Source organism: Nesoenas mayeri (genome assembly GCF_963082525.1).
Source record: "Nesoenas mayeri genome assembly, chromosome: 5".
Classification (NCBI taxonomy): domain Eukaryota; kingdom Metazoa; phylum Chordata; class Aves; order Columbiformes; family Columbidae; genus Nesoenas; species Nesoenas mayeri.
This window is the reverse complement of record NC_137548.1, coordinates 39,425,726-39,556,346: the sequence shown is the minus strand read 5'-3', so window position 1 is coordinate 39,556,346 and position 130,621 is coordinate 39,425,726. Positions and strand designations below refer to the sequence as shown.

The 130,621-nt window shown below is 42.6% G+C and overlaps 5 protein-coding genes and 1 long non-coding RNA gene across 6 annotated transcripts; 1 reads left to right on the top strand and 5 right to left on the bottom strand.

The window, feature by feature from the left end:
* Positions 1-13,323: 13,323 nt before the first annotated feature.
* MIDEAS (mitotic deacetylase associated SANT domain protein) lies at positions 13,324-35,566 on the top strand (the record flags this gene model as incomplete). Its single annotated transcript, XM_080345677.1, has 12 exons — positions 13,324-14,775; positions 20,690-21,007; positions 21,982-22,327; positions 22,805-22,871; positions 27,866-28,008; positions 28,842-28,945; positions 30,329-30,404; positions 31,546-31,634; positions 32,794-32,943; positions 33,150-33,329; positions 33,732-33,931; positions 35,356-35,566. 12 exons carry the CDS (start codon positions 13,324-13,326, stop codon positions 35,564-35,566), a joined length of 3,336 nt encoding a protein of 1,111 aa, XP_080201803.1.
* A 9,766-nt stretch (positions 35,567-45,332) lies between these two features.
* Positions 45,333-54,148, bottom strand: DNAL1 (dynein axonemal light chain 1). Its single transcript, XM_080345517.1, has 6 exons — positions 54,039-54,148; positions 53,189-53,244; positions 50,357-50,412; positions 49,431-49,557; positions 48,877-49,020; positions 45,333-46,406 (listed from the first exon to the last, which is right to left on the bottom strand). The coding sequence occupies exons 1-6, from the start codon at positions 54,071-54,073 to the stop codon at positions 46,360-46,362; spliced, it is 465 nt and encodes a 154-aa protein (XP_080201643.1). The 5' UTR covers positions 54,074-54,148; the 3' UTR covers positions 45,333-46,359.
* Positions 54,149-57,007: 2,859 nt separating this feature from the next.
* On the bottom strand, positions 57,008-59,927 carry LOC308041059. Its single transcript, XR_013922197.1, has 2 exons — positions 59,860-59,927; positions 57,008-57,047 (listed from the first exon to the last, which is right to left on the bottom strand). It is a non-coding gene; the product is annotated as an uncharacterized lncRNA (long non-coding RNA).
* A 2,889-nt stretch (positions 59,928-62,816) lies between these two features.
* LOC308041057 (acyl-coenzyme A thioesterase 1-like) lies at positions 62,817-68,134 on the bottom strand (the record flags this gene model as incomplete). The annotated part of the gene is made up of 3 exons (XM_080345516.1): positions 62,817-63,596; positions 64,438-64,640; positions 67,588-68,134. 3 exons carry the CDS (start codon positions 68,132-68,134, stop codon positions 63,021-63,023), a joined length of 1,326 nt encoding a protein of 441 aa, XP_080201642.1. The 3' UTR covers positions 62,817-63,020.
* Positions 68,135-71,094: 2,960 nt separating this feature from the next.
* Positions 71,095-75,943, bottom strand: LOC308040491 (acyl-coenzyme A thioesterase 1-like; the record flags this gene model as incomplete). The annotated part of the gene is made up of 3 exons (XM_080344532.1): positions 71,095-71,700; positions 73,465-73,667; positions 75,328-75,943. 3 exons carry the CDS (start codon positions 75,941-75,943, stop codon positions 71,095-71,097), a joined length of 1,425 nt encoding a protein of 474 aa, XP_080200658.1.
* An 8,368-nt stretch (positions 75,944-84,311) lies between these two features.
* Positions 84,312-86,250, bottom strand: RIOX1 (ribosomal oxygenase 1; the record flags this gene model as incomplete). Its single annotated transcript, XM_080346175.1, has 1 exon — positions 84,312-86,250. Exon 1 carries the CDS (start codon positions 86,229-86,231, stop codon positions 84,312-84,314), a length of 1,920 nt encoding a protein of 639 aa, XP_080202301.1. The 5' UTR covers positions 86,232-86,250.
* Between the last annotated feature and the right edge of the window lie 44,371 nt (positions 86,251-130,621).

Here is a 130,621-nt window from a genome sequence, read left to right as displayed (position 1 = left end):
GAAACCTTGCTTTTGTGAAGGAGTAAATTTAGAAATGGCTACAATAATACAAACTTAGCCTGCTACGTGCAGGAGCTATGTACATGTAGAAGCTGTTATTTTGTATGAACTTTTTTCCTGGATAGTCTTATGTGCAGATAGTGATGAGTGTGAATTTTCTTCTGCTTTTTGTTCAGTTTTGTGGCTCTAACAGTACTTTCATGACTGTGATTTGACAGATTTTGTCTGCAGGGAACCTTTTGTGCTGAGTTGTCAAGATTTTTAGTAAAGACAGGAGAGAACAAAGCCACAAATATAACTGGTGGGAGAGTCAGGAGCAGAATTGACTTAATCTGCTGTAATAGGTGAATTTCATCACAGTTATGTGCAAATTAGTACTTGTTCTTTCTAATATTGTGACTTAGCATTCTGTATGCATAACCCTCAAGGATTTTTTTTTGTAAGCAGCTGCTATAAATACATAGCTTTTTATGTGGAGACAAGAAACGAAGACGTGGAATTTCATCTCTAGTGTATGCATTTAAAAAACTCTTGCCTCTATTTTATTTTTTCTGTTACACTTTGATGCATTTCACAACCAGATGTCTGATGGTTCTGCTCATCCCTTGGTCTCCCTCCTCCCACCTCAAATGACAGAAGTCTGACTTTTGTGACTGCAGAGCAGAACGGGGACTGAGGACCGTGGTTGTCCCCCCTGCCTCTGGGGCCTCAGAAGGGCCCATGGTGGCAACAGCAAAGCCCATTCCGTGATCTGCTGAGAGAGTCCTTGTTCCTGCAGACCAACTGCTGTGATCTCTGCCGCGTTCCTGTGAAAAATCAGCATGAGTTTTGCTCTTAACTTGGCCATAGACAGGGTCAAAGAGAATATTCAGTTAGAGGGCTCAAGGGGCAGAAGCTTGTCCCTGCACGGGTGGGCTCTGAGCACGTGTGACTCCAACGCATCTGTTTCTTGTGGGCCTGAAAGCTGTTTCTTATTTGTGGCACCTCAGATGTTGCAGTTGTGGGAAAAGAACGAAAAGTCTTTTCCCTTGCAGTGGTTGTCAGGAAGGAGGTCGCAAAGTTGGGAGGAACATACATGTCACAGTAATTGCTAAAAGCGCTGTCTTGCAGGATTTAAGAGCCCCCTTTCCTTTTGTTATTCTCTGTTTCCAAAGTGTCATTTTATGGTTATAGTGGTCATAACTGATGTAAACAGATGCAAATCTGTATCAAAGCTAATCTACTTATAGCTATAAATTAGTATATTCATTTTTTCTTAATTTAAATTTGTAATTGCATGCAAGGAAGGAATTTGATGAGGCTATTGCATTGTTACCTAATCCCTAGACAAAATTAATAACAATGTCATGTTTGCACTTGAATAGTTCTGCCCAGTATTCCTGAATTGCTCTGTGTCCCCTGGACATCATTGCAGCCAAGGCTAGTGTATCGGTATGCATATATACCTTGTAAGTGACAACTCTAATCATTAAAGCTAGAAAAATGTTTTTAGATCCATGGTAAACCTGCACTGACTGCTGTATGCTTATCTTAAATTCACCATTATGCATCACACAGTGTCTCATGGGCCGGCTGAAATAGGAAGAAATACCTCAGAGAGGCTTCAATTGCACTTTAGCCATCCTTAGGGTGGGTTTTCAACCTGAGTAAGAGACTAAACGTGATTGAAAGGCTAGGGCACTAGCTTGACACTGAGTTGTGTTCCCTGCTCTGTCATAGACCTCTTAGGCAAGTCACTTTGTAGTCTCTCTCTCTGACTTAGTCCCCTTCAATAAAAAGGGAATAATAGTAGTTTCCTCCTTTAAAGAGGTGTTGCCAGAGTAAGTGCATTAAAGAGTATGTAGTGCTGTTATGAGGCCATGCAACTGTGTAAAGTAGCAATTGCTGTAATTCAGTTGCTGTACTACAGTGCAAGAAATGCAGCTATGGACAATAAAAGGAGTCATTTGCCATACAAAGTCATTGTAAAACACTAGGGAGTGTTGGTTAGAGATCTCTAGTATGAGACTGACATACTAATGTTAGAGCTCTTATACAGATATGGGTGGATAAACTTCTGTGTGCTTTAGAAGACATTGTGATTTTTATATCAAAATAGCCTTAACATTTACATCAGGGTGGGGGGAGTTCTATGGAGTATTTTAAGAAGTGGCTTTCTATACCAGTTTCTGAATTTCAGTGCATCCGTTCAAGTTGAAGATGCTTTACCTGACATCTTACAAATGCAGTCTGCATCTGCACAGTGTGAAGGAGTGAATAGTGGACAAAACTGAGACCAAGAAATTCCAGAAGAATAATATCTTCTTGGCTACCTTTTCACTCTTTAGTGCAAAACAGCCGGCTTTGTCTCTCTTTGTGTACCTGTTAAAAATACGGAATGTTGCACAGCACAGATGTTGTGAGGTGGGATGAATTGGTCTTAATATATTGCTTTGATTGTTGTGAAGTGTTACGTAAAAGTGAAGTATTCCAATAATGTCAAGTTTATTTGTGGGGAAGTTCCTCCAACTATTTTCCCCAGTCAAAATTTGTCTTCAATGTAGCAACTAGTGCAGTGTTTTTCTCTCTCAGTTGATTTTGTACGTCTTTCCCAAATGGAAATGAATGTCAGCCTGCTGATGGGAGACCGGACGTTCTTATTGTTTGGAGATTAGTTGAAAATAAAGTTATCAAAAGCTCTGGGACATGTTAAACTAGTAAACTATTTGAAATAAGAGAGTGCTATTATTAATATCTAGCTGTTGTGGAAAAGTAATTTAGAATCCACTGGATGCATTATGGATTGTAAAGGAGCATCAGTCTCAGAATTTAGTTTTCTTCAGTGTGAGAGGATCAGGTTAATGCAATTAATACACCTGAAGGGATGATTAGTTCATTAGCCTTTCATTCTGAGAGTGGAAACTGTATTATGTAAATGATTTTTTAAATTTTTTTTTTAATGTGTAGCAATTTCTTCTGGAGATGGTCAAATGTTTAGCACTGATCCTCTTACTGGCTCTTCTAATAAGTTCCTGTGTGACTTCCCAATTATTTATGGTCGTTTTTTTTCACAGTTGGGAAGGACTTTCTGTTCCTCTTAATAGCAATTACACAGTTTGTATATTTAGCAAATACAGCTATTCAAAGTGTAATGTGGGATTATTGACCCAAAATGTTATGTCTTCAATTAGAACGCATGTTACGCTTCCGTTCTGCATAACACTCACAAAATTCCATTGATCATTGCAACCTTAATTTTGTGTTTTATTAAGAACTGAGTATTTAGCTCAATTTAAAATAGCTTTGTTAGGGTTTTTAATAGAGAACATTTTTCCTTATGCTGCTATTGAATGACTTTGTTCCTTTCTAATTGTAACATGTAGGATGGATGGTTGTTTTGGTTTCAGGTAGGCTTGTTGAGCTGAATCTTTGGGAAGCTTCTGACTTTGCTCTGAGTAAGTATGAGGCTGGTGACAAGTATGGCCAGTTGTGAAAGTACTTCATAATGTTATTAAGGATACAAATAAGCCACTACGGAAATGGAAGAGGTTTGCTTTGGATTTGGTCAGGTATTGGTGCCAACCATCTGCTCTTTCTTTGTTTCTTTCTTTCTTTCCTCCACTGAAATCCCTGTGGTTACAATGAGGAGGAGGTTGGGCAGGTAACAGGCAGGGAGCTCTGAATCTGGGGGCCAGGAGAGTGCTCTGATTCATTAATTAACGATTAAGAAATTGGAGTGCTCTCTGGGCCCTTCAATTCTTTAAACCTTGCTGGTAATCCCCTGTGTGATGATTGTGCTTGCCCATGTCTTTCAGCGTTCTACTCCCAGTATTAACTAGTCTGCATTTGCTTACCTTTGTTGTTGTAATGCCCCAGTCATGGCCAAGAGCTTGCTGTACGGAACAGCACAGTAAAAAAACCCTTTTATATTCAATAGCGACCACAAAACTTCTCAAAATGCATGATTTTAGAAGTTTGAACTGAAGTCCTGTCAGTGCTGTTAAAGACTTGACTATTGGAGTAGTTTTATAACAGATTAGCTCAGTCAGTACTGGGATCTGTGTGGATGTGGGCAAACCAAGACCAGCACTGCTTCAGCTTATGTAACTGCTGAAAAACAAAAAGATATTTCTGGGTCGGGGGAGGCATATGACAAAAGAACAACTATGTTATTATTTGTGTGAACTTTTTCCTTCATTTTTTCGGCCCCATCCCTCTTTGGTTATCGCTACCCTGTTGCATCACGTCTCAAATTAGACTTTTAAGCTCTTTGTGGAAGAATCCCCGTCTAGCCTGTTAGTGGGTATTGTTAAAGATAATACAACTTTTGTGACCTCAATTCTTCATGAATATCAGTGTATTGAGTTTCAGGTATTATTCTAATTTTATGAACTGAAGTGGGTGGCTTAAGATCCGTGTCTGTGGCAAAGCTGGAATTTGATCCCAGATCCTCTGAGGTTCTGCCTTTCCTTTTAGTCCCAGCTGTTCTCTAGCCAGGCTTGGGTGAGTGATGATGTCTCCTTGCTGCCATCAGGAGTGTCTCTGCCAAGAGCTGCGAACTAGGTTTTGGGTTCATTAATCTCTCATGAAGAAACCTCTGGGAATGGAAAGTTTCATCATCTATATTGATTGAACTTTCCTCTTTCTCTTCCCTTATTTGTAGGCCGTTACCTCTTGTAAAGCCTTGAAGTAATCTCTGAAGCCCTAAAGCTGTGGTATTCCATACACTGGACACCTACGTATGTCTGGTTTTGTGGCGGAGTGCTGGAGCGGTCAGGATGGAGACAACTGGACCTGCAGCAATCTTTGCTGTTGCAGCCCAGTGCATTCAGATGGGTTTTCTTCTCAGGGCTAAAGTGCAGAGAGGTTGGGTCTGTCTCTGGGGTGTATCCTTGCAATTCTGCAGCTGGAATGTTTGTGGCAGGACGGGCATTGGGAGCGAAGGACATGTGGCTGTGTCAGCTGTGGGAACGCGAGGGCTGGGAGAAGCTGTCGGCTGCGCTTTGCCATTCTGACTGTGGAGCCTGCTGTGATTCCTGCGTGTTGGAGTATTCATCCCACTGTTGCTAGCAACTGCCTTCCCTGACAGCTCCAAACAAAAAAGCTTAATATAGCCATCTAAATGCTTACAATTAGAAGAGCTGTTAACCCATTTCCAGTGGGAAAGAATAGTATGTTCGTGTAACTTTATGAAGCCTGAAAGCAGCGTTTCATACTCCTTAATTGCTGTGCTCTTTCTGTGCTCTAAGGCCACCCAGACCTCTTCAGATCATGGCATTTATCATGATGACAGACTATAATAACTAATATTCCTAACTTCGGTACAGTTTATAAACATAAACTAATTTAAGAAATGTACCATATACCTATTTTGTTAAAGGGTAAGCCTGCACTGTGTTGCAAAACCATTTGTAAATGTGGGATTTTCTGCATATTTCTTTACAGAAGTCCAATTTATGTAGCTGTCTCTTGCTTATAACTCTCTCTAAGAACTTCATGTTGTTGCTGTGCAAGGCGATAGATGAGTCTGGTGAAAATCATGAATCTTGTTTTCATGAGATGAGATTTGTGCAAAATTTCAATTAGTGTGGAAATACCACTCAAAGTTTTGCTTGAGGATAAATCAAATTTAGGATCTGACTTTTTGCTGTAGTATCTTTTCAATAGCTGGTAGAAACAACATCGTCAGTTCCTTCAAAAATAAATCAGGGTGTTTTTTTTTTTTTCCTTTTGTTCTTTGTTTAATAATCGTCTAAGTTTTAAATTCTGGTCTGTCTCTTTAATAGTTTTTCTTCCTCACTCATGCTGATTTTGTTCTCTTGGAGCTGTTTGTATGAGCCAGGTGTTGTCTGACTTGCTTGTTGTAAGGACAAGAGTAATCAGCACTTAATTGGCATTTTCTGTGTAACAAATTTTGTGTCTTTCTCATGCCTTTAAAATAAAATTATGTGGAAAATCCCAGGTGTATTTTGAAAAGTGAACCTCTAGTACTCTCAAAGGACTGTTTTCTGAAAACTTCCTTTTGAGGTGCATCTGTGGTACTTCAGACCCCGTAATTTAAAAGCCAAAAATGCTTCTCTGTAATGTCCTGCGCACTATGATGCTTCTGTGTCGTTAGGTGGAATGTGGAAAATTGTGGTGATAGGGAATAAGTAAAACTACATATATGGATGTAAATAGTGGGTCAAACTATAAGCAGAATGCATGCTTAGGTGAATTTTAAGAAAATTAGAAAAGAAAGCTGCTTAGTCAAATAACATCTATGTGAACAAATTTTCACTGCTTCTGCTTTATGACATCCTTTACTGTAATAGACCAAAATATTTTACTTAAGTAGGATTTGTATTTCTCCTTGGTTTGATTAGCTCATGAGGTGTAGTTAATATTTTCTTCTTGCATATGTATATTTTTCCTAAATAGTATGGCAGTTCTACATTCTGTGTTCTTTTACTTGCTGTAGGTAATTAACCTATGATACTGAGTGTCAGGAGTGATCTAGATTGGAGCAGTAGTTTGTCCCATCTGGTGGTGCAATGGAAGCTACCAGATTGCACATAGTCCTTCAGCATGGCCATTGTCTCCCCTGCTTCACATCGCAGAGCTGATGGATGTCACTTTCGAATCTCTGGTTAGTAGGGTGGTTTCATACAGCTTTACTAATCCCAGCCGCTGAAAATGGGAAAGTGAAAATGGTAGCAAAGTAATTTGAACCATGCTGTCCTCAGGGCAGAGATGCCCTTCAAGTCAGTCATAGCTTTAGTGTTTCTCTGCGATAGAAATGGGCCAATCACCTGTAAATTTGGGTAGGCCATAAATGTCTTGGATGTGTGCTCCTTACTTAGGTATGCATTGGCCTGCTCCAGGCAGGCGCCTTCGGGCAGCAGGGCAAGTTGTCAGGCTGCCTGGGTGCCATGGTTTCCCTTCTGTTGTCTGCCTGTGCAGCAGTTTTCCTTTGATCTCTTTGCCCCTGTTATGGGCAGGCTGTAAAGAGTTCCTTCTTTGCTATGCAGTTACTCAAACAAGTAAGCCTTCCCCATTTTTTGATTCTAGGACTTTTATCTGGTACAGTTCTTGGAGGTGTTGTGGGGGGATGGTGGTTCGTTCTTTTGTAGTGGGGTTCTTTTAAACCGGAGGATGTTCAGGTGATTGGTTTTGCTTGTTCACTTTGGATTTCAGTTGCTGCCCTTCTGTGGTGCGAGGCTCCTGGAAAATTGCTGTAGAGAAAGGCTTTCTAGGTGTCCGTGGAAAATGCTTTCCCATTCAAGATAAGGTGACAGGGATATAAAGCCAGCATCCTCCATTTAAGTTTTTTGGCTTTCTCAGACAATGTTGTGCTTCTCAGTTGCTTTGAGCTTTCCCCTGCCTTTCTTCAGAAGAGAGATTGCTGTGCTTTGCTGTATAGAATTTGGAAATGTGGTCTGTTTTCTGTTTTTTCTTGTTCCATCCTGGGGCAATATGTAGGAAATCTGTGCTGTTATCCTTCCTGTTCAAGGTGTCTGAAGGTGGTGAGTGGGAGGTTGCAGATGATCTGCAGGAATTTTGCTGTAGCTAACTGTCTGGAAGAACATGTGGCAAAGTGAGTGTGTGGGAGGGGGAAAGATTGAAGCTGTTTTCATATACAGCAGAGTAAGCATAGGATATGGATAAGCTGTGCAATAAGCTTGGCAAATCTTCTGCCAAACACAAAAACTGTCTCCTGTTTTCATCGCTTTCTTGGTTCTTACTCAAGACTGTTGCAATAGGTGGTGTTGGTTTCATAGGCAGTGGTTTTCACTGGGGCAAACTTCTGTTAGCTGGAACAAGTTTCTTGTTTGTGATACCCTTTAAGTCTCCAGTCATTAAAAAAAACCCCACAAACAAACACGCAAAACAAAACACAAACAAAAAACAAACCCACAAACACTACCACCAAAACCAGAAACAGAACCCACTCTATTAAACTATCTCTGTCCTGCTATTGCACTGGGGGAATTAAGTTTTCTTTGCCCTTTCTGCACATATGTAAATGCAAACCTGACTTTTATCTTGTGCATGTAGATTTAAACCCATGTTTTCGTGCAGGATTGGAAAGGGAACTGGTAACTAGGATTCTATATTCTATTCTTGATTTTTTGACCTGGTTGGTTGTGTGATCTTAGAAGTGAGTTTGTTCCTCTGGTTTTGTTCCTCATTAGTAAAATGTGCGTCATGATTCTTCACCTGTTTCATAAATGTGGGATTTGACCATAATGATGAGCAAATTAAAGAAGGCTCAATTGCTTTGTCTCAGAAGAACACTGACTAGCTTGCTGCATTTGACTGAATTGTAAAAATTGTTGTTGGAATCTGTTCATCATAATTAAAAGTGATTAAGCTTCTTGCAGCAGTAATCAGTAATTTGAATTGGTGGCAGAAGGAGGATTTAGTGAGAAATTATTCTCTTCGCTCTTAATTTGACAGATCTCCTGTAGCAAACTGTGGCAGCGTTGTTGCAGTTAAGTTGGAGAATGTACATTAGCTAGAACCCAGAAACACACTTTATTTTTCACATTAAAAAAAAAACACTTGTTATTTTCTGCACCCTTAACTTTGCCAGGGTTTGAGGAGAGGTTGGAGTCTTTCCTGAGTCATTTCTGCAGCATTCTGTCAGAGACAATTATGTGCAAATGATCTCAAAGGAGATTAGGAATATGCAAAATTTAAACTTGCTTATCGTGCCAAATATAAGTGGTGTAGTAAGTGAACTAAGGAAAAGTACAGGACAGCACAGCCCTCAGCAGCTGAGCAAAGAGTGGAGTTTAAGGTTACTACAATGTGTAAGGTTGTGAACTTGATATATTAAATTATGCAAATATGTGCATATTTAGTGAAGAGAGTATTTAAAGAAATAGAATAGTGACGGGTGGTTACTAAATACACAGGCAAAAAGTTTTAGAGGGAGTTAAAGATATTTTATATTAAATGGTCGCTGTGGACTGTTTTAAATTTGTCCTCTAAATCAAATAACCTTTACACTTAATTAAAACCTTTTTAATGCTTTTTTTTTTTTTTTTTTCAGCAAACTCTCCAGGCTAATGATAAACTAGGACAAGATTGTTGCAATGGATAGGGGTGCCTAAATGGTTTTGTAGAACCTATTTTGGGTTGAGTAAAACCTGCTCAGGGCTGGTACCAGCCGAGTGAGTGCCTGTGCCCCACACTTCTCAGATATCTCTGCTTTGGGAGGACTTTATGAATTTGAGAACAGCAGCCTGGATACAGGCAGAGACTCCTCCTTAGTCCTGTTGTATACTTAAGGAAAGGCCTTCAGGAGACTTTGCTTAGATCTAGTCTACATGGTGTTTTATAGGTGTTTGTGATTTTCTTTAATGCTCTAGTGTAGATATGCTGGAGAAGTTTTAGCTTAAAATGCTGACCCTAACTTCTCTCAGTAAGGTGCCATATTTTACTTAATTTATGTTTTTTTAATTCCAGAAAATACTGAATAAGTGCCCATTGGGTATATGTGTATCTAATTTGACATTCTTTTTAGGTCTAGAAGAAAAAGCCTTGGAACATAAAAAATTCCTTAGCAATCTGAAAATATTTACTGTATTAAAGGCGGTGACATACAATTCATATTCATTTGAAGAAAGGCTGAGACTTGCCAGAAGTTCCTGGAAGTGAAAATAGCTGATTATGTTTCATGCCAAATCTTAAAGTTATTAAAACAAAATATACTGATGCTAGGTTCTGCTTTTTCTCTGTGCAGCATAAAAGCAATGCAAGGTGTCATAACACTTCAGTATATTTGGAAGCAAGACACAGTATCTTCTGGGAACTGCGGTATCAGAACTGGCCCTGTGCTTTGTTCAAAGGTAAGAAATGGTCAGGGGCAAAACGCACTTAAGCCTGGAAGTGTGTTACCATTTTACTGTGCTACTGCAGGCTGACTCTTATGCTGAAATTAAAGTAAAACAAACAAACAAACAAAAAAGTCTCCAAAGCTGGTAATTGGGTAGGGTGATGATAATGTGAGCTCATCCCTCCAGCTCAGGGAGGGAAGCCTGCTTAGTCAGAGCGCCAGCAGCGCGCAGCCAGTGAAGCTGCCAAGTGTGAGCCTTCCTGGAGCATAGTCATGCTGCAGCTTGAACGCCTGTCGCTCAGCTTAAGCTATGGATTATTATTTTATATATATATATTTTTTTTTTTTCCCCCCTGCTGTTTTCTATATAGAAATAAATTCTGAAAAGCTAATTTTGTGACATTTTCTATTACCGTCTAATACTGGATGCACCAAATGTGGTTTTTTCTCTTCTTTATGATCTCTTAGTTATGTTTTATTTATTTTTGGGTGCTGTTGGGAGAGCTGGGATGTTCAATAAGTGCGTTTTCTTCAAAGTACCTTAAATATCTTTCCTCCTCCATAATGTCATTTTCACTATGCTGGTTTTTTATGCTGCTGTAACTTCAGTTCTTCTTCAGTCACTGCAGTCTTCAAGATAACTTCCCTAAGAGGCATGTAATATTTTTTAGTACTCTCTTTATGGAACACACAAGTACATATTCCTTTCCCTCCATTATGTTATCTCTGAACTTACTGATTTTTTTTTTTTGTGAACTTTGCACCCTTATACTTCTGTTTCATCTCTTTCCTAGGCGCAGTTCTAAACTGGTCTGAGTTAGGCTTGGTAATGCTGGTGGCTTCTTATGTAGCAATGGAGAAAACAGAGCTGAAGTCCATACAACTGGAGGTTTTGAGAGCTGTGCTAATGCAATGCTTTCTCACCTACTAACCTGAGTCCTCTTTCTAAAGATCTTCTGGATACCTGTGTCTGTAGTACCTGCAAATCTCAGCCACCACTATTAAGAACAGCATCAGCTATTTGGTTGTGGGGGTTTTGGTTGTTGTTTTGGGGTTTTTTGGTTGTTGTTGGGGTAGGGGGGGATTGGTTGGTTGTTTGGGTATGTTTTTTTGTGTTTTTGTTGTTGTGTGTGTTTGTTTTTTTAAAGGGTTAAAACCAAGGACCCCTGAAGTTGTATGCCAGCATTTGGGCAGTTATATTCATATTCTTCCTCAAAGTGTAGAAAATCTATAGCAGAGCTTCTGAAAGTTGTCTGGCAAGTTTAAATTTGATGTAGTAGTAAAGTCTTCTGATATACAGAAAAACTTGGATTCTTTTTGTCAGAATTTTGTGACAGATCAATACAAAGCACGTAGAAGCATTGGTGGAAGGAAAACTGTTACAAGGTTGTCTAGTTTGGAGAGAAAAATAGCTTGTGATGATTTCAGAAAGTAAGATAGTGTCAGAAATCACTCTTAGTAGTATTACCCTCATGTATTGTGGTTTAGCTGTTAGCTCTGTTAGAATTTGTAGCAGTGGTGCAAAAAGCGAGGAGATAGTAACATTAATGCTCCTGAAAGACATTTAGCAACCTTTCCACCTCTATGCTTTGGCTACCAGGGATCCAGTTTCCTGCTGTAGGATGTTTTTTTCCTCTCCTAATGAAGTTTTGAAATAGGAAAAACTTACTTTATGAAATCCTCGTTTGTGTACTAGTTGCAGTTTAGAGAGAATTTTCCATCTCACGTGTCCATAATTTCTCCCGGAGTTATTTTTGTCCCGTTGAAAGAGGACTGGAAAACGAGCCGAGACGTTGTGCGTAGAGGAGAGAGGAACGCCCTGGCTCTGCGATACGGGGTGGCACAGGTCCACGGTTTGTAGCCAGGGCCAAGGGGAGGGAGCGTGGGGGGAACAGCGATGTAACAGCTCGAGGAAGTGAGTCACTTCGCTCTGAAACACTGGCCCATGGCTCCAGTAGCGCTGAAGCCAAGCTTGGCCTCCGAGGTGGAAGTTGCGTAAGTTTAAACTCTTTGTCTTTTCCTCCTCATCGTGTTCCCAACCCCACCCCAGTATTAAAATCTCCACCACAGCCATATCTGTCTAGAGCAAACTTCGGTTACAGGACTTCAGTGTGCTGCATGCTTTTGCTCCATTATTTTTCATTTTACAGAAGGAGATAAATGGATTGCAGGTTTCATTGGAGGAGATGTGTGTGTTAGTCTTGCCTTTTCCACTGAAGAGAAACTTGATTTTATAACAGGAGGGATGCAATAAGAATAGGCTTTTAAAATTTGGTAAAATCTTCCAGAGATATATTGGCAATGTGATTTGAAGTGCAACAGAGTAGATAGTGAAGAGATAGTAATAGACACTTGCACTTAATTACCTGAGTTTCAGAATTTAATAAAATTTAAAACTAAGACTTGTTAAAGGATTTTTAGGTGTCCTACTAGAAATACTGGTGTGTGTGTTAACACATTACATCTTAATCCTGCAAACCAGGCTTTTAAAGAGGAGGGTTGACCTGTCCTAGGCTGCATGTTCTGGAAGGGCTTTCTCCTCTTGTGTTTGTAGCTTTACCAGATATTTGCTGGTATCCAGGAGCAGCTGTAACAATCTGCCTGAACTCCTTTTCCATGAGTGTGACCTGAGCAGGAGCAGTCGCTTTCAGCTGCTAAAGAAAGTGTCCGAGAGGGCAACAGGTTGAGCAGACCCTGTCTTTGGTGGTTGGGTGCTCGGTGGGCAGTTTTTCATCAAAGGCAACTGTCATGACTGGGGAGGGAAGGTGGATGATGAGCTGAGCTGCAGCCGGGTCCTTTCCTTCAAAACACTGAATTGAGCATCTTGCTGTGTGTTTAGCTGCAGCCTTTGTGGACATGCGTGTGTTTTAAAAGTCTTGGGAAATGTGGCCTGACGTTATTTTTCTTTTGATGAGTCATGAGGGGTTTTTTGTGTTTTTGAGTTGAGATTAAAAACAGATTACTTTGGCTACAGGAAGACATAGAAGTAATTGGTGAAATGAGAGAGAGGAAGTTTAAGAGAAAGACTTTCAGGATAAGCTTGAGTGATTAGTCAGAAGTCTGTGTGCAATTGGGAGTTGCATCATGCAAATACAGTGTGCTATCTGTTGTGTAAAACTAAGTTGTTTTGGTTTACATTCTTCTAGTAGGTCAGATCTGTTATTTCCTACATGTATTATCCTGACCGTTGTTTCTGTGGGAAATGGGACAGACATACAGGTGGTTGCTTATCGTGTGAGACAGTTATGTCTGTTGATGATTCATTGCAATTGCTTCTCTGTTTCAGGACCTGTAACTGAGTGGACCCTACTGACCTCTGAACCACAAAGGATAAGAGTGAAAAGAAGTGGGAGAACCACACGAAGAAAAAGGAAGTGGATGCACTTTCATCTGGACTTCTTTCCTGCCCTTTATTACTAAAACTGAATGGAAAAGAGAGACTTCTGTGCCTTTCCTCCCCCAGCCTCAGGGATGGGTGGGTTGTAAATACGGTGTGTGCAGCTGGGGCAATAGACTGAACCATGAATCTTCAGGCTCAGCAAAAGTCTTCAAGCAAAAGGACTGGGAAACGGCTCGCCTATTTTAATGAGCAGGAAATCCCTGTGTCATCTAAAGAACCACAGCAGCAGCTTAAGGAAGGACAATACTATGGTCATGGAGCGACTGTACCGGTCTCCCAAACTGTGGAGATTTCTCACACAGGAGGACTGACAAGTGCCCCCAACAATGTTGCTTTGATGAATTCTGTTTACAGTCAAGATAGGGGAGAATCAATGATGATGCCCCAGACAGTAACAGCTGTCAAATGGCAGAATTCACTGATGGGAAACCGGTTGCCAGAGAGGGGTGACAGCCACTGGCAGTCTCCACCGTCGATGTGGAACCATGGTATGGTCTTTGGGGGCAACCCGAAAGGACCCCACTCCAATGCTGGTGGCCCAGGCTTCTATGGCCACCCAGAAGCCCTTAAGAGAAATCAAGAGAAAGGAGTATTCGTGTCACAGCTGGATTTGTATGGAGATGCTGTCCAGCAGATGATGTCCCAGAAGGCTCAGCTGGAACAGCAAGCCTTGGTGAGACAGCAAGCTCAAATGAATTCTTTTCATCAGATGCAGAAACAGCAGCAGCAGAATCAAAGTCTGCCGCTACAGCCTTTCCAACTTGCATTTGGTCACCAAGGCCAAAAGCAGGGTCTTCCTGAATTATTACACGTCTTTCAAGAAGCCCCAGCCTCTTCCAGTCCAGCATTTACTGCTCAACAGAAACAGCAAGCTCTTCCCCAGCTACAACTGTTTGAGAATTTCTACCCGCAGCAGCAGCAGCAGGCTGCCACACAAGCCTTCAGCCTGCAGCAAACGACTTCCATAGCACAGCCTCATGTGGCAGCTGCAGCACCTCAGCATCACATGATGGCACATCAGTTTCAGCAGCCAGAGAGGAACCAGGAACTATTCAAGGCTCTAACAGAGCAGAACCAACAGACTGTCCTACCTCAGACCCAGATTCCCTTTCCAAGGAGGTCACGGAGACTCTCCAAAGAAGGTGTCCTGCTGACATCTACAGGAGAAGTGGTGGCTTCCAAGCAGGCAGAAGAACAAGCCAGCAATTTATTTCTGCATCCCTGGCAAACACATCAGCAAGAGGTCCCATTACAGCAGCTGCCAGAATCGCTGGCCCACAGCAAAAGCAGCTTTTTGCACCCGAAGAGACTGGATATGGGGCAGAAGGATGTCCTGGTGAATAGTGAGCTGTGCCAGATGGAAACAGACAGACAACCCACAGCCCAGAATGGCAGAGAAGGGGAGAAACAGGTGGCAGCAGCTGAAGAAAATACTCAGAGCACTAATGATTTTCAGGGTGTCAGAGGTGGTGTAATCCAGAGTACACGACGGAGACGGCGTGTTTCTCAAGAAGCCAATTTGCTAACTTTGGCCCAAAAAGCTGTTGAGCTGGCTTCTCTTCAGAATGTAAAGGTAAGGTACACATCCTAACCGATATAGCATGTTTTAGACTACAAAATAGAGCTGAAGTGAAAGGAATTAATGTACATATGCAGGAAAACATGGTATCTTGATGCAGGAAGTGTTGTAGTACAGCAAGGGCAGCTCAGGAGTGGTGCCATGTAGGTTCAGTTACTGTAATTCATAGACGTAAGAGAGTAGAGATCCCCTAGTGCAGTAAAACCACATAAGGGCAGGTTTATTCCACTAATACTGAATGTGGTTTTATCCCAGGGCTTGAAAATATGGATGTTTTCAGCTTAGACCTCAAGCTGATCAGGAATTTGGAGAGACAAGTATAAACAGCTCATTTAGTGTCTTTTTACCGATTTCACATTCTCTTCCTTTTACATTAAAAGGCAGCTGCTTAACTGCCAGTTTTTCAGTTTTAGCAGTTGAAGTGTTTCTAAATTGTGCTTTCTAAAAATGACATAGTGCAATTTATATGTTTGATATTTCCCTAATATTGAAAGTCTAAGGAAGCCTCACTTATATTAGGAACTTAGAGCAGGCATAATGAAGGTCTGTCTGACGTGGTACCCCATTTCTGAGAATGGCCTGCAGGGGATGTTGGAGATTGGTAACCTGAGGACAAAGTCTACCTGTAGACCTTCTGTAGGTCTTGATGGGGAAGAAATTTAGTGTTGGCTGTTCTGGTAGTTTACTACTCTTACACTTTTGGTGTCCCATCAATCTAAACTCTACAGTATATATTCCATATGGCAAGGTGACAGGGTTCAAAATCAACTAGGCTAGGGAAGCTAAGTGGTGGAACTTGTGGAGTTCAGTGGGGGCTTTTTGAGGCCTCTTTTTGGAGGTTTTCTTCCAGTTTTGATTTGACTAATCTTGTATTGATTGCCTGTCATGAGAAGTAGAGGTACACTTTTCTTTGGAAACTTTGTTGCCAAAGGCAGTTGAAATATGGGTGTTAGACCATGAGCTACTTTTACCTGCGGTTTTGCCACTTGAGTTGCTGCCCAGTCAGACAACAAAGGGAAGCAAATTTTATTCCCTTTCTTGTTCTCCTCATAATTTTCTTCCTAGTCTGTCTGTGGCTATTTTTCCAATTTCTTCCTTAGATGGACGTGCTGTTGGTGTGAAAGAACTGAACTAATAAACAATGAGGCAAATATCCATAGCCTACTCCATCTCTTGCACTGAAGACAGCAGCCAGTGACTGTTGCTGCTCCCTTCAATCCTTTTTGCTCTGAGCAATCTTGAACAAGCAGATTTGATAGAAAACTATTAGTAGTTAGCAGCGTGAGCTATTTGCTCATAATCTCAGCCATTGTATGTTTATATTGCAGGAAGGCCTGCAATTCACATTGCAATCTGATCACCAACATAGTGGCAAGAAAAAACTAATAAAGCATCTAGGAATAGGCCCTGAGAGGCAAAGCCAGAAATTGACCATTTGAAGGCATGTCTACTTGCAGCTCAATTCATAATGTAATGACCAAACAGAGAAGTGTTTTGACAGATGCTCTTTTGTTCTTCGCAGTTGCACGAGCAGCTTATTTGTTTCCATGATGGCCCTAGCAGAACTCCTCTTTATGTTTAGATCTCTTCAGGCTTTCAGGATGAGGTTTTGAATAATGTTACAATTCTTACCTGAGTCTGATGGATTTTACATCTTTAAGGGGGTTGGATATCATGTTAGGGAGAAAAAGAAAACATGCTTGTTTATGGGAGGAGAGTAGTCTCCTCTTAACAGTGTCTTTCTGTTATAAATAACCTAGAAGCCTTCTCTAGCATAGGTTATGTGAAGAGAACGCATAAGAAGGCCATAAGATTAAATCATTGATGAAAGAGGATACACTCATCATTTGAACCAGTAGGTTCCAACGTAGGTGTGTATACCTTCTGCAAAAGTATTACTTTGGACAGCAGTATCATAACTGGGTTGGGTTGGAAGAGACCTTAAAGATCATCTGGTTCTAACTCCCCTGCCATGGGCAGGGACACCTTCCACTAGACCAGGTCACTCAAAGCTCCATCCAGCCTGGCCTTGGACACTGCCAGGGATGGGGCATCCACAGCTTCTCTGGGCAGCCTGTTCCAGTGCCTCACCACCCTCATGGTGAATAATTTCTTCCTTATATCTAATCTAAATCTGCCTTCTTTTAGTTTAAATCCATTACCCCTTGTCCTATCACTACATGCCCCTGTAAAAATCCCTCTCCAGCTGTCTTTTAGGCCCCATTTAGGTACTGGAAGGCTCCTGTAAGGTCTCTTTGGAGCCACCTCTTTTCCAGACTGAACAACCCCAACTCTCTCAGCCTGTCTCATAGGAGAGGGATCTGTCTACATGTAGTGTCACAACTGATGCTTTGTGCCAGAGCTGCCCATCGTGCTGTGCCTGCTTTTTTCAGGTGATGCAAATTTATTGCTGCTTACACGCTGCAGTAAATTTTCAACTTTTAGTTTTATGTTTTCATTTTGCATACAAATGTTATATGCAAAAAGGCAGTGTAATTAGTTTTCTTCAATAGTGCAAAAACCTTTTCTCAGATCTGAAATGGTCATCTTAAACGGTGTCTGGACTTAAGTGTTCCTTTATGGAAGGAAGACAGAGGTTTTAATTACCTGGCCTCTTTCCTGTGGCACAGGGCACCAGCTGCCACATACAAAAAGGAAAAAAAAGTACTTCTGGAATTGCAGTCCTGGACTCACCTCCTTCACGGGCAGACTTCAGTTTGACTGCTAAGAGAAGCTGCCATTACTGTTAGCAAGGTGATGAAGAATGATGGCAGAAAGTTCTGCGTGGACAGATGTTTGGAAAAGGCTGTTGTGGTTTCATGTTTGATCATAGAAGTGGCCTTGGAACAGTTCTTCTAGATACCGCAACTGGGTTTTGTCTGTGAACTCTAAATTTTTTAGAAAGCGCTTGAGGAATAGGATGAATGCCAAAATGGTTGGTAGGTTTCTGTGGGTGTCCTGGAGAACTCTAGATCACTGGTTCATCCCTCAATATTTATGCAAGAATCTAAATGGAAGTGCAACAAGTTGCGCTTGCTGGAGTTATCCAGCGGCTTTTCTGCCCCAAATTCTGCAACAGAGATGCTGAGCTAGCTGAAAATCCTGTAGTAGTTCTATAAATGAAGGTCCTGTCCCTTGTTCAGTGACTCCTTTCTGCTTGCCTCTGAGCATAATCAAATGGTTGAGAAACTATTTAGGGAGCTGAAACAAATGGCTTAATTCCAAAATCAGTCACGTCCCCTCTTTGTAAACCTTAGGTACGTGTGATCTTTCATGAGCAGAAAAGCTCTGATGTAGACCAGAGCATCTTTAAGGATGTCTTAACAACTTAGGTTAAGTTCCCAATGGTGCCTTCTCTCTATCTGTACTACTGTTCGGGTCTCCTTGTTCCTCTTTTCTCTCAAAGGGTCACCTCTCCTGTCATCAAGGAAGAGAGTCCTTTGCTGTTTACCTCCCTATCTTGAAAATAAAAGGAGCATAGTTAACTGATCATTCAGCCAAAGAAATGTGACATCTTTGTGTGACTAGCTGCAATAGCTCCTTGTAGTTAAGAAATTAGTTCCTGTCTCTTGACCTACAGTGACCTGTTTAGCACACAGGAAGTATCTGAGGTTTGTAGATTGGTCAAAATTGGCGCTTGTTCATATATTCATATTGCCATTACTTGTTTGATTGCTGCTGCTCTCTCAGGTACCCAGAAAGTATGCTAGAGTGCTTGCCTAGGAACAGCTACATCAGGACGAAAAAAAAGTAATCTGATTAAAACCAAGACTTTTCTTGGCAGGGGTCTAAAGAACGTGGTACGAATGCACCGCTCTAAACAATGGTGCAAAATGATTTACTGTGGACCTCACTGCCAGAAGCAGACCCCAGAGCTATCCCAGATGTTCAACTAGGCTTCTGTAATAAGGTGACAACAGCACAGATTTCCTTGATGAATGGAGGTGCACGTGTAGCAGTATGAAGCCATATCTGAGCTACTTCTTCAGATGTGGGCACAACTAGTGGAAGTAGGCATGTTTCCAGTGGATGACCTGTTCATATGTTTAAAAAGGCATCCTTGTTAGTCTCCCTTTCCTGAAGTAGTGGAGGGAGGCTACAAAAATTTACAAGTGTCCCTTGCTATCTATAGGTAGTGGTCCCTAGTGACATATCTGCCAGTGTGATAAATGCCCTCCAAATCCAAAGTTGGTAGTCTCGTGGGAAAGTGCAGGTGTATGTCACCACCATGGAGTCCAGGGAGGTCCTCAGAGCTCATTAGTTCCTCCTGCAGCACGATACGGGGCAGCTGATGCCAGTTGTGACTTTTCGGTTGTGTTTCATCATTGCATGGTGGGGGCAGATGTCTCCAGTCTCTGTGAAGAAGCAGTCAGACTTCTAAACTGCAGTGTCACTTATGGGCCAAAGCTTTTTGTGCATGATCAGCCTTACTCTAATAAAAGGTCTGGAAAGAGGCAGTCCTAAATCTTAGGCTTAGCGTTTCAGAGTGGACCTGTTTGCATTTAACAGCAACAAAAAATACCAGGACTCTCATTTGGATAGGGGCCAGAGCACTGAGTGCAGGCTCTGACTGATGCATCTTGTGACAATATGGTTGAACTTCCCTCAATATAAATATCGTATTAAAATGGGACTTCAGTCTAGTGTCCTCGCTATCACGATTGACTCTTCATGGGCCAGCTGGACTGTATTCTGTTGCTCATCAGTGAAACTGCCTTACTTGATCTGTGACCACAGGGAGATGACTGGGAGGTTGTCTGAATCCTTATGAGAGAACCTGCTTATGCTAGCTTTTTAATCAGGATTAGGTATTCTTAATGCCACACAACAGATTCTTTTTGAAGACTTAAGTAAATCTTTGCAAAATTTTGGAAGTTCAGGTTGGAGACCTCTTGTCATGCCTGAGAGATAATGTGCCTTGGTTTCCACCTACAAAACACAGCTGTTCAAGTAGATTCTCAGTAGATTGTGGCTGTGATGGAGGATGAGTTTGCATACCTAATCCTATGCAAAGGCTTTCCAAACAGAGCTCTGAGTGAGAAGTTCTGAAACAGCAAAAGGAGCATCTTCTACAGCTTCTAGATTGCACTTCATCAGAACTCGAGAAGACCTTTTACATCCCTGAAAAGAGGTGGAATGAACATGTGGATAGTCATTTGAAAGACTAGAAATCACTTATCTAACAGTACCTGGAGCCGTTTGGTGTTACAGTATCCATGTGTTTACTCAGTAACTCATCCTCTATTTTCATTTCCTTCGAGCTCAATTTTCTAGGGTTTCCATGAGTAAAAGAAAGCAGAGACGTGGAAGCTGTAATACCAATGCAAAAAGTACTGGCTTGCAGTTATGCAGTGTTGATTCTGCTGAGTAAAAGTCCTTCAGGCTCAAGCGGTTAGACAGCAAACCTCAAAGGCTCCAGTTATAATCAGGAAAGTTGCCTCTGTCATGTAAATCAGAAAAAAAATGCGGCAAAAAGCTTGCTCTGCTTTTTGTATGAGCGATTTAATTAAGGTTATTGTGGTTCAGTCTTTCCTGGAACAGAAGCCCAATATTTGAAGTTAATAACCTGCAGCTTATGATCATGATTAAAACTGGATAAACATTGTTGGAAGTTATGGCAGGGCACAAATTCATTTGGAGAATAATATGTCAAACCATAGGTAGTTACGTGATACTTAAGAATGATATATACAAATACTCTAGCAGTTGAGGCTTCAAGCAATCCTCAAGTAATGCTAAAAAATTGTGGTAATGCTTTTGTGAAGTATTCTTCTTCCTCCAGTAACACTTTTCCAAATCCACTTCAGTTTGCAAATTGCATTGAGAAACTTGATATGCACTGAAAGTGAGATACCTGTTTTATTATGCAAGTGCTACAGAACTTCTAAGGAATCGTTTTTGTTCTCAGGAACTGGATACTTCAGAAGAGAAGAGTGTGCTGATGGCTGCTCCAGGGCCTACAGCTGCAAAAAGTGTTGTGGAGTTTGCCAGTTCTTCACCAGCTCCGAAAAGAGCCCGGGAGGACAACAGCCTCGTGCCTCTTATCATTCCGGTGTCTGTGCCAGTGAGAAAAATTGACTTGCAGAGCCTTGGAAAGGAAAAGTCTGAGGATGGAAAGCTCCAGAGAGGCCAAACAAATGATCGAGCTTCTTGTGAACGCAAACCTTCTGTGATAGTCACTCGGAGGCGATCTAATCGTAGTACTAACATGGAAACCTCAAATCAGGTATGAATAACCTAAGAAAGCAAAGGTGAGCCAAATCTGGTAGATTTAATTATGTGGGTTTTTGTCCATAAGCTTTTCTATTAAAGTAGTTTGATCGCAAGGCTTAAACTTGGAATGGATGTATTCTGGGGACTGCGGATTTTTTTCATCATAATATTGCCATATATTTGGGAATCACTCGCTTTTTATGACTGGCTAATGCTAGCTAGTATGGCCAAGCAGTGCCCCAGTAGTGAACAGTGAATAAATCCAGATAGTCAATAACACTAGAATAAATAGTCTGTCTGAGTAAAGAGTGCTTTCTCCATACACACATACATAATAATAAATTGTGAGTAGTGCACATATCTTTGTATATGAATAAAATCCAGAATGAAGATTTATTCTCATGGAGTGGAAATCTCTTACTGAGGTCCTAAAGGTCAGTACTTTCATATTCCCCTTCAATCTGGTGCTGTTGAGTGGGTTTTTGGGTGGTTTTTTTTTTTGCCTCTTCTATTCTGAAGTACAATAGAATATTCAGATACCAGAAAAATTGCAGGGATCTAGGGAGGTTTTTCTGCATTTAAATGCTTGACCATCTCAGACAATATTGTTATGTTGTCTTCTGTTCTCACTATTTGGTGTCACTCTGTATCTGTACCAAGGTTCTGTTATACTCTTATGTCCTCTTTTGAAGCTACCATGAGGTCATTATCTTTCCAGCCAGAGGTTGGACCACACATGTGTAGATCTTGTAAAATATAAATTCATAAGCACTTGGAGCTTGTGTTGCTACCTAATAGTTCCTGTGTCTGTGCCATTCCCCATCTTCTTCCTTCCTCTTTCCCTTTGTGCTAATTGTTGAGACACCCTCCAACTGCCCTACCCAGATTCAGAGCTGCCATGAAAGAACGTTGTCATCTCCCTAAAGTTTTTCAAATGTCCTGAGGTTTTAAAATGAAATTAAGTATGTAATTTTTTTTTTCTAACAGCATGAAGATGCTGCTCCAAAGGATGAAGCAGAGGGCTTTGCCCGGAAACCAAAGCAGCGGCCAAGACCTGAGCCACTCTTCATACCACCAAAAGCTGGCACCTTTATTGCACCCCCTGTTTATTCTAACATTACTCCGTATCAGAGTCACTTACGGTCACCTGTCCGTCTGGCAGATCATCCTTCAGATAGGAACTTTGAGCTACCTCCTTACACTCCTCCACCAATTCTTAGTCCAGTGAGAGAAGGCTCTGGGCTATATTTTAATGCTATTCTCTCTTCAAGTGGTCTTTCAGTTCCACCTCCAATGACTCCCAAAAGTGCTCACAGAACTCTGCTTAGATCAAGTAAGTCCCACTTTAACCTTCCTTTCTTGGCTGATTTATGATTAGGAACTGTGGAGTAAGAGGAGGAAGATGGTGACTTGAGGAGGTGTGGTTATCTGGAACTTCTTAGTGGTGGCCCTTAGTGGTGGCCGGTGGATGTGGGATGAAGGAAATGCAATGTTGCTTCCATCTGGGCATGTGTTTAAGGTGCATTCACAAGTAATCTGCAACACCCCCTGCTGACGTTCTTGGGAATGGAAAAGTCAGTTCTTACTCCAGAATAAGCTTGTCATTATCTTGAGCTGAAGGGACAGTGAATAGTTATTACTGAGATGTAGATGGGGACCGGACGGTGAGTTATTGGTCATCTTAAACTCCTTTAGCATATGGGTAACTTTTCTGAGAGGTGGATAGCTCTGATAGATTTACAAGCTCTGTAAAGAATATATCTTGAATGTAAAGATATGTTATCTGAGCAGTTCTTTCTTTTCCTTGCAGATAGTTCAGAAGTCACCCCTCCTGTTCTTACGGTGGTGGGGGAAGCCACCCCAGTCAGTATTGAACCGTAAGTACCCAGTAGATTCTTAGCCTGGTAGTGAATGTGCTGCTTTTCTTCCTCCTAAACCTTCAAGCCGCTCCCTGTAGAGTTGATGTATCTCTTAGAAACATTGAAGCTATTCCTATTAGTGACTCAAAATGTAAATAGTCTTTATTAAAAATTAATCCATAAGATAAATAATGTTTGTTTGGAAAACACACCTGTGATCCTGGTGATGTGAACTGGTTTCTGTGACTGCTTTGTCTCTAGGCTGAAATCCTGTTGGTTAGCTGAAGGTGAATCTGTCCTGTTTGGTTGTATACAAACACTTATTTGTACACTCCATGTGTGGTTTAGAGTAGGGAAACAATGCTCCTTTAGGGGAAGGCCAAAATGTAGTATGGAAAAATGTAGTTAGCTCTCACATGGACTGGTCAGACACATGTTATCCATAGGGTGTGTCTTAGCGGCTGCACAGCTGTGACCCCGACTTTGCTCCCTCCTGGGCTTGCTCGGTCTGAAAGCGCTGTGGCCAGTTGCATGCACTGTGTGTGGCCTGAGCTAATAAACCTCATTAGTCCTTTTAGCTAGTGGTGTGTTGGCAAAGCTCAGATGTGTGTGGACCCAGCAGCACAAGAGAATACAGTTTGGAGATACTGAAGCTAGAGTTAGGAGCTTAGGCTTGGGGCCAGTCCTCCTAAACCTGAGTGGAGCAGCAAAAATGGCAAGAGTAGCGAATGTTTCTCACAGCCCTTGCAAACCCTCCGGGAGTGTTATCAGCTTGAGTTCAGTGCTGTAGAACTACAGCAAGATAGTTCAAATTCATTATTATCCCTAGGTTAATGAACTCTTACAAAATCTAAACACAGGGATGCATGGCATGGAAACAGCCCTGTGGCATAAAACCACCCACATGTCTCTGTGCAGTCAGGAATCTTTGCTCTAACTCTGCAGCACAGCCTGTAACATTTGAGATGTTTAACTCGAACTCTTCCCAAATAAATACCAGGCTGCTTTACTTTTTCTTCTAAAATGACTTATATTTTAAAAATTAGCTGGAGCATTTGCTGTCAGGTTTTTTTTTTTCTATTCTGCTTTCCTGTTTGAAGCTGAGTTTTCTGCACTTTTGCCAACAGGCTGTCTGAGCAAATGTTGCAATCGTGAATAAACCCAGGTTGTTCTTGTCATCTTTGCAAATCCCATGGAGGATGAGTCCATTAATGGAAATAATCACATTTGTTGTTTTTTAAACCTGTTTTGAAAATTACATAATTCATCTTTTTGTTGTTGGTTCGTTGCACACCAGTCCAGGGGAAGCTCTTCTTGAACAGATATTTTTTTTAATATCCCCTCAAGTCTTGATCTTTGACTTCTTTATGGTGCAATTGTCTTTGGGTCTTATGTCTGCAGTTTAAATTCCTGAAGTTAATGACGTAAAGTTTGCTGTAATTTTAGTTGTATGTGAGAATGTTCAATTTTTTTGCTGAAAATTTCAAACCATAATAACTTAGTAATGCAAGTGTATGTCCTGTTGCTAAAAAGGAATTATGTGCAAAGAGTTGTCTTGCTGTCATCTTAAGTCTACGCAGGTAGACAGGTTCAACTTTTAACCGAGATAAATTAACAAACCGGTATCATTTTGTGTTGTCAAAGTAATTAGTTTGCTGCTCTGGAGCTTGTTTGTGCAGCAGTGTTGTGGTCAGTTATGCAGATGTATCTTCTATAAAGGAAATACAGCAAGCAGTACTTTTTAAAGAAAAACTGTTTAATTTGATTTGTAGTTTTCACTCTGTGAGAAGTTGACTATAATTTGTGATTACCCAGTATTATGTTTTTAATTGCTTGTGCTTTTCCAGACCTCCTGCTAATGCTTCTCAAAAGGTCATTTCGTTGCAGAGATTTGAAATGGGAAATGTGATAATTAAGCTTAATTCTTCTGTTTGTGAAATACTACAATAGGCAGCTGGTGTCACAGATCTTTGTGTATTACCAGTTTTGCAGTTCAGTTGCTTCGAAGTCTTAAAGCCACCCTTCTGCTAGCTGGCATCAGCTGTGAATTGCCTTCTGGCTTCAGAGCCTCAATTCCCAGGAACACCATCAGGGCTTACATGCAAGTACTTCTGTACTGAAATCTCAGTTTCATCAGTGAAGGAATCGTGGAATAACATAGCTTGAATGGATGTCTGGAGGTGTCTGGTCTAAGCCCTTGCTAGGAGCACGTCAAATTAGATCAGATTACTCAGGTCAACTCTTACAATGGAAATCTGGTTTTATTTAGATATGGCAGGTGCAGGGTCTAACTCTTAGGCTTTTCTAGCCTAAGGATGCCATATCCAAAGTTCAGTTTCAAGATTAAAAGTTACTTCTGATAGCCCTTCAATCCCACATTCTTTCCCTCCAGCTTTTCCTATTTCACTTCTCCCTCTCCCAGGTGAGTTCAGAGGAGTCTGTGTCTTGGGACACAAAATCTCCCAAATGTTGCAGTGCAGTAACAGCCTATTTGCAGTAGACAGCAAAGTGTCAGTTTCTGTCAGTCATCCCTCCTAGGGTGGATGAGAATCCATTATTCTTTCCTCCACTGTGAAGCTGCATGTGGTGACAATAATCATGACTGATCACAGTGAGCAGAAGACTCCATATAAACATGGTTCTTCAGTCCATTGCAGTGTGCAAAAGGAGGACTTGCATGGTGTTTATTTTGCTTTGGTTTTTAGCAAGGTCTCCTCAATCTTGCATGAAATCTCTCTTTATTTTTGGTCTGGGTTGTGCTGTTTCTGTACAAGATTATAAAGACATGAAGGAAAAATGGAAAACCACATAGTGTTATAGCTGAAATAGCTTTTGTACCTGTAAAACACTCAAAACCAAACTTTGAGATTTTCTTGAGTTCTTCATTTTCCATGCAGGTCCTGCTTTTAGAATGGGTTTGAAAATTAATTTAGAGAAGCAGTTTTCAACTGCATTAGTTCTCCGCTGCCCACGGCCATCATGTGAGGTGTGTAATGTCCCTATCACTTTACCTTTGACAGGTATTGGAGGTAGTGTATGGTAGATAGTATATGACAGCCTGTCTAAAACTTTCCTGCCACATTTGTCATGCTGGATGTCATCCTGTTGTCACCTGCTGGAAGGAAGATAGCATCAGGCTGTGCATCTAGCAGATTCTGCTTGTCCAAGTAGGAATCCCACCCCATGAGTGTTGTGCTGCTGCTGAATGGGTGGATGAAGTCAAAACAAGCGTGTAGCGTAGTTATCTTCTGCATCTCTTCGTTTATACACAAGTGAATTGTAAACCATTCCTCTTGAGTGTAAGGAAGCAGACCTGGATCTGCTGTAGATGAAAAAGAAACAGTTTGTAAAATCTCTTTATGTATGCTTGAAGTCAGCCATTTGTTTTGAATGCAGGTTTTTCCAGCTCATGACGTCTCATGATGCAGATGCTTACTGGCAACAGCAAAGTGAAAAATGGAAATGAAGCAGAAAAGGGAATGAAGGTGTTTCCTCATTCTTTTTCCATAACAGAAAATGATACCCTCTTGCTTCCCTTTGTTACCACAGTGTCCTAGGACTTCAAAACATCCTATTGGAACATTTGCTAGCATCTCTCTGGGTTTTTGTCTGGGTTATATGTGCTGCTTCAAGGCATCCCTGTACCTTTTCCATACACTTGCTTTCCTAGTAGGCATGCGTGTGTCATTTCAAGATAGCAAAGGACCATAGAAGTCTGGAGGATGGCACTTCTCTGATGTTTTTGTTACCATTCCTTATTGTTCTTGATCATGCTTTTTACTCTGGCAATTGTCTTTCCGCTCATGCTGGAGGGGAACCAAGCCAAGACTTGAGAATCATAGCAAACCCTACCCTGGGCAGGGAGTTCTACCTTTTTTCTTATGAAGCAACTCCAGAGTTTAACCATCTTGTGGGCACTCACTGATGTACTCTCTCTCAAAAACAAAAAAGAGCTTATTTCTCCATCCTTTACTGTTTTAGGAGCTATTAGTATGGTGCAAGTTGAATGACATCTGAAAGAGGAACAGTTTTGCATTAAGCATAGCTGTCTTATCTCAGAATAGGAGATATTCGTTATACTGTAAGTGGTCTGAACAGCAGCCGTTCTCAAATATCTTGGTTTTATGAAGGGACTTTTTGCTCGCTTAGTTTGGACATTTCTTTTGGTCTCCGGACTTTTGGACTCTGGACATTTCTTTTGGACTCTGAATTGCATACATAGTTGCTGTCGTACTCAAGGTTGTTCGTGACTTACCCAATATATTTTACACTGACTTTGTGTAGTGACTGCTGTCTCTCTGCATATATTGCCACCAAGTAAGAGATGTAGAGCAATGACAAAGGACATCCAGACTTCACTGCTTACTGTGTTATTGGTGTAGAATGCAAAATCTGTAAGGTATGGAATTGTTGTTAAAACAATGGGATGGTACAGAATGAGCAATACAGCTTCTATAGGTTTATATTTTTTGTTTCAGTTGTTAGAAATAGTTTCTGGAAGATACTAGCTTGTGTCAAGATCATAAAATATCAAACTTTGAGACTGATCCTGCTTTGAATGGAGAGTTGGACCAGACAGGTTGAAAAGGATTTCTGGAGACTAAAAGATGCCATGATTCTGTAGTCATGGCTGGCAAAATGTTAATCCTAAAAAAACACCTGTTTTGTGTGAGAGGAGCAGGCTTGCCACAAGAGAAATCCATATGACAGTTTCCCAAGAAGTGATGACTGTTGAAAGCTAATAACAGTTCTTAAGCAGTTATTAGGAGATCCTAATTTAAATATAATTCCAATGACTGTTGATAAGACAATGGAAGCTGATAATGGACATAAAACCTCTGACCTTTTGAGTCATACTTGCCAACATCACCTACAACACCTGAAAGCTGTTCATGTTATATGTGAGAGTCTGCTGCATTTCAGTTTCTTCATAATTAGTGCTGCCAGCAGGGATGGAGACTTTCTGGGTATTGCAAATGGGGCCTGAGTGTTACTTGTTACCTTTTCTGCAGGCGAATAAATGTAGGAACTCGCTTTCAAGCAGAAATCCCATCACTCCAGGACAGATCTCTGGCAGCAGTTGATGAACATAAAGCAGAGCTGGTGTGGCAGCCATGGGATGACCTGGAAACCAACAAAGTCACCCAGGACAATGGTAAGACTGTGGAAGGCTGGTAAATGGGACTGAATTGTCACAGTTGTAGTGGAGGTAACAACATACCTACTGCAGGCATAATGTAAAATGTCTCAGAGCTGCCAATCAAGTGTTGTGTTTGAGTGGCCTTGAAAACAGCCTTAGAAGTAAAACTTGTTATTGGGTTGTATGTGGCGGGGGGGAGGTTGATAGGATTGGGTTTTTCCAATTGAGATAAAATGGGAGCAGGCAAAGAGCAGCCTTTTGCTCAGTGAAGCTGCCTTCTCTTTGCTAACACTTGAATGTCACATGTGCTCAAATTCTGTATTTCCAAGGGCTGTTCTAGACATAATAATGTCTTGGAAAAATCAGGTGGTAGGTGGAAGCAGGAGTTGTGGCAGCCAGTAACAGGCTTGGGGAGCCGTCTGCTGCTCGTGCACATGGGCTGAGACACATAGAAATCCTGACGGGAAGAGGAAGTGGGCAGCCCTGGAAGAAATCTTTCTGATGAAAGAGAAAAAAGGGATATTGTGAGATGGAAATTCACAATATAGTAAGGGGGGAAATTCAGGAAATCTCTGAGCTGAAGGGAGGTGGGAAGACAATGTAGGAGGGAGAAGAGGAGAAAAATAGTCCTGCAGGTAGACCAATGTTGTGTGACTTTGCAGTCTAATGAGTTCTTGAGTCCAAATTTGACCCAGATAAATTTGCAAGGACGTTCAGCTTCTCTGAGAGCTTTACTTTCTGTTATGTCGAGCTCTGCTTCAAAAGAGATAATTAATGATGTGAATTCTGTGGGGAAACTCCATTTTAATCATCTTATCTGAATTTGTTTGGTATCTCCGTGAAAATAGTGGAAAACCTGCTAGCTGCTGCCTGTTCAAGCATTTTTCCTGGGGGTGGAACCAACCAGGAGCTGGCGCTGCATTTCTTACACGAAGCCAAGGGAAGCATTCTGGTGAGTCTCTCCAGCTTTTCACCTTGATGTGGTCAAAGATGTTAATGAAGGCCAGGTAACTTGTCATTCCTGAGAGGAGAGCCTTGCAAACTCCTTCCCGTGCATCTGACTCCCACTGTTCAGTGTCCCTCGGAGATATTGCTGTCCCTGTAGTGGGCACTCCGTGACGTACAGTGCCATGTCCACATACTCTCTTGCATATTTACAACTTTGACAAGTTGCTTTTTAACAAACAAACTGACGGTCTACCAGGGTGAGTGAGCTGAGACTGCTAAATGAATCTTAAATGTTGTCTTGCTGGGAAGATAACCACATCGGAAGGAAAAATAAGGGGCTGGGGCTGAAGCTGAGACTTAAAAGTGCAGAGTCCTGCTCCTCTTGCTTTTGGCAGATCCATTTAACTTCTCTGCGCATGTCTACAGAACAGCTGTGCTGCTAGTTTTGTATCAGTGTTGTAAGGCGTGATAACACTTTCATAAATGCCATTTGATACCCCTGGCAGGTAATATCAAAAAGCAGAGTGTAGCATATGGGACAGGGTTATTGTCCTTTTATCGTTCTGTGATTGATTTAACCTGGAGTAAATCAGCCCTGTGGTCAGGAGTATCTGACACTTTTGCTTGGCTGCTTGTTCCCTTTTTCCCCTGTAGCGCGCCAGCACTGACACTTGTGAGACTGTATTGACCTGCACTGGAAAAGGAAATAAATCAGAAGTACATTTTTGTGTGTGTTAGGTTTCTGCTAGGTAGGTCCCCAGAACCCTGTGAATGCTGTTGCCGGCGCTGGGGAGGAGCAGGGCTGCCCCGGCAGCTGGAGTTTGCCATTCAGGTGCTTTAAACTGCTGATGGAAGCTTGACTCCTTCCTCTCCCGCCTGCTAACTTTGAAAGCACTTCCAGTTTATATGCAAAGTAAAAAGCTGCTTGAGAGGATTTGTTTTTTGTGTGCGGAATCTTTCAGTCACTGCTTTGTTTGATTTTGAAATATTGCTTAGTTAAGTGAGATGAGATCACAATGACTTGGATGTTTAAGACAGACATCATTTAGGGCGGCGTGTTTGGATGTGAGTGTGTAACTTAGGTCTTCAGTAAATGACTGAACTGCTGCGTGGTCTCTCTATGGGATTAACTGTCCCCCAGTACTGTGGTGGTTGCATTGGAAAGCGTAAATTTGCAGAGATGTGAAGAGATGCTGAGAACTTACCGCTTGCCTGTGGTACCCCAGATTCAGTGGATAAGCAAGAATGTGGTTTTGAAGTTGTCTCAAATGTTAAACTGTGCTATAGTATTCTCAGTTTTCCAGAAAAGAGAGAATTGACAGTTTCCTGATCTCTGTTTTAAATACCCCAAATATTAAATTAATTCTTTTATTTGCGTTTATTTTAGGGAGCTTTGACCCAACTGCTGTTGAAGAGGCCCGTACGATTGCCTACCCACCCTTTGGCAGATTATCACTACACAGGTTTGTTAGACCAAAATAACTCTGTGCTGCCTGTCTATCATAAAGGAATTCTTTTATCCTTCTCTGTTCTTTTGGGGAACTCCGTAACATTACAATAAGATTAAAAGACCACTCTTCTGTCTGGTAAATCAAGTGATGGCCTGCCAGGAATTTTGCCTGTGCAAATTATGGCACTTAGAAGAAACGCTGCATCTCATGGAACATGTGCATGTATTTGCACATGTGTATGTTCTGGTTTCTTTTATGGGAAAGGGGAATGCGATCCCTTACACTAAACACAGAGAATGCAGAAAGATAGCTGGTATGTGCAAGAAGGGCTGTGGTGACCTCAGAACCACAGCTTCTCTGGCATGAATTTCCAGGGTGGAGTTGAGAGGGGTTTATGGGAAGAGGCTTCAAGCTTGCTGAAGAAAGGTCAGCCAACTATTGATGGCTGTCAGTGTTTCTGCAAAATTTAAATGCTGTAATCTGCCTTTGTAGTCTTGTACCTAATTAGAAAATAGTCATCTATATGACACTAACCTCAGTGATCTAGAGTGACCGTAGCCACCTGATGTAATGTGGTAAAGAGACATCTAATAGCTGGAACCACAAAGCATTGAAATGATTCCTACTATAATGCTTGGGAAGTGTTACTTGGTTAATGTCTGTAAGGCAAGAGGAGATTCCAAAATGTGTGCTTTATTGGAGGCAAGGGTGCTAGGATGGCAGGAATATTTGAGATGTAATAAATCTTCAAGTACAGTGGATTGCTGCTGAAAGAGAAGATCCTGTTGTCCTGCCCCACCATTTCCCTTGTATAAAATCTAACGACTGGGCCACCACAGGTGTCTGTTCACCTTGCTGTTTTGTTGGCAAACATCTTTGTTCTTCTAATTGTCTGTATTTTGCAAGCCGAACTGAGTTAACCTGTGGTACTGTAACAGGTCTGACACAAAAGAAGTGATGGGAAGGGGCTGAAGTGGAGCAGTAGGGGAGGGTGTAGCAGCAGTCTGCAGTGATGCTGGATTTGGTGTGATGTGGGGCTGCATCCTGGCATGTGTGTATTGGTTGTATTTAAGGCTAACATGAAGAAAAAGTAGGTAGAAGAGTAAACATTTGAAATTGCAAAGACTTCAGTTACAACTTCTTTTATCTACAGGATCAGACAAGTGGAAAGTTGCTGAAAAAAAACTTTTCAACAAAGGCATTGCCATCTACAAGAAAGACTTTTTCTTGGTCCAAAAGCTTGTAAGTTACTTTTGTATATTTTTTTTTAATGACAGCAGTGATGCATTCTTACACGTTTGTTGAGCATTTAATACAGGGAGTTTAATCTTGACCTTTCTGAAACCTCAGTATTAAGCATTAAGTCCTGCACTGAAAAGATTTCAGAGGAATTTTATCATCCAGCACAGCATAAAATCTCACTATATAGCTAGAACAATAGTGTTTGTTTTGCTGTTGTTGTTCACTTAACTCTTGCACTGGTGCATTACTTCCATTAGCCCACACTGCAGATATCACTTCTGCAGGGCGTATTTATAGAGTGCTGGTAAAGTTCCAGTACGGCTTAAATGACTTGCTTATAAAACAAAATAGAAACGCATCCTTGCTACTGGTGTAAAGGACCAAAGAAGGATATGTGAATGATGCATCTTTTAGGATCTCTCTTTACAATTTTCTGTGACAATGGTAGTAAATATGATAATTTCCATCTATTTTCATGAGGTGTGATGCTTCAGTGGGGGGGAAATCACTGAAGGGGAGGGTGCAAACCCAGGAGCTGCATACACATTTTCTGAATAAATTCCCAAAAGGCATTTAAGTTGCAAAAGCCCAGAAGCTAAGAACACGTTCCAAAACTTCCAAAAAATCACCGATTGAGAATATGTAGATGGTCACGGGTCTGTACTGAAAATTGTCTGCCACCATATGAGTACGAAATATGTGTGGCCAAAATGGGAGAGGGCTGCAAACCTTCTTTTCCATTTTTGGATCGGTATTCTGGTCTGGTCTTCTCTGAAGTGCTGCTGGAAAATAAAGCTCCCCCATAAAACTGAAAGGCTGCTCTCAACTCTGACAGCTCAGTTGGAGTGTTCCAGAGGCTAAGAGGTGCATTAAGCTTACAAAGTGCCAGGTTCTGTCACCTTTACATTGACCAGCTTTTCTTTGGAAAGTTTTTCCTGTAGTTCTCCATGAATAACAGTGGCAATAGGGGACGGGCTGCGGGACAGGCCATACAGGCATATCTGACACAGAAGAGGTGGCTTTAACAGTAGTTGTGGTGGAATGGAGACTACTGGGGAAATAAAAGTATGACATGTATTTATTGCACCGTTGGTCATTATTTACAAGCCTTCGTAAAATCAGGTAATCCATTGGACTTTTATGTTTTTTTAAACACCAGATAAAAACCAAAACAGTGGCTCAATGTGTGGAATTCTACTACACATACAAGAAACAAGTGAAAATTGGTCGGAATGGGACCTTAATCTTTGGGGACATTGATGTTGCTAATGAGAAGTCTATGAAAGATGAAGCTGAAGTTGACATCAAGGTAACTTCCTAAATTTCTCTTACCCCTTTTGGGCTGTGGTGTGAAGTCTGATTTTTGTCTGTTGTCTCATTTGCTGGTAAAATCAAAAGTAGAAACAATCTGGTCAGTGTGGAAGAGTCCAGACTCACAAATTTGTGTCCTGTGTCACATAATGACAATTTACTTACAGACATCAAAATTAACAGTTCCTTTGTCTTCTGGTGAAGAGTTCCCATAGGTTTGCACGTGTTCTTCCTCCCAGAAGGGATATTTACAGTGAAGAACAGGGGCATGTGGAGGAGGAGGAGGAAGAGGAAGAAGAAGAGGAAGCAGAGGAAGGGTTGGATAACAGAAAGAAGAGCACAGTTCCTCTCAAAGATGAACAGACACTACAAGATGGTTTAATAGTAAGTGCTGCATTGCACATGTTGTGCTTTCTATGCTGCTTTCACTCTGCAACTAGTTTAGAAAATACCAGGTGGACAGTTCCAGACGTAAAGAGTTTCCACCTCTAACTTCTGCCAGAGCAAGAGACTGGGCTGAGGTAGCTTATAGTATTACTGGCAACCAGGCTGTGTGCTGTGGTGGGAGAACTGGGGTGAGCAAGGGGAATAAACCCCAGTATAACTCTTGGTGGTTGGTGTGCACATAGGACCATGATGAGAAACGTCCTAAAAATACCCTGAAGGCTTTCTCCTTAAATAAAACCCTGATCCAGAAGAAACGAAGCACAGGAGCTCAGCCATTGTTTTCCTTCTGGTGGTGGGTTCAGGTTTCAGTTTGCATTAACCACTCCCCTCTCTCCAAAGGCCCACGATGCCAACATGAGGAGTCAAGAGGCAACTGTCATGGGCAGAATTGGGAGGAAGCCAAGAGAGGCACCAGTGAAGCCTCGAAAGCCTGTTACTGCTCCGGTGCACAGGAGGAGGCGGAAACAGAAGATAAAATCAGATGCTACCAGTAAAACTCCGAACACAGAAAACACATTTCCATGTAAAAAATGTGGCAGGTAGGTAAGAGCAACTCTGCTGCCAGCAACAGTCAAAGAATTGCAGTGGAACATCTCCTGTGGAAGTGTTCTCCTCACATTCTCCAATGAGCTTTCTTCTGTCTATTTAGGCCAGAGAGACTGGCAATAATTTTAATGAATTATTACTCCACTGATATTTGCAGATTAAGGGTTTTTACATATATTGATATTAAGGTAGTGCTACTTGGATAATTACCTGCTGCTGTTTTTCCTCAAATGGAATGACACACCACCTGCATTGCAGCCGTGTGCAGTATTTCTTATGAAGCTGCACTTCCAAACAGCTGCTATATTGCCCATCTGCAATGTTTTTGTAACAAGTAATTTATATATATTTGCTAGATCACATATTAAGAAGATGGTACTTACGAACAGTGGTATAGAAGTGCAAGGCACTACCATTGTTATAGCAGCAGATATTAGGCCAGTGGGTACACAGTTTATCTGATTAAACTTGCACCCATCTTCTGTGTCTGTAAAATATATTTGTCTTTCCTCACATGGTTCTAGCAGTTTTTTGTTGCCAACAGATTGATAAATGTCAAGAAAATTCAGTTCCCTACATAAATTCCTTACTCTTAAACCAACACTCTCTTAATACCAGTGGTTATCCCTTTATTTTAAAAAGGCACCAAGCCCAGGGGGTGGCAAGAAAATGCAATCTCCAGCTAGTTACATCTCTGTGGTGTTGAGAGGTTCCTGCTGTGGCTGGGGCTCAGCTGGTCCTGCCAAGGTCCCCTGGCTCCGTGCCCTCGGGAGCACGTGGCGCTGGGAAGGGCAGTGCTGGGAGAAGTCGGGCTGGGATTTGTTCCTGGCCGCTGACAAAGGAGAAGCAGGCAAAGATTCTCAGTGGTGTCTAAACTTGCCTTGTGGCATCTGGTGCCAAACCCAGATAGCTAACGGCGAAAGCTGCAGGAATAGATCAGAGAAGCGCAAAGTTAGGAGGAAATAGCTCACGTGTTTCTGGCTGTGTGTACAGGGCTCAGGAGTGGCACTCGGCCATTGTTCACCTCCATCTTTATTGTATTTTTGCAGCATAGTGGGAATGCCTAAAAACCAGCGCCCTGTTGTGTTAAGCAGAAGCTGTGTATTTCAGATACCGGCGCTGCCCCTCAGAATTTAAAAGATTTAAGAGCTGAATGAGAGATTAGAGGAAAAGGCTGTATTAAGAAATAAAGCAAATGGTTTGAGGGTGCTTGGGATCTCCTGCTGGCACTTCACCTGGTGCTGGCAGGCGCCGAGTCAGAAGCGGTGTTTGCTATAGGCGCTCTCCTGCAATGCCAACGTGAGTTCCTATGCCAAAGCTCACATGCTTGAGGCTGGAGCAGCAGAAGCTCTTATGGAGAATTAATGAAGGAGGCTGTAGGAGACACCAATGCTAACACACACGTGTGCTTCCTCAGGGTGTTCTACAAGGTGAAGAGCCGCAGCGCTCACATGAAGAGCCACGCGGAGCAGGAAAAGAAGGCGGCCGCGCTGAAGCAGCAGGAGCGGGAGGCAGCAGAGGCAGCAGCAGCCGCGCAGAGCCGGGCCCAGCAGGACGAGAGCAGCGAGAGCGGGAGCAGCAGCAGCGGGAGCAGCAGCACGAGCTCAGATGAAGATGGAGAAATATAGCAGCAGACCAGAAGTGGAGGGAGTAGCAAGGCTGGACCCAACCTCCCTCTTGGTGGTCTCCGTTTTTTTGTTTGCACTTTTCTTACCTGAAGCATCAGGTCTCAGTTTCAGTGCTGCCGTTCCCTCACGCCACATGTTCCACTTCACCTTGCCAGTACTGACCAAGCCGGGGTGGTGGATGGAAAGATTTGTTTCAACTTGGATTTTATTTTTTAAACAAATAAGATTTCTATTCTATTTATAATTATACCTGAGGTACATGATAGAACAATGTCACCTGCAGTGGAAGTAAGTTCTCTTTCGGGTCAGTCAGACCTTTCTTTTTGTGCTTGTCAGGAATCGTAACAGGACTCTTGGATGTTAAGGTTTCCAGACTGGAGCAAAAAAATGATGCTCTGCTCCGAGCTAAGTGTATCCAGTTACTGTGACACTGGTGATTTCTAGATGTTTCCTTTCTCAGCAAGTTCTCTTTCCTGTTACACTTTCCTGGCTTTCTTTCTGAGCATTTTTTTCAGGCAGCCAACAAGTTTTGTGGAAAGATGGTGTTTGCCCTTTTGGCCTCTGCTTCACAAAATGAGAAGTGGGATGAGCAAGACACTCTCTTTTCCTTTTGAGAAGTTTTATTTTTCAAAAGGAAGCCTGAGGTGCTTTTTAAAGTCCATTAAGAATGCAGCAATGGATATGAAAATATCCTGTGGGATTAGAGTAGCCACAGGCCTTGCGGGTTGTCTCGTCTTGGAAAAAAAAATAGTTTGCCTTTGATTAACTTGATGGAAAGTAGTCTGGGCTTCACAAGTGCAATTTGAAATGAAAACTGCTGGTTTTGACTTTGCATAAAAGGGAGCAAGTTTGTTTAGTGAAAATGAACCAAGAGCTTCTCATGCACTGGACTGTGTGCACCTCCGAGATGGGAGGAACAGACTCTCATCTCCAGCGGCGATCCCTCTGTGAATAGCTTTTACCTCTTAACACAACCATTTCTGTCTTGTGACAGCCTTCATTTATTCCTCAAAATTGCCATTATCAGGAGCTTGTGTGGTGGGACCCCAGTTCACCAGATACTCCTGTCAGAATGCACGTGCAGGAGGAGCTTGTCATTTGCTTCCCCGCTGGTGGCTGGACAGCCCTGCCTGCTGGGTTGTCCTGCTGTGAGCCCTTTGCTGAAGGGCTGACTCTTACTTCACAACTGACACATGCTGATAGCCCAAAAACTCTGGTCGCCCAAAGCCTGCTGGTGAAAGAGAGTTAAGAAGTGGTCCAGCTGACGTAGATGTTAGATTTGCACAGGATTGTTCTATACGTCTTTATAGGCCACATTCATCATTATTTTGTAAAGACGTAAAGAATCGGGTCACTTCCATGTGCAGTCCCGGCCTCACGCCCCAGCTGCCCGGCTGCCCCCTCAGCCCATGCTGGTCCCGCAGTGTCCTGGGTGCTGGCACTGTGCGATGTGCTCTGGGTGACCCTGCCTCAGCAGACGGGTTGGACTAGATGATCTCCAGAGGTCCCTTCCAGCCCCAGCCATTCTGTGATCTATGAGTTGGCGTCTGCACTGCTGCAGTGACGCAGAACCGAAGGAGCTGATTGCTCCTGCATTCCCAAGCAGGGGTCCGGGGGGGCTGCTCTATGTGAACCGCACAGTGTTCCCAGTGTTCTGATTTTTTGATTTTTTTTTTAATTTATTTTTTTTTTAATCTTCACCCTTGAGGCTGCCAGATAAACACCAGTTTATCTATGGAGAGTGGCTCTAACTCCAGCGTGCCCTCTGGCAATCTTGTCCTGCCCCATGGTTTTAGGCAACCATGACCACTTCACTCTCCCAAGTCTGGGAGGCTGTGTATTGTACTGTGTTTGCTTTGACAAATATATCCTTTTTCTTAATAGTAGAAACAGTTGCTATTCTTACAAAATAAGTAGGACTATCATTAAGGGCTGCACTTTTCTCAGTGTTGACACTTCAGCCTTTAAGTGTTCAGTTTTCTGCCAAGGTTTTATTTTTCATTCCTAACAAAATTAGGTTTCCTTTCAGCATTTGGATGACTGTTTCATGTCCCTACATGCACGGGTCTTGTTGACTAACTAGGCCGTGGAAGCAGATGGCATGTCATAAACTGTTAAAATAATTCAAAAACTGCAAAGAACAAAAAGCTACTGAACTTTAAAAAGGAGTTTAAGCAAATCAGTCTTCCTATTAAGAGTTTCAGTGTTGATTATTTTTCCTTTTTTAAAATGGAGAAAATGCTTATCTACCATTAGCCCAGGGCCCTTAAAGAGAATAGGAGCTTTGTCATGATGTGCTGGGACAGACAGTAGGAGAAGCAACTGGACTGGGATTAATTCCAGTAAAAAGCAATGATGCAATTACAATTCTGAAGTGTGTTTCTGCGAAGTTGCCAATAGTTTCCAGATCTTGCGAACTGCAGGGCAACAGTTCAGGAACAAGCAGGGCTTGTGAGTATATCTAAAAAGGCTTTAAAGTAATGGAGATATAATTATACTGTTAGAATGAATGTATTTATCTGGAATACTAGTGTTGCAGCTGTAGAATGGTGTGCAGCTACCTAACAGAGACTGGGAACACCTAGAAACATGTAACAAAGAAATGGAGGTGGAATTGGAACTGGCACACATTGAGAAACACGGCAAAAATGAAGATTTTTTTTTAATATATATATAATTGGAGAGGAGGTCTGATTAAACTCAAACTAAAATAAGGTTAATCAATACTGTCTTAGGAAAATGCTTTCACTGTCCTTGCTAAAACAGTGCAAAATCAAGCAGTGTGTAATCCCTTAGGAAAAAACAGACTGTTCATACTGGGACAAACCAAAGGTCTGTTTGGCTCCAGGTCTTGTTTCTGACAGTGATCAGGAGCCGGCGCTCAGGAGAACGCAAGGGACAGTGTGGACTAGTGGATGTAGTTCCAGCTAGAAAATAGGATGCTACACTAGAAGAACTTGCATGTGTTCTCTGGCAAGGCCAATCTGCAGAGAGGTTTTTGCTGAAATGTACTGTTCTCCTTACAGGCAGAAAATCAGGACATTTCTCTGCCTCCTGCTATTCTGCTCTGTGTATCACCTGCATTTACTGTGTAGTATTTTTAGTGTCTGGAAGCAGGCCTGGGTGATAATGAGCAAACATTTAGTCTTGGCCCTCAGGAGTTGTCAAGCTTGAAGTAGCTTTAGGCACGGCATAGCTAATTATGGTGACAAACAACCGATCAGACTCAATAAAGTACAAAGATTGAGGGAACAAATGATGGGATTGTTTCAAGTACCAGTTTAATCTTCTTCTTTCAGATATGATGATGCTTGAATGTAAGCATTATTATAGTCTTCCAAAGACCAGATCTTTCTCTGATTCCCCCTATTTTAGGAAATTTATATGAGTAATTTTTCCTCTCATCAAGGATACGCCATAGAGGTGCTGATAAGAACAATTCAGAGGTTTTCTTTAATTGCACAAAAATGGTGTAAATATTACACACTGAATCCAGTACTGGCTGTTTGTCTCCCACCCTGCTGCAGTAGAAGAGAACAGGAAGATTTGATACAGGGAGGGCTGTTACTGGAAGAAAATCAGAAAAGGGCTTTTTCGAGGACACCCTCTAATAGCTGTGTGTTAGCAGAGCTGACCAAAATCAGGTCAATGTTCTATGTAAGTGGCATCAAATGGAAATGTTTCTGAGCTTGTTTACATATTGCTAGTAGCCACCAGAAGGCCTCATGGTAATAAGTAAAAATGTTCCTCTGAGTGTCTTGTTTAAAAACAAACAAGTAAAACCAAACCTGCTGCCCAGTTTCTTGTGGTAGGAGTTTGGAATTGATCCTACATCTGAATTAGATCCTGCCTGCTAGAAGAAGTTGGCAGAGATTTGACAAACCAACTCCCCAGTTGCTGTGGACAAAGCATTTGAACTGAATTTGTCTAATCTGGAATGAATTCTGTTACTCTTCATAGCAGGGAAAAAATAACTTGAGTGGCTCTTTACTGCAGCACAGTGTTAATTTAAGGCTGCGTTGTTCTAATCACAATTTTTAAAAATATATATTATTTTCTATGTTCTGTTGATTTGTCCATTTTAAACCCCTGTGCTCGTTATCTTCCATTGTTTAAAGGCATCCTTACTGATCCTTATTTAGTATAAGGGCTTGCTGTTAATTAAGAAAAAAGGCAGTATATGCCCGGTCACTAAATTGAGTTTGAACAAGGCATCTCTTGGCTTTAGCTGCCTTTTCTATGGGAACAAACACAAGATTTATAGACTCCAGTTCTGTGAATGTGATCTGCCTTCTACAGTGTGAGACCAGGCTTCAGGGGTCACGTACCCCAGAGCCAGGTGGCCGTAGTGCAACAGCTTTACCTGTTTGAGCGCTGATGCCAGCCCTGGGCCTTGTGGAGCTGCAGTGACCGGTCAGGTTTTGCCCTGGTCACGTACTTGTGCCCCTGTTGTCTGCCCTTTGCAGGGAGATTCAGTCTGTCAGGTTTGTGGTCTGCACGGGGTCGCACCTCTGTTTCCTAAGACTGTGTGTGTATGTAACAACTAGATACATGCATGCACTTACCTGATATAGCCGCAGGTGCTTTGCAGTCTCGCACAAGAGCAACAACTCTGCATTTTAATTTATTTGATGTTTTTTCCATTTACTGATAACAGGTAATGGTATCTGAGATAACTCAGTAAATGGAGGGGCTACAGAATTTCAGTTGGTTGTGCTGGACCTTGGCATTTGGCCAGGCCCAGGCGGGAATACAGGAGTTGGAAGGAGAGACATTCTAAAGCTTAAAGGTAACTCCTCTATTAATCCCAAACTGGAGATAAAACATGAAGTCCAAATTAGCTAAAAATACCCTCTGATTGATCAAACTGAGGCTTGGGGTCATTTTTTATCATTGCAACAAACTTAGATTAAAATCAGCATTCAAAAAAAAGTGTTTCCTAAACAACAAAGAGTGAACTTTCTCACTCTCGGCAACGGAACATTTTAATTCTCTTTCAGGCAGCAGACTAGAAAGTTCCTATATATATATATATATGTGTGTGTGTATCCTATTTTAAAGGAAATGGGAGCAGGGAGGCCTGTAGCCATAGGAGTCTTGTCTGCTGTCACACAGAGGCACTTTTAGCCCAGTGATTACCTCGGCCAGAAACCTTATTCTAAACTGCATTTTCCCACACAAACTTTCTCCCTGTTTTACCTTCTGATGTATGTCTGAAAGTTTATAAAGCTTTAAAGAGACAGAGAAGCAGTGTCTACAAATGGTGTTTGATTTTTTTTGTTTGTTTTTTGTGGGGGTGAGTTTCTATGTAAATTTGTCACTTGGGTTCAGCTGCTTTACTCACCCTCATTTTCTCCTGTGTCAAACCTTAGGAAGACACAAACTTTGACTCCCCAGCTGTCCAAGGATTTTTCTTTCCAAGACTAGGATTCCACTGACAGCTGAGCCTGAAAAAACTTTAACTTCTCCAGATTAGAAGACAACATATATTTTTATAGAAACGTAATTGTATATTTTAAAAACCAGTTTCCTGCAGCTTCTCCACATGTACCCTTGTAGTTCAGATTTGATATAAACTTTTTTGTGTTCATTCTTTTTATGTTCTGTTTTTAAATTTGTAGTCAAAGCTTTGTTGTACTGTACAGGAGCAGTCAGCCTTTGTAATTACTGTATAAATGCTTTATAATAAAGTATATTACTTTAACAAGTGAGCAGACACTTCCTTTTGTGTGTTTGCTGCCTAGGGCACCTTTTAAAAAAAGACTGTTACATGTTTAAAATGTACATATATAAATATATTTACCTGTTGCTGTACAGTTGTCATAGACTGGACTGAATTTATTTTTTGTGTGCTTTTTTTATAAAATATTAATACACTAAAGGAAATCTTGCTGATGTGATTGTAATGTACTATGTAACTTATTTACTTAATATCCTCTATATATCTAAAAAACCTTTTATTAAATGAGGTTTAAAAAATCGTTTCGTAGCTGAGTTTTTTGCTGGTATGTGGGAGTGTCTGGGAGGTTTGGGGTGGTAGTGACTGTGATGTATTTGTGCTGAAGGTTACGTGTCCCTTCAGCTACTCTGCTCTCATCATACCCACCTCTCTTTTTTCCATAGCAATCATGGAATTGTTTTGGTTGGAAAAGATCTTTAAGACCTTCAAGGCCAACCATTAACCCAGTGCTGTCAAGTCTACCTTTAAACCATGTCCATAAGCACCTCATCTACAGGTCTTTTAAACACCTCCAGGGATGGTGACTCTACCACTTCCCTGGGCAGCCTGTTCCAGTGCCTGACAACCCTTTCCATGAAGAAATTTTTCCTAATATCCAATCTAAACCTCCTCTGGCACAACTCGAGACCATTTCCCCTTGTCCTATCGCTTGCTACTTGGCAGAAGAGACCAACACCCTCCATGGTACAACCTCCTTTCAGGTAGTTGTAGACAGCAATCAGGTCTCCCCTCAGCCTCCTTTGCTCCAGGCCAAACAGCCCCGGTTCCCTCAGCTGTTCCTCATCAGACTTGTGCTCCAGGCCCCTCACCAGCTTTGTCACCCTCCTCTGTACTCTCTCCAGCACCTCAATGTCTGTCTTGTAGTGATGGGCCCAAAACTGTAGAAAGCTTGTTCTTTATATCCAAGTCTTGAAATTACATTTCAGTGACACTGTCTATTGAAAGCTAAAATTTCTATGACAGAAGTTTATCAATCACTTAACCTTCTTTTGTCCTGCTTTAACGGAACTGATAGTATATTGCTGTTAACAGAATTTAAATTCTAAGTGAATTAGTAATTTTGTACTGAAGAAAGGCTAGCCATTTACTTAACTTGTTTGGATTTTCCCCCATACAGCAGTAGATGACTTTTCTTTTAAGACATAAGAACAGTGTCTGACAACCAGTGTCTTAAAAGACTGAAAAATATTTATATGTCAGATGACAACAATCATAATTTCTATTCTAAAATACTGAGGCAATAAGGAACAGCATTTATATACTATAAATACATTGCTCCCTGAGCAGCTAGAAAAGTTTAATGAGAACAAAATTTAATTTCTGAACACTCTTCACAAACTGAACTATTTCATTACACAACAGCCAAAGATGTTTGTAAAAAATAATGTTATATTATTTTTAAACAAGTTTCACAGAATAACATTTACAAACATACGCCTAAATAATTTAAACACAGCAAATTTAACAGGTTGGTCATGCTACAAAATTACTGTATACAAAAGATAGTCAAAGGGGATGTTAAAAGTGCTCTCTTGCTTGAAGATTTTTCTAGATGCATCTACTTCTAGTGTAACCTGAGTCATCTGCTGGTTCTCAGGTCTCTTCTCACACTTTTCCAGCAGTTCTCAATATAATCACGGCATACATCAGCTCTTTGAAGAGGGGTCAATGTGCTAACAAGCAAGTACAAACCCTAGCTATTTCCTACCACTAATTTAATTTTAGAATATTTCTCTAAGTAATAAAGTGGATGCTAATCCTCCATAATTTCACTGGGAAAAGCAGAATTCCACATGGCTTGCAAGTTTTACATGGGCGCTCTTTTCATCCATGAATAATAATGTGCTTACTACTTTACTGGATGTGGTGTGATAGGGAAGAGCAAAGCGTAACACCGAAAGACGAGCGTTTTGACACTTTACTGAGCCGCTCCCTATGGGCGCCCAGGCCGAGCTTTGCTGTTAGCTTATACACCGCATGGTGTAGCACCAGCAATGTGCAAATTGGCTGCTTCAGTTCTACCACCTGTGTATGTCTTCCACCACATCCAGTGCAGAATTTTAAAGTGCAAATTTTAAGATTTAGGAAAACTTATTTGGAGGAGAAAAAGTTAAGGGGGGGTGTTGATTTGTTCTTGAGAGTAATAATGATTCATCAGGCAAAGCACCATTAAGCTGAACCTTCCACCCAGCTTTGAGCTGAAGCATCTCCTGACAAACGAGAGCCACAGTTTGTTCTTCTCTGACTGTGTTGTTTCATTGAGATACATAGTTTTATCAGAAGGGTTTTAAATTATATGCTAATTCATCACAGCATGAAGGGTGAAAGGCAAGGGAAGCCTTGTATTGCAAGTGTTCCTTACTGCTGTTATAATTGTGCTGAGTCCAGATGCTCCATTGCTTCAACAATGATTTTTTTTGGTGGCGATTATAATGCAGCCCCCCAAAAAAGCACAAGAGAATTTCTGCTGTTAAATCTGTGAGTGGTCCACACAATGCCCACAGCTCCAGCAACAACTGCAATAGCTCCTGGACTGCTCCCATAGAACAGCCTGCATTGGTCACTTACATGAGCCAGGAACTGCTCTTACCTCTCATGTCTTGGCAGAGGAGCTATGTTTTGTTCCAATCATCACCACACAGTGAGAACAGTGCTCTCAAAATGTCCCAAAATAGCCAAAGTGTATTTGCTGTATCTAACACAACCTTCAGAAATGTACGGACTTGGACCATATTTAGATATTAAAAATTCAACCAGCAGGATTACCTGGCACTGGACTGTGTGCTCATTGCTCACTCTCTCCTGTCATATTCCATTTGAGGAGCTAACACCGCTGTACATACCAGACTTGTAGACATTGTGCTAGGAGAGATGAGCTACAGCAGTTCAAACACTTTTCGTTGTGGCCAAGCACTAGGACAAGAGCACTGTATGGTCTGTTCTGAAAATGTCTCCAAACACATAGATCAATTTGGCATTTCCATTTGTTGGAAGTATTCAGGAGTCAAGTTTTGCTCTGCTCAAGCTGTGGCTCAAGGACACAAGTCAACCCTGTTGCCCCACCACAGCAGGTGGGGTCAGTAGAGGCTGAGTGTGTCACAGGCCACATACCACCAAATCACATCCCCTTTGCCAAAAGTGGTTGGTTGCAAGTGAACGGAATGGAAGTTTTAAAAGAAGCCAATATGAAATGGCTGTTGACTACGCACTCTCTCATCCTGCTTCTTGCCTTTACTAACGATAAAGCTTACATAATAATTCTAAAATAAATTACGTACAAATATAAAGTTGCCTGTGAGAAAACTGCTTTCTGGTCAAGAGAACAGCTGCCTGGAAATAGTTTGTGCTAGGTAAAGAACGTCCACAGTTTTTGCCATTGCTCTCTTGACCTTATTTTAAGCAACAGATCTAAATAAAACTCAAACTTTATCAGCAATTGCCAATTTAAGTTGGAATGCTTAAGAATTCCTCTAACAATCATAGAATAACTAGCAATATTTGAAACAAAACTGTGATTGTCTTGTAATCATCTTCTACTTCACACTGTTCACCTACAAATTAATTAGAGAGAGAACTCTCTTCTACTACAATTATACCTGGAGCTTGAGACCAATAACACTGTTTTGTGGGCCAATTGTACCTTTTAATCTCTGACCATGACTTCCAAGATTTCAACACCTTCACAAACAAAGTATTTAAGAGTGGTGTTCTGCCTCCAGCCTTTCTATGCCTGGTCTGGAACCCACAGCTACACTTGTCACCATTTTAATTTAAACAAAGATGGTACCGTGAATTAGAAGAAAAGCTTTTAAAAACCAAAAAACAATCTGCAGAAAAATCTACTCAGGTGACACCATCTGTTCTCGGAAGAGAAGAAAAAACCCCACACTATTGGCATCCAACAGTACAACCAGGTATGCCTTCATCATTGTTTAATGCATTTCACTAGAAATAGTTACCTGCCATATAATGGGGCTTTACTAAAACTGGTTACCCTGTAATGCAGCACATTTAGTACATCTTCAATACTTTTGTTTCCAATGCTCACTTTCCATCTCATCTCACCCTCCCCACTGACTACATGCACTTTCTCTCACTGCTCACACCTGTGCTTTCACAAAAAATTAATATCCCCAAAACCAACATTTTCTGTCCTCAAACCCAGGTCTTCTGTTCACTACTTGTTTCTGTATTAGTATCAGCCTACTTAGTTATAGGAAAATTCCAGAGTGGAGAAGGATTATGCCCACTGGTGACCCAAACAAAAACTAGGAACCAGCTGTCAGCTAACAGGCCACATATTCCAATATAAAATAATTTCTTAGTAAAAAACAACAACAAAAAAAGCTAGCAGATATTTTAGTCTCATTGAAACCATGCAAAGAATTCCCATTGCCTCTTCAAAATAAATAAATATATAAGTTATACATGGCCTTCTAAGCAATGCAGTTGAGTTCCAGTGTGGGAAGCCCAATTCAAAACTTAAGGCCAGTAACAAGCAATTATCAGACCAATAATTTTTTTGTGCGTTCACAACTACCGGGCTTGTTTGGCATAACAGTTAAGGGGATGAAAAGGCAAACTTACTTGCATATTTAAAATACTGATGGATTCCCATGACAAAATTAAACACAGCAAAGCCTGTAACATGTCTCTAAACCACAATAATGTTCTTTTGGCCTCAGTGTTTCCAATGATAATGTTGGTCAGCTGCACCTAACAAGCTAAAATGGTTCTATATAACCCAAGAGTGAATAACAAGCACCACTAATCAGGGATTAAAAATAGCTATGTATTAGTTTAGGTAAAGATCTCTTTCTAGCCGAAGAGCAGACAAACTCAGCTCCACTGGTCTCTATAGCAGGTGTCATAAGCTTGATAGAACTGGTGTGCCCAAATTTTGGTAACTCTTTGGGTGAGAGACTGTGGAGATAAGCTGGTCTTTTCAAAACTTCCCAAAAATTTTCTTCAAAACAAACATTTATATAAAAGTTCTATGTGCTGAGCTATCTGGAGTTACTTAAATAATTAAATACCCAACAAGACAGCGTCATCAGTTTGCTCCTTCTTCCTCTTCTTCTTCTTTAATAAGTAGGGTACCTAAGAGAAAAAAAAAAAAAAAAAAAAAGAGAGAGAAAAAATCTGCAAATATTTACGAATAGATTATGCAGAGAAAGAGATATTTAATCTGGACTGCTGGGAAGAGTCCGACTGGCAGAAAGAGGAAAGAGTTGTATTTTCTGCCACTGCTTCCAACTGACATGAACTTCTGCACACCTGAAGTGCTCTTAACTAAAGCCTTCAGCTGATGAGATATTCTGTTGGATGTTTTTCCAATGTTTCAGATAACATGGAATTAAAAAGGTACTAAAGCAGGACCTGCAAAGATCAGCCTAACTTGGTCACTGGGAGATGCACCATGTCAGTTCAACGGCTAACAACCAACTAGCACTTCTCTTGTTGGGCCCCTACTTTGTGCTGCTATTTCCATGACATACATTACCAAATAAAATGGGATACCTCCTCAAAGATACCTAACTAGGATATCCAGACTACAAAACACAATTATATTAACGTGGATCCAAGAAGCAATATGGTCACATCTCTTAGGGATAACTTGGATGTCGATAAAGCTGCACTGCACAGCAGCATCATAGCCTATACCCCTTGGGTACTTCTGAAAAAAAATAAATCACCTTTTAACTGCCATGTTGAGCTAGGGCACATCAGACTGTGGCAGCCTGCAGGGCTCACACCATTTCATAGTTATGGGCTCATGAATTTAAAATAAGTTGAAATGCTAATAGCCCCCCAAAAGATTTATCAAGTTATAAATTTTCCCCACAGTAGCAAACCCCAATGGTACAGGTAAGCTCACAGCACACTGAAACAACACAATCAAATGCATGCCTAAATAACTAGTACAAGGGGTGTGAAGGTTTATGTCCATTTACCTGTGCTGTCACCTGGGTAATGGGAACTGGGTCACACTGATGCTTTGCTCAGCTTGAGGCACAGAGTTGACCTAAGGTGAGGCTTTGTGGGGAGAGCCCTTTGCTTACTGTATGATTGGGGTGCTCTGTTTCTTTTTTCAGAGGTAGGAAACAGAAAATAAACCACCACAGCCTGGTTTCTGTTGCTTTTTAGGTACTTAACTGCTGAGCAGGGTTCCTGGCAGAGAAACTGACAGGAAGGAGATGCCCATGTGCTGACAGCGACCTTCAATCCTTTTTTTTTGTCCAGTACACCTTCAACCATTTCAATAATTTTGAGGCCCCCATATAAGTCATCTCACATACAGTACATAAGCATAACAGGATCCTGGGACAGTGTAGCAGGAAGAACCTTATGGCCAATTACAGTGTTTCTGACATCTTTTTGGTCAACATTCTAGTTTTTGTCGTTTCCACTCTTACATACCATCCTATCTTTCTACATTGCATAGGAAACATACCAGCCACATTCAGAGCTGCCCACTGCTCCAGGCTGTGGGAATGCTTAAGAAACTAAGGGTCTAACCTTATACTAACAAGCTCACTCCTTGCCCATACAGATATGTGCCCTATTCTATTTTTTGTTTCATTCTCACAACATTTTCTGCTACAACAGCAAAGGAACTACTGCAGGCCATCCTTCAAAGCAGTACACTTCTCTCAGCAAGCTTCCACTTCCCAGTAATTCTTAGTATTTCAGTTGATCTGACTTTGATTTCCCATCTCTTACTCCCTGAAATGCAGCTGTCCTCTTGTCACCATTCCCACACTTGTACCTTCCTTGCTGCTACTCTGGCTCTTTATTAGTGTTACCAGTCCTGCTCTCCTCTTCATTGCTTTAGTAAACAGCAGAGAACCGTGACCAGCTACCATCTCCATTAACAATGTTTAAAAAAATATTTTTAAATTATCTCACTTTTAGTCACTAATCAGGACATACATTAAAGTATTTTTTCATATCAGTGAAGAGGATAGCTCACAAATTGAGGGTCACTGCACAGAGGAGGATACTCAGGCATTTACGAAACTTGCATAAAGTTTTGAAAACTTTCCCTTACACCAGAAGCAAAACAGAACATATCTATCCTCATCCCCCCATGTCACCCTCTTGTAAATCAAATTTACTGGGAAAACAGTAATTCAACTTGGCAGATGAAAGCCTTGTTAGCTTATTTAATACTAAATACTTAAGGTTATAATAAGAGCAGTCAACACATGAACTCCACAAGGAGAACTTGAAACCAGTTTTAGATGTGTTTATATATATATATGTATGTATGTTTTAGTTCCCTATTAGTAATACATTAAAACTATTTGACTGGATAATTTCAAGAGTAAGGCCCAACTGTGGGTTGCATGATCACTTAGATTTAATGCTCAAAAATCCATCAAACATTCTCAGAATATCCTGCAGCCAGGATCTCAATAACTACTTCTGACTAACTCCAAAGAGAGGAGGGAAGAATATTAATTAGATGGGCACACAGATGAACATCTGAGGTTATGATTCATTTTCCTTTGGTTGTCTCCATATTAAGCTGTTAACTCACACCCGTTGCCTCGTGCCCCAAACTCACCATCCAGCTTTTTCAGCTTGGGTACCCGTTTGGCTGCTTCGTCAATCCAACTGTTCTGATCAGAGGCGTATTTCTCTTGTAGTGGATTGCCTACAAACACCAGATCCTCTAGTAATGGCAGCTCTGCCAGTCTCACAAACTCTGCTGCAACCACAAAGGTGAAAACACCACACAGATTGTGGAACACCGAAAGTACATATGCACCAAACCTTCCTTTCAAACTCAGTGGAAACATAAATAGCATGGGATACAGGAGGATAGGGATTGCTTGGGCTTGAACTGGTGTCAGGTTAAAGAATACGTATGCATTGTAAACTAAGTCTGAGAAAGATGATTCAAATAACAAAATCCACTGATCTTAGAAATTAAATTCAATATTCTAACTCTTTTTACTCTCATGCATGAGTAGATATTCAGGGATTCTGCACGTATCTGCAGGCTTATCAGTGAGATTTAAAACTCTGTAACATACCAAACTATTTTTTACTTGGTGACTTAACTCATGCATTCACGACACTACAGGGAAAGTTACAGAATAGAGAGGCGCGCCTTACCCCAGTCTTTCACCAAATTATTTGACATATAAAGAACCTTCAGCTTCTTCATAACACGGATACCCCTCAGTTTCTCAATGAAGTTGTATGAGATCCACAGCTCCTCTAAAGTTTCTCCAACTGCCTCCTAGAAAATGACAGGACTACTCAGGTAAGCAGAAGTGTATATTCCTTACTCCTCAGATTCTCTCTTCACTCCCTATAGGTCACCTCATGTGAGAAAACAGGAAGGTATATTGGTCCTCATTTCCTATTAAGCAAATCCCTAATTATGCACGATAAATACTTATGAGAATTAAGAACAAAGGATCTGAAATATATTTAGGAGGACAGAAATCTGATATTAGAATAAGACAAGGAATAGCTGGCTGGAGTAGTTGTTCTTAAGGCATAGGGGCAGAGGAGACAAATTTGGCTGCTTGTGCACTGCAAGTACACATTAAGTGAATGCAATTTAACAACTACTTTAGAGAGGGTTTTATAAAATTTGAGGAAATGACTCATTTCAGGTCCATATATGTTTGTACCTGTCAGCTGCTTTCATAATTCTCTCAAAAAAGAGGTGTTTTTAAAACAGCCATTAACACATCGACTCTACATTTCACACTTAAGAGATGTAGCATCTCTGAAGGTGGGAATAGCTTTGAAGAGAAACATTTTATGGGAGAAAAATACAGTATCTCTTGAGAAAGAAAATAATTTCTATATTCACTAAAAAAAGATTGAAAAAAGTTCTTCTGCTCAACAAACCAACCAAAACCCTAAAAATTGAGAAGCAATGTAAACAGATCATAGAGAAAAGAGAAAATAAATAGTTAGGCAATAACATAAATTCAGCAAAGACTTTTATGAACATAGGAAATTATCCTACATTCTAGACAGCACTCCATTTTATTAGTGAAGCATTGATACTAAGAACTGCATACCAATCCATTCAAGTTCTTTATGTTATTTCTTCCCAAGGACAGAATCCTCAAATTTTCTGTAACAGATAAAAGAAATTTTCTTGTTATTTTTTTTTTTAGCATAACAAGATGCTGTAAGTCAGGTAAAATGCCATCTTCTACTTACAAACAAACTGCACTTTGAACATGCTGTCTTAAGAAAGAAACAGAACCTCCTGACCTACACAGATCGTCAGGTATAGATGCAGTGAACAGCACAGAAATGCACCCATGACCATAAAGATGCTCATGTGTAGGTTACTTAATTAAAATCCAGTCCAGATAATGACTGAAAAAAAATGAGGATTTCACCTTGCACCTGTACTGTAACTGCTAACTTGCTTGTTTTGATCCTACATAGTTCATACCCCTTCTCCAGGCAAAAGTTATTGTGATCTTGTTTTAAGGCAGCAGATTTTATTTCTGTAATAGGGGCAACATATAAAGTTGCCTTACAGATATCTGATGACAGACATTTCAGTTTAGTCTAGCAGCCAATCAAAACTTCTTCCAAAGAGAGCTGTTCTTACTGGGGTTCAGCACAATACTAGTGTAACTCAAAGCTATCACAAAATAGCAAGTCTGCTTGCATAACTCATTTTCACTTTTCACACAAGCTTTCCTGCAGGTGTAAATAAGCAAACTGAGTTGCAGCATGTAGCTGAGTTAACTTTGAATCTGTACCTTTCATTAATGTTTTAACACTTGTTAACTGCATTAAGGACCAAATACTTAATGATCGTGTTTTGCTCTTGTATGCATAATGATTTGAAACACATGGTACAATAGTTAATGGAAAGACCAACGAAAGTTCCAGCCAAGTAGCAATAGATACTCCATAGACACCACATGTAGTGGCTAGAGACTGCTGAAGATGAAGGCTCAAGACTGCTCTAGAACAGACAGCTGTATGTTCTGTCTCAAGAAACGTACGGATGAAATCACACCTGATAAAACCACGCCTGGCAAATATTCTAAACCAAGATGATTCATTATCATTTAAAAGTTGAGGTACAATGATAATTTTTTTTTTCTTCTTAAGCACAAGTGCTTAATACACAATCATGCTCAAAAAATGAAGAATCATAATCAGTAAGTCTAAGCCTACTATACTTAATATTCTCCAGTATATCCCTAAGGATCCCCATCCACAGGGGAGAGCGCAGGCAGATGGCCTTTTGGTCTAGCTAGCTATTCACTCTGTAACTCACATTTATAAATTGTGAGTTTGCATCAGCATTTGAAATTTGGAAGAAATTAAAGGATACTTACAAATACAAAAATGACAGGTTGCTGAAAAAGTCATGCCTTCAAATTGTTTCTAACTCCTGTTAGTGTTTTTTATTACTCTTGTTCTGAGATATTCTATATTTTAAAAGAAGAAAGATCTCCCTTGTGGAACATTTACACTCTCTAAAACACAAAACTAACACTTGTTGCTGTTACCTAAAACGTCTTCCTCACAGGTACAGATACAGGGCTGTGATCCATTACACAGAATTATCTACTCGACATAACCGCAATATCAGGTATATACATTAATAGCAATCTTTTCCATCTGATAAGAATACAGATGCTTAAAAAGGTTTCTCAGCTTCCTCTCTGCAATAAGCAATAGCAAATACGGAATAATTAGCCTTGTTTCCATAGCTATAAGCACTGCTTTCTCTCTCTTCCACAGAAGCCAACAGAGACAGTGAGCTCCTCATATTCTATACCTTTAAGAGACAGACCATGTAGTTCTAGTTTGTCTGGCTTTAGGTTCAAATACTTGGTACAGACTGAGTGTTTTGGTTCTACATTTTATTAATACAAGTATTTAAGATACTTTAAATGCTTTTCATGTTTTATCCCACTAAAATATTTGGTCTGTTTCACTTTTATATATAACTGTCTAATTATTTTTGTTCATGATAGAGTTACTCAATTTGAAATATTACAGTACAGTTCTTTGGAAAGACTACTGCAATATTTTTCTCTGAATAATATTTGCAAATTGGGTGAATTCTGAGCATGTTATGAAAACAAGTAAGTTCATCAAGCTCCTTGACAACCCAATCAGTGTATAACTGGAGAGGATGGGATTCCAGGTTTCTTGTCTGTCCAGCTGGCAGTTTGATGGGGACAAAAAAGCATGGAAACTCCAGCCCAAAACTTGCAGCTCTTTGCCAGCCTCATGCCACAGAGTCAAAGTCTTGAGGACAGACCATTAAGGCTTCTGTCCCAAAGTCAGTAACCCAATGAGTTTCAAGGTTTCACGGACAGCTGCTCAAGAAATAAAAGTTCAGTTCCCCTTCTAAACAGATGGCACACCCCTTTCAAGTGTGAACAAAATCAAACCAAGTATATCCAGTCATCTGCAAAATGAAATAACATTTTTCCATCCACGTCTCCAACACTCCAGCGTCACTCCAACCAATACCGCAATTATGGAGTTGTTGAACTGCAGACTATCTCCATCGTGAGTGTGGAAACTGGTCATTAAATCACCCAATAACTTATTAGGTGTTGAATATCATAACTAGGCCCACTGGAGGTTACAAAAGTGCTTTCTGAATGGATTTTGTTGTTGTTAAACCTGCACAGTGAGACAACTGCCAAGGCTAGTCCAGGGCTATGTGCTCTAATACACCATTACTGCTACACATGCATTCTCCAGTAAGACTGATAATTGTAAAGGTCACCTCTAATTTTCTAAGAGGAAGGAATTAAAAAGGATAAGAAGAGGTATAAAGCTGGAAACATATAACAAATTATGGTATATGTCCTATTCAAGCAACTCAAAACCAAACGTAATTGACCACTGTCACTTACTCAGGTTGCTCAAGTTGGCGATTCTTTCAATGCAGTTTGTAGACAGCGATAGTTTCCTTTAAAAGCAAGAATAATCAATTCATAGTATACAAGGGATCACTATATCAGAAGAGTTTCATGTCCAAACACCACTGCATTAGAAATAACTGTCTATTTTTCTCTCAACAGGTAGTGAACTAACTGAATGTGTAAACAGACTTAGAATATCTTCAAACCATAAGACTTTTATAACTTTATTTAGCTTCTGGGAAAAATACCATGAGTTACTTACATGGCATATCAGATTACCTTTTTATGCCTTATCAAATGCATGTGCATTTACTTCTGAAATGGCTCTAATTTCTTTCTGAAAGTCCTGCATAGGTTTCCTTTTTTTGGCACAGATTTTGGAATGGGTCATGAATGTGCCAGCCAGCTGAAGGACTCCAAACATGGACCTGTAACTGTATACTGATAAACAGTATCTAATTTTTCTGGTTCCAAATAGCAATAAAGAATCTGTCCTAACATCATCTCAGTTAAGTGACAGAGATCTTTTAATTAAAAAGACAAACTGAGTGTGGAAAGAAAAGCTTAGCTGAGAATAAAGAAGAGAAAGGTGCTGCTTTGAAGGCCACACTTAGACATAGTAAATACATATTTGCACAGTGGAGAGCAGAAAAACGGAAAATTAATATAAATAGAAGAAGAGAAAGGAGGAGGAGAGAGAAGGAGAGAGAGAAGGAGAGAGAGAAGGAGAGAGAGAAGGAGAGAGAGAAGGAGAGAGAGAAGGAGAGAGAGAAGGAGAGAGAGAAGGAGAGAGAGAAGGAGAAGGAGATTTGGTTTCCAACTTGTTTTTAACTGAACTTACTCGCAGTTAACAAGAGTGGAGAGAGATTCATCCATCTTCTCTACAGGAGGAATCTGACCGTACAGTTTCACTTCCTTTGCCTCTGAAGCCTTCTGGCCATTTTTTTCTTCCTAAATAAAAGAGAAAGTGCAATTACTAAAAATTACTATACTAAAAAAATTACTATAAACATAATTACTATAGAAGTAATTCAAATATACTAGTAAAAGATATTACTGAAAAGAGAAAGCATTTTGAATACCACTTATCAAGATTCCTGCTGGCATAGCATAAAGAGGGGAAGGCTACCTTACTTGTACATTACATATGCTTTATTTAAAAAGTTGTATTACACTTGAGCAATTTAATTAAGGGGTCCTCTGCCATAAAGAAATGGAGAATAGACAGAAGTTTAAAATTCTGAATGACAGGACTTCTTACACTGACATACAGGAGCCACAACTACAGCAAATCTGTAGCAGAAGCAGATTCTTAAAAGCTCAGACAGAAAAATCTCCTTCCCACTTCACCCAGAAAACTCAGAACTCATGCCTAACTCACAACACAAACTGAACACAGGGGAGTACATTTTGGGGGAAAACTTCAACAGATTCACAGAATTAAGACTCTAAAGAAAAAAAAAAATCTAATTAGCCATTAAAAAAGAGTGTGGGAAGATTTCCCACTTCAGAGAACATAGAAAACAACAAATTTCTTATTTACAATGTAGGTAGGTAATTTTTTAGATTAAATACTTTTAAAAGTTCAGAGCTTTAGAAAAATGGCCACAACTTCAGCATTTGGGTTTATTTAAAAACATACTCTATCAAGCCTTTTAAAATTCTGAAGTAATGGTAATTATTGACTAAACACTTGGAACAAGTATCTATTTAGGTAGTACCACCAGTTTTGACAGCTGCCTCCCTGACAGCACAAAGGGAGCACTTTGTCAATTCACTCAGTGTTCAGAGGGAGGACTGGAGGTCCATTAACAAAGGAGAAATGTACTCTGCACTTTCAAAACAAGGACTCTTGTTTTCTCCCCCATTTTTACGCAGCTACTGAGAAATGAGATAGCTGAGGTCTGGCCTGGTTTATATGGCTACTTTGTAATGAAATGAATTGCATCCCAGAAGTCTTTAAGAATCCCACAGCACAAGATTAGGTTTTGATAATATTATTTTCTCTCCTATGTACCAAAATATTTCAGGCAACTTAATTCAATAAAAAACTAGCATGTTGTCTTGTGCATTTACTTATATTCCAGTTTTTGTCCAAATTCAGTGTGATAGTATTTTTACTCAGAATTAGCAATTTAGCAAATAAGCATGCCAGATGTTTTGCTAGAATATAGTGAATGTGTTCAAACTAAGTCACTATATAAATGTGAAACTTCCATTTTATTTTCTAAGAATAACACGGTATTTATTTGCATGTATACTCAGTTTATAATCTATCAGTTTATAACAACAAATAAGAATGCATTTTTTCTTAAAAACATGAAAGAGAGCAAGCTTCTACCACAGCCTGTGACCAGCAGTGAGCACTTGCAGGAAGCAGTGAGCACATCCTGATATTCTTTTAAGAACAGGTTAAGTGTTTGCTAAGCCAAAGTTACTTCAATTTAATTAATGTCACCCCGACTGTAGGATATAAGGAAACCCTTATGGCAAAGGGAAGAAAAATATCTGGATTGCAACAGAACACCAGATCCAATTTTACAAGTCACATGGACCCAAACTAGGAATTGTAACAGGAAGATTTAGAACCACCCCCAATAACATGGACAGAAAAGCGAATTCAGCACTTCATGCCTAACACTGATGGAAACTCACTGACACGGGTCTATTGTCCCCAAGAGACATGTGACAGAGGAGCAAATGGAAAATAAATCTTTAATAGGAAACATGGAGTTCAGGTTTTGGAGGGCAGATAGAGTAGGGGAGGAAAAGCAACATTTTTTAATACTTACTTCACACCTCTAATAATGTCGTTGTCTGCAATTTGCTGCATTCTAATTATTATTAGGAAAGCAGGAGTGAAGTTTGTGGAATATACCAACATAACTAAAAAAACCCATGAAATACTGAAGGTACTAAACAATTATAAAATTCAAAAAGGAAGTAGTCTTCAATTACAGACTTGTACCTTGAGCTGATACTACAGATCTTCTGGCTTTCAACTGTACCTGCCCACACTGCTCACATCCAGATCTTCTTGAGACCAAAACACTTCTAAGGTCTTGCTCTAGCAGCTGGCCAGATTTAGCAGGAGAGTACATGTCCACTGAACAGCACATCTGTGCCCTAATCTAAAATTCACTGAGACCAGGGAAAGATTCTCACTGATTTTACTGGACTGTGAACCTGACCCCAGAGTATCCTATATCATCATTTGAAATTACATCCGCATCCTCGCCAACAAACAGCTTTCCGGAAGGCTCCAAGGCCAGGTCAGTTACTGTCCCAAATGACTGCCTGTATTGGCATAGTACGTCAAGAAGAAAAACAAGCAAGAAACTCATTCTGAGTTAAGCTCTGCACAATATGAGGAACACCATGTTAAAAGACAATAGCAGAAGTTTTGCTGACTTCAATGCAGTGAGAATTTCCTACTTGTTTATTCTGTGAGAAGGACTGCACTCACGTAAAATGAACAGCACATCATTAAAACATAAGACATCCCCAACTTTAAACCTCTTTGTAGTCTCAGGCCTTCTATCAAAGCATATTCAACAAAACAAGGCAGGTGAGCAAAACAGACTCATCTTTACCAGCTGTATCAATTTAACAAGAATGTACAGAAAGTTCAACAGAATGTATTATACTTAAATAATAATAATAAATTTTTTACTTTGTGAAACTCCTTACAGCAAATGTTTCAAGCAAACATATTTCTTACAGTAAGTTTGAAAAATAAATTTAGCTGAATACAGTAAAACCCCATGCCACGGAGTACTGCAAAGCAGCTAAATACTGTTCTAGTACTTACCCATCTGGCTAGAGCTTCTTTGATAGTTGTTGCTTTTGCCTAAAAATGAAACAAATTTAAATGAATATTCATTGCAAATTTTTAGTTGGCTTGATCACAGCAAACATATCTCCCCTCCCTTCTCTCTCCTTATCCTGCTTGTCTACCCCTTTCTACCGCTTCACTGTATTATCTTCCCGCGCTGGAAACCCCCAGTGCCCTGTAATTTTAATTTCTGGGGTACTTGGTAGCATTTTCGGAAGCAACCAATTGCCTTCATGCAATGACATTATCTTCTTGATCTTAGTCTCTGCCCTATCTGGAGCACGTGTTTGGGAATGCTGCTTGTTAGCTTTGATAGTGAAATTTAATTGAATTCAAAGACATCGGAAGTTACTGCACTGAAAAATGTGGCCTAATGTTCTTAATCTCGCCACACTTTCCATTATTGTGCATTAGCAACTTCCTGTCTGAAAGCAAGTCAGTGAGTAGACAGAACGATGAAGCCTCTTAAGATTCACTGAGGGAGATAACATACATCTTGTCAAAAATCAAGAGCAATCTGGATTGTTTATATTTGTTTTTCTCCAACCACTTTATGTCCAGTCACATCATGAAATGTGAAAACATGTATTATTCAGTTAGAAAAAAAACTAAGAGCTGTTGTACAAGGCTCTTAGAGGACTGACCCACTGACCAACTTTCTGTTGTCACTCACTCCAACTCTTCTCCCTCACATCAGACTTATCAAAACCAAGCGACGATATCCAAACCAGTAGTATATAGAGAAACTCTGATATATCCTAAACATTAAACATATTTCAAGATGTCTTTCAGATTAAAAAGGTGCCAGAGACCAATCTTTCACAAAAACTGATCAACAGCCTTCTTTCCACAAAACCACGCCTCTCTATTGCTCTTCAGTGTAGCACTACCATATGTGGATAGAAGCAGCCTTTCAGGTAATCAGATATAAAAAAAAAATAATGACCGTAGAAGTTAAAGCAACAAAGTAGCTTCCAAGCAAAATTATATGCAATCACCTTGATCACAGAGCTTTAGGGTTGGGTACTTTACTCTAGACCACTGGAAACTCTGAACCCCGCAGTAAAAGACAACAGCTGAGGCAGCTGCACATGAGAGAATGGCTACAGCCCCTGCCTACCCAGCAACAGTCTCAGACCCAACAATGCCAAGGACTTCGAGCACACATTTCAGATATCAAATATACCTTCATTTAAACACGTATCACTAAACATTCTCAGATGTTCTAGCTGCTCCTGCCCGCTGACAGGTGTTCATTTTAATCCTATCTATACTGCGTGAGAGCAGCTGTAGGTCACATTGTGGATGACCTGGCAAACTCGTGCCATGGCAGTATCTCCTCAGTGTCTGCTGCAGACAAACACCTACATGACCTCCTGTTCAGATCACATTCTTAGTTCCCACTCCAACAGCTTCATGAAACCCTTTTAACAGCTGCCAGCATGCCAGCAAAAACAGCTGGCTTCCAGTTAGCCAGGTTTTCTGGACCTGAAATTCATTGCATTTTTCATAATTATGGTGGCCAATCGTCATGGCATTCAGGTACGTGATCTCAGACACTCTTCTGTTGAAGACAGAAACAGACTTACATGACCAGTGCCTGCTTCTGTTTCAATCTCATGCCTAAAACAGGACTGGACTTTAAAACTAGTCATCCACAGGAGCACAAGGACCAGCTTCTTCCCTGACCTCTGCTGACTTCTCTCTCCTAGGGTAATATCTGATTTGGTGGAAATATGAAAATCAGCCTAGTGGCTTATCAAGCAAACATGTATCAAGGATTTTGTTTTTTTCTTTGAAGTGCACTTGAATGTCCCTATTTTCTGCCAAGAGAGGTTACTTAGGGGAAACCTCCCTCTGAGAAGCCTATTTGCAGGGTTCCTCGACCTGTATATTTAAAAATTTCCTATAGGTATTTAGATTAAATAAAGTCATGTTAGTTAGAGCATTCAAAATTACAGGTGATCCAAAGCTGAAATTGTCATCCTGAAGAGTCACTATCAACATTGCAGGAACAAGAAACATAACACTTTAAGGGGAAAAAACATATTCCTGTACATGCAGAAGCTGTAACAAAAGAAATAGTTGCCCGCCAAAACATGGCTGTTGGAAACAGAGTATTTACAAAATTCAGATCCCCAAGAGAAAGTAAAACAGTGACACTTTGCCTTAATTTGCATACATTTATTTATATGTTAGATAGAGCAAAACAGAATTTGCACAGCAACAGACACCAGGCTAATCAGTGTAATAATTGCAGATAGTGCTGCCTTAACTGTATTAACTTGGGTTTTTATGTGATGACATCCTGGCCTCCCAACAACTGCAGGGTGAAAATTAATTTTCTCCCACTACTTTGATCTGTCCCTGAAATACCCATTTTCCAAGGAACAGTTACAGGCCACGACTCCCCCGCCTTACCCAAGGCCTCTAGTTCTGGCCAGCTTATGCCGCGCCCGGGCTGCCCGGCGCCAGACACCAGCACGGCGGAGCCCCGGCCGCGAACGGCTCGGTCCTCCCGCGCTACCGCTCCCTCAGTCCCGGGCGGCGGCGATGCCACAGCCGCTCCGCGGCGACCGCTCCGGGGCAGACCTAGGGGACGCCGCTCACACACCTCAGCCCCTTCCAGCCCTCCCCACCCCCATCCCGGAGCAGGCCCCGTCGTTGGGACCCCCGCCAGTCACCCCCAGGTCCCGGAGACGCCCCGGCTCAGCCTTCCCCAAGCCCCCGGCTCCCCAGCAGCCGCTAGGCCGGCCGCCACCCCCGCAGGCCCAGCGCTCTCCCCGCCAGGCGCCCGGGTGCCCGCGCCGGCCCTGACGGGACCCACCATTGCCGTTGCTACCGTTAACGCTCCGGTTGCTATGGCACAGCCGCTTCCCGCGCATGCGCAGCGCCACGGGCACGTCGGGGCGGGGGGAGCGAGCACGAAGACACCCACACCTGGCGATCATAGAGATGCGCTGCCACAGAGAAAGTCCCATCCCGGAAGTCCCGTAGGGGGCGGTCCGTGATGCATTGTGGGACGCGGCGGAGGGGGCGCGGTGGTCTTCCCGCGGAACGCCCCCTGGCGGTCGGCGGCCGGACCCCTTCCCTCCCCGCCTCCACTCCGGTTGCAGGGCTTTTCGCCCCCTCCGCTTGGCGGTAACGGTAACGGTAGCGGTAAAAAAAAACCCACCCCACGAGCATAATCAGACGGCTTTTATTTAAACAATCAATCAGTGACAAAGTTACAACAATCTGCAAATGACTAACAGCGTCAGCACCAGGCGCTCACCCGTTCCGCGGCAGTTTGATCCCGCCCGCTGCCGCTCGGAGCCGCTCGCTCCATGCCCGGGAGGAGCCCTCCCGGGGCTCTGCCGGCGGCCAGAGCTTTGCCAGAGCCCGGCACAGGCCGTAAGGCCCTCTCGGAGTGCTTGGAGCCCCCTGGTGAGCTGTGCCGCAGGCCTAACCCCCCCCCTAGATTTAGTGAAGCTGATCCAGCCACCCAAGCAAAGGTCTCAGTGGAGCACTAGGGGAGTTCTGCCAGGTAAGGAATGCAAAACAGTATAAATAACGTGGCTTTAACTAAGGCCATAAACGGGCACTCCGTTTAATGTATACTTCAGGACATAGCTACATTATTTGCAGAGTGTCTGTGATGTATCTTTGGTCTCCAAGTAGCATTATACTTATACAAAATCCTAGTGCAAAAGTTGGCTGGTTTTCTATAGATCATTTTGTGATTGATTTTGTCCAGGAATATCCTGACCTGTTCACAAAAGGATCTTCACAGTAAAAATTACATTACTTTTATTTTTCCTCCCTTCTTTGTTTAAAAAAAAAATAATTCAGCTTTCCAACAAATGAACTATTCAGAAAAGAATATGTCAGATTCTCACAGAGTGTTGCTTTTTAATAAATTGCATATATCTGACATCTAACACTGAATTACTTTAAAGGCTTGTGCTTTAGAAATGAAGTCTGAGGACTTCTAAGCTACCTGATTTTATTTACAACTTAACATTTACTTCCTGAAGCTCCAGCTTGCAACCTTGCATAGCTATGGATATGCTGAGGTAGGACTGCAGTGTGGAGACACAGGTATCAGTACTGGGAGGGTAAGAAAACAAGGCTGGGGAAGTCACTGCTCTACCAGTTACACAGCTCCAAATACCGAAGATGCACATGGGGGGCAGACCAAATAAACAAAAACCTTCAGACAACCCTTTCCTCTACAGTTGCAAATTGGAGTGAGCTTGGAAAAAAGGCAGGATACTAAATGTGGGTGATACCAACATGCACATCACAGCAGGCCGTGGTCCTGGACTTCCGTGGCTGCTGGTTTTAGTGGAGATTCAAGCAACAGATATAATTCTGCAAAGGCCTCTTCAGCCAGCGCAAGAGTTTAGCCAGACAAGGTGAGAAGGCATTTTGCATGGAGTGAGCAGGATGGAGCTTCTCTTGCAAGGAGTGGATGGATAAATTGTTCAACTGGCAGTGATGGCATGTGCAAAACTTGACTTCAATCAAATGATAAGGAGTAATAAGAGTTGCAGAAAGCTAATGAGACCTGAGCAGCAGCATAATGACAGTTAACTGGAGAGAAAATATCTGAGAGCAAAGCAAAATTCAGTGCCATAAATGAAGGTTTTGTATCTTCCTGGGCAGCTCTGAAACTGGTCTGACAAGATGACCTTGGAAGGAGAAATTATACTGATAGTGGCCCTTGTAAAAACAGGCCTTCAGCACTGCCACCATTCCAGCAAGATTTTCTCAAGACATCAACTCATTTGGGAAAAAGTTGTTTCTATCTGCATGGTGGAGAAAAATAAGGCACTAGCCAAAACTTAATTAGGATGGAAAAAACAAAACAAAACAAAACACAACAGACCTTCTCAGGCAGTCATAGAAAAGATATCCAAGATTTGGATTTGTTGGGCTTTTTGTTTGTTTGTTTGTTTTTCTGGGGGGTGTGGGGATTAGTTGTGGTGTTTGATTGGTTTTGTTTTTTTAAGTATTATGATTAAGTAATCACTGCCATAAGGTGAGGTTTTTAGAGTTAGCCTTAATGATCTTCTACTAGCTAGGTTTTCTGTCTCTCAACTCGGCTTCCCCCCCAAGAACAGCTGGCAGCATCTGTTGGCATAATTACTAAAGAGTTCCACAAGTAATTAATCCCTAATGTAACAGCAGGTATTATTAGTTTAAAACAAGCAACAAAGAGAGAAGTAAGACTTGCACATAGCGTAACTGCACTTAACTGTGCTTTAACCTATCCAACAGAATTTTAATACCCCGAGTATCAAATGCCAATCCAAGACACTATAGGAACAGATGGTTACATCCCTAGTACAAGAGAGTGTTAGTGCTACTATTCTCCTGGAATGATGTGAAATATACTCTTAATTTTCCTACCTTACAGGTAGGTTTTTTTGGAAAGAAGCAGACTGTGTCACCGGAAGACTACTACCTAAGGTCAAGGTATACAAACCTCATTACAAATAGATATCCCAAGCTTCATGTAAATAGAGAACATTTCCAAAGTGTATATGGCTGTAAATCTGGCCTAAAGCCAGAATCATTCATCATTTTGATGTCAGAGTTCATCACCCATGGGTTGCCATCATTCCCCAGGTACGATCCAGTCTGTCATTGCCGAGGGTGCAGGCTAGCTGTTAAATTCTCTGAGTTATAAATACCACAAGAAAGTACCTACTACTCTCTTCAGATACTTGTTTCTTGATACCATCACCAATTCAGGCTGTCAAATTTGTACTACAATACAGCCTACTTATTGTTGTTTCACTTCTCTGTGTACCTAATTAAAATAAGTTAGGCTAATTCAAATAAATACCTTTCTTTTTGGATTTAAGCTTGTACCTAAGTAGTCATTTGGTTATTTCATATTGCAAAGCTTTTCTCAAGTCAGTCCCTCCAATTCACGAGTCATTTTGGTGGCTCAAGCTCAGTCCTCTGCAGTTCTGCAACTGCTTGCAGGTGCTTAAGTGTTCATCCCAAATGCAAGTGCAGAAACTCCTGAATCTTCCCCCAGGAGTGCTCCTGTGCATGGGCATGTGCTTTGCTCTCTCCACCCCCCAGAACAGGCACCCCCAGAACACGATCCATAGCTACTTGACAGAATGGAGTAGAAGGAGGATCAATTCGGTGACCTGCTCCTGGATAACTCAAGAGTTCAAAGTTTTCTTTCCCATGCTGGCGCAGACGCCCAATTGCCAACTCAGCATATAAGGAGCTCTTCCACATGCGATCCTCTTCCCCTACCACTAAGAGAAAGTGACCTTCTGCTTTCTCAATGGGAATTGTGCAAGGAGAATTAGCAGGCTTTGTTGGGTCATCCAGAGCTTCAAAAGTGTCATATACACCTGTGTCAGAAACACTGACCTTATTCATATCAAAACGCAGCCCAGGCAGAGTCATCTCACCATAATGGAGGTCTGCAACTGTGTTTGAACTACAGCCGGAGATACAGACAGCAGCCACTACTTCTGGCAGGAAGGTGATCATGGAGAGTGCCAATTCTGCCCCTTTCCCAGTCCCAATCACGCCAACTCCTGGTCCTTTCACCTTCAAATAAGACAGGGGGCGGGGAAGGGCAGAAGAAAGGAGTAAATGAAGTATGCATTATAATGGGATTAGCCATTAACTGCCTTTGGAGTTGTGCTATTAAAAAAAAAAAAAAGGTTAGGTTAATTATTGATGTGACCTGTTGGAAAGCTGCGGACTGGACCCAGGCTCCTCCTTCTGCTTAGTGTCTTATTTTTCAGAGACAACAAGAGCTGTCAAACCCCATAGAATAACACAGACAAGCACAAGAAGTACCATCACTTGGACCTCATGGAGTCTCTACTACATAGTTCCATGCAAATATTTTCTCTTTTTCCCAAAACAGGTAACCGGAAGTTCAAGCACTGTCTGTTTCTATGTATATCTCAGGCAAATAAAGGAACCTCACAAATGGCATTTGAAAGATTAGATAAGTAGTATTTAGTCTTTTTCTAGCCTGGAAAGTTAAACTGAAAGCAACTCAAATCAATTCCTTTGATGACTATTGAGCAGTTTTGTATCTTCTTCTCTTAAGATAATCGCTTTAATTTAAACAAACAAAAAAAATCCCATCTTCATCACCACTGCTCTTGTTTGGAGGATATTCTGGTACTTTACTATTCTAATGATCAGGAATCTTCTCGTTTCCAGCATGAATTTATTTTCAGACAGCTTGTGCTGGAAGAAATCCACTCTCTGCAGTCACATGCATAGCCGCCTAAGCAGGACCTATACTTTTTCCATTATTGGGCCTAAACCTGCCCAGCAGAAACTGATACTCAAAAAAAAAAAAAAAAAAAATTACCGGCACCACTTAGGCCTTATAACTCCCTTATCCTGAGAGATCTCTCACTATACTCACCTTTGGGTGACGCTGTAGGAATCTAGCTGCATCCTGAAAGTACTCGAGTTTTAATTCTTTCATGACTTTAGGCAGATCTTCAAAGTCAAAATATGGCAGGGAAAGAGCAGCAAACCCACGGGTGGCCAGGAGACTGGATCTAAATTCAGTCAAACCTCCTTCATCACCATACATGTCAATCACTCCTGGAAAGGGGCCATCTCCTATATTAAAAAGAAAAGGTACAGAGGATAAGTATCAAACAAGATCCTAAAAACTATCTGGTGAAGCATGAACAACAAAATATAGAAGGCTTAAGACATTTTCTATTAATACTCATTACTTTTCCATTTGCACAGCAGAGATTAGAGAGCCAGAGCTGTATCCCACTTAAGCTGTTTCAAACTGAGAATAGCTCCTTACCTTCCTGTAAAAATATGTGAACAGTTAAACTTACCCGCCCCCCCTGCAAAAAAAAACAAACCAAACCAAACCAACAACACCCCCCCATCCCCAAACACACACTGCTAAAATGTATTTTTCAATGGTCTTATCCTCCCACTCTCAGAACAATCATACTCTAAATCAGCTATTTTCCCACAAAGAAGTCCCACTTTGATTAGCAAAGTGTAAGGTCATTACTAATGAGGCAAGAGCACTGAGCTCTAGAAGTAAATTCTACAAAAATTCAACAAATTCTGGAATAAGGTACATTGAGCAAAGCACAGCAAAGAGACACCCATTGCTAGATGAAATCAACTGGACATACTAGCTCTGTCTCAACATCAGCACTGTAACACTTGGCAGCAGAACTGCTATTGCAGATGTGAAGAAACAGGCTAATACTGAGAGCTATATGGGTACGGTTATGTGTGTGTGACTGATATCTAGATAAACATGCATATACAAAACTGCACAAATAATCAGAACCACAATTTTAAATGACCATGCTCTTGCAGTCAAGGTCGTGTTGTAATGTTACTGTATGCCATGCCAGCAGGTCCTGAGTTAAGAGGCTAAGCATAGTGCCTCTTGGAACTATCAAGACCCCAGGCTGGCAATTGCTTTTTTTAACTTTTTTTTTGTTTTCCTGGCCAGCAGATGTCACCACTGATGCACTCACTGCAATTATCACACCAGAAACAGTACCTGCTTGTGCAAGAGCGCATCAACTCTCTGGCATTACCTGTATGCAATAAGGACCTCTGGCATTTCAAGGTGCTTGAGAAAAGGAAGTTTTGGACAAAACACTGTGGAACCCTCCTAATTGCTGCAGGGGGGCAACTCAGCGTTCAGGGGGAGGCAGAGTGCATCTGCCACACTAACTTAAATCATTAGGAAATCAGAAAAGGACCTAAACATGCTTTTAGGTTCTTTTTCTTTCAGTTCTGAAATGTTTCATAGAAGTTTAATATTCTACTTGAGAGAAAATATGTCTGGATAAACTTATCATAACGCCACAATCAACAGTAACCTTTTGTTAACAACAATCAGCTTAGATGGCTAGAAAATAAGTATTCGTTCATCACTCCTACGTGGAAAGCTTTCTAGCCAAGAACATATGATCAGAACGCAGTCAAGTATTAATGCATTTTTCTCTCATGAAGACAACCTTTAACTTACACAAGGATCCTGGACTGCCTTCCTGAGTGCTTGCACATGCTGAAGTATACGGTTTCTGCGCAGCTCACTAAAAAGCAGGATGAAATGGGCTAGACAACCTTACTACTGCTTGAAAACAAACAAAACCCACACCTCTAACTCTTTCCTGAATTGAGATATCTCTTATTAAAATTACAGCCTAAGCCCACTTGTGTCATCTCACTTCCATTAAGAATGGTTCATGCTTAAGATCCTTATCATAATAATATTAACATTTTTCCATCCCTGGAACAAAGAAAGGTATGGTGGTAATGCTGTAACCAGATCCTCCATCAAGAATCATGCTAGTATCATTTAAGCAACAATTCTGGATTTTTCTACACTATTACACCACCAGACTTTCTAAAGGGAAAAATGCAGTTCAAGCGTGCAGATGTCTAGATTCCCACTAAGCTCAGCAAAAATCCAGCTCATCCTCCAATATATCAAACCAACCATGTCTCAGTGATGGAAAATCCAGAATGCTGACTAAACATTTAATCCAAAATTCAAAGTTCAATCTCTGTTTTTTTTTCTTCAGTGGACTTTGGATGTGTATCTAAATGGATAAAAAGATTATTGGTTTGGAAATCATTCACTGAAGATACTTAAATCCCAAATAATTGTAGTGGTACTTAACAAGACTTGCTGAACCAAGTCATTATAAAGTAGAGGTAATATGGAGGGCAGTTCTAGTAGCACAACCCTTGATGAAGTACAATAAGTTTAAACCATGGCTCAAGTGTACATACAGCATCATCAGTGTAATGTTTCGATTTCCAACAACATTATCAGTCCATCAGAATATCATGCCTCATAAACCACAACCATTCCACAAGCAGAACAGGTAGAACTCGCTCAGAAATCTATTATTGCCTTTATACCATAGAACAACTGAAGTAACTACACTATTAACTTTGCTCTGACTCTGTGTTAACAGAGGTGGAATACCTATGTTTTCTAGAATCTCTTCCACTGGTCTGTGTACCAGCATGCATTTAACAGAGAGGAAAAGTGCTTTTTCAGTTCCATCTTACTCGGGGTAAAATCCGCGGGAGGTTTAGCACAGGCTAACCCAGTGAAGCACATCAGCTTTTCGAGATATTACAGATTCCCGTAATCCAGAGCAAACATCAAACCCACTGAAAAATCGTAAACTGCGAGCAGCGACACGGTAAACTCTACAACCCTTGTTTTCCTTTGGCTTCTGCTTGTCCCACAAGAGCCACCTGCCGGAGCCTGCCCTGCCCGCCGCTGCCCGTAAGGACGAGGCAGTGTGGCCACGCACCAGCGGGACCGTATGCCCACAAGCCTTTGGGAGGGGTCTCCGTTAAGATTTGAAGGAAAACAGCAAAACCAACGAAAACCTGCCACCTGCCCGCAGGGCGGCGTTCACATCTAGTATGGAACGTGGATTTCCCGAGTGATTTCCTTGATATGTTTTTCTTTTAAGAGACCTTCCTTGCTCTGGACAGAGAAGCTGGGGGTCCCGCCGGCCCCAGGGCGAAGGGCTCCGGCCGGAGCACTCACCGGGCGGCAGGAAGAGGGAGCCCCTTACGCCTCCCTCCTTCAGCCGGATCCGCCGCACGCCGGGGGCCGTGAACCACCTCTCCACCTCGGCCTTGGCCACCACGGGCCCGGGGACGGCGCGGGGCAGCCCGTGGCCCTGGTGCACCAACATCTCCACCTTTATCGGGGTGCCGGTGCTGCGCGGAACGAGCCGCTGGTACGGCCGCTCCATGCCGGCGGGGGCGAGGCTCCAGAACAGACCCATGGGCTCCACGCCGGTGTAGTCCCCGCCGTGTGAGGCGTCCGTGCCCAGGTGCAGCTCGCCGCGGCCGTCCGCCCGGTAGTGCGCACACGACTGGAAGAGACAGCCGCGCTCATCCGCCGCCACCGCCCGCAGGGTTACCGGCTGCCCCGGGCCCAGCCCCGCCACCCGCGTCTCCACCCGCTCGTCCGCCAGGCCGGCGGCGGGGGACACGGTCACGCTCACAGCCCGCCGCCGCGGCGGTGGGGCCGGCGGCGGGGCGCGGCACAGGGCCCGGGCCGAGGTGGCAGCGACCGCTCTCCACATGACGGCGGCAGCTGGGCGAGAGCCGCTGTGACAACCTCAGTAACGGCAGTGCGGCCACCCCCCTCCAGGCAGCCTCAATCGATAGCGGAGCCACCTCTCCCCGCCCGGGCGGCGCGTTGCTACAGCGACAGCGCAGGGGCGGGACAGGCACCTCCGCGGGGCCGTTCCCGCCTCTCCTCCGCCTCGCCCCGAACCGTCACACCATCCGGGGCACGCAGGTGTTGATGGGAGTTAACGTTTCCTTTTAACCCTTTAAAAATACAGTAAATGCAAAGCGTTTAAAAACACCCATAGAATTCACAGAAGGCACGAACAGCAACTTATTGTATCCGCTCAGCTGGGGTTTGTAAAGCACTGACATGTTAAAGCTTTTTCAAAAAACCCCTCAAACAATAATGTGAACTCAGCCAGCACCTCATGAAGAATATTCAGTGCTTTTCTTTCAAACTCGCACTTGGATGCCCAAGGTTACTGACAATCCCTGGGCGGGGGGGTGAGCCCCCCTGCTGCCCCCACCTCCTCAGAGACAACCAGAAATGGCACCCAGAGGCTGCAGGGCCTAGTAGGAGAGACACAGGTCCCCACCATAGGAGCGCCACTGCCTCACAGCCCCTTCCAGTGCCCCACAGCCCCTTACAGCCTGCCTCCCCACACACGACAGCAGCTCCTACAACCTGGCCTGCACTGCGCTCTCTGGCAGGGCAAAGATGCCTCCGGAGCTGCCATGGCAGCTTTGCAGGCTTGCAAGGTAGCAGTGCTGACAGGCAGGCAGCTGTGGAGGCAGTAAGGGAATGTGCAGGCAGAGAGAAACCGCCCTCCAGCACTGCTGTAGACCTACACAGTGGTATCGAGCCTAATTCTGTTGTTTCTTCACGCTTATGAATTTTCCAAACCCACACAAATGTCTCATTTCTATTGCATATGCCCAGAATGTCATGTCAGGCTATGGGCTGCTGCTGTCTATAAATAATGGAATCATAGAATGTCCTGAGTTGGAAGGGACCCACAGGGATCATCGAGTCCAACTCCTGTCCCTGCGTATGACAACTCCACAGTTCACACCATGTGTCTGAGGGTGTTGTCCAGTCTCTTCTCGAACACCGTCAGGCTTGGGGCTGTGACTGCACTGGGTGAAGAACCTTTTCCTAATGTCCAACCTAAACCTCCCCTGGCACATCTTCCTGCCATTCCCTTGGGTTCTGTCATTTGTCACTAAAGAGAAGAGCTCAGCACCTGCCCCTCCTCTTCCCCTTGTGAGGAAGCTGTAGCCGCCATGAAGTCTCCCCGCAGTCTTCTCCAGGCTGAACAAACCCACTGACTTTGGCTGCTCCTCATACAGCTTCCCCTCCAAACCCTTCACCAACTTTGTACCTTTCCTCTGGACGCTTTCCAGTAGCTTAATATCTTTTTTATCCTGTGTTGCCCAGAACTGCACACAGTGCTCCAGGTGAGGCCACAGCAGTGCAGAGCAGAGCAGGACAATCACCTCCCTCGCTCAGCTGGCCATGCTGTGCTTGATGCACCCCAGGACCCGGTTGGCCCTCTTGGCTGACAGGACACACTGTTGCTCATGTTCAACTTGCCATTGACCAGAACCACCAGGTCCCTCTCCACAGAGCTGCTCTCCAGCATCTCATTCCCCAGTCTATATGTACAGCCAGGGTTGCCATGTCCCAGGTGGAAAATCCTGCACTTTTTCTTGTTGAACTTCATGCGGTTGGCAATTGCCCAGTTCTCCAGTTTGTCCAGATTCCCCTGCAGGGCCTCTTTGCCCTTGGGAGTGTCAACAGCTCCCCCCAGTTTTGTGTCATCAGCAAACTTAGTAAGCAATCCCTCAAGTCCTAAGTCATTTATAAAAACATTGAAGAGCACTAGCTCTAAAATGGATCCCTGTGGAACCCTACTAGTGACTGGTCACCAGCCTGACATAACCCCGTTTACTAGAACCCTTCGAGCACAGCCCGTCAGCCAATTGCTCACCCACTGCATCGTGTGTTAATCGAGCTGTATGCTGGACATCTTGCCCAGCACTTGTCATGGAGGCACCCCGAGGTTATTTTAAGGGACAACAGAGTCCAAAACAACTTTTATTAAACCGGTGAGAAACAGGGTTTTAGCACTCCAAAAGTGACTTAAATACAGGTTCGGATATCAGTTGAGGAAAATTATTAAGGGGCAGCAACTAATCATTCAGGGGAGAGCGGGGAGGGGGCTTGCATTCTGCCACAATACTGTGACAGATAGTATCAAAGGCTTTACTGAAATTCATAAAGAACATGTCGACAGGCTTCCCTTGGTCAGCTAGGTGGGTAACCTTGCCGTAGAATGAAATTAAGCTGGTCAGACAAGATTTTCGCTTCATGAACCTGTGCTGGCTGGGACCAAGGGCTGTGTTGTCATTCAGATGTGAGATAGGTTACCTGAGAATGCAGGCACAGTACTGCTGCTTTTGGCAAGTAAAATGTTTAGGTGTTAAGTGTTAAGACATGCATTTCAGTGATGTGGGAGAAGAGAAAGGAGCCATGAAGGAGAAGGAAGTGCATATGGTGAATAGAAAGATTTCTGGAGGCAGGGAGAACAGCTTCTTTCAGAAAAATATAGAGCATGAAGCTGGCTGTGGTAAGAGCAATGCATACAACATGTTTCCTCTGAGAAAGCAAAGGCAAATTTTCATCCCAAATCTCAGCTGAGTTACCTTCCACTTAAATTCACATTCAAAGCAGACACAGCCTTACCACCATTTTTTTTCCACAGTTTGTAGCCCCATACTACACAAGAGGAGGTAAAGACCCCTAACCAAGGTTAGAGAAGGATGTTAAAAGGAAGCTCTCATGCTTTTGCCCACTATCATCCTCTAGGAAACACAATAGCTTGTTCTCTGGTGTTCTTTGTTCTCATTCAGACCCATGTAATAAAACAAATATAGGACACCAGCATCTTCATCTGTGACTTAACTCACATCACAGCATACTGGGTGTTCCAGATGGCTTGCCTGTGAGATGTTTGCAGAAGAAGTTTTGGATCTGGTGCCAAGCATCTATCTGTGCCTCACAGTGTGCCTTGGGCTCCCCTCCCCACACCACAGGCCTGCCAACTAGCAAGTGCATTGAGGCTGCACACATTGGGAAAAAGGGAGGTTCAATGTAGTGCCCTGCTCCAGGATAACAGACTATCTCAGGCTTTTCCTTCCCGTGAGCTTGCAAACGTTTGCTCCCCTCAACTGCAAAGAATTCACTTTTCCAGTTGCGATCATCCTGGCCAACAATGAACAAGAAGCGACACGTGGCCTTCTCCAAAGGGATAAAGCTTTGGCGGTCAGGCCCTTCTAAAGGGTTGTTCAGTACATCGACAATATCAGCAATCCCCGACTTGTCGACCTTGATGCGTTTTGCATCGACACCAAGGGGTGGAATGGTGATGTCCTTGTAGCGCAGCACTGCGCCCACATTTGCCACTGAGCAATTGATAAGGGCAGTGGCTGTGATGCCTTTTAGGAAGGAGGCCATGGAGACGCAGAGTTCACCCCCCTTTGAGATTCCAAGCAAGCCAACCCCAGGACCTTTAACCTGGAGGGGAAAGAAGAGAAAACAAAAGCAATGAATCACAACAGACCACTTCTTAAAAATGTTGCCATGTTTTGTCCTGAATCTGGACCCCGAATACAGCCATCTAAGGTCCTGAGTGCAGGGCCCATGTCTGAGGGATCCTGGGGCACTGTTCCATGCTTGGTTTATGATCATAAGCCCTGCTAAAACTGCAGCATCATCCTAACAAAGCTAAAAGGCTCAGTGTTGAAGCATATGCAGAGGGTACAGCTGTACTTGCAAAGAGCATGCGGATGTGCAGCCTCAGATTCACTTTGCTTATAAGGCAGTTCAGGGTAGAGAAGAGGCAGGGGAGGCTTCTTCTATGAATGATTTCTTTCAGTGCAAAATGCTCTAAGTCAGCAATGACTATGCTCCTGTCATCAATTATGATAATGTATTTCTTATATTCAACCACTGTCTTTGACTCCCCTATTCAGAAACTAACATGGGGAACATGAGGCAGCAGACTCCACATCAGCTGCTCTCCCATTTCTCTAGTATGCTTGATGTCTAACTTACAGTGAAAAGGAAGTATTCTGAGGTAGCTTACTCATTAAAATGTATCTTAAAAAAATAACCCATTGAAACCATTTTTCTAAGCCTCCCTCTAAAGTCAACCTAGAATAGGTTACCTTCATTTTCCTTTACACAGACAAATTAACTAGAAGAGGAAAGCTAAATGATCTTACAGGGTGCTGAAATCCTCTAAAGATACTGGAAGAAGGTTAGCTAATATCACAACTGCTCCAAAGACTCTCAAGGGTGAAAAGGCTCTGAGACAGCATCAAAATTTCATACCTTTTGTACCTTATCACCAGTGTAACAGGCTGACTTGGAAGCATGGAAATGAGGAAATCAGAAAATATGGCTGCAACTTTGCAATGTGTTAAAAACATGATGGAGCTATCAGTGGAGGTGTTAATGAGACGCTATGGTACTGCTCTCAGGGAAAAAAAAAAAAAAAAAGAGGGGAAAAAGGCAATTTTTAGAGATTTTTGGGCAGAGAGGTGACATAAGCAGTTAAGGTGACTGAATAGCAAGGAAGACTTTTAACAATTCATCTTCCTGAGATTGAGGAAGGTATTTATTTTGAGTTCTCCAGAGAGACCGAGTATTGCCTTGTGCAATTCTACTATTTTTTTTGTGCACAGCTACTTTGAAGCAGATGCAGAACGAAGCAGAACTCTCTTCCAAGACCTGCTGACATAGAGGGATTCCCAAGTTCAGAACTGGAAGGATTCTTGAGTTCACAACTTGCTACTAAAAAACACATTCACCAAATACTGACATCTGGAGTGACTTTAACAGCTTACACAATACACAGCAACGAATGTGTACTGACAGACTTCTTGAGACCTGGATCACAGAGGCTTATCATGTGCTCCATGGCTGAAAAGAGCATTTAGTTTTAAAGGACATTCTACAGAGCATAAACCTAAAAGCCCCACTGGAAGTCAAATAAGCCTCCAGGTAACTGGTACCCTAGTTACAACACTTGGTTGAATGGTGCAGAAATTACCAGTATGTGACCCACTTGTCACTCTGTCACCTGGCCAGTTCAAAGGGAAGAACTGGCATAATCTGACAGAGAACCATTGTGATGGGAGTTAAAGATGTGAAACAAATTAATTACAGCCAACTTGAACAGAAATGCTATTTTAAGTAGAGCAGCTTTGCCCCATCTCCCATCTGACAGGACCTGATAGCTCCCTGTAGTGAGAGAATGCCAATGAACGAACCAACCTCGGTGTGTTGTAACATATAGTTTATGGCTTCTTCAAAATATTCCAGGTGTAATTCCTTCATCTCTTTGGGGAGATCTTCATAGCTGTAGAAAGCCAGAGCCAGCACAGCAAAGCCATAGTTGGCCAGCAGGCATGCCCTGTATTCAGGGAGTCCTCCTCCGGCTCCGTACAAGTCAATAATTCCTGGAAAGGGTCCATTTCCTTCAAGAGACCATATAACAGGACACATTAACCCACTATTTTTAATTCACATTCCAAACTAATTGGCCTGGGAATATGTCTTTTTTAAAAAGAAAAAAACAAAACCAAAAACATAGAGCACCAGAACGGTACTAAAGGTCCTAAATCCCTGTGCCACTTTTCAGTAAATTACTACATTGCTTTAAGATTAAACAAGACAGCACAAAATAGCAGGCCTGCTAATGTTTTGGATAACACCAGGGGACACATGACTGGAACAGAAGGGATCCCTTGACCGTTCTCTCCGTCATGTGAATTCACTGCAAAGGTATCAAGCTCTGCTTCAAAAATACCCAGGAGGCTTCTCCCCAGTGCATTTGTCAGAAGACTGATCCAAAAAATCTAATCTGATGGTTCCAGCTTCTCAGTTTCAGTGTAAATGTACTATAGCCATTTATTTGGGGACTAAGAGAATGAGGCATTTGCAATCAGCCTTGCTAACCTGGTGAGGGAAGCTTTACATTAAGTTCATCAGGGGACAAGGACTGAAGTCCAGAGCTGAGACAGATTGCTGCGAAGTGTTAACAAAGTATGGAAAGGAGGAGGCCAAGACAGAGACTCCCGTCCTTGCTCAGAAGGGAAGGTGAGGCTTCCCTCAGGTGTCTGCAGACTAATGTGCAGAACTTGTGCAACAAACAAAAAGAACTGGAAACTCACTTCCATCCACAGGGCTAAAAGGCCATCAGAGGCAGGGGCACTGGCTGGGAGATCGTGTATGGTTTCCGCACTCTCATGGAGGACTTACCAGGGAGAGGCAGGGAGAAAGGTGGAGAGGGGAACGCATGTACTGTGTAGAGGAGCTCCTTGGGTACACAGGGTTCCAGAGACATGCTTTGTGAAAGCCTCTGGGTCACTGGGGGAAGGGGAGGTGGGATGCAGAGGTGGTGGGGCTGGCAGAGGCTACCCAACCAAGAGGAGGCAAGAGATGAGGCTTCCTACAGACAACTTGCAGAAGTCCGGACAGCCGCTGGGATGACAACACAACATTTGTCAGGCAATCTGGAAAACTCACAGACCCCCTCAATCACTCTCCAGCAAAAATACTGTATGGCTAAACCTGTCTCACACTTTACTTGGATATTCTGCTCACAGAGAACTGGCCAGGGACAAATGTGGCAGCAAAAGGCAGCTTGGGCTGCAGCAACTATGAAATTATTGAGTTGAGTATCTGAGGAAAGGCTGGGAAGGGAAGCAGCAGATTTAGGACTCCAGACTTCTAGAGAGCAACCCTCAACTTACTCAGAGAATTATTATACTAGCAGCATTCCCTGGAAAACAAACAGTCGAGTAGAGGAAAGGTACCTTGAAGGCTGACTGACACAGCTCACAGCATTTGGAAACAAAAAGAGTGCTGTGATCAATGCCTTCATGTCCAATACCACAGTTAATGAAACAAACTCACACGTGTTTTAACTCACGTAGCTGCACTAGGAGTGTGGCCAGCAGACCAAAGCTGGCCGGGATAATCAGACTGCTCCTTAAAGAGTGGTGAGATCCAGTTCCCCCTTGTCCTTCGTCTGGTACTGGGCGCAAAGGGGGGTCTGGCTCCGGGCCCGGGAGCACAGAGCCGGGAGTGGAGGCAGCGCCGCGGGGGAAGGAGCCCGGCACGGCCGGTACTCACCGGGAGGCAGGAAAAGTGTCGCTCGGATCCTTCCATCTCGCACCGGGACTCTCCGCACCCCATCCCGCAGGAACGCCCGTTCGTGCTGCGCCTGGGCCAGGAGCCGCCCGGGGGGGTCCCCGTGGCCCTCAAACACCTCCAGCTGCAGGAGGAAGGGGCTCTGCACGTCCCGCTTCACCAGCCGCCGGAACGGCTTCTGGGGCTGCAAAGCCCAGAGCAGCCCCATGGGCTCCAGGCCGGAGAAGCTGCCTCCCGGCAGCGCGGGGCAGCGGCCGAGGTCCAGCTCCCCGTCGTCCTCCGCCTGGTAGCGGGCGCAGGCCTGGAAGAGGTCGCCCGACTCGTCCCGCAAGGACGCCCGCAGCGTGACTTGCTGCCGCGGGCCGAGGCCCTGCACGGCGATGGCCAGCGGCTCATCGAAGAGGCTGCGGGCGGCGGGCGAGAGGCGGACGGAGGGGGCCGTGGCGGAAAGGCCGCGGGCTACGGCCGTCCCGGGGGTCCCCGCGGGGCTGCGGCGACGCGGGGCTCCAGGCGCGGGGCTGAGGCCGGGCCAGCGCAGCCGCCTCTGGCAGTCACGGGAGCTCGCCCGGCACAGGGCGAGGGCAGTGACCTGCCACATGGCCCGGGCCGCTTCCGCCTCGGCGGGCAGATTCCGTGACGGTTCCCCGCGGGACCGAGACTGTGCTGGCGCGGGCGGTCCCGGAGCGCCGCTGGCTCGCCCCGGCGGGGAGCAGAGCACTGCAGGTCTCTCGCCCCGCCTGCCTCCTTCCCTGCCGGCTGTGGGAGAGTTCTCTGACAAATACTCCGTGGTCTGAGAGACGTCTTGGACCCGCGAGCTCCTCCTCGGTGTCCCCCCGGGCTTCCCAGCGCGGAGCGGTGGATGTGGACGGCGGGACGTGCGGGGAGGGCGGGCAGAGGTGTTGATGAGCCACCGAGCTGTTGGGATTCATTGTCCATGACAGGAAAGAGCCTGTGTGTGACCGACCGCACAGAGATGGGGCAGCCCCGGCAGCGCAGGGGCTCCTGCCCGCCGGCAAGCGACCCTGGCCCTGCGGCGCAGCCAGGGGACGGGAGAGACCCCCAGCCCCAGACGAGGTGGGGAAAAGGCAAACTAGTGCCAGCCCAGCGTCGCTTCATGTCTTCTTACTGCCTCGTCCCGGGCAAGGCGGGCTATGTCTCCACCAGGCTCTGCCAAACCCGGGCACCTGCATAGCCAGATGAATTAGGAAGATGCTCAGCGTGCCCAGGGGTGCAGGACAGATGAAGAAGGAGCGCTTTCACAGACTCTTTAGGCAGGTCAGGAAATGCCTTCAGTAACGGATTGTGCAACGATTTAAAAAGAAGGCTCTCAGTCCATCTTACCCAGAGTTGGATCTTTTGCTTCAAAGGGAGAGCTGCTTCATCAGGCTCCCCTCCTCCCCATGTCTGACTTAATGGTGTGAAACGAGTGGAAACACCTGAGGGAACCTTCAGCATTGTCCAATTTTGAAATACTAAGTGGTCAGAGGTATTGGGCAGAGTCTCATCGGTCTTTCATTCCCATGGGGATTGCCCTGTCTCTCCTAAACAGGTGAAGTGCTTTGTCATCTGTCATTTGGATATGTTGTGTGGTGTCCAGTCCTCAATGTGTGGCAACTTCTGTTGTCAAAAACAACCCTTCTTGGCTTGCAGTGCTAGATTTGATCACCAGCTTGACCATATGCTGGAGCAGATTTTAAGGGAAAGGGTGCTGAAGGCTTAAGCAACACTTCTCCACAGTTGGTGCCCCAAGAGCAGTGGAAGAATGAAGGTAAGTGGGCTATGTGTTGGCCTCCTCTGGTCTCCTCTCCCCATCTGCACAGCCCTTGCTCCCAAGATCCTGCAAGTACCACCCTGTGATGAGAGAGTGGCCAAGATGCAAAGATCCCTGCTTCTAACCAAAGCACAGCAAATGAATCCATGGCTTTCAAATCTCAGTCTCTATTGCAACTTCAGATCTCAGTCTCTATTACAACTCTTGCCCCAGCTCTTTCAGCCCCTCCTGCCCTAGATGCCCAGTGAGGGAGCACATTTGGGGCTTGGATTTCATCTTGCCTGTTGAAGAAGATTCCCTGCAGAAGCTCATAATGGGATGGGAGCCCACCTCAACACAGTGGGGGCATCCAAAGGGGTTGGTGCCACCCTATGCTGAAGTAGGTGCCTGATGCCATGGCCTGGGAGCATCTCAAGTGAGAGACAGCCCTGCAAACCCAACACTGGTCTCCTGGAATCCTCCGGGACTTTGTAGTTTTGCACTTCTTGACAAATGACAGCACCTGGTATGGCCACGGGCTGCCGTGAGGACCCTGTTGCTCCCTTCCGCCTGCTCTGCCACCTGCTCTTCTTGCCTACACCCCTACCCATGCTAGGGCAAGCCCACAGGTTTTGGCTGTGCCAGTTGGGAACATGGATTACAAAATATCCCAGGTAGGTGAAGGTCTGGGAGTTTCATTTGCTGCTAATTCTCTTTTATCAGTTCTGATCTCTTATATGAATTTTGCAATCCAAACACAAAGCAGCAGGCGTACGTCCTTTGAGAGGAGATTGTAGAACAGCTTCTCGGATTACCAGACCATACTGGGGCCGGAAGTGGAAGCTATCAGCCAGAACACATCCTTCCAGAGGAGAGGTGAACCCAAGGCACAGAAGACACAGCTCTTCCAGAGAGAAGATCTCTCTCACAACAGCTCTTAAGCAGGGACACCAGTACCACTACTTTTTCTAACACACCATATTGTACTGTTTCTGCAGTTCAGCAGAGGTCTTTCCATTTGTGATGAGACATTCACTGTAAATGTGGTGAAATCTCTGCACCAAAAGGTGCGTATGTTGGAGGTTGCTTTAAAGTACAGCCTGAAGATGGCATACACATGAGGAGACTACAGTTATATGAAGAATACAGAAATGTATTTAAAGTTCACAGGCCACCAGTGAGATAAATCAAAATATTGCATATGATTGGTTCAATTCAGATAAATTCAAATGCTATCCCTTTCTTCAATGACTGATCAAAAAAGATCTGGGAAATTACAGAAAATGTAAATCCAGTTCTACTCAGAGCTCTAGGTATATACTGGTTTATACTGGTGCAGATGTGAACAATATTAATTCAATAAACAAAAAAGTGTCTGTCAACTTGGGTTCTTCAGACCCAGGGGTGCTTGGTGGTGGGGTAGAATAAAGATCTCTTGCCAAGCATCATCCTCATCTCTGAGCCTTATGCTGCCTAGTCCCCCGTCTTAGATGATCAGCTGGTTCAAAATTGACTCCTTGTTCCTGGTGAAGAGTGTAAAGGAGAGGAAAATATGTCTAGCATTTACTTTCTTTGAGATTGCAAACATTTTTCCAGTTTGATTAACAAAACACTTGCCTTTGCAGAAATTATCTGCCTGACCAGGAAGACGTACTCTCAAGAAGCGAGGTCTCCCTAGTACTGCAAAGACTCAGTCAGTCAGCTAATGCTGAACACCACGAGGCAAATGCCAGCACAACTTCTGAGCTGGACTGCAGCTGAAGGTAACTGATGGGGACATTCAGGTATACTGAGAGATTGCACAGAGTACATAGGGGTAATAGCAGCCACAAGGGCTTCTGCTGTATTTACTCCAGGCATTCCCCCTCCCGTGGCCTATCTGATACCCTGTCCCCTGAACAACACCGGCAGCATAGGCAGGATGCTGCCCACGTTATTAGTGTAAGGAACGATTCTCTCAAATCAGACTGTCATTGCTGGGCATTACTGTTACCCACATTCAAAAGGCATTTGCACAGTTGGATCTTACTGCCAGATGGCCTGGGTGACAAATGAGCATCGCTTATGATCCTGTGTTTGCCACAGTGATCAGATGAGTCATCATATGGGTGTGCAGTTACTCATCTTACAACCTCTACAAAGCTTTAATTTATAACATGTTGTCAGACTCTGTTACTGTTTCAGCCCCACCATCCTAGAGAAAATGGTCCCCAGTGCACTCACAGCATAGCAAATACAGATGGGCCATTACCAAGGTGGGGGTCACCAGACCTAACCTCAGCTTCTAAGAGTTAGTCATCTACCCAGACTGTTATGTAGACTTCTCCTGGCCTCAAAGGGAAGGAAAGGGACCCACAGCCTCTCAGCTGCCTCCATACAGATCTCTGTCCCTCTGGTCCTGTATTGCTCCACTCCAGCACTTCAGGCACAAGTGCTTCTGCAGGAGCAGGCACATGTAGCAGGAACCCCCTGGATACAGGCCAGGGATATAGCCCAAGCAAGCCTAGCCTTGACTTACAGCATGCAGAACATTCCCCTCCATGAGCCATGGCACAGCCTCTGGAGGATGAGATGCTTTCCCAGGTCCATCAGACCAGAGCTGAGAGAGGGCTTGTGCCAAGTGCAGCCAGGGCAACAGCACCCCATATCTACCCTCTTGTCTGATAGAGCAGACAGGCTAAGGCTACTTGGTGCATCTTAGTGTTTTGCAGTGGAGAGTCCTCCTTAATGCAGCTGATCCCAGCCCATATCCTCCCTCACACCTGCAGGGAGATTGCATCTGAGGGGCACTTGCTGTGCTGGGAGACGTGAAGGCTGCTGGAGCCCTCACTGCAAGCCTGGCAGCACTCACAGCAGGGCAGGCTCAACAGAGACAGTGCCCTGGCAACACAGGAGCATCTTCAAAGGCAGCAGCTCTGCCCAGGCCCCATTGCGCCACAGCCGCACATGCTGTACCTGCTGTCAGGCCAGCTGCTACAGGGACCATTTCCAAACGGCGAGTGCAAACACACAGCAGGATCTTGGGAGCAATGTGCCTTCAGGCCTGCTGGTTATTATCCTTACAGGAATGGACCCAGGGGAAGGTGCAGCTGCAGCCACGTACCCGAGCTTCTCTCTCAAACTTGACGAAGCTGCAGGAGTCCTTTGGAATGGGTTGCCCCTTTCCCTGAATTCACACATCTGGGGAATTGGTAGCAGTTTGGCTGTTTAAAGATATACTGGAGATGACCTATGTGTGGTGAACAGGGTGAATCCAGACACTTACTAGGAGATCTAAGTACTAGTGCTGAGCATTGGGAGCACTAAGGGTGTACCCAGGTTTCTGACAGACTGGCTGTTTGATCAAGGACTGATTCTGAGGTATCAGCCATCCCTTTCCTTCTAGCAGCCATCCTCAGGCCATTGATCAGATTGCTGCAGGAGGTCATCATGAAGGATGAGAGAAAAACTGCCCAGAGTAAGTGCCCTGTGGCAGATCATGTGTGATCACTTGGAGGAGCAGAGCTATGTCACCCATAGATAGATTGTAATATAAGTGTATTCTTGCAGTTTTCCTGAGAACACTTTTAGCTAGCCTTTGTATGAGAAGTTTTCAGCTGGAATTCCAGGTGAATTCGCAAAATGCATTTCCTGCTGTGGGCACGACAACTTCACAGTTCCACTCGCCTTCTGTGAACATCTTCAAAACCATGAGGTCACTTTGGAAGCCCATTTGTGACTGAACCACTTTAGGTTCCATGGAGATGTCATCGCTAGAGCAGAGAAACAGAAAACAAAGGGCAGTTGTGGAAATATTGAAAGTCTCCTGCATTTCCCTGGTGAATATATCCCAGGGAGATCTTCCATATCTAATAAATAGAGAGAAGATCACAACGCCAGTTGTCTGAACATGTTTTCCTCTCCAATACTAGATCCCCAGTGACAAAGTGTGGCGTCAGGAGGTTTAATGAGGGCTTTCACAAGCACACACGTTATCAGTAGGCTCAAGGCTATCAAACCTTCTGCATCTTGCAACGGTGGAGCAACATGGGCTGGTCTCCGACTCCCTTCCTTCTCCTCGATGGGAGAAGAACCTGCTTGGAGGCTGCTGATCTGTGTATTGGCATGGGAAATTCTAACTGCTATGAAACATTATGAAACCAAGCAATTGCCTGTTCTCTCTTTAGCAGCACCTATACACTTATAAAATCATCAGTATCCAGGAAGGCTACTTTTGGATCCAATATTATAAAAAAGCCATAGAATATATATGCTCCAAATAAACACTCTAATTTAAGAAACCTCAGAAATCAAGGGAATTGGGTGAACTGCATTTTGGCCCATCTTTTCGTACTTGATTGCATACATACTAGAAGGTGAGAGACCATGAAAGCAGCGTCTGTGTTCTTAACGCAAATGGCTTTCTTTTCTACCCTTTGCAAAAGATGCCATGTGGTTTTGGCTGAGCTATGCAGAGTTTTCCTTGCTGGCCATTTTCTGTAAAATAAGAGTAATCATAGTTTTTTACCTTGCCTTGGGTTGCAAACTGAAAAATATTGATACTTAAGAAATATAGAGATCTTGAGTGCTGGAGGACATTAGAGAGGATGAAGTATTGCTATTGCAAGTGTATTTGTAGCATTATTATGCATTCTATATTCCATTATTATTATGAATTCAAACATGCATGGAAAACGCATTCCTATTTTTATATAGGGAACAAAGCATGAAGCAGATAAATTGCTTTCTTATTATGAAACTGGGAGATCAGTTTGTCACTAGGTCTGAAATCCTCCAGCACGTTTAGGCATCTCACCGTTTTTCTCAGTGGAAGTCAGTGTAGTGATTCTGAAGGGAAGACCATTGTCCATCGAGCAGCCAGTGACCAATGACAGAGTCAACCCGAGCATTCCCAGGCCTGTGCTGTGCCACGCTGCACATACAGCCTGGTCTTTGGGCCTCTGCTGTGTGGCAATGATCCCTGGGCTGCAGGCAGAGCTCAGCCAGCTCTTCCTAAAAGCGCAGCCCACAGGCAGCTCCCACCCAGGACCTGCAATCTTGCCACCTGCATGGCTTTACCTTTATCAAACAGTGCAGCAAGATGTTCTCATGTGAACATTGTTTCTGTTTGACTATAAATAGAGCTGTTTCCTTATATAAAAATCTTACGATACCTTGAAACACCAAAATGGGAGAATCTCTGCTATGGACCATGACTGCACAGTGCGCGGAGTCCTGTTACATGTTACACTGCTTAGGGTCCCCAGCATGTAAAGGAATTCAAGATTATCTGTGCTATTCTCTTATTTGAGTGTTAACTCTGATAAATGGCATTTTAAATCATACCTTACAGAAAGCAAATGCCTTGCTTACTGGGATTGTAATGGATTAGCACCTCCTAGTGCAAAACATTTGGCACAGTCAGCAGGTCTCAGTGAGAAATGCTTTCTTGAGAAAGAAAAATGAAGAGAAACTCTTTGCCTCACTGGCCCCGCACAGATCTGTGAGAGGTATCTGCAAGGTGTTTGGCTCAGTTTTCCCAGTGCATTTAGAAACTGGGGAGGAATTATCAGAATGCCCCACCCCAGCTGCAACATTATGCTATCTTAGAAAACAGGGACAAGGGTTAGGAGAAGCTGAGGAGAATTTTTGCCATCTTTGCTTGTTATTAACGTTATTGAAACAGACACAGAGGTGCTTACAGCCCACAGAGAAAGACCTACATGAGGTACTGGTGTAGCTCCATGCCACAGCCCCACGCAGCAGGCTGCAGTGCAGGCACCTGCCATAGAGCTGCCTGTGGTGCAAGTGTCTGTGGTGTGGCCACCTGCGCTGTGATTGCCTGTGGTGCAGGCAGCCATGGTGCAGGTGTCTGTGGTTGCAAGGGGGGACACACAGAACAGCCCAGGAAGGGCACCACTGAGGGACAAGCTATTTGTCAGAGGGATGAACAGTGGGACAAAGACCACTCATCCTCTGGTGAGGATGAGTAGACAAAATGGTTAGGGGATGAGTGCGGCAACAGCATTTCTGTCCAGCCACTAGTGATTCACAAAGCAAAGGGGACCCCAGGGGTACCTCAGCACGCTCTCCTGATGTGCAACTTTATACAGCCCATTTCAAAATTTATCAAACACATACAGGCAAAATAAGGGGGTGAGGCTGACGCAGTGGCTGTTGCAAGTATGTAACTTTGGAGGAGGTAGCGGTTAAATCATAAACAACTGGAGCGCTTGGGTGCCATCTCACAAAACCCTTGTGACCCATTGCAGCCCATTCCTTGTGGATATGGCTCCAGGAGATCTTAAAGACAGACTAGCACTCACCTGCTGACTGGGACAAAACACATCACTGTGGAAAACTGTATCTGAGGCTTGTCAGTATTTCCAGGAACTGGCCACACAGCCAGGTGTGTATTCATGTAACTTGCCAGGTCCTGATATGGAACTTTTTGCACCCAGCATGAAAAACCCCATGTTAGAGTGTGTCCCCATTTGCCCTGAAAAGACCAGTGATCTTGTTAGGGGCTGCTGTGAGAAAACCAGTGAGGGAGGTTATTTTAACACTATGACAGCTTGTGATTATCAGACTGAAAGAGACAAAGCCTGAAGCATTTCAAATGCAGGAGCTCACGTTGCATGAGGACACCTTGCTGCACTGTTTGACAAGGGCAGGGCCTTGCAAGTGGCAAAATCACTAACACCAAGTAGGAGCTGCCTGCAGGCTCTGCTTTTAGGAAGAGCTGGCCAAGTTTTCCATGTAACCAAGGGATCTGTGCAGCACAGCCCAGTCCTCAAGGCCAGGCTGTGTGTGCAGTGTGGCGCAGCACAGGCACACAAAACAGTGACCATCACCAGATCTGCCTGTGAGTAATGACAGTACGTTCCACAGTAGGGCAGACTGCTTTAAAACACTGTGTAAACACACAGATGAATTACAAACTGCAAGCAAGTTTGCTAGCTTCTTGAATTTATCTGTTACTATTGCTGGTGAAAAGAAAATACAAAAAAATTAAGCACTTCCCTTCCCTAGTCACTCAGCCATGCAGAATTGCTCCCAAAGCAGACACCTGTTATATAATCAGAGCATTGGATCGCTCTACCCACACCAAAGCCCTTCTGCCACCAGATGAGATACTGTGATCTGGACCACTGATCCACGTCTAGCAGGTGTAAGATGAGAACAAGACAGAACAATTCATAAACAAATGTGTGTTTATTCAGTTAAAAAATAAGAGTTACACTTTCACCAGTGGTTTCTTTGTAATCAGAATGCCCTTCTCAAACAGGAGCGTGGCTAGAGAAATCTTGTCCTCCAAGGTTTCACATGGAAGGCTGTCCACACGGACATGGTTTGGATAGGAAGACAGGAGAAATTCAATACTGTCTGTATACTCAGGATCTATCTCAAGGAACTTGGGTTCTTCCTTGTGATACACTCTTGAGTTTTCTGTTGTGTAATAGAGCATCACACCTGCTTCTTCATTACACAATCTAACGATGCCATGGCGAAGGAGACGTACTTCTGTGTCTTTTGTTATCAGTATATCGACATCGTGGGGGCCTCCATCTTGCCACCGGGCCGGGAAGCCATACACACTCTGTGCCTTTTCACTTTGTGTAAGCACCGGCGGGAGACAGTCATGAAGAAATGACTTGGCTCTCTGATCCACAGCAGCATCAATGGGTGCGTAGTTAACGAGTTTCTTTATCAGGCTCTGCACCTTCTCCATAAAGGCTGTTCGGCGAGTGTCGACTGCTTCTGAATTGGCAACCCCCATGTACCCCAAGTAGTCCATGGGAAGCCCTTGCCGGTACTCCACGTCCTCCTCCAGGGCCATCTGTAGGGCAGCTGGGAGGAGCTTCTCCAGGAGGTCCCCCCAGGAGTTCCTCTGGTAGGAAGATACAGTGATGTGGAGCGAGTGTGCATCAGGGAGACAGTCGCCCTGGTGGATAAAGCCACGGGGGAAGTACAGCAGGTCCCCGGCCTCCAGCACCGTCTCCAGCATGGGCTCGCCGAGCTCAGCCTGTGTGAGGTTTGCGCTGGAGAACTGTGGCAGCACCTCAGCATCTGTCCGGGGGCGGTAGACACGCCAGTGCTTCTTCCCCTCCAGCTGCAGCACGAAGGCCTCGATGTCATCATAGTGAGGGGCGAAGCCCTGTGTCCCCGGTGGCGTGAGGTACGTGTTGGCCCCTGCCATGCTGCCAAAGTGCTCCTGCAGGATGGAGAGGAACTGCCACACGGTGGGGGAGAAGGTCTGGGGACTGAGGAGCCGCAAGGAGCAGCCGTTCTGGTAGAAGTCCCAGACGACGGCGGGCAGGGCCCGGCCGGAGGGGTTGTGCGTCTCCCGCACCCCGTCGGCATAGCTGGTCACGTCCAGGTGGGTGCCGAAGTGCACCTCGCCGCTGCGCAGAGCGGCGTCGAAGTCGGCCGTGGAGAAGAGCCCCGCATAGTATCTGGGGTCGCCCCGCTGCACCAGCAGCGGCGCCCGCTCCCAGTGCTGCCCCAGGAACTCTCCTGGCGCCACCGGGGCCACCAGCCACCGGAACAGCTCGGCCGCCCGCTGCCGGCTGTCCTCCACCTGCCCCAGCCGCCGCAGCAGCCCCACCACGCCGCCGCCCTCCCCCGCCGGCCGCGGGCCATCCGGGCTCGCCGCGGGTCCGCCCTGCCGCTTCGCTGCGGGGCCGCGGGCCGGCGCCTTGGCCCGCTTGGCCCGCTCCAAGCGGCGTGGGGGCGCGGCGGCGCTCAATGGCGGCTGTGGCGGGGCCTCCGGCTCCGGGCCACCGCCTCCCGCGTCGCTGCCCTTCGGCTGCGCCTTGGCCCGCTCCAAGCGGCGCGGGGGCGCGGAGGCGCCCGGCATTGGCTGTGGCGGGGCCTCTGGCCCCGGGCCGCCGCCTCCCGCGTCGCCGCTCCTCGGCCGCTCCTCGCCGGGCTCCACGCGGCCCGGGGGCGCGGCGGCGCTCAGCGGCGGGGCCTCCGGCTCCGGACCGCCGCTTCCCGCCCCGCGGCGTCTCGGCCGCGCCTTGGCCCGTTTGCCACCCGCGGGCAGCGGTGTCCCGCGGCGGCGCCGCTCCAGCCGCCCGGCCCCCGCCGCCCGGCGATACACGGAGAGCGCCGAGAGCCGCCGCGGCGGCTGCTCCCCGCCGCCCGCCGCCATGGCCGCCCGCGTGCACCGCCCCGCCCCGCCGAGCCGCTTCCGCCGGGGCCTCCCCTGCGGGCGCCCCGGGACCGCCCCGACACGGGATATCAGGGTGGGTGGATCCCGCGTGGAAAGACCGCACGTCTGGCCGCGGAAGGAAGCTTTAAATGTGTGCTTGTGATGCCGTATAAAACGGGATGTCTTATATCTTATCATCATGTCCACGTAAAATATACCAGACTTCGGTCCATCCCCCTGCCCCATAAAGGAGCGGTGAGGTGATCCCGGTGGGAGCTGCTGCAGCCAGAGCTGTTCCCTGGCTGGAAAGCTTCATTCTGTAAGGATGCTCTGAGCACGCAGTCTTCCTTTTCCAAAGGTGTACTGTAAGGCTGTGCTTTTGGACAGCGTGTAGTTACTTTACAGCCTAACGAGGTGAGATGAAGTAAGGACATCATAAGGTTCTGTTGCACAAGGAATAGAAATCCAAGTTGGATGGAGCCAGTTCTGGTGTGCCATCTCTCTTCTCCTTTCTCGTGCCTCTAATGGGGATGCCAAGTGAAAGGCCACGTCCTCTTGAAGGATCCCAAAACCAAAAAGGCTGTCAAGTCAATTAGTGTCTTTTTTTTTCCCCCTTTCCTAAATCCAATAGCTGCTTAATAACCTGTACAGACCTTTGTTGTCTCGCCATCTCTCTCCTAGGCCTGAAGCTTCCCAGAAGGATGGTGTCAGCAGCACTGCTAGTGCCTGGGCAGCTTGAGGGCTGCTCTGCGTCCCTGGAGAAGCTTTGCTGGAGGGCAGAGGACAGACCAGCGAGACACAGCTCATGGCAGATGTGAAAAACTATAGGGGTCTGTATAGCCAGACTGTGTTGATGCTTTTCTGATCAATAGCAAGCTTCAGTACATTAAATGCAATACTTCTGTAAGAAAAATCTTTGATGGACACCAATAATTCACCAGAATGGATTTTGCGTGGGAATTTCATCGCCAGAGGCTGCTGGGAGTCTAAAGCATTCAACTGGAGCAATTACCCAAGCGTGCCCAGGCACCCTCTGGCTCACAAAGGTGTTGTTAACCTCTCACAGACACAAATATCAGCTTCACACATTATGTTAAACAAGCAGCTAACAGTCACACGCCATGTGCAGATCTGTTGCGTGGGCCACTTAGCATCCTGGGCCTAGGATACAAAGCTGAGAAGTGATTTTTTTACCTCTTTTAACTCTACCATTGCCAGGGTTTTAACCAAGATCTGCATTTCAATTTTAACACAATTCAGGACCAGAAATCATTAGTTAGGCCTAATGAGGATGGGTTCAGCTCTTAAGTCTTACTTCTAGAACAGATGCAGACATCCTAGAGGTTTAAGGTTTTTTGAAATGCCCTAAACTCAGCACAAAACGGCCTCCCATACTGTCACTGTGCTGCAAGTGGCCTAGACCCATTTTGTACATATGCAATAACAACTATTTTAAGTTTGAAGGTGTATTTCTGATAAGGTTCTGGCGGCACAACCTTCGCAGCTAAAGCTGCAGGCAAAGCGACAGCAGCAGAAAGTTGTCCTGTTTGTACTACGGTGTTTTTTAGCTAAAGAGCTGGATTCTGGCTGTGCGTAGGCAGCACTTTTGTTTCCCCTTTAACGTCCTGAACGTTTTCGGCGCCGCCAGCAGGTGGCAGAGGCTGATCAGCGCTTTGCACCCCTGCGGTGGGAAACACGCGTGGAAGGGGATGCCGCATTTTCCTGGCAAGTTGAGTGGTGTGGATGGGGTTTAAAACGAGAGGGAAGCACAAGCAGCCGGGTGCGCTTGTGCAGACTAGAAGAGAAGGGAAGGGTGAACTCTTTATTTCAATCCATTCTTTGTTTTCCCAAGGTTAAGCCCTGCTTACCAGAATAATCTTATCAGCTGAAACCATTTCAACAGAACTGGGCCCTTAACAAAACCGAGATGCAGGCGCTTTGAAATATGGTAGAAGTTAGGCTATTGTGTGCTTTAATTATATGTAAGCATGGCTAAATAGGCTTGGCGGAGGAGACCTTTGAAAAATCTGGGCATCTGAGTTGTTATTTGTGTTGCTGTTTAATTTACTGGAGTGCAACTGATACTTCTCAGAAGAAGCTGGGCACTGTGGACAGGGCTGACCTGAGTTACACCAGAATATCTGTAATGACTGCAGCAAAGCTATTCTGCATGTTTACCAGTACAGCAGGTTCAAAGTCTCATTTGAGGGCTCTGATCTTTGTACGGATATCACTTTCTACTACTGAGAGACAGATGATTGACATTTGATTTTTTTGATGTATAAAAAAGTCTCAGAGGGAAGGACACAGTGGAAAATAATGGTGGTGAAATCTCTATGACAATAAAATGTTCCTTTGACAATTTAGCCTTTCTAATAGTAAATGCTTTCAAGAATACAGAATGTTGCTATTTTTCTGCATTACACAAGAAAGGGTTTTGACCTAAGGCAGAAACAGAGAGCTCCAGTATCACTTACAAAATACTCAGATGGTTGTCTAGGAATACCCACAAGGTCTACATGCTGTTTTCTTTCGTTGTCCAATATTTCAAGGGAATTTGTCTTAGAGGAAGAATAGTGTCACGTACAGCTCTTTCAATAAGCGAAAGGGAAGTAGCACAGATCTCTGAATGATTAGGTAGTCTCCAGCTGCTGCTCACATAGGCAGAGTAGCAACTGGATGCTCAATTAAATTTCTTAATTAGAATTTAACACTAAGTTGCTCAGATTTTATGAGCTTATAAGCTGCATTGCAAAGAGCCACACACATTTAAGAGGACATTAAAAATTTGTTGAGTACAACTTATTCAAGAGCCGCAAGTGACTTCAAAAGAAATAAGTGACACCTCAAAGAGATGCAGGGTTCATTTGATATTTTAACCTTATGCCATTCCCTGCTCAAATAATGGAAATCTCAAGTTTAAAGAGCAGTTCAGATAAGGCCTGATCCTGCATAGCTGTGAGCAGTCCTCACTAACGAGTGGAAAAGGTGAAATCCTTTGCAATCCTCTGCATATTGGATACTCAGTTGTTCACCAACATGCAAACTGCCTGGTACTTTCTCTGTGTTCCTGGGAGACCATTAATGTAAACCAGTCACTTTTAGAAAGTTAAACTCAGTTTAATCCTTTTTTTCATTATTACTTTGCTGGCAGCCTTCCTTTTGCACTGCCAGTTTTGTTTTCATGCCAAAAGCAATACCCACTAAGGAAAAAGAACATTTCAAGCCTTCACTAATGGGTTTCCTTAGCTAGAGCCCTGACAATCTTCCTCATACAGCCTAGTGGCATCCAGTGTGTCATCGCTGGAAGGACACTGGGCTGGATTGTGAAGCCCGCTCCTCGTTGTGAAAGCTATAAAGTTCACTGCCAGATAACAAGACTGAAAGCTAATTCAGGAACTGTTTCTCAAGAGCTATCCTCTGGCCTCCCTCATCAGAGTGAATGCACCCACTCACTGAAGCATCTCTTGGCAGAGATTTTGGTCTCTCTCCAGCTGTTTCTCTGTTCTCAGGGATTTTCTTATTCAGTGACTGGTTGTGGTCTTTAATCCTGGTTATCTTGTACACAGAGCCCCACTGAGAAAAGAAGCCTTCCCTGCCATGGAACAGTCCAATTAAAACAAATTCTTAAAATAATAATTACAAGGTCTAGTCCTCACGCCGAAATTATCTTTTTGGAGGGACTTGGAAGCACAGACATTTCCTCTTGTTCCATGCGACAATAAAATTCATAATTTGTAAGTTACAGCTGAATTTACATAGTGGATTTGAGTAGAACCCTTGACCGAGCTCACGCACTCCCTTGACAATGCATATGTACTTTCTAAACATTTAGAAATAATTTTGAGAGTTTTTTGTGCTCTTAATAGATGCCATCTAGCATTTGGTTGCATTGAGCAGATACCATCTGCAGTGACTCTGTAGGCAGTGACTAAATGCGAAGCTGCAGACTCCATGACTCCAGTCTTGTTGCTTTTCAGTGGAAGGAGAGAAGTAAATGGCCATGAGGGGAATATCTCCATCCTAAATTGAAAGTAAAGAGAACATGAATGACATATTTGCCCTGTAGGATTAATCACATCTAGACAATCAAGACAGAAGGTATAGTCAAGCTGTTCCTGCATGCATCATGTATCTTGTGCTAGAGAATATTCTTTTGATATGCACAGACTATAGCTCTTGATAAGCTGCTTGGGTGATGCTTTTCCATGGAAGAAAGACTTTAAAGGATTCTTGATATTCATATCCTTCCTGTATTAATGATGGCAATGGCATAGCTTTCCTCATTACATATCTTTATGCCTACTATTTCAAAATGAACATATAGCCGTGCTAATGTATAGCAGCACCATTCAATATTTGCTTCTTCTGTAAGTTTATCCTTTTCAAAAGTCTTTACCTTTTATTGCCTGTAAAAGCTGCCTGCACCGAAGTTTTTCTGCAGTACTCTGAAATTGCTTCTCACCTCTGACGCAGCACTACCAAGATGGAAATACTGTGCAAACAGGATGTCTTGGTTTAGCAACCATATTGTTCAAGTCTGCTCAGAGCATGACAGGGGAAACCCTGCATAGTACATGCATATTTGCTTCCCTTGGTAGATTTGTATTGCTACTAGACAATATGACACCTTTTAGAAGTAGTTTTGAACATTTTCAGTGCTCATACACACACGCAAGCTCCTGCTCTTTTACTTGTATTATCAAAAAGATGGAATTCCTCTTGGGTGAGCACAGTTACAGCAGCATAAAAATGCTTATGTTGTAGTACTTATGCTGGTATGGCTTGTTCCTAGAAAGGATAATATTACAGTGTGATTAGAGAAGGGAGATTTAATCACTGACATTGTTTTAGATAGCCAATAGGGGAGAATGATGTTAAGCCTCCAGGTATCTGCAATGAGGATACCGAGTTTGCATTTTCATGAGTGTGTGTGTAATATACTCTCCGGTCCTTAGGGGACAGTGTACCATCCTGCCATCCCATTAAGACCAGAGAGGATCTCAGCTAGAATGGCTCTGCTGGCAGGAGTAAGTGGCCATGACAGGAACTGCCAAGTCCAATAATCCTGCATGTTAAGACAAGAACCCTGTTCTTGCCCTTAAAGAAAAGGTGTAAAGGGGGAAATTGGGTTGGATTTCTTGGGAATACTATGAATTCTCCCCCAGCTCTTTGTTATCTATAAGGATTAAGGCACCTTGAAGCCTTGTTTCGAGTATCAGCCCTTGGAGAATTAATTTCCTCCCTCACATGGAAACTCTCTGTGGGAAGACTGACTACACAGAACATGACTAGGACCCCCAGTGCAGCACATCAAATGTGCAGTTTATGTTAGATGTGCAGCTTGTCCAGCTCGGTGACCTTTAGGGTCATCGTCCTTTCCTTTCCCACCACAGTCCCCTTTCCCTTTGGTCAGCAATGACTATATGGGGAGGTCACGTTAGGGAGAGATACAAACAGCTGAGCAGAGAAGCGGTAATGGCAACAAATCAATTTAGTTATCTAATAAATACTTGTAAAAGCTATATGTATGAAGCATACATTAGAACTTTATTTACAATAGCATGTCTCAGTCTTTTCCTTGCCAGCCCTCAAATACTTTACATTTGGGAGCAGAACATCTTTATAATACAGGAATTATCCCTTAGTAATAAAGCTTTAGGGCACCATGCTTTATAAATATTTTTTTGTCAGAAATCCAGAGACAGTGAATAAGATGAAGAGTTAAACTGAAACTACTATGAATGCAATATATGAAGAGCTCTGCCTGGACAGGAATGTCTCTAGGTTTCATAAAACCAGAAGAAAACCCTGGACCAGTTTAAATGTCTCGTCTGGAATATGTTTGGCTCAAACACAGCTAGGTCGTGCTCCTGGCTGAGAGCAGCAGTCTGGAAGTAACTGAGAAGAAACTGTGAGAGGGAAGGCAGCTCTCTGGTTTTGCTTTCCAAGATGAGGGATGTGCAAAAAGATGTAAGAAGAAGGAAAAAAAAAGGTACTTTCTTCTTAGTTTGATTTGTGACCAAGGGGTAATTTGGGGGTCAGAGCATCAGTTTGAAACTCAGTGTCTCACTGAGCCTGAGTACCTCGTATGTGAACTTGGTAAATGTTTTTCGCACATGATGTTCCGAAATTCCCACTGATTTCAGTTGCTTTACTTTCTGGATGTTTGCCAGTTAACATTAAGGCCTACGTTCTTTGTTGCTCTGTTTTTTTGCTTGATTCAGAAACAAAAAGGAATAGGGGGATGGTGCATGCAGGGAGAAGATAACGATGCAGAGAAACCTCGTGTAATCTTTGCATTTCAATTTCCTGATTTTTTTTTTTTTCCAGCTGAATGTTCTGGGAACTGTTCTGCCTTGCATTTTGGATGAAGTAGCTGCTTGAAAGTCTGGTGAGAGGAGGCAGCTGTTGGAAACGTGTATTTTGGATAGCGCGTTCAGGCCAAGCCCTGTGCGCACAGTCACCCAGGTTCTGCCTGCAGAGGATTCCCCTGGTGACTTCCCTTTGAAGCGCAGCCTCCCTGCTGAATCCAGCACCTGGTACTGCCTCTGCTTTGAAAATGGAGGCACGTTTGAGTTTCTTGGGCTGATGGAAGGAAACCCAAGAACATCTTGGATCTCAGAAAGTCCCAGTCACAGAGGGTAACGCATGGCAGAGAGGAGCCTGCTCACCTTTCCCCTGCTAACCTGGCCTCTAGCTGATGGAGGACATTATGTGTGCACATTTCACCGCAGCCCCTGGGGAGGGTGACAGTTCTCACATGAAGCTTATTGGGGGGAAACTGAGGTGGCACCAGGCCCCACGGCTGCTGTCCTTCTCCTCATGCCACCAGCCCACACCGGGGCAGCTGCCTCTCCCGAGAGGGGCTCCCAGCAGCTGCCAGGGCGTCTCCCCGCTTGGGAAAGTCTCCACAGCAGCAGTGCCGGCCACACGCTTCGGCAGGCGCCTGCCCCTGAGCAATCCCTCATGGCAGGCAACTGCACAGGGCCCCTTTGCAGGCTTGAGAAGCCTGGCAGCTCAGCTCCCCGCCATTCCCCAAGCCTGGCAGCTCAGCTCCCCGCCATTCCCCGGCTTCACAGAGCAGAAACCCCAGCAAAGGGTGGCTCGGCTCGGTGGCTCTGCCCTGCGGCCCTGCCTACCCAGGAGCTGTCTCGGCGCTGCGAGGGAATGAGACCCACGGCGGAGCCAAACCGCAGACAGGCGGCCAACCTCTTAATGGGAGGCACGTCCCACACCCCCGGCATCAGTGGGAGGCCGGCGGGTCTCGGGAGGCGGGGAGGAGAGCTGGTTTCTGCCCTGACACCCCAGGGAGGGGCGGCTGCCGCGGCGCAGACCGCTACCACCCGCCTTCCCGCGGCGCAACGCAGCTCCGCGCCGCGCCGACACAGCCTAAACGCGAGTGCAGAGGCGGGCCCATCGCCGCAGCTGGCACGTCTGGCAGCCTATCCTGGCCCTCCGTTCCGACCGTTTCAGCCAATCGGGAGCAGCAGCAAAAGAGTGGGGGCGCCAAAGCCCCGGCGTGAATAAAACACCCGGGACCCGTGGGCGGAGAGAGGCGGGGTCGAGGCTTTGACGAGCAGCTCCTCGCAGCAATCCAAAGGCCGGACTACGGGGCGGGCGGCCAATGGGCCGTCGGGGTGGGCGTGGCGTGCGGCGTGGGCGGGAGCAGTTGCCGGTGGGGCGGGGGGGGAGCGGCAGCGGCGGCGGCGCTGCTCGGTGGCGACGGGCGGCTGAGGAGGCGCTGGAGGGAGGAGGCTGCGGGCAGCAGGTGAGCGCGGCTGGGCCGCGGCGCGGGGTAGGGCCTTCGCCGCGGCAGACAGGGGGACCGAAGCCGTGGGCGGGTGTGGCGGGGGCGTGCGAGCCCCGCGAGGTGCGGAGGGGCCCGTGCGCGGGGTCTGCGCTGGAGGCGGGGGAAGCCTGAGGGGGCCGGTACGTGGTGGGGGGTGGTGGTGCCCCCGGAAGGTGCTTGCGGGGGCCGGGGGAGAGGCAGGGGCACCCTCTGGTCCACACCCGGGGGGAGGGAGGAGGGGCGGTGGGGTGGGCCCTGGCGCGATCCCCGGGGTGAGGTGGGGCGGGGGCCCGGCGCAGGTGGAGCCCACAGGGGCGAGGGCCCTGTGGGGCGCGTCGAGCTGCCGGCCCGGGGGAGCGACCCCTGGGACGCCGCCGCTTCCTGGTGTCCCTCTCCTGGGCCGCCTGTGCCTGCGGTCTCTCCTAGGCCTTGAATCCCGGCCAGGTTTCCGTCAGAGGGTCCCTCCGGCGCGGCCGCTCCCGGGCCGGCTGTCGCCGTGCGCGGCGCTTTGTATGGCCTCCCGCCCTGCTTGCGGCCGCGGGAGCGAGCGGGGACCGCCGGGGCTCCGGCAAGTTCGGGCTTCCCCTGGATCCTCCGTCTCGTCTCCGCGCTGTGAAGTTTGGGAGGCGTCGGGACGGGGCTCCGAGGCGGGGGCGCTGACGGCCCGGTCTCGCAGCGCGAGTTGTAGGGGAAAGGGCCCCCGCAAGCAGCGAAACTCACCTCTTTTCACTCGGTTCGTGGCTTGGCCGGTCCCTTTCTGCATGTGCAACAGCACGCCAGGCTGCACAAAGGAACGGGCGGCGGGTTCGGCGCGTCCTGCGGGGCGCAGGGGGGATGGATGGGCGGCAGCGCCGGGCGGAGGGGCCGTCGTGCCCGGTGGGCGCTGACCGGGGCGGGCATCGCCTCCCTCGGCTCCCGGGAGATAATGGGGGGTTGGAAGGCAGCTTCTCTTTGCAACGCGCTGAACTCCTTTTATTGCACTTACGGAGATGAGCAGTCTTAAAGAATGAAATGATGCATCCCTCAGAGGAGAGTTAACGTCTTGCAGCAGCTCCGGTCTACAACTTCTTCGGTCCAGTAGATTTATGTAACCTGCTCATTAATGGTTTATGAAATGATAAGGGAGCTTTTTGACTTTAATTCTGTGTGGTACTGTGTTTTCAAGGTTGTTGTCAATGTTTCTCAATTCAGCTGCCTGGAGTATGAGATGCTTATAACCATTAGCAGTGTCTGATTGTACTGTTTGAGGGTGGGTTTTTTTTTTTCTTTGTTGTTGCTTTGTATTTTTTATCTCACTACCTCTCCAGATATGCTTCCAAATGAGGAGAGTGGGTAAAATGGAAGGCATAGTCATTCTGTTTGGCTGCAATATTACTCTAGGTATGGCTTATAGCAAAAAGTGTAAATATTTAAATGGATTTCTGACTCATCAGTTCTATTTGACTTATTGATCTATGGTGGTTAATGCTAAAATGGTCTTCATGATTATCTAGAAGTTAATAGTTACCATAGAGAAAGAGTATTGTTTTTCTGCTCATCAGTGTGTGTTTTCCATTTCTTCATCTCTTAGCAATTCTCTGTCCAAATGCCGCTTTTTTTTCCCCTTAGCAAAAATTGTACAGAAGAAATAAATAACGTGAGCGAAGTCCAAAAAAAAAAAAAATTGAGATGTGTTCATCCTTGCCTGTGATTCTTAAACTCTTTTGATAGTCTGAGTTATCCTACAGTAATCTCATTTTAATCTGTAATCGAATAAGATGTTTTAAGCCTCAGTGAAAACTCTGATTTACAGAACTCGTAAACGTAACACATCAAATAATTTTTTTTCCTAAAGTATACATATGAAATGCAATTCAAATCAGCCATTTAAATCCTTATTAGCAGAAAATTTATTTTTCAGCTTGGGAATTACTTTCCTGCATTTATTACTTCTCCTAAATATGTAGAAACTGAAGGTGCGTGTAAACCAGACAGAGTAGACAAGTTTGTTTATCTTCTTATGGGGGCCTTGTGAATCCCTCTGATTTTGTGTTAGTAGCTGTCAGCATTACACATTTAGGAAGAGGAAAACCCCAAACAAACAAACCAACAAGCCATGCTGGGCTCTTAAAACTTGCAAGGCTTCTAAGTATTACATTTTGTAGTTTGATATAGCTACTTGCTGTCAGAATGATCTGTAAGTATTTTTCTTTCCCACCATAATGAGCACGGTGGGATAAAAACTCCTGAAATGACAGTGAAAATCCTTGCAAAAATGCTTGCCTCCCCATAAATAGGGCTATGAGGAAAACATATTTTTATAGAGTTTTTATCGTGTTTGTAAGAGCTTGTTATAGCACCACACAGGATTCTTGAATTCTGCCTATAGCTGTTTTTATTCCAGTAGTAATATTGGTGGAGCTGCACAACATTGAAAAAAAAAAAGTTGCTCTGATGCTATAGAAAGGTAAATCTTATGTACTCTATACTCTACAAATGATGTTTTACACAATATCTTTAGGTAAGAGATTCTCATGGCAGCCTAAGCTCATGTAATTGCTGACTTTGGGGTCCTTTCCTACTTACTACACCCATCCAACACTGCTGACCTTGTTCTGTTTTTGGGGGAAGGGTCAAAGGTTATTTATATTCTTGTCTATTTTGCTAGCTTATCAAGCAAGCTTGGTTTAAACTAATGTGAAATCATGGCCTTAATCTTGCATTTAGAGTTTCTGTTGATCAGGGAACATATATTAAAATTATAGATTATGTGTTCAGTTCAGGGATCTCAATTTTAATAAATGACATTAGAGCATATTGCTTTTCTTTTTTTTTTTTTTTTCTAGAGAATACCAAGTGTAAGCTCTGATCAAGCTAAGCCTTAACAGGTCTTCTATAGTCATGTTACTGCATTACCAGCAGAGCAGCTTTGATTTCTCTGGCAGTGCTTTCACCAAAAGGAGCTATTTTTCTGTTAGTCCTTCTTTGCTGATCCAGCTGAAAACAGTGGTACAGAAAAATCTTGAGCTTCAGTTGGATCACCTGCCTAAACTGGCTGACTTCATGCCTGTGCAAATGTTACTGCTATCATAGGAGGAGGAAGAGGCTGTGACCACTTTTTTTTCTGAAGCAGCTCTATTTTGGTTTTGCCTAAGCTTGTCAAGAAATGTGGCAGCGTAAACTGGGACCACGGTGGTCTTACCTCCTTCTTGACTGTGCATCTTCCCCTCCTGGCAAAGAAGCCTTTGTGGCTCTGAGTTAAGCAAAGTCAGGGAGTTAATCAGGCTGGTAATGAATTGCTTTTTTGCTTTGTTGGATTTTGGCTGGATCATGTTCCTGAACTGGCTGATCATCAAGGTCAGGGAGTGGGAATGGCACTTGCTGTTGAAGTGAATGAGGTAGGGGGTGGGAGATGAGGCCATGAAGTAGCTCTGATTTAGATTTCCTTGAGCTTTTCTGGAACCGTACCTTTCCATCAACATGACCTGGGTTAACAAAGACCTATAGCAAGCTGTTTTAAGGTGTCTTGGCTGATAAAACCTCAAATAAATTGGAGAGCGTTCTTCTGTTTTTCTCAGTTGACACGATGTGGGTGGTAACAGCGGTGAGTGGAGGATGAGGAGCCAGGGCTGGGCCAAATGCAGTAACCTCAGACTGACACAGCTGTGTCTGGAAGAGAATTTGTTCTCATCTTAATTGTGGGATCCATCAAATACCCATTGCGAACTGATGTTCTTTACAGTGTGCAGTTAAAGCAGATGTTGCATCAGAAGGAAGAAAACTTTCATTAGTAGATCAGGAAGACGTTTCCCCTGTTCAGGAGACAGTCTGGTGGGTTGTGGTTGTGTGCTTTTTTTTTTTTAGTTGCTTTTTTATTGACTGAGACTCGCAAGCATTGATAAGCTGCCATCAGTCTAAGAGTATAAATGGCATCATGTCATGTGTAACTGCAGTTACATATTCATCCAGAATCCTTTCAAGTGTGTTGTAGGTGGTGATACCTCTGTGAAAACTTGAATTGCTTTGTTCGGCATTTGTCCTTTCAGAACAATTCTTTGTAGAGTCCTGGTATTCTATAGTTATCATATGTGATGTCTTGAAGATGTTTCTGGATAGTAATTTATATGTCTTCTGTTTCTGTTGTGACTGAAAGTGTGTCAGGACGAATGATTTGTGTGTGAGAAATCAGCTGAAAGAGGAATACAAATGCCAAATATAAAGGTGCTCTTGAGGAAAATGTGAAGCCAATAATTTCAGAGTTTGAGGGTCAGAAACAAGCTGTTGGCTTGAGTGCTGAATCTGTAGCGTTTTTGAGATTTTTTTTGCTGGCAGGTTTTGATACTAAAGCCAGAATGGTACTGATTAGCTTTATAAGTGAAATAGTGGTTTCAAATACATTGTGTTAAAACTCGGACCAAACTGTTTGGAATTTTTTCTGGTTACCTTTTCCAGGAAACAACAATTTTGAACTTCCTGGTGAACTGGGTAGTAAAAAGTACTCTTTAATCTTTATATATGTTCAGTGAGTTTATTCATCAGAACTACTTTCTGTAGGTATGTACTTGGTCATTGGCCTGGGCTTCTTCACAGGGCACAGATCTAGGAGCTACAAGTACTCCTGAGGCTATTAAGATAAAACATATACTGGTGTACTTGGCCACAACCACTCTTACTCTACGATAACTGTTCTTTGAATGTGACCACTCTTATTCAGTTTATTTTTCTAGGAAAAAACCTCAAACATTTAGGGTCTTCCGTTCTACTTGTAATGTTATTTAAACTTGATTAATGCAGTTCAAACCTGTGTCGAGGCTGCACTCTCAGCAGTGAACTGATTTTAGGTTGTTAAAGAAGCTCATTTTGATAATCCACCAGAACTGAAGATACCTTGGCTTTTCCCAGGCTGTGAGGTTTGCTGAAGGCACCACTGAGTGTGTGGATGCCAAACTCTCCTAGTTACTTGGTTTGCCCTGCAACTGGATGCTTAGTGACTCTTAGATGCTCTGGTCTTCAGTTAGCTGCTACCTTTGTGTATTGACTTTAGATTTTGAGTGAGGATAGTCTGCTTTCAAAGGCATTAGTTCATCAACTGCTGGAGTAAAACTCTCTGGAGACATGAGAATTTGTTTCCTGTACAGAGGAAAGACACAAGTTAGGAACTTGGTTTGCAATTGGTAATAGGCTGAATCTAAATTTTGTTCAGTAACTAATGGTAAAAGTGTTGGATTCGTGTTTTTACTTTATATGCACAATATGAGGGAAAAGCAGATATGTTCCTTCCTTCTAAATGTGTTTAAGAGTAGCCTTCTAATTTTGTTCTTGTATTTTTTTCTGTAACTTGGAAGCTCTAGACCATTTTCTGTGAAGCAAATAACCAAATACTGTAGTCCCATGAAACTTAATTGCTAGCTTGGCTTTTTGATCTAATATTTGTTTCTTACTCAAAGTAATAACTTAAATTCTGTGGAAAATAATCAGTGGGTACTTTTTCCTGTTAAAAGACAGTTGATAGTCATTTGATTTTTACAGGTTGCTGTAACCACAGGGCTACAGAGATGCGCCGGCTGGGCACTGGGGCTCATGGCTGGCTCATGCCTCTGCAGTGGGATTTGCAGCCTTTTTCCCTGCTTTACTAATATGCCTTTGTAAAGTGTATACATTTTCTTTTTTTTTTTAAAGTTTGCTTAACATGGTCTTTCTGCTGGCTGTTTTTCATTTACAAGAATGAGATGTGACGCTGTTTCCAAAAAGCCTGTGTGGCTTAATCTGGTCTAAAAAGCCTGAGAGTTTACCTGTCATTAAGATGGTACTAGTCAAGGTTTAGCACATTGTGCTGGGCTGAGGTTCCTGCGCATGTTCTTTTTTGTAGTCCTGATCGATGCAGACTCTGTGTTTATGTCGAGTCATCGCATTTCAGGTTGAAACATATATCATCTGTGCATCAAGTTCCCTAACCCAGCCTGAAAATATCATGTATGAGAATTAAGAGTGTCTGATTTAAGGTCTTACATAGACCAGGTTTAATAGAGTTCAGTGGTTGTGATATTGGTTTTACTTTTTGTATTTTAGCAGATATTTATTGATATAGCAGCTTTTTGGGGTTTATTTCATTCTGCTCCCCTCCAGTAAATCAGCAGTAGTCTACTTAACAGTTAATTGTGCGCTCTTTCATATTAACAGGCCTTGAAAATTATCAGAGGTTAAATTACAAAGTGTTCAATTTTGCTTATGTCTGTAAATTTTGATATTTCTGTGTAGGTTACAGTGTGTGTGTGAAAAACATCTCTTATGTAATGTGCTCTTTCTTTAACTGAGTTTGCATGGGGTGGCTTTGAAAGAGCATCACAACATTCATATACATCTTTATTTACACATTAGGATTACTTGCTTTTTTTTTTTTTAATTGACATAAATTTGTTTTTTGGAGGTAATTTGTTTGTTTAAAGAGCCTCTCAACTGTGCCATGTGTAGATTTTCCTATATAAAGAAAGTAACCTATGAAAAGCCACTTGGTCTCTGCGCAATGGGGCAGCCCAGTGTGTTCCTCTGAGCTTGGGAGCAGAGAGCCAGCCAGGACTGTGATTCGATCAGTCTGTATCTTTTTGCCAGGATATTTACCAAAAGATTCTATAAAATGGCTGGTTTTATAACGGTCTTTTCAGAGTTGATTATATATTTTTTTCATCTAAGCTATGTCTTGGATTTACTATGTGCAACTGGCAGATAGAAGAGGGTCACTGAATGCTCTGGCAAGCTTTCTGGATCTGTTATGGTTAGGTGCATTATACTACTATTGGAATATGGATTGTTTATAATTTCATTCAAATGGCTGTAATAGTGTTATGCAGTGGATTTTTTTTTTTTCCTTCAGGTTTTGTTTGGGTAAATTTTGTTTGCTAACTTAGATGGCCTAGGGACTCTTCCATCACCAGACTGATGAATGGGATGGTAACTAAGTCATTTCTGTGCTGTCCCCAGGAATAGCACAGTGGTGCCTCAAGATAATTTTTTGGTTTTTCTCTTAGCCTTTTACTTTGTGTCTTGGGTTTTCATGAGGAATACTCAAAGTCTGTGAGTGTTATCCTCCAAATAAGGTAATTGTTTTCCTTTTCCTCAATACTGCAGTACAAATGTTTATAATTCTTCAAAGGCATTAAAGGAAAGCTTGTAATATTGGCTTGGCACAAACTTGAACAGCCAAAATATAGAAATATTTTCTTGCTGTCTAGCAAGGTAGGTACATCCCTTTAAAGAGGTGTTTGCATAGTACTATTGGAAAGTTTTCTTCATTCTTAAAAGTACAAAATTTGTGCCTCAGAAATGACCTTTATTGCTTAAATGCACAATCTTGAATGTTGATACTGACAGCGAAGTGTCATGTCCATTACTTCACATTTCAGACATGGTTCTGTACTTGAGTTTTAGTTTCAGTTGTAATCAGTTATTCTCTGTGTAATTAACTCTTGCTTTGGACATTTACTTTGTGTGCCAGAGTTTGTTCTCAAGGTAGTCATATCCACATAGTGTTTAGTATCTTGCCTATGCATGGGCCAGGAGCATAACTGGGGCTAGAAAAAGTCAACGTGGTTTCTCTGCCTATGCTATTTGTTGACTTTAAGCTGAGGATCCAAGTCTGCGAATCTTACAGAGTAAAGAATATTCATCATTCAAGTGAAAAAAAAAAAAAGTCTCTAACACACAGTTGTTTAACAACTGTTAAACTTCTCTTCTTGTACTGTAGATTCAGTTCTTCTGGGGCAGGCAGCGCTGAGGTAGATATACAGACACACCAAATTGTGGAAGGGTTGTTGTTGTTTTGAAAGTCCCGAGGATGATTTAAAAAGTTGATAAAAGTAATTATTTTTGAGGAAATCCAGAAAGAAAATCTATCTGAGTCTGTCTTAATTTCCTTATTCCTCAATTTCCTGTCTTAATTGCTTAATAATGGACTGTAGTGCTTTGCTGTGAATGAAGTATGGTCACTTGGTTGGAAAAAAACAGTTTTGCACAAAATGGCTTGCCCTCTGCTGTGGGATGGTCACCTGCAATAATTCGTTTGATTTGATAGTTTATTACTCTAATTTCCTTCATTTCAGACAAAAAACAAGTAGATATTCAGAGGTAAGAAACTTTTTGGAAGTGTGATGTGTCCTGGAATTGTCTGAGATGTTGGATTGCGTTTTCTCTCCAGTCTTACCTGATGATGGCTACGCTTCTTGCAATTCTGAATTCCAGTTCAGCATCCCAGGACTGTTTGATTGTATATTCATTTATTGAACTGAATAAATGATAGGAATGATTCGTTTTTTCCAGGTTTGTTTTCGTCAGGATCAGTTCCCTGTTTCCACTTCTGCAAATGCCAGCACTGGAGCTTTGGGTGGGGGAGAAGAAGCAGAGAGGCTGTGCCGGTGCTCAAAGGAACTGCCAGGGAACCTGCAGATGGCTAATGAAACTGTGCGCTAGCACCTTTTTGAAGTCTCCTATCTGCCTGCCTCTCTCAACCTCAAAAGGTCCCACCTGAGGTGAAGGTTATGCATTCAGGAGCTCTTTCCCTGGAGTTTATTCTAGATGCATAAGTGATCTCTGCATAGGAGAGGGGCCATGAGTAACAATGGCCCATGCCTCTTCACTAGAGAGGCCCCTGTAGCTGTGGTTATGTGAGCAGCCAACTGCTGCTTGTCTTGCCATAGGATGTAGACAACACATCTCAAATTCATCAGTGGTGGTAGATCTTCTGGCTACCAACACATTGTCTTGCTGTCTGCTTCTAGTAGATGGCAAGATATCTGAACCAACTGGGTTCTCTTTGTTGTCTTAGCCCTTACTCCCCATATAGTGTATCACAGTCTGGTGGCCAGACTTAGTTCTGTCACCTGACATGATAGCCCTAGAAGTAGGGGTTTCTGCAAGTAAAGAGCAGTAATTGAATAGATGTCTTGCTTTTTATGGCATTGCATCAAGTGGGAAATGGAACCAACTGGTGTGGGTAAAATGTAGGCAAATTCTGAAATGACTAATGAGGTGATTGTGAAGATACTGTTTATCTTGCTAATGATAATGTTACCTTAGGAAAAAAAAAAAGTAGTCCCAAATCTTCCTTCCTTCAGATTTTCTACAAAGAATGGAAAACTTCATTCCTTTTGTGGAACTAGGCTATGAGGTTGGGGTTTTGTTCCACTTGTTGTCTCTGCTCCAGTTGCATCTGAAAGTGTACAAACATGCTTACTAAAGTCTTCTTAATGTCACTTTCATGTAAATGATTGCTTGTTGTTCAGTTTAATTCTTCAGTGTTTGGTCTGCGTAAATTCTGCATAAGCTTCCTTTTTGCTTTGAAATGTGGTCTGGCAACTTTCTAATGTGCATCTTTCTGTTGTAAGACATATCAGAAGTATAAAAACTGATTAGTTGCAACTATGCTTGCCTTTATCTTCATGAAATAGCTAATGATTTGTTGACTCATCTATGAGAGATGGCATTACATTCGGTCTAGTTCTATGCAGAGACACTCGATCAATCTACTGTAAATTGCTGTCCTAGTTTCTTCAGTGAAAGGGACTGGCGTCTGCCAGTCTTGCATCATATCACCCCCAAATCCTGAGGGCTGCTGTTCTCTGGTAGGTGTAAAATGGCTATAGCTGTAGTATTTTGAAATTCAAGTTAGAATTAATTTGATCTTCCAGGATGTGCTTTCAGATATACTTTGTGGCATTTGTGGGTATCACCAGCAATTCATGGCAGAAAATTGTGTTTTTATACTGCACTTTCCTTGCTTTCCTTGGTTTCCTAAGTGGTACAGCATTTATAGGGCATGTATGGCTGACAGGGCTCTAGACAATACTGGCTTAAAGCTGCAAGCCTAATTCTTGGGACATTCTGTTTTCAGAAAGTGGGGAATGGTACCAGTGCAAAATACACTGGGAAATGCTTCTCTTGACAGCTGTTTACATGGAACCATGAAGAGCTCTTCAACTCAGGACTTAATAGTTCTTAAGGTTTAAGCAAAGTAGCTCGAATCCTGGTCATTCTTAGCTCTTGCTTCTTTTAGGCACAGCAGAATGATTGAAGAAAATTATCAATTTAGGGGAGTAGCAAGGATAGTCTTGGGATTTTTTTTTTTTTCCTCAGAAGCACCACGGTAGGTGTTTTCATCTTTTAAAACCAAACAAATAGTAGTTGCCACATCAGGTCTCATTAATGAGTACTTATTTAGATTCAATAGGCTGTTTTTTAAAAAAAAGTATTGTTCCCCTTGTAATCCTGGTACGGAGTGTATGGACATCAATCTCATTTATGCTTAGGTGCTAAAGCAAGCTGTGTTACTGTATTAAATTAGATGTTGCATAATTCTATGTTTACTTTGGGGACATCATTATCTGCCATTTTAAGTTTGGAACTGGGTTACAGAAGTTCCTGGGTTTTAATGCTTTGCTTGCATGCAATTTAGAAGTTGTTTTCTTTTTCTTAAAGATAGGAATTCATGTTCCCATATCCCACTCACAAGTCTTTAGTCCCAATAAAAGGACTTAACCAAGAGAACTGTCATTAATGTGTTTTATTTTCTTACAGTTATAGTTTCCTAATGAGGTTAGGATCACTTAAGTTCAGACACTTGGAAAAGTGTGAGGTAGTTACTGTTTTGACTATAACATATTTCATTACTCTGTCTTGTCCAGAGCAAAATTAGGGAAGTTCTTCAGATCCATTTAAGGTTTTTATGACTCATCTTTCTGGGAATAGAAATATCATGGTTTATCTGAAAGGCAATCAGAATAGTTTAACATGCTTAAAATTCTCCTTTGTTTTGTACTAAGTCTACATCATTGTGTAGTGGTCTCAAAGCAGGTAGCAGAACATTTCTTTAAACATGACTAATGGAGCATCTGAATATCAGAAATCCAGGTGTTAACAGGAAGGGGGAGAGGCAGGACAGTAGCAGATTTGATTTATTTCACTGGTTGAGTAGAGAATTATACAATGTGCAGGAGTCATTCAAGATAGAATTCTTGTAGTGCATAGGAAATAAAGGATGTTGAGGAAAACTGCAAATTCTTTGCTGATTTTTGCAAAATGTTCTGTGGTGTGGCACAAGTTATTGAAGAGGCAACTGGTTGATAGATCCTCTATTTTTTTTCTCTTTTTTTTTTTTCTTTTCTTTTTTCCCTTCCTCATTTTTCTTAACCTTCTCCCATTGAAACATAAAGGGGAAAGGTGCAGGTTCTTTTAGTGAAAGACAAACTTGTGAGATCTGGCTTAATTAATTTTGTTCTACAGATCTATTTGCTAATAGGTTATTTGGGGTTAAATTCAGAAGACTTACATTTTGCAATGTTAATATTTAGGTTTTTGGCATGCCAGACTCAGGGTTGTCAATCATGTTTTCTTCTTGTGTGGTGCAGGGTGGAAAATTAGGAATGAAAGAATGTCACTGAAAAGAAAGGGTCTTTACTGCTCAGCATAGCGAATAAAACACAGAGATGAGACTTGAGACCTCTTACTTTCTAGGCTTAAGGTGCCACACTGTAAGCTGCAAGATGCTTACGACCTTTGGTATTTATAGTTGTAAGCCTCTTTTGAAGTTTAAAACATTTCTGTGGTTCGTGGGTCATTCCTTCTAAAATACCACTGAAGAGGGTGGTAGATGTGCCTCTAGGCAGTGTTATGGCATTCAGAGAAACAGCCCAGGGCGTGGGCTCTAAGCTCAAGAATGTATTTCCCAAGCAAGTCTTGTTCATTAGCAGGTATTTTTGATCCTGGCAGTGACACTACTGAGGATGTCCAAGGGTGGTCCTGGGTATCTCATGAATTCTTAACCTGGCTGTTCACTGCCACTTGTAGAAGTGCTCTCATTGCCCATCATGTGCTTCTGCTGTGTCTTCTGCATTTGACTCCTTTGTAAACCATAACCATACAATGAAACCAGCAAAAAGTGAGTATTTTCTGCTGCTACAGTGAGCTGAATTGTCTCTGAGCTGTCTCGCAAATGCTGAGGAAAGGGAGAAAGGGAACTAGGAGGACCAATGGGCAGATGGATTGGTACAGGTGCCTCCTACAACCTGGTCTTAAATGTGTGTGAAAGGATTGTGATTTACATCATTGTAGGTTCTCCAGTGCAGGGAATAGAAAAGGACATTTGCAGCTAGTTAAACCCAGCTTGGATGAGAGCAACAAGGTTGTTTGTGTGGTTGGAGGGGGTAAGGAAGTTGCACAAAATAGTAAACAACAAAGGAGTTGCCCTTGAAAAAGTACAGTGTTTCAGCTTTCTGTGAGGGGGAAGTGTTTCATGTCATCACTTTGAGATGTTCCTCATTCCAAAAGAAGTAATAAAAGATGCACTGAACAAGAGAGGTGGGCTGAGGGCAAGCACGGCCTTCAAGCCCAGCTGTCAGGGCGCCTTTCTGGAGGAGGAGAGGATGGTGGAAGGTGTGGTGACTGACTTGGGGACTGTGGGGCTTTTCTTCTTTCCTCTTCAGTGTATGGATGTAAAACTTTTAACTGGTATGTGTGGGTTTTTTGTTTTGCACGAGGGCTACTTGATCATATGGAGGTATTTAAAAGACATGTAGATGAGGTTCTTAGGGACATAGTTTAGTGCTAGAGTTAGGTTGTGGTTGGATTTGATGATCTTGAAGGTCTCTTCCAACCAAAATGATTCTATGATTCTGTATGGCAGGTAGGTTGATGTTAGGTGGATGGTGGTGGGGAAGCACCAGCTTTGAGGATATCTGTTGGGTGCCTGACCTGTGTAGCCATGACCAGAGGGAACAAGTGCTGGGCTTGCATGGGAACAGGTGTGTTAGAGCTTCACTTACGCAAAACCTTGAACAATGGTAAACTTCAGTCTGTGAGAAGAAGGAGCTTATTGGTTGTGCATTCTTAATGTCTGCTGTCATCTCACCCCAGTGCTGACTGCCCTTCTCTGCCTCTCGGGGGAAGAAAGAGAAACCTCTTGTCTGACTAGGAAACCTGATTTATTTTAGGAGCTGCTTCATACTTATAGAGAGCTCAGTGAGCATTGATTTTTTGATGCAGATGCTGTAATGGAAATAAGCATTTGTATGTTGGTTTCTGAAATGTCTTGATTTAATCAGCTCTTGCTTTCAGAAAGGCTGCATCAAACATAGCAGAATTTGTATTTCTCTGCTTGAAACCCTGAGGCATTAGCAAGTGCAGGTGCAGCCACTTGCCCTGTTTGGTACAATCTATAAAAGTAGGTATGTCACTTGTTAAAGATGGGGAACCATCAGTTTGCTGTATCTAACCTCTTCCAGGCTGTAGTTTGGCATGATGGCTGTTATTGTGTTCTGTGTTACTGAAGCATCAAGTCTACACCTTGTAATGTTAACTACTGCTTACCTTTCTAGCAAAAGTGTGCAGCAGTACCAGGTACCCACACCTGGACTAGTAACGTTGTAGCTGATTGTCAGGCTGTTAGTCCCCAAACAAGGTCTGACAAGAGTACAGAATTCCAGAAGAAACATCTGTCAACTTTTAACAGCCTGTGCAAGGAAACCTAAAGTATAGCTGAGCTCAATTAAGTTTGAAATTCATCACGTGGACTAGTTATTAGTGAGGTAAACACCTTGTATTTATGGAAGAGCTAAAGAATTTTAGCCATGAAAGAAATGCTGTGTGATTATAGACTCAGTAACGTTTATTTGAGTAGGAGGAAGTGTTTAATTTCAGTCTGTGCCAAACAACTTTTCTGTAATACTTTGTGATGCTAAATGCCAAGTAATCACTGTTTTTAAAAGTTATTTTGAAGTAAATTTGCATGTCACATGTAACTTAGGAGAAGAAACTGAATATTAAGTATGCTTCGATTTGTTTTCCTGGTAAAGATGCCTGCTGTGTTTATTCAGATATACCTTAGTATTTTATCCTTAACATTTCTATGGAATTTTCTGACTGTTAGTTTGCAGTCTATTTTTCTTTAAAGATTGGTGTCTGAGTGTTACTGTGTGCAAGTCTGACTTTAAATAGGCAGTAAACAGGGGAGTTTGAAATATGTGGTTTCCTGGTTTATTTAGTTCTGTGATGAGGACAGCTATCTAGAAAAATCTTAATGGGATTATGTATGCTTTGATTTTATTAAAAGGGGTCTGTGTTTGCCCAAAACTTCCCAGCATAATGGCTGTAGGTTCAGTTTTATTGTGGATGCAGAACTGTGTAGGCTTTTGTAAAGTCCAGCTGCTTGTGCCATTTAAACACTGTAATCCATTCTTACTCTTCTAAAATTGTTAGTAATTCACTGACAGGATGTTATTTGGGCTTGACTTCTAGTAGGAATGGTCAATTTTGAGAAATGAGAGTATGTGCTTTTCTCCCTACCTTCTTCATTCTGGTGTGTGACACCAAATGGACAGTTTATTTGCTGTGGCAGAGCTGTGATTTGACTCCTTTTGCTGAATGGAATTGTCAGATCTCCTGTGTGTTGCTGTTGTAAAAGTGATCCAATAAAACTGCGTGTGTGTTGGGTAAATCTTATTTTTATGCCAAAAGTAGTGAGGGGTTATTCCTATGATTGTATCTTCAAAAGCAGGTGTTCTGGTGTTTCTAGAAAAGCTCTACCAGTTGTTCTAGTAATTTCTAAATCTCTGTGTATAGATAGGCATTCAGATTTTTAAAGTCAGAGTCCAAGTGAAGGAGAATCAGATAACCCATCCTGGTTTGCTGGAGACAAAGATCAAAATTCTTTCTGAATTTGGCAAGCAACTCTTGTATTGTTTTGTGAAACTGACCTTTTAAATAATTCCTTGATGCCTACATCTTTATGAAATAGCTTGTACATGGGCCCAGATATTCTGCTGGCAGGTGTCAGAGTGGGCTGCCTCAAAACAAAGTATGAGACGTGCTTAGGCATGGAGATAGTCCTACAGATATACTTTAAGAAGATAGCTGCAGAGAAGTCTGAGCCCAGGGAAATCTATAAATGATGGATGCCTTTGAGCACTGTTTAATACAAAGGAGGTATCAGAATAATAAGTGTGATTGATAATCCACGTTATTTGCTGACATCCTCCCTCCTGAAATGATTACTTATGTAGCACGTTTAATTTCTTAAATTATAGTGAGAGTGAGTTGCCTTGAGTCCAGCTAGGTTTATCCAACTTGTTTAATTCTGATAGCAGTTATTTCAGATTCTGACTTTGCAACTCTTCTGATGTGGCTCTTCTCAGAATAAGCTCTTCACTATGAATGTGAAGAGGTTCATTTCAAAGTGAAGAGTTTAATAGAAATTGAACTAGGAGAAGGCTGAGAGTCTTCAAAGTGAGAATGCATATTAGCAGAAACATTGTGTGAAGCTTTTCGAGAGCAGTTTTTATTTGATTCTCGAGTAGTCTGGATGAAGTTCATCTTTTTAAAGTTGATATATGAAGTTGTTTTTTTTTTTTATTTTCCTCTTCTACTCATTTCATAAAGCTTGATCATGCATCAAATCAATTTTCTTCTTGTCAAACCCAGTTTTCTATTATTCTTAAGTGGGAAAATTTGAAAGCTTAAAGCTTTTAGAAGACTTGAAAGGGCAGATGTTATCCTGGAAAGGCACATTTTCATACTGAGTAGACAAAAGAACACTTCCTGCTCCTTTTATAGTGAGGTGTGCTTGCTCAGAACAGGCAAAGCTTTTACCTGGATATAGTTTGCAGCTCTTGTCACCTGTCCTCTCAGTCCCACAGGTGCTGCCAGGCAGACTTGCTGCTGCTGGAGTTCAAACATTAGATGGTGGTTTCAGAGCAGTTGCCAACCTACAGGCTGTAGAGGCCTCTGACTAAATTGTGCAAGTGGAGATCTTCCTGCAGAAGCACTGCAGGACTTGGTGCCTCAAAGGAGGTTGTAGCATGGAGGGTGTTGGTCTCTTCTCCCAAGTAGCAAGTAATAGCACAAGAGGAAATGGCCTTAAGTTAACCCAGGGGAGGTTTAGATTGGATATTGGGAAGAATTTCTTAATGGAAAGCGTTGTCAGGCATTGGAACAGGCTGCTCAGGGAAGTGGTGGAATCACCATCCCTGGAGGTATTTAAAAGACGTTTAGACGAGGTTCTTAGGGAACATGGTTTAGTGCTAGAATTAGGTTATGGTTGTACTCAGTGATCCTGAGGATCTCTTCCAACAAATGATTCTATGATTCTATAATTCTACATGGTTATTTTCCAGTGAAATGGATTCTTGCTATTCAAGATACGTTCTGCCTTGTCTCTCTGAGGTCCTACGCTAAATTAATGTAAGCAATGATCCTGTAGGAGGCAGGTGTAAGACAAGCTTTTTTGTCCTCCCACGGTCTCATTTTAATTTGATATTTTTTCATTTTCAGGGGTTAAAAAATACATTAGTTCCTGAAGACAAAAGGGTGTGTTCAAAAGACACTTCAAAAAGGGGGGGAAAAAAAGTAATTAAAGGTTTTAAGTACACAGTGAGGCCTATTTGAATAGAGGAGATTTGCAAAGCTTGTTTGGTTGTTGTTTTTTTGTGTTGGGGTTGTTGTGTGTTGGGTTTTGGATTTTTTTGTTTGCTTTGTTTTGTTTTGGTTTTTAGTTTTAAGAGGTGCTGGAGCCACAAAGTCTACCTTTTGTATCCAGTTCTGGATACAAAAGTGAGGGAAAGATCTCACAGTTGTGATAAGTCACAAGTCTGTAATTTCAATTTGCAATTAATTCAGTCATGCCAGCTGAAGCTTTTCAGGCTTGTACATTTACTAGTGTTCATGATTAATCTAACAATTAGAATTTGTGTTAAAATACATAAACATCCAGAAATCCTCTGTAAGTGGCTTTGTTGGGAGTCAAGATATATCCACTGGAGCAGACAACGTAATTCTTAAGTGCTGGGTGAGCTGGAAATAACAATGACTGAAGATGGGTAATGTTTTTCAACTAGCAGGACTTAAAATATGAAGCCTTGTCTGCAGGAATCCTTCCTCTAAAGGCCATTTCAGCCCGGTTGCTAAGAGAATCTTGGGTCAGTTGGTAGCAGTAGAAATGGAAAAATGGCCATTTCCAGTCTCTCTCCCGAGCCTCAACTCTGCTGGGACTATGGCAGTGTTAACCACAAGTGCCAATTGACAATGCTTAAAGGGCATGTAGTGTTTTTTAAATTGGACTACAGGAGGCTAAACGCAAGCTGATACTTCTAAAAAATAGTATTAGCAGCACTGAGAGCCTATTAACAACAGGTAACATCAACTTATAAGAAAAGGGCTTGCTTTTTGGATGAGTAAGATGATTTTTAGACATCGTTATTTGTCTTAATATTGCTACCAAATAAACATGAAGTCTCCATCTCTAGATAAGCTTTGCGTTGGTCTTCTGTACTATACTTAGTACAGCTTTCAGTCACAAAATAGAACTTAAAAATAATAGCAATAGTGAAAAGAATATTTATGTCTGGGAACTGGGTAATATGCTGATACTGAAGCAGTTTGGTATTCATTATCCTTAGGTCTAGCACTGTTGGCAAGAGAAATTCTGCAAAAAGTAAATTTATCAGAATTTGAATCTGAAACATGCAGACTTGCAATGGAGGATCTCCTTGCTTTTGGAGTAACTCATTGAGTCAGACTGGTCCTCCCAGAAAGAAAATCTTTAAAGGTAGCTGAGACATACTTCAACAGTAAGGTGCAAAACTGGTTGTATTTATTCATTCTCTCGTCTGTTGTGCTCCTAAACTTGAAGGCAATTTAGGTATCAAGAACAGAAGAGGCTGTGTTTCTCACAGGTTTTCTTTGCTTTGTTAAGCTGGGCATTCTTGAGCACATGTATTCAAACCAATCAGGACCAAGGTAAGGCTTGATAATTAATAATAGAAAAAAGAAAAAAGTACTAAGTTTCAGTTACATACAAGTGTACACTTCAATCAATATTAAAGCAGTCTTTTCTGCTCTTCTTCCTTAATTATCTTAATGAAGGCAGACATCAGTTGCCTTGAAACTCTCAGTATAATGGTTCAAGTCTTTCAAAGGTTTGCTCTGATAACCAGGGGAGAATATTGCCAAAGTCCAGAAGGAATTGTGAAATGCAGTTTATAGTAATTGGTGTAATGTGTTTTAAACGTAGTCTCTGAAGTCTACCTAGTAGAGAAACTGTCAGTATTGGGAAAAAACTGTTAGTGATAGTACAGTCACAAACTAGACAACTTAAGACAGATTTAATTTATCATTTACCATTTGACTTCCCATACTTTCTATAGGTCTACTGAAACAATTCCTAGCATTGGCAAAATTGCAGTTTACTTCTCAATGCTTTGTGTTACAGTGCCTTAACTCTAGTTAACCAGGAAGTTCCAAGTGGAAGAGATTTTGTCAATGCTGAAAGATTGTAAAAACACAGATTTTTTTTTTTTTTTAATTGTGTTGTTTTACCCTACTGGGGATATTGTTGGTGCAGATGGAGTAAAAGCCCGAACTTGCAGGTTGTGGGTTGTCCTCTGCACTTTCTGAAAAGATCCACCATAGTTTGCTGTTACCTCAGTCCTGATAGGTTGAACTATTAGTGGCTGCCATACTTCGAAGCCTGCTGGCTATATGAGAGACAGCCTGCTTTTAGCTTGGGGTCCAAATCCGGGCCTTAAGACAGAATTTTTTGTTTTGCTTCTGACTTGTTGTATTTCCTAAGGTATCATCAATACCTGCTTTTGTTTTGGGATTTCTCTCTGGATTGTTGAATAATAGACTCATAGATGAAAAGTCAACTTGGATCCTGTAAGATCTAGTGACTGGTGCTTATTACTGTGCATCCAAACCAGCAGTGCTGTCAGGTTTCAGCTGGGCTGATGAAGCAACAGGGCTGCTGCTCTTAGCTCCACGCAGAATTACAGTTTCACCAATTTCTGTCCTGGGCAGACCTCTGTGCTGTGGTACCGCTCTGTTCCTCTGCAGCTGCTGCACGGTGCTGGCTCTGCCACCGAGATGCTGCCTCTGCTAGGGAGGCTCCCAGGCTTTGTTTCAGGGGACAATATATACATACACTGTAGCTCAGCCTGCCTTTATCCTAGCTGCTGAGAGTCCGTGTATTGATTCAGTCTGCAAACACTGGGCTGTGCAAAAGCAGGTCCCAAGTTTCAAGTTGTCCATTTGTAGATAATGCAGCTGCCTGTAACTTTTTTCCCTCTCTCTGGAATAAAAAAAAAAAACAACAAACAAACCCAAAACCAAACAAAAAAGTCCACAAACACGAAAACAAAACAAACTTTGCCTTGTGGTATCTCCTCTTCATCCTGATAGAGTTAAAAAGAGTAATGTTTATTTAACAGCAGAGTGTAGCATTTATTCCCATAGCTCTATTAAGTTCAGTGGTGTGGTATATGTATTTTAGCACATCTCCAATTAAATTGATCTGTTCATAGTATACTCTGAGTATCTAAAACGAAAAAAGCAAACCAACCAAAACCAAACTAAACAAAAAAAACCAAACCCAGACACCTACAAAAACCTCCAAAACAACAGCGAAGACAAATGCTTAGACTTTTTGTGAAGTGTGTGTTAGTCCAGGGTTTGAGTCAGAGGCAAAGTTCTGCTTAAATTAAAGTTTTGTGGGTTCTGGAGCACTGTTCTGTCAAAATCTATATAACTGACCCCCTCCCTTACTGTTTGTGATTCAGGTTAGTGTCCAGGTATTGAGCTGTATGTTTGCCCTTTGCCTGTGCTGAGCACACCCCGAGTGTTGGCATTTATGAAATTCCCTATCAAGATAATAAGGTACGGAGTTCCTTCCCTCTTTGTCTGAAGTGAGGACTCTGATACCCTGTCAAGTACATGGGCTTATCTAAGAAGATCCAAGTGTTTTTGATGACATTAATTTGGCCAGTGGTAGTGCTGAAATTTCTGTTTCAAGAGAAGAATGCTTCTTAAGAAGTGCTAAAAGAAAAGCATTAGGCACTGTCTGTGAGCTTATAAAAAAGCTTACCATGCCATGTGGTGAGCTCATTCAACTTGGTGGTGTTGGGGACTGGGCACCTGGTATCTCAGCCTGGGTCTCCCCTTCCCCTTGACACCCCAGCAGCTCTTTTTTTTTTTTTTTTTTAGGGAGAAAGGTGTCAGCTTTACAATGCACCCAGTCTGATCTTCGACATGCAGACCTCCACTCCTGTCTCCACGTCTAACTGCTTAGTGTTTAGATAAGGCTTATATCGAGTCTCTGTTTTCCTTATTTTGCTTTCTTTCCCACGGGCACCATTTTGAACTAAACTAATGTAGTCTAATTCCGAATCTTTTACTAAGCTAACCTATTTTATAGTTAGAAATTAGACACAATGCAGTTTCTTTTGGTGATTTCCTGTGGTAAAAGCTTACACACAGTAGACTTACAGCAGCAAAGTGATGTTTTGTTTGAACTATGGGTTATGCCATAAATCCCTCTCTGTATTTCTTTTTAAACTTCAAATGTTGGATTCTCCTCAGGTGCCTTGGCAAATTATTCAAGTGGCTAAAAGTAAGATGCAACTATTAGTCTAGTATCAAATGCCAGCCACTTGATCTCACAGAAAAAAGGAAAAGATGAAAAGAAGTTTGAAGTCTTTGTCATTTAGATTACGATCTAGTTTTCTGTTACATATTTCAGAAGTCAATTAACCTGAGCATAAGAGCTCAGTTTTCATGCATGTGTGGGAGAGGGATGGGGACCTGATGTTACAAAGCTTTTTTAAAATGTAGGCACCCGAACTGTAGGCAGCACTTCAGCAATAGCCATGAGGGAGGTGAGTGGATTGCCAATGGTGCTTCCCTGCCTATGCGTCCTGAGGTCTTTGTTTCTGTCTTGTGCAGCATCAAGTGTTCACCTAGCCCACACTTTCTTACTGCCAAAACTAGAAACCAAGGTAGTCCCTATGATGAAAATTTAGTCTGTATTCCTTTTTGCGTATATATGATCTTATGTGTCTTACCATAATCCATATTGAAATAAATTCACTGTGAGAAGGAATCTAGTCCTTTGTTGTTACCCCTGAATTTGTCAGTATTTGATATGGGCAGATTTGACTGTTAAATATTCTTCTTCCCTGACATAAGTACAATACGAGCAGTGTTAAGCCTAACTCTAATCTCTGCTGGACACAAATAGAAGCATCTTCTTTTCATTTCCCTGGTGGGCTCCTGTTTACCTGTTAATCCTATTAATTGATCACAAGGGTAAACATTTAACCCAGTTGAATTTAAAGTTACGCAGCTAAATTTTGTGGGGTTTTATATGCCTATATTTAGCTCTGTGAAATCATGATAAGAGAGGTTAGTTTGATTATGGTGATTCTTGCGACAGAAGCTCTTGAGCTTATGAGAGAAATAGCGAGATTGCACTTTATTTCTTGTTTGTTAAATGTTTGTATTATGGAGGTCTGGAGACTTCTGAGTAGAGAAAAAAGAAACATGTCATTACTTTATTATTGTATGATCTGATTAATTCTCAGATTAGTAACATAGAAACCATGCATCGCAAATGGGCTTAGAAGCACTTCCTTTGTTTGCTGAATAGCTGGTGTGGCTGTTGCACCATCTCCCAAGATGTGAAGCAAACATTAGAACATATGGAGTGTTCCTTCTGAAAGTACTTTATTTTCTGAATGTAATAGGACTTAGAATAGAAAAAGCAGGAGGTAAAATGAGATATTTCTACAGTGTGGTTATGCCCGAATTGTGCAAGTCAAAACCTGACCTTTCGTCTCTACCAGATATGAACTGATTTATATATACTCCTAATAGTGCATAGAATATGGTTCAAATTGGTCTATTTAAAATTGTTTAGAATAACTTCTCTTAAAGTGGCTCTCAGCAAAAATGAGCATAATGCAATACTAAACTCCATCTTCGTAAGAAGTTGAAAAACCTGTTGTACTTCACTGCTTTTTTAGTGTAAAATGCTGTCCAAACTTTTGGAAATAAATCCAGAAACAACAAATCAGAGTCCTTAAAATAATATTTCATTCTATAAATCTGAAAGCAGTTTATTGAAAACGTTGTTAAAAACCTCAGATGGCACCCTTCAATTTAAAGGAATGGTAAAATGAGTCATTCTTAAAAAAAAAAAAGTTTATAGTGTTTTTTGTCCAGTAATAGGAAAAGGGATTGACTCTGGATATAAAATGCTGACCTTTATTGCATTTGCATTAGGCAGAATTATTAACATTGTATTGTACAGGCTGTGGCACATTTTTGGCAAGCTGGTACATTCCTCCCTTTCTCCATTGCTTCCTCCCACTCAAGAGCTTTTGTCTTTCTCCATCTGCTTTTTGAAGAGAGAAACACGTTGTGCAGAAAGACCTCTGAAACTGGAACTTGAGCTTGGATTTAACCTAAAGCTAAATTGTTAACCATAAATTCAGACTACAGAAATACGCAAAATGTAAAAACTCTGCTTTCTTATTTAAATAAAACCAAATATAGTTAAAGTGTAAAATCAGGCGGTAGGGAATTAACTGCCCGAATTCTTGTAACTATTAACCTGGCAGAGCTGAGAAACATCTGCTGTGTAAGTCAATTGTGTCTGCTCTGTGTGTGTTTCTGTTTCATCCTTTCTCCATTGAGAGAAGGCTATTAAGAAAGATGAGAGTGGGTTAAATAAATATAAGAAAAAAAACCCAGCACTTGTCATATCAACAGGAGAAGTTTATGATAGTATGATGTAAACTGCTGTCATGCTCAGTTTTTAGTAAATACAGACCTGGTCCATGGTTTTAGTCAGTAATCGTAGTCTCTATTGGATGAGTTTGTGTGGAAGAACAGCAGAAACTGTAATTTGTTAGTATGGTAGGAACTTAAGTTTTCTTTGCCAGACCTATTGGATGCCCCATGTAATGCAGCTGAAAATATTGACTTGTCATGAGCTGATGCTTTGGAGGATTCTTTTAAGCCCGTTGGATGCAAAACCCCATTAGCATGATTCAAAGGTGGCTCCACCCCCAGAAGTTCTTTTATGAACGGCCTTGGACTGCTACATGTGTGGTTGTTTCTAAAACAAACAGATAGTAACTCTCCCCTTTTCCCTCTATTTATATATAGACACAGATGAGTAAAAAAACTTGCTTTGTTTTCAGGCTGCTTTTTGTTTAATTTATTGAAATTAAAGTCTGTAAAAGGTAAAGTTGTCCTTTAAGTGGATATTAAGGTAGTTTAGGACTAATATTTAAGCAAGTGTTTTTAATAAAGCTACTAATATTTTACTTTAAAGATATTTCCCTACGATGTTTTACATCTAAGGCTGAAAAATTATGTCCCAAGATGACAAGAGAGAAATGGGGGGAGGGGAGGCGGGAAGGCCAACTTTTCATAACCAGGGATATCTAAAATTGGGTATGAATAGTAATGCTTTTTCCTTTTAAAGTCTTCTTCAAATTTTATGTAATACTAACAACAAAAAGTAGGTCTAATCCTTGTTAGGAGAAAACAGAAAATGCACTCTATGGAACACGAAGAGAATTTTCTGAATGTTGCAGTTCCTCAAGGTTTATACGGTGCTTTGGTCTTAAGGGAGGATAGAAAAATGTTCTGTAGCAGTATCCTGCAGGTCTTGGGTCTATCAGTAGCATTGAACCTTAGAAACATTTTTGCCCTGAGTAAACTAGATGCTTGTTTTATAAAAAGGATATATTAAAAAAAAAATCTCTATTTCCATAGATTGTACATATCTCCTTGGAGCAAGGTTTCCAGCTGTCACTGTGCTCTTAGTCTCTGGAAATTCTCATCTGTGAAGCCTTTACAGTTATAACTATTATACTGAATTATTAAATTTCTAAAAAAGCTGAATAGCTAATAATTTTATAATGGAAGACATGTGGCTACTTCCGGACAAAGCTTTTCAAGTGATGGCAGATATGTTTTAAAAAAAAAAATAAAATAAGGAAGCTGTGTGAGGTGGAAGTATCTAAATATCTTCTCTAGGACATTGCCATGAAAGTTCTGAGATGCCTAAGAAGGTGGGGTTCAGCTTTACTGGTGGAGTGTTGCATCTTGATGGCTCTTGTTATTCTCAAACCTGTTGGTGAGGTCAAAGGTTTTCAAATATTCAGCTATCACACAAACCTTTCAGCTGTATTAAGTTCAAATTCTTTGTGATGCATTGGCATTACAACTTCTCTGTGTTATCTGTTGTCTTAGTGTACACTGTTTCCATTTTCTGCCATTTACATGTGCAGAAAGGGAAACTATAGACTACTTGAAACACTTTAATCTGTCCAGTCATTGGGTTTTTCTCAAGAATAGACTAAAGTGCATGTTCATTTTAGTAAAGTTGAGTTAGGGAAACACTGGTTGGGCGAGTCATACTTTTCTTTTGTCCATGTGGGCAAACCAGTTTTTCTTGTTCAGTGGTAACCAGCATAATATGAAATATGTGTATTTGGGTTGTAGTTTCTTAATTTAATTTGTGATCCAGTATTTTGAGGTGACTGTTTTAAGTTTTCCTGTGCTGCTTGTATCAATCTTGACATTTCTAGCTGTAAAACTGTTATGAAACCAACAATGTGCTTTCGGAAAGCTAGCAGAAAATTCCATTATTCAGCATCTGAAGACCTTTTATTTTGGTTTTGTCTTTATGAATGTCTACTGCTGGTTGTTTGTGTATCCGTTGTGTGTAGAAGTCACAGTATGCTTGTGTTTAATGCAGACAGGTGGGCTGGGGGGGGGGGCTTAAATGATAATATTTAGTAGGATTTTCCTGGTCATATCAATATTTCTGAAAACAGAATGTTCTTAAGCAAGCCCTTTAAGAAATCTGGCCTAGCAGAGCTCACTTTTAGTGCTCCGTGTTGGTGCTCTGGAAAGCTGTGGTGAGCTTGTTGCTGGCTTTCATATTGAAGAATGACCTATGATATTTCTAGCCCTGGAGAGAAACTCATTATTAAGGATATGGTTCCTCTGCTTATATATGGTGAAATCAATGAGACAGACTAATAATAAGAAACTATTACTAGGGCCTTCAGCTATTGAGTTTGATTTTGCGTTTTGGGCACACTGTAATTAAAAACAAGTAGCAGGAAAGCCATTCCCTGTACTAAAGGTACTTAGATTTTTTTTTTCCTTTTTTTTTTCCTTTCTTTTTTTTTTCTTCCAGACTCATATGGCATAAACAGATATGTTGTAAAACAAATTTTATGTTTTGGTTGATGGTTGTTAGAAGTGGCCACTAAATAGGATGAGATCCTGTAACAAACACAGAAATTTTCTTCGGAAAAGAGAAGTAATAATGCGAAATGGTCCACAGCATGGAAATGATACTAGTTAATCATACTAGATATACTAGTTAATCTAAGTTTCTGAGTTTTGTAAACAAAATTTCATTTTGTTAGAAGTCAAAGTAGGAAAGGACCAGGTGGAGCTGTCTGATGAGCTGTGTCTGATCTGTGCATCCCAGTAAGAACTTTCTGCCTTGCTGTGCTGAAGCTTTTTCTGAAAACTGTGACTCTAATACAGCTCCCTATGTGAATTACTGAATGCTCCCAGTTTCTGGAGAAAAATAGTTATTTTAAAATCTTTTAATAAAATGCTTCTTGTCAATTGAGCACACTTTTTCCTTGGATGTTGCAGAAATAACTTGTACAAAGCAGACTCTGCTTTCTGTGCTTGGGTGCCACTTTAGACATAAATGCTGAGCAGTGTGACCTGTAGTGGTGTTTCCAGTCAGGCTTTCCTATACTTGGTCAGGATTGTGTTGATACAGACACAGCTTTGGGTGTGCTGGCCTTTAGGGAGGCATGAGCTGTCTTGGGTCTTACATTAATACCTGGATTTTCACTTCTTGTATTGAGAAGTAATCCAACTTTGCTCTTTGAATGTGTGGAAGTTAATGGTATCTAGTACATGCGTGCAATTTAAATAAACAATACTAATTTTCATAGGAACTTATTTTTCTTCTTTGCTCATTTGTTTTAGTATCTATTCAATGGAGTTTTGAATCTGATAGGTTAAATATTGATTTGTACAGGTTTGATGCGTTTTCACTAGTAAAAATACTTGCTCAGGCAGATCTTTGTATTCACTACCACATTTAGACATGAAAAAACTTCACTGTCTTGTTTCTGAAGGTACCACTCCCAACGTTTCTTTGTCTGCCATGCTGCTTTTGTTGGTCCGGTTGAGGAAATCAGTAGAAGCAGATGAAACAGCTGCATTGCTGGCTGTTTCAGTGTCAGTGTGGTTTGGGGTTCAACAAAAATAGCAGTACTTGTGTTGGAAAGAGAGAGGACTGGGCTATACTGATTATACTTGTAAATGCACTGGAGTATTTTACCTAGAGCACTGAGCCAGAGTGAGTGCTTGTTTTGGGATAGACTTAATTAAAGTTTTGTTCAAAGGCTTTTTTTGGTAAACCTGTTGAATCAGTTTGGGAGCCAGTGAATTGTAGGGAACTGGTTAAGGATATACTGTTGTTTTAATCTTTCTTTTGTTGCCATTTCTACAGTTATTCAGACTCCTTGTGCCTTTCTCAGTTGTCCTGTGTCACAGAGTGGCTGGGATGCCTCCAGCCGGAGAAGATTGCCTGAGAGAACAGCAGCAGCATGACACAACATATACCCACGTATAGGAGCAAGAGGAATGGTAGGAAGGAAACATTCAAGTTGTATTAATTAGTGAAAGCCATGTACACACTTACGTGTAGACTGATGGCTTGTGAACTTCAGGGAGAGAAGATGCTGGTGTGGAGTCCTATAGCTACGTTTTGTCACCCTGAGAATTAGTTTCTGATACATAATACTTATCACCCTCTGTCAGAAGCTTTCTGAAAATCCAAGTATGGTTTTCATCTTTAAACAACTTGGCTGAATGTAGTTGACAAGAATTCTGAATGACAACTACAGTGTATTTAGATTTCTACAAAATGAGATTTTGTTTGTCCCACTTACTAGCCTGTCTCAAAATAATAAATTATTTTGACCCTTAAGTTTGGGAATACATTGTTTTTTGTAAGTGTAAAGATGATCTCATTTTCATCTGTCTTAATAGATGTCAAGCTGTTAATATCAGCTATTCTGTGCTTCTCTGGAGCTTTCACTGCTCCTGTTAGTTTGGGACACTTTGTTTAAGCCAGCGTATCACCCTGAAGTATGGTTCATAACTAAGTGTCAGAACCGCTTCTACCACTCTTGAAAAGCGAGTGCAACATTTCCTGTCCTGTGGCATAAAAACTGCCCTCAGTATGTGCATATTTGCTGTGTACAGTCAGAGCTCTTTAATGCATACTATCCAGGCCTAGTGAGTTCTGTAAATTGTTTGTTTTGACACTTCACCTCTTCAGATATATATGACAGTGCTGTGCCCTAGAAATGCAGGGCAGGCTGTAAGGTATGGGTTGATACACAAGATGAAAGAGCTCTATGTTCTAAAACACCGGAATACATAACCACAGGGATGCATCATTTCAGTTTCCTGAAAGTAACAATTCACTTTCATCACAGTTATAAACAGGGAAGTTGTGCGACTGCTGAGGAGACAGCTGTCTCCCTACCTAATCACGTTCATTCCACTGCCTATCACATCTGTCAGTCAGGCTCTCTATTTTTGACTGCAGGAGCAAACTTAGCCATCATTAGCATGAGACTTGTGTTGTAAGGTTAAGCAGGATAGAGTAGTAATTTGGAGCCAATTCTAACCAGTTGCTTAGGGTTTCCTTGATTTGTTTGTATTGTTTTACAATGTTTAAGTTAGAATATGCCCAATAATAAGTTTTTCAAGAAGTGCCCCTTCCCTTATTTTGTACTTTTTGAATATGAAATTAACTGCACCTTTGTGTGGGAGGGATGACAGTGATGGAATGTAGAAAAGATATGACTGGGAGTGGCTCTGAAAGCTCATTTTTCAGGTAAGTGTTCAGAGGCCTGAAGGGCAACAAGAAAGGCTTCTGCAAGTGTATCAGAAGCCAAAGGAAGACTGGGGAAAACACAGAAAAAGCTGAGGAACTTGATGCCTTTTTTGCCTTGATCTTTATTGGTAAGATGTGCCTTCTGGAGTCCCAGGCCTCAGAGACTAGTGGGAAAGGCTGGAGCAATGAAGACTTACCCTTGGCAGAGAAGGACCAAGTCAGGGAACCTTTAAACAAATTTGCTCTGAGGAAGTCTGTGGAACCTGACAGAATGCATCTGTGAGTGTTGAGAGAGCTGATGTCATAGCAAAGCCACTGTCAATTATTTTTGAAAGACAGTGACAAGAAAAGATGATTCCTGAGGACTGGAAGAAAGCAAATGTCACTCTTGCCTCCAAGAAGGGCAAGAATGTCTGGGGATTTACAGACTGATCAGCCTTACCTTGATCTTTGGGAAGATGATGAAGCAAATTCTCCTGTGAAGCCATTTCCAGACATATGATGGACAAGAAGATGATGAGCAATAGTCATTGTAGGTTTACAAAGGGAAAATAATGCTTGACCAACCTGTTGAGCTTTTTGTGGTGACATGACTAGGTTGATAGATGAGAGAAGAGCAGTTGATATTGTTTGGCTTTAACAATGCTCTGGGTATTTTCTCCCTTAACATCCTCACTGACAATCTTGCTGGATGACATACAGGCTGGAAAAGTGGACAGTGAGGTGGATTGCAAACTGGCTGGATGTTGGTTGAAGGGTTGTGAGCAGCAACACAAAGTCCAGCTGGAGGCCAACTACCCTTGATGTACCCTAGGGGCTGATAATCTGGCTGGTCTCTTTAACATCTTCATTAATGACCTGAATGATGGGGTGAGTGCAACCTCGACAGGTTTGCAGATGATACAAAATTGGGAGGAGTAGATGACACAACAGATGGTTGTGCTGCCATTCAGGGAGACCTTGACAGGCTGAAGAAATGGGCTGACAGGAGTCTCCTGTTCAAAAAGGTTCAACAAGCAAACCTGCTCTAGCAGGGTATCTGCGTTCCAGCACCGCCATCCCCCTACTTCACTGTTCGTACTGTTGCTGGCTGTTGGCAGGCCGCTTGTACTCAGGCTTGGGCAGCATCCTGCCATTTAAGTGTGGCGATTAGACTAAAAATATGCACAACTGTTTGGACAGAGCTATCGAAGAGAAGCTATCCTAGAGAAGAATGTGATAACAAAACTAAAACACTTATTTTAAGAGTACTTGAAGTGTCAAGGAGATGATTTTTCATAGCTCTGGACCATTATTTTATGTTACCTGATGTCAGAGTTCAGTGAAGCGAGGAATGTGAAAGTGGTTTTAATCACAGCTTATGTATGATTTTCCCCTTGGGAACTTCCAGGGTTGCTGCTGTGTAGCCTGGTGTTACTGAACCCACAGTCTGTAATGTGAGTTCTACTGCCACAAGTTGCATGCCATTTGTAAGTTATTTGTTAAAATGCGGCATCTTGTCCGTCTGTCTTTAAGTCTTCGGAACAAGTGTTGCCACTTTACATTATTGTTTGTTGAAGCACATCTTTTCCAATATTTCAGATGTTCATGTAGTCTTGGTTTGCAATTCTCGTCTCTAGAAATGTGTTGGTGTTGTGTGGTTTTTTTGTGTGTGTGTTTGTTTGTTTGTTTTTAGGTGGATTTAATGGTTACACAAAATTGGATTGTGAAGAAACAAGGTCTTTGAGTATGAAGGCTAAGAGGAGTGCCAGGAACAGATTCCTGATGTTGTCTATGTTTATGGGTAACCAAAACAGCTTTAATAGAACTCTTGGGGTGTATATTAAGCACCTTTTACGTAGCCATATGAAGCACGTGGTACAAGAAACTGGAGTCCAAAAGAAGGACTTGAAGATGATGATCTGGATTGATCATCACACCCAAACTTGCATATTAATAGTGGGAGTTGTGTGAACTATGGAAGGTTTTAATAAACCTTATGAAACAAAATTCTAATGTGACTACACTTGCTTGAAGAAGAGAAAAGCAACAGTTTTGTAGCGTCAGTGCTGCATCTGATCCTAGAAGCAGGTAACAGTTCACAAGCTTCAGGAAAAAAACTTGGAATAGCTATATGCTACCAATGATGCTCTTTTCTGATAAAAAGACTAAGGTACCAGTTTCTGTTATTTAGGGTTTTGTGCTAGTCTGTTGTAGTACATGTTTATCACGGTCTGAGACTTTGACATCCGTCTGTGGCTTTGTTCTTTCATCAATGGTGGTGTATGACTGAAAAGGCCATCACAAGCTTCTAAATCACAGGTAGTCTCCAGAATGGAGATACTCAACAACATAGTTAAGCCAAAATAAAATATATATATATATATATAACTTGATTAATGTGATTATGCAAAGAAAAATTTTAACTTGGTGCCACTAATACCTCACGCAGAAGTTCATCTATACACACAACACCTTCATGGGCTTCTGTGGTTATCTTTTTACTTAGGTTGGCTTGGTAGATCTGGCAGAGTTAGGAGTGCATTTTATTAGTGCATCAGTGCTAGATATCCACGTGTATTCATTTAGATAATGAAGTTGCACTAGTATCAGGAGTTTGTATGAGAAGGCAGAAGGCAGGCTGGTTGACTGGAGGTTTTGGAGGTTTAACAACAAAAAAACAAACAACAAAACCAAACCAAAACAAAAATCTCTCTTAGTGTACTGAATCTAGAAATATTGTTCCATATGCACTATGTATTCCAAGGTACTGTTTTATAACCACTTTTAAAGGGGCATTCTCAAGCTTATTTATAAATCAAACTTCTGAAGACTTAAATTTGCTGCAGCATTTTCTGTTGACAGATACACTTCAGTGCCTATGCATCATCATACTGCAATCAATTGCAATCAGTTTGGCAATTGCTTAGATAATCCTTGTTGGAAGGAATATGTCAATGGAAAGAGGTTCCTGTTTTAATCCTAATAATGCAAGCTGGAATGTGTGTTGTCTGCTGGATTGTTATTTGAAGTGGATGCCAGAAATTCTTGTGATAAAATCAGTGATAATCGTTACGCCAATTTAAGAACACACCAGCTCCACCCCAGAAGTTCATAGGAAACAAAATCTGGAAAATTTGATCCAAGATGAGACTGTGTGTTGGCCCTGGAATACATCTCACTTACCCCAAATGTGGGTACCTAGATTCTAGAACCCTATGTGACCTTAGTTTTATTTCTTGTATATTAAATTAGTCTTAGGATTTTGAGATGCTCTTGGCAGGGAATTGATAAGAAAAATATTTATACAGTTGCAGCTTTGTGGTTCTTCCTCATGTATATACTTGATTCCAGATGTCTAGATCCAAGCAGGAATCAAATGAGCTTCATTTTCTTTTTAAAGGGATTGTAGTCAGCTCTCCAATATGGGCAGAAGAGTGACTGCTGCATAGTTTGCTGAAGATTCTGAAGTGGCAATGCAGTTAAGAAGTGTTATACCAGAGGTGGTTTCTCATTTAAAATAGGGGTAATTATGACACAATAATATGTGAACCATAGCATTACAAGCAGTTAAGCAGTCCAGGAGGTTATAAAAATTCAGCCAAGATTTTTTTGATTTTTGTTTTGTTGTTGTTTTTTTTTACTTTGACTTTCCTCAGTCTGAAATTGGACCTCAAGAGCTAACTTTTGTGCTTAGATCTTGCTCAGTGCAATTTAAGATGAATCCTAAAAATACAGAGAAAGCCAAACAGTTTTGTAACAACTCTTTGAATTTTTTTTTTGTGGAAGTTTGTACAAAGCTCAGTTAGCAGCTCATAATATAGCTGTACTTTATTAAAAAATTGTGTTTATGATTATTTTCCATCTATTAACACATTTTATCACTATTTAAAATATTATTTGTGAATTTAGCAATACTTTTAGTTCCTGAAAAATAGATATCTCAATCTTGCTTTATAGGAAAAGGGTGTGTATATATTAAAAACAATGTAACCAGAATCTGTAAATCTTGACATCTGGTTTATTGAGTCTGGATTGTGTGATTTGCCATTGTGTAAAAAGTATAGTGTGTAACTGTGCTTCACTGTTTGAACTAGGATTTAATATATGCAAGCTCAAATTTGACTTCGTGACTTGGCTGTGTGTCACTTGCACAATTCTCTTTGCTATTTGATAAAATGACATTCTGACCCTCAAAAATTCTTAGCTGTTATTTTAATATAACGTATTAAGAGAGAGAACTGGAAAAAATATTAACTGTTTGAGAGCTCTTCTGCCAGCTTTTTCTCTTCCCCATCTCAGTTTCAAATTCAAGTATCTAGAAGTGCAAACTGACACTTTGTAATTGAAGTAAATATGAGAGCAAGCTCATCCAACTGAGTCCAGTAAACATTTTTTCAAGGTTTATAGCACAAAACCAAATCTCACTGAATGAAGCATTCCTGTAGTTTTCAGTAGACATTTTACTAAAAAAAAAAAAAAGAAACAATGTTGCTTTTTTGCTCGATGTTCGCCATTTGCATAAACTTTGAGAAAAATGTAAAGATCAGTGCTCCATCTTGGGGAGAAATGATAACTAAATGTAAAGGTCTAATAACAAAAAAAAAGTAAAGCCACGTTTGAATTAGTCATTCAAGTAGTCTGGGCCAGTCTTTCTGTTAATTGTGTACTTGACAAGATAAGACTTTTTGACAACCAGTGGTAGGACAAGCGGTAATGGGCTCAAACTGGAACACAAGAGGTTCCACTTAAATTTGAGAAGAAACGTCTTCTCAGTGAGGGTGACAGAGCACTGGAACAGGCTGCCCAGGGAGGTTGTGGAATCTCCTCTGGAGACATTCAAAACTGCCTGGACACATTCCTGTGTAGCCTCATCTAGGTGTTCCTGCTCCAGCAGGGGGATTGGACTGGATGATCTTTCGGGGTCCCTTCCAATCCCTGACATTCTGTGATACTGTGATCAGTAAAGCAGTAATTTTACTTAGGAGGGAAACTGGTAAACTATTACCAGTTGCTTTAGGAATCCTGCAGTTTATTATTGACCTAAACAGCTTGTTCTATAAGGACTTGGTGCCAGTACTAAGAAACAGGGAAAATAAGCCTGATGAAAATATTTGTTGACTTTGTTCCTTGTGTCATGGGCATCTCCCCACAGGTCTAGGGAATGTAGTGCTAAAAAAGAAAACGCAGAATAAGTCACAAAAACAATTAAACATCCCATCTTTCCTAAACAGATGAATATGGTTTTTCTTAGTGAACAGACTTGGACTATATTCTGATAAATTCCAAATCTCTATATCATAAGAAATAGCAAATAAATATTTTGTTCTGCTAAACCCATTTCAGGAAATATGTCACTTCAGAACCGAATGGATCTAACAAATGAAAGCTTTCACACAAGTCCACCAGATAAAGAGCTTAACAAATGGATTGTTCCCAGTTCCCTCCAGCTGCAGGAGTGGACATGTTCACCAGGATTTCTGAAGTGGGCAAGACTTGGTTAGAAAAGCCTCAGTGTTCTTAGACAATAATTTGTTGGAAGCCGAAATAAGTAACTAGCAAAAGTGTATTTATTATCCTGATCTCCAAATTTGCAAGCTGGTTACTGCTTTCCTGACAGGATGTTTTGGTGAACAGTGTGTCCCTCTCTGGAGGTCAGGGCAGGACAGGGAATAGATCTTCATCCTTAAGGACTGGAGCCATTTTAAACAATGATGCACCTTTGATATGCGATTGTCTGCAGAGGAGAGGGGTATGAGCTTCACCGCTTCCTCAGATTGTTGAATCTTTACAAAGTCCACGTTGTAAACTGGAGTGTGTGCAAAGCTGTGATACGTGAAAGCTCCATTTCTTGAAGACCTTTGTACTTGCCAGTTTAAAAGTCTACCCATGCTTTGTTGATACAGTTTAGCAGGTTGTTTCACCCAGTGTGACACAGCTGTTTTAAACGTAGCAATATGAATGTTGAAGGGGATTTTTTTTTTTCTCCCCCCCAACTCTTAATATACATCCTTCACATCTATGTAGAATGACTGGTAAACAACTTCATAGTGAAATTATAGGACTGGGTTGGGGAGGATTTTTTTTTTTTGTTTGTTTTTAAAGCTGTGTTTTCCACAGGAAATCTCCCTGTGAATTTTTTCTGTGGAGCACCTCCCTTATGTCCTTATGGAGCCATGAGGCGAGTGCTGCTTCTGGATTACTTTTATTACTGCTGCTCCTTACCTAGCTGGCCTGATTTGAAGAAGTGTCACTAGTTTAATTTCAGTCGCATGGATGTAACACTTCCAAGAGCTACTTGACACAAGGAATGCAGCTAATGAAGATTGGGCTTATTTGCTCACTGGCCTGCACGCTGAATTCTGAACCAGCAATTTAATGTGTTTTCCCAGGTGTAGCACTCTGCTTATGGGGTGCTGGTCTAGAAAACAGATCCTGAAAGTGTTCTCCAAGAAAGCTGAATCCCATTTTACTGATGACCTATAACGTGCTTTCAGATGAGTGCAAAGGAGCTGTCTTTGTAATTTAAAATGAAATTATGTAAGGGGATGTGTGTGTTGTGCTGTGTGTGTGTTGTGCTGTGTGTGTGTTGTGCTGTGTGTGTGTTGTGCTGTGCTGTGGTGGTGTTTGGTGGTGGTTGTGTGTTTGGCTTTTTTTTTGTCCATCCGTCCCCCTCTTCCCCTCCAAGACCTGAATGTAAATCTGATCTCTGATTACGACTAAAAGGGCTGCCAAAAGATCTAATGCAATGGTTTGATAAGTGCGTAGCTCTTTTAGGAGCAGGGTTGGGACTGAATATCAATTTCCATAAGAGGTTTGATTTTTTTTTTCATGATTAAGAAAAGGAAAAAAGCTGCAAAAGCTGCTCTGTTCAGGCAGAAAACTCTCCTGACCAGAATGTCCCTTGAAACAAAATCATTGTTGATACAACGCCACAGGCTTACTCGGATGTAGAAGTTTTAAGTATTGATACTTGCTAGAAAACTAGGATTTAGTTAAGAAGTGCCTGACTTGCAGAATGCCACATGGCAATTTAAGATAAATATGTTGAATTTTAATAGAAAAATGATATAGTAATAGCACCTAGCAATTTCATCAGGGATTATAATTATTTTGTAATTCTAAGTAAACTAGATGTAATTTTGGTGCACTTGTGGCAGCTGTAAAACAAATTCTTTCCCTTTAAAGGGGGGGAAAGGATAGGAGAGGTAGTCATGGGAGGCAGGGCAAGCAGGCTATTTGGATTAGGTTTAATATTCACAACATAGTGGTGTATTGACTACTGTGGTGAAAACTTTCAATCAGTACCTTCAGGGAGATGGGCAAGAGGGGATTATAGCTGTGACTTTCCTGCTGAGAGTCTTTAATTTTGGTTTCTACAGACATGAAGAGGACAATTGTCCACTCCTGAGCCTTCCTGAATATAAATGTGATGTTGCCTTTCACTTACTGGATTGATACAATTTTTTTTTTTTTGAGCTGAGATGTGCTTTCTGTTCTCTGCTGTTTTTAATGGAACATGAAATGGAGATGAAAAGGCCTGAATTCTCCTTGAGGCTGGAGTTTGCAGTTTGAGGTCCATCTCTCTCCTTTGCGTGGGTTGCTGGGGGCTGCAGTTGGTCGGGGCCAGGGGAGCCCCCCTGGGAAGCTATGATGGAGCAGGGGCACAGCGAAGCGGCGCTGGGCTCTCCAAAGAGCTTTATCCTTGCTGTACGAAGTTCATACAGTACCAGTCTGAGCTCTTCTTTAACCCATAATCCAAAGCATAGGAGTGATTTGGATCGATTTAATTCGGGAAGCATTTTTGTGCGTGGGTGAATGGAGTGAGATCAAACTGTGTTAGAGTCCAGCAGCATTCTGCAGTGAATCTTTACATGTTAAACGAGCTGAAGTCTGACCTTAATTTACATTTTGCTATTAGTATTACGACTTGATCTTGTACTTTGCTTGCCTGAGGTCTAGTGGAAAGCGTTTTTTTTCCTGACATTTGTCTGTAGGCTATTTTGCTGAGTGGATGTGTCCAAAACATAACACTTTGTTATATGTTTAAATAGTAATTGATGTTGGGGGTGGATATTTCCTGATAGTTAATGATAGCTTAGAAGAGTTAGTCATCATTGGCCAGGAAATGCCAATTCCAGATTAGATAGAGTTCAGTTATCTAAAAGGTATTTCAGTGTCCATCTGAATGTGGTATGTTGTCAGAGACATTGTGTTCATAATAGCATCTTGTTTTGGTGTTTAATTATAGAGTAAGTAGTGGTGTGTGGGTTCTGTGTGCTATAAATATGTCATTGTGGAGTCAGTCACTGCCTCAGCTGCCCCAGGTTTTGGGTAGTGGTCAGATGGTGTTGCCTAAAACTTGACTTAAATCTGTAACTCTAAGAATTGCTTTTGGATTCTCAAGTTGAAGAATAGTTGCTGCTTCTCCTCCTCTTCTTCCTTGGCAACCATAATTGCAGTCTATGTAAATTTTTACAGTATACTTCAGTTTGGGATTAAAACTGCATCTTTTCAGGTTTATCAGGTTCACTTCCACTTTCTAAATGGGACTGATGATTTTGTGAATCCTCAGGAAGCATTTTTTCCCTCAAGAGTCTTACAAATTGTTTTATTCCCCAGTGTTGTTTACATCAACTTCTATTCTTCAGTTTACAGATTGATGTAGTACATCTGTACTTTTTCTGTGTCATTGACAGAAAGTTAAAGCACTGATATTAAAGTGTTATTATATGCTCTGCCCTTCCCACCTCCACAACCTCCATACAAATGGAAGGAGGGGCTTGCTTTGCTTAACATACTCTTTCTTACCGTAGCAAAAAGCATTTTAGACTTGCGTTGGATTTTCACAGAAGCTCATCAAAC

Excerpts from the sequence above, each read along its gene's own strand:
- DNAL1 (XM_080345517.1), bottom strand. The coding sequence starts at position 54,073 with ATGGATGAATCTCTCTCCACTCTTGTTAACTGCGA. Across the intron at positions 53,245-54,038 it reads TCCACTCTTGTTAACTGCGA|GAAACTATCGCTGTCTACAA; the intron begins GTAAGTTCAGTT and ends TTGCTTTTAAAG. Across the intron at positions 50,413-53,188 it reads CGCCAACTTGAGCAACCTGA|AAAATTTGAGGATTCTGTCC; the intron begins GTAAGTGACAGT and ends TATCTGTTACAG.